Below are 144,179 nucleotides of genomic sequence, written 5' to 3' on the forward strand. Positions count from 1 at the left end.
TGCAGCGTGCGGTCGACCCGTGGCCAGCGATACCTGGAAGCTGTTTGAAAAGAGAAATGATACTGACACCAAGGGTGAAAACGGAGAGGCTGGATCCAGTAGAGTCCCGATAGATTTGTCACACTTGAGGTGGAATTATTTTTGCCTAAAGGCCGAGTTGCCAAGTTGAAGAAGATGCATGCATTGCACCAAATCGTGAATCCATGTCACGGTTCATAACCAACAGCTTATCGTCATTTTTCTACCAGAGGAAACTGGTAAAAGCAAAGCTTGGACTCTCAGTTCATCCAGGCCTCCCGAGCCACTGAGATGCTGCCTCTGTGTGTAATTTAGATATGATGCATGCTTCCAATTACAAAGCAGCGTTTAGCTGTAATTGAAAAACTAGAGTCTGCGCGTTTTCAGAATCATTTTCATGATTTGTATAAGATAGCAAACTTAAATATTATTGCAAAGAACATGACAGTATAAAAGCTGTAACGTGATTCAACATTTTCACTAAACATCCCGCTCGTCACACGTCTCAGAATTTTAGTTTGACCAAAGTGTTACGATCATTTTTCCTCTTGTTGGGATCCCTAACTTTCTTTTCCCTGCCAAGAGGTCATTTACAGATACATCACACGTTCTATAAATGTAATGTAAAGAAAACTTCTCAGTAATAGAAAGTTGGGGCTGCCTAGAAAATATTCAAATCCATACTGAAGGATATATCACTTTAAAATGGCTAAAATTACATTTGAAGATGTTTAACAAGCGCCGGCTCAAAGGATGAAGAACCACTCAGCTTTGATCTGAGTATTAAGAACACGTCTCATATAAACCAAATTGTTCTTTTCAGGTGGACACATTGTGTGAAACAGAACAATTACATCTCCAATTATTCATTCAATTTAATTCCATCTGTGTCGTCCGCCACCGGCTCACAAAGTCCCCTCTAGTTTTGTTCTTCTGGAAAACCTCTGCCGAGCAGAAAAATGGCTGCTTTAGAAACGTGGAACTGGATTCTGCGCCGTGAGCCCTAAAAACGCCAGTCTGCTCTGAAATGAACGCTTATTAGTCTGCTGACACGAAAACGCTTCGATCCAACAAGTCTGTCGATCACTCTGTGTGCAATAAAACCAAAAGGTGGAATCCTAATGTCAACGGCAAAGACCCGTTTTCATGTTTCAGTGACTAAATGCAATATCAAAAAACTGCAGCTAAGTCCAAAATGTTGCTGTTCTTCCGAGAGCCAATCAGAGTCGTTACTATCACAGACCCTGTGTACCCATCACTGGTATCAAATCTACTTATGTGCAGTTTAATGTTACAGGATCAGGGTACATTAGTAGATGTAGTGCATTGTAAGTGTGTTCATGTAGTTCATTGAAAAGTTTAATGGCATCCTCAAAAGACACAGTAGTACATTAAAACAACTACATCGATACACACACCAAACATCAACGTTAGCCTCCAAAGCTTCAGTTCTAACTGTCATCAACACTTGAAGAAGAAAAACGTTCTTTAGCTTCTAATTTTGGTTTGCCTATTTTGTAATTACTGCTGCCACATGTAATACATGTCATCCATTGGATGATGAATGGAAACGCAGCGAGTGTAAATAAAAAAGCCATTAGTCTGGCACACATGACACGCCAAACATGTTAGGAAAAAGTGCCTGGATTTGCTCCACTGGTGTGTGTGTGTGTGTGTGTGTGACGATGATGGCATTGCAAAATGTGGTTCATTTATTTAACTTGCAAACAAAAGCGTTGCAATACAGTCTAAAAGCACGTTCACCAGGTAAGCTAAAGATTCGCCATTCTAATGGTGACCACAAATGGGTTCTGAGCATTAAGTTCCTTTTGTATTTTTCGGTCATCTGGCTCAAGACGCCGTGGCCACTCGGTACAGTTTGGAACATTTAGTGCAGGTCTGCGTGGCCTTTTTTGATCCATTCCTCCAGCACAACGAGAAGGAGATGCACTCACATGTCGCTCATCACGAATGGAGGATTTGAAGCAATGCGGTGAAAAGAAACGCCGCAGTGGGAGATAGCTAACAAAGCACAAAAGCCCCAGGCTTTGGGGCAAGTTGAGGGGAAAAAACATTGGCATATGGTCACTGGCAACACTGGCCAGATGCTCCCAGTAACAGAGGCTGTGACTCCACCCATCCAAGAAAACAAAGAGACACACATGCACAAGGCAGAGGATGAGGAGGCCGTCAGCAGTGAAGCAATCATTCCAGCGCTAATTCCGTACGCCAACTAACAGCAAAATAGTAGTTTGACCGAAGGAAAAAGCCACGTTAGGGTCTGAATTCAAACTGGGTGTTTGCGCAATCTGTGAAAAACAGCTTCATCTGTTGATGATTTCCAATAGAAAATACGGAAGAGGCGCTTCGAGCCTTCAGTGGATTCTTCAATATTTACAGCAAATGGTGGGATTGTATGAATGAATCATGTAGTGAAGTATGCATTAAACGGCTTAGAATGCGAAGAAAATATTCATCCTTTTCTTTTCAGGGGAAAAAAGGTCAATCACCATCACACTCTTTGAACGCCTCATCATGCAATTTATAACGGTATTTATAAAGAACCCAAAAGCAGCACATGCAGAAAACCTTCCAGCTTAAACCGGCAGGTTTTAATGTGTCCAGGAATCAGGATTCATTGCCAAAATATGTTGGACATTTTGACAGGTTGCATCGAGTTGAAAGCCCCGCCCACCAATTACCTGCCGGCACTTTTAAAAGAGGCAAAATGACCATTAAAATGCACATTCACCTAAAGATGGGTTTAAGCCAATCTGAAAAAAAATTCATGACAGAGCAGAAGGCAGTCCGCTGGTCACATGGTGTCTCATTCCTATACACAGGGGTCACAGGGGGGGGGGGGGGTAAAGAAACGTGGACTAGCAAACACCCGACAATGGTTTGAGCTCTGACTGTCTCTGTGTGACTAACGATCCAGATGTTTACTCATCTCCTGGATGAAGAAGTGTGTCACCAGATGCAGGCCCCCGGGGGGGGGGGGGGGGGGGGGGCGTCATACACGTTTGAGTGACCAACATTGTGGAAATACAGAAATTACATTTGTAAGTTATAAATTGACCTCAGGAGACACGTTTGCGTCACAAACCATCAGTTGATTCAAAGGCCTTTTTCCCATTTTCAAGCACAATTTGAAATCCTCTGACCTTTGAAAAGCTCACCGGATGTTTAAAAAGAGCAGACTTCACGGTTCTATCATGTCTGCCCCTGATTGTGTTGTATGAATACATTGATAAGATTGCAAAAAACACCCAAATCGAAATGTCACGGAAATCAAATTTGAACAAAGGAAACCTTTTTTACGGGCGCCAACCTTAATCTGGAAGAATGATGAAAACATTCGCTCATGGCAGAAGGTAAACGCACAGCGGCAGACACGCACAGATCAGATGAAAGCCGCGATGCTTAAAGATTATACAACCTGGGCATGATGGAGCCACACGTGAGGATGGGGGGGGATTTGGAAAGCCTCAATTAGCGGCGAGTGCAGTGAGGGATGCTTCCGTGGGAAGAATTGAACTCGCCGTGGGGCGCTAATGCTCTTCACAGCGGGGGCACAAACAGAGGAGGGGGGTGGGTGGGGTGGGGGGGGGTCGCAGGGAGGCCGGGCCTCCGATGCCCCTGATTGGCCTCAATCATCGGGAGACAGATTGATGGAGGGCTTAAAGGAGACTGTCCTTCTCCTTCCTCACTCATTGTTCCTCCGCCTCATATGGAATCATTTATTAGTGGCGGGGGAGGGGGGGGGGGCGGGGGGGCAGTCGGCGTTCCCATTACAGGGGGAGGATGGATGCAGGCGTAACAGAAGCAATTCACGGTTGCATTTTCTTGTGTTTGTGCAGTGCAGTGTAGATGCAATGAGTCAATCCTGAGAGGGAGGGTGGGGGGGGCAGGGGGGGGGGGGGGGGGAGTCGGCAACCTCAAAAGTCTCTCACTTTTGTCATTACGTCCACGATTGCTCAGCAATGATTGGCTAACTTCCCAGAACGAGGTGGCCGCGGCTCTGATTGAATACGCGCGGTTTCCCCCTGAAACGTTGCCTGCAGGCGGCGACCTTGAACCGTCCGGGGGGGGTTTGGGGGAGGGGGGGGGGACACGGCGCCGGGCGAGCAGAGCAAACAACACACCCAGTCACTCTGCAGATAATGAGCGAGTGCATGGCTCAGCTTTATCTTCTTAATTAATGACGGGGACGTGACGCGTCAGCTCCTGCTGGATCTCTGCAGGCACGTTGCTGACAGACACGGGGAGGGGGCGGGGGGGGGAGGTGGAAAATCATTTTCAAACAAATTATGGAATGAAATTCCATTATCATTAAGTCACATGAGTTCATCATTTTTATCAAGGATGGGAGGGAATTGATTGATCCAGAGATATTGCGGGGAAGGACCGACATTGATGTTTCTTTCTTCCTCCGTAAACATCTGGTGAGATTTCATTATGTTTTTTTTGATTGGCAGGGATTTAGTAAAACAATCAGTAAGTATTGGTGTAAAAAAAACGAGATGAAGCAAGTGATTAGGCTCTACGTTAGAAAATATTCCAATTGGCTGAAGTGTCCATTAATAGAATCAAAGGAGAGTTCACATGAGGGCTCCTCACTTTAGAGTCAACACGCAGGAAGGCGGGGCCACAGTTTGAAGTGGAAATCACTTCCCTGCTCATCGTCCAGAGGGAAGAATTGTTTACACAGTATCCTTTTTCTCCTGTTTCAGCATTGTTTACACCGACAAAACGGCTGATGTGGCGGTTTTTAATTGCAAAATTGAAGCTGATCATTTCCCAAGTAGCTTCAACATTCCTCTTCAACCTCAACAAGCGTGTGCGTCGTCAAAAGGAAGGTAACACTCAGCTCATTATGCGAGGACATCACCCGCGTGACACCTTGTTCCCTTAAACAACCCCAGGCGTTGTTTTACAAGGGCTGCAAAGTGAGAGCACGTGCCTGTGTCAGCTGTGCAGGGAGGGGGTGGGGGGGTGGGGGTGTCCCTGCTAGCTGTGCATTATCCATTTGGCTGCTGGATTAATGGGGCAATTGATCAACGGCAGACTTGTGTATCCCAGAGAACGGCTGATCACTCACCTACAGCAGCGCCTGACACGCGGAGGGGGTGGGTGGGTGGGTGGGTTGGGGGGGGGGGGGGGGGGGGGAGGGGGGCACCAATCAGCACCGCAGCAGCCGGAATGATTACAGACGCACGGCTGGGCCTAGCGGCGGAGGCGCCGTAGCGACTCCCCCCCCCCCCCTGTGACAGCCTGACATTGATAGGGGAAGGAGCGGCGGCTCCTAGTGGCACGCCAGGAGCTGAGGATGGGTCCAACAAGGCAGGAACTAACAAGGATGGAAGCACAGGTGTGAAAGTAAATCTCAGAGCCGAGGGCACGCTCGCAGGGAGAGACGTGCTCCTCGGCGCCGCCAATGCAAGGACCCAAGCTTCGAAGAGCATCGCAGTTGAGCCTATCGATCGAGATGAAGATAGAAGCAGCCGCGCTGGAATGGAGCGTGACTACACGACGGCGTATTGGTATTCAATAAGAACGTACTCTTGGAACGCAATGAGCTCAATCACCTCCCCTTATGGGTAAATAACAGAAAACGCACCCGGATTTGTCACTTTTGCCTCAAATATCCCCCCCCCACCCCACTCCCCCCCCCCCCCAAGAGGAGACTCGGATGATGTCGCCCGTGGCTTCATGAGATCTCACGTCTGTGGGAGTGTGAAGAGGATTAGACGGTGACATTTAAGATGACAAACACGTCTCAGGTCTATAACGCATCACATGCATGCGCGCGATGTGTTTCCATCTGTTTGAACTGCACCAGTTTGGTTTGTAGTTCAAGGCACCAGTGGATCTAAATTGTTCATGACAAGAAACTCAATTCTCAGGCCAAGTAGCATAATACTAAATCATTTCTACTCATTTCATTTTAAAATGTAATATCCATTGTTATAATGTATTTAATATTAAAATGATGCATTACAATGCTGTTACGTCTTATGTGTTTTTGCATTGATTTAATAATATCTTTCTGCCTTTGCTCAAAGCAAACAGTGACTAGTTAGATGAATTTTTCTGACAATGCATCACAGCTTGGCTGTAGACATATATTTAAAGATGTCACTAAGTGATGACGATGAATAATGTGGTTAACCATGGCGATTATAGTAGAATGCATTATAGACACACACACACACATCAGAAAGGGTGGACCTTATGAGTCACCATTTCTCAATGGCATCAAAACATTCTTGAATAACACAGAAGCCCTGAAAAACGGAATAAAAGTAGTTCAACATTTCCCTTTTTCTCCTTTCTTTTTCCTGGGCATCCTTCACCGTGGTGTCCTTGCACTTCCCAGCAATCAACCCATTAAATGCTTTCAGAGCCGAATATTGTTCTAAGATGTTCGGTGGAGAGCTGCAGCCCTCAAAAGGCCCTGCTGTAATGCAGTGTGGAGTGAGTTGGAAAAATTAAATCAATGCAGGAAATGATCGCTTGAAGCAGTTTATTTTATCCTACAGCGTTTTATACAGTAGCTTTTCAAGTGAGCACAAAGGAGGCGGGAAAGCCGCATTATAACGTAATGCAATGTAACGACCACTGGGATGGAAGACGAGCGCGGCTTCAGGTTGCAAAAAAGCTCTCGTCCGGGTTGGACAGTAGAGGAGAAGCACTTTGTCCCGGGGTTTTTTTGGGGGGGAATGATTAGGTTTGTTGCCATGCTGCTAAACAACAGCAAATCTCTAATAGAGGCTTAACTCCCAGTTCAGGACTGTACACACAGACAAAGCCAGATGTTATGTGTGGAGGTTCCAGAGGAAATGGACCCGAGGACGGAATAACGGCCACAGAAGAGGTAGAGGCCTGGTGCGTTTGTTAGTGGGATCCTGTTGGGTCGATGGGTTGACTATGAATGAAGGATGTTGTCTTAGCTGCGTTTCACCCAGTGTATTTTTGAGGGAGAGCGTGTCGTAGCAGCAGCTGCGACCGTCCTCCAGGGCTCGCTTTCTGGAAGACCTTCAGTGAACACCGAAGACGGCAGATGGAACCTGACAAGGAGCCGGTGTGAGGCAACCCAGGAGGACACGAAACAGTTGTGAGCGGCAAACAAACGATGACGAGCGGAGAACAGAGAAGACTTTAGAGCCTATTGTTGAGGTAATTGGATGCAGCTGAGAAATACCCGTCACCTTGCAGGGAGGCTGGGGCCACACTAATCAATGGAAGGTGTGCCGTTATTGGACGTATCGGGGTCTGAAATGAACGCAAACTGATTTCAGGGAGCCAAAACATCTTTGTAAAGCAATTGCTGAATTTGCCAAATGAATAATAATAACTGTTGGAACCAACAGATTTAGGGAGTCTGCGTGTGGGGGGGGGGGGTAGATGGCGAGTGGGGATGTTGAAAGGCGGTCGCCCATAGAGAAGAACAAACTGATAAGACGGACTGAGGTTGGATCCGTGCGTTAGAGCATACGGCATTTTCCATGCTATCTGAAACATTCAAGTGCAGGCTGATTCTCATATATGCCCCCCCCCCCCCCCACCCACCACACACACACACCCCTTACATCCCAGCCTAGCCTCGGCAGGGACCCTGTGTTCTGCGTGCGGCGCCGACCCAGCCCCTGCAGTGGACCGTGCCATTCGATCCGCGCGGGCCGATGATTCACGCTCTGCGATCCGGGGGGAGTGAGAGCACAGGCAGAGGAATCCCTCACACCCCCCCCCTCCCCCCCACCACCACCACCCTGCACATCCATAATTCAGCTCCCGTCTCATTCATCCCACTGCTTTGGCTGCTGGCGTGTTGCACTACAGCACGCCGTCCACAAGCCCGAGTCCCCGCCGTCTGCGATGCAGCCATCTGGAGCCCCCGCGCCGAGCGGCACAGGTAAGGTGAGAGCAAAAAAAAACAACAACAAAAAAAAACAAAGTGCTTCTTCTGCTTCTTCTTCTTCGTGACATCTGGAGTTTGTGGGGCGTGAAATATATGTTGGCTGCGGGCATCTTCTTCAGTCTGTTGGCTCAATTGCTTCTTAATTTACTCCATAATTCACCTCGTTTGTGCAAGAAATGGATTTTTGAAGTAAAGACTCTGTGAAAGTGTTGCTATGGCACCGAAAGGACGAGAAATAAAGCGTGCGTGGTAACAAATTGGGGAGTCTCATTAGAAAGTGTTGGTGCGTCAGCCATTGGCATATAATAAAAGTTGAATTAATGTCCCCATGTGAGACAATAAGTCCACCCCCCCCCCCCCCCCCCCCCAGACACACACACACACACTCTGCGAGCAACCTTAATCCACTCATGAGGTGGAACGTATCATGTGAGTTCAATCACTGGACTGTTGGTGGAGCTCAGAGGCAGCAGCTCGGTGCTGCTTGGCCAGACAGAGGCTCACTAACAGGATAAAACCCCACTGCTCTTTATTTCATGGTCCGTGGAAGCATCCGGAGGAGTCAGTGCTCGGGTTAGTGGGAAATGATATCAGGGATCAGATATTGGTTTGGTAATTTAAAAATACGTTGTGAATATGTGGCATGCTTATTGATGTCCTAAGGAAGGAGATATCTTAAGTTAAATATGTAAGAGCAGTTAGATTTAACTGAAGTAAATGGGCAGAAACAACAAGACAGGAACATAAATTTGCCTTGTGTGTGTGATTTAAAACATGTTAGAGACATTTCAATATTGCAAGTTCATGTCTTTGGTTGGGAAATCACATCCCAACGAATGAATATTTCAAAGAGGAAACGTTGCAGGAATGTTGTGCGTCTGTCTCGTTCATGTGTGCACACGGTGGAACATGTGGCCAGAGGTTGAAAAGCAAAGTGAGGCTCGCCCCAGGGCAGGCGGCTGATTTGATTGACAGTGGCATACCTTTCACGCTATTTTTAGTCATTTCCGTTTCATGTTGCAGCAGGTGCAGAAGAGGATAATGAAAAGAGCAAAAGAAGGGAAGCAGGAGAGTCAGGCAGTGTGTAACATCTCATTCAGGCTGCCTGCCGACGTGCCGGGACACACGAGAGAGTGCCGCTGTGCACCGGAGCCCGAGCCTGACGCAAGATTGTCAACGCAGCTGGATTTCAAAGAGGCTCCTTGAGAGCGGGATGCTGTCGGGACTCTTTTCTATTGAATGAGATACACACGGAGAAAGGTAACTAAGACCGCCGCGTTCGCGGCACGACAAAGCGAGCTTCCTACACCCTTCTCTCCACGTCACGCCATCCAACCCCTCCCCTTTTTTTACCTTTCACCTTGAGGCCGTCTTCGGGCCTCGCTCGCTGCGCCTTACACATGGTCCCTGCTGGTCTTACGCGTCGTTGAAGGCGGGGCTTCTCGCGCTCGCTGATGCGCGATGACGACGTCGAGGGGGTCCGTCGGAAGACCAAGGAGGTGCTTTGAAATGAAGTACCTGACGTGGTCTTGGAAGTTGATCCCGGTGTGTATTTGAAATTCACTGCATTCAGGAAGGCAAACAGTAGAATTAAGACTCTCTTCTTTCCAGCAACATTTGTGGTGGTGATTTGGTGGTAAACAGTTACTCTGTTGATGAGCCTTTAAAGAGGTGTTTATGCACATATATGAGATCCGAACTGTCAATCAGTCATTTAGAAGTAGATTCCGCTCTATTTTAAAAATGTTGCTGTTTTTATCTATTGGGGTCATCGTTAATAAAAAAGCTGCACATCATAGCAGCCGAGGCTTAATTTACATTTGGAACACACACACACACACACAGGATTGTGTTATTTTAGCCAGAGTACTTTATAATGAAGCCTGGATGTAATTACACATCCTGTTGTATATTCATAGCTTAAGCACTCTTTGCTGGCTTGTTAGTGCTTTGCAGACTGATATGCATTCACGTGAACTCAGCCTCTGCCTATGATGACCATGCATTGAAATTAATTCATGAACGATTCCCATAGACCAATAAAAGAAGAGTGTGCCCTTGTGAGCCCACCTACAGGTTTGTGAAGAGCTGTGGTGAAGCTCGAAGATCTATCCCTTATTAGGAGGGTCATAATACAATTTCAGCAGAGGATGTTTGAAACACTGACAGCTATTTTGACAAAACATTTTTTTTCCCTCGTACCGGGCTGAAAACATGTTTGTTTCTACTGTAAAATTGGCCACTTTAACATGCAGGCCTGGGGAAATGAGTCACTTTTGAAGGCAGCCAGAAGTGCTGATTTAAAGAACTGCATTTGTCACTTCTTCGTTTGGTAGGAATCACACGGTGGAAGTCTGTGAATGAACAGCTGTTTGTGAGAATCAGACTCTAAAGAGCATTATTTGCAAATAAATCCATGAAAAAAAGGATTTTGTTGGCTTTGTCTACATGTGAAGATTTTTCTCAGTGGTAAAAGTGGAAGAGACTGCCGCCATGACATCTTTATGTTCATTGTATGTGATATGTGATGATGTCATTGTATTATTCAGACTTTTGGTTTAATGTTAATCTGTCCCTTAATCGACATGCAGGGCCGCACAATCGGTCATTTGAGTTTGTGCAGTGTCCGTGTCACCTCTTCTGGGAGAGACTCTGGGATCCTCGGTCACCGATGACACCTGTCATGCATTTACATGTGCATAACTACAGCTTAACGCCATCATGTGTGCAGATATGCACATTCGAGAAGCTGCATATCTGGGAGCATGCTCGCATGAGTCATACGCCTCCTTTTTTTTTGGGATGGAAAATGTTTAATATTTGGATCACAAAACTGATTCTGCTTTTCCTAATCAGACATTGATAAATTATTAAACTTTAACCTCACATGATTGTATCCAGGCCACAAAAGGTTCAGGAAATTTCATTTTGAGAATGAAATGATGAAACAGAGAGGCTGAGGCGTCATTCACTAATATTAAAGATAATGCTGCTCCTGTTTGAATGGAGCATCTGGGTTTCAGAGTTAACAGGATTCCATTGTTGCGCCTTCCATCGAGCCGTTGATTAAAAATGCCCCAAGCAGATGCGTGTGATTAACCAGCTGCTACCTGATAGTAGAACACAATAAGCATAATAGCGGCAAAGCTCTGTGGTCAAACTCGAAAAAGCTGCCCGAAATGCCTTCAGATGGAAAAGCGCTGTTTCCTCTGACGCGACACGGACGTAGTTTTGGAAAAAACAAGTCGTATCGTCAATAAATACATTCTCTGAATGCCTCTGTACTTCATGTGGAGTCACCTGAATATGTGACAAACCGCTACTGGCCATTGACCCCTTCTTCATCAAATGTTCGAACCCAATGAAGACGATTTGATTCCAAGAACTGAAAACCAACGAGCTCCTACATTTTTTAAAGGAACATATTCTTGAAAGTGATGAAAATAAGTTGGGAACAGCGTCTTTAATGCTTTGCTAGCTGTGCACAGTGTGTCTGGGGGAGTGCCCTTTAAAAGACTCCTTTGATGGCATTTCTCAATCATTAGTCAGCTGGAAGAAAAAAGAGAGAAAAGACGTTTGAGAGGCGGTTGCAGGCGAAGCCGGAGACGCTGTCTTCTTAAGAGCTCCAGTTATTCACGTGTCAATTTCCTCCTTTTAGGCTTGTAATCGTCTCTAAGGAATAAACACTGGCTTGTTTGATGGAGTTTTGTGAACCAAACTCTGAACATTTTACTATGTCTAAATATGACTTACGACCAATTTTTGCTGTACTTTTTTGATGAATCACCCTTTATTATCCTGCTGCCATACATGCGCGGTGCAGCAAATAGATCTTTTGATATTTCCAGGCCGTAGCCTGTTTGGTCTCATCTCATTGATCGCCATTGATTCATTCCACGCAGGGTGTTTACTTTGATTAATGGGTCTAATGGGTAAATACACATTTCAGCTCTGCTTCTCCCACTTGAGCCAGTCCACAGTAATCTCCCCATGTGGCTCGGAGCTGATATGATATCGCTAAAATACTAATCTCTCAGGTCAAGAGGGTCCGGCCTCTTTTCATTCTTTCCTGTTCCTTGATTTCCTTTCAAGCCATTTAATCTTTTTCTGTCCCAGTCCGGCTCTTTTTTCTCTGATGTGTCTGTGTGACGTTACGAAGACGATTGTCCTGCACATTTCACAGAGAGCTTTTCAGGTTGGTTCAGTCTCGAGGTCTCCCAGATGTACAGCTGCCCTGTGGTGGCACTTTGTTTCCATTAGTGATCTTTAAAGGGATTCTTCATTAACAAAAAAAGGAAAATACATCGTTCACAAACACACAGAAGAGGGGATAGAGGCATATTTCGTCGTCTCAAGTGTGTCAACAAAGCAGCACGCACATATTTTGATCCAGTTCATTTCATTAACATTTCACAAACAAAGAAACACTGCGTTGACAGATTGGGCTCATGTGTAAACACACTCACCACAAAGTTGTGCAGTTTATCTCCAGAACAAAAGACCTCTGAGGAGCCTCCACTCAAACTGAAGTTTAACGGGTGTCGTCTGATTGCTTAAAACAGTCCAGTTCACCAGGGATTTGATTAAGGGGTAAAATGTTGGGAGGTGTTCTGTATCGCCTTCTAACATCATTTCATTCACAGCCAACGATGGTGTCCGATGGAACAAGATAAAAGAGCAAGTGAGTTGGATAAATGTAGTTTACTCCTTTTTCACCCCGTGTCACTAATAAGTGACTCCAAAAAGAGTTGAACCAGTTCATAGTTATAATTCATTTAATTTCACATTTTTTACATTCTCTTCACAATCTACAATCCCTGATTGCGTGATTCGTTGTGGTGCATATATTATTTTTGTTAAGGCACCACACGCCGATTTCGGATTCCCAAGTGGGCCGACCAAAGGGAATATGTGCACACATCGTCACAAAGAAAGCTCACGAAGTAGCACATGCATACGTGACATCTATTTTTACACGGCAAAGAGGAAGCGGGGGGAGGGGGGGGCTGTGCTACTTAACCCTGTCTCAAAGACACACGCGCGCTGTCGCGATGGGCCTCGACAGCGCAAGGTGAAATTTCGTACACCGCTGACATCTCAAATGCTGCGATGGTGAGATAGAGTCTTTCCGTTTAAATTGCCTCCAGTTTGAAATTAGCCGTGGTTCTAATAGCATCGTCCGTGATGGCTTTCCTCCACGCGAGGAAAGCCATCACCCAGCGTCGGCGCAGTACGTACGGCACATACTGCACAGGGTGGCATTTCGGTATCGGGTCGGAGACTTTTTGACAGCATCCGGACTCCGCGCTTATAAAGATTAAAAAGAACTCGTTCCCCCCCCCAAAATGCGGCAGAGTGCGGCGAACAACAAACAGCAGCCGTTATAGTGTGTGTGTGTGACCCAATTTTATCCTAATCTGCGCCGCGCTGAGCCGTTTCACCGAAAGCGCCGTGGAATGACTGCGTTTGCCAACACAGAAATTGAAAGGCTGCCACTCTGGAAGTGTGCAGTGCAGAAAGTACTCGTCTCACAAATGATTTTCTCCGTTGTGTCGAAACAGCTCCCTTTGAAACACGAGTGGCGAATGTCACCGGCTCCTCAGGAAATTGTCTTTGTGTAACGAGTTGTAGGGGGGTCGATTGTTGCCTTGACGCCGTTGCCTCTTTTCTTTTAAGACATTGACATGAACACGAGTCTGGCTTTGTGATTTCCTAACAATACACGTTTGTTTTTTTCTTAACGTTGTGTAAGATTATGATAAATTAAACTACTGAGGAGCTCGGATTTGACATAACACCCATTTGATTAATTGGTTCCTCCCCTCCCAGTTAACATCCTGAGAGTACCTAAAATTGGGGGCATTCAAATCGAGCTGCTATTGACTCCATTAGAACAGTGTCAGAGACCACTTCATCATTATTACGTTCTCTTTTTTTGACAACCTCAACTCAGGTAATTTCACAGGACCGCTACTGCAAATCAGCAAAAATGGCCCTGAGTAGGTGGAGGGGGGGGGGGGGGTGTTACATATTCACCGCCAGAGTGGAGGCACAGTCTTTAGCCATGACCTATTCTTATTGGCCATTGGGAAAGAGAAGTGTGCCAGCGTGATTAATGGTCATGATTACCTACTCAGAAAATGTGTTTTTCCGGCCCAGCAGCTCCACTTTTATGACTTCAACCTGAGGGCAAGATGGTTCATCGTGCAGGCAAAGCTGCATGCAGAGAGCTCCCGGTGAAGTCCAAACACGGCGCCGATAAAGGCCTCGCCATCAGCTGTCTCACACGGAGAGGGAAAGCCTTGTGGACTGTTGTTTGGACATCTATGTCGAAGACGCCCATGTCCATGAACATCAGCATCTGTCTCAGCGTCTGCAGGATCCCAAACTTCCATCTCGCCGACACAAAAGGCCTCTGCACCTGCTGAGGGCCACTTTCCGTCTGGCATGTTTTTCATGTTTGCATGCAGGTAACGCGGCCCCGTGCCACTGCGGGAGCTGGTGTGTTTGTTCAATCATTAACCTCGAGTTAATATGTGTCACAAACACCGTAGCGGCCCCCGTTGTGACTCGGCGTCACTCCCTCTCCACCAAACGACTCCGTATCTCGCCAACGAGCCACAAAGGTTACTCCCACTAAAAGGTTACAGTTCCCCGTGACATTTCCCTTGATGACTTATTTGAACCTCTGTTTTTGATAAATATTAACTAGCTTGTTGTTGCCACTCGGAGTTACTCACTCATTAAACCACAAAGAGAGAATTTGTCCGGGATCAAAAAGAAGGGAAATACACAAACAGTGACTCATCGAATATTTGTATGACCAACTTTATAGCTGTATTTCATGTTTATGTTTATTATGACACGCAGCCGACGGTCATATTACAGTCACATTAATAAGAGCATATAACATGTAATATATCAAATGCTTGCCACTCCAATAATCTTCCATGTGATTTTTTTTTTTACTAGGAAACAACATTTCTTGTAGCAAACTCACCACCATCCATCACGGAGCAGCTGTAAATATGAGAGCCGCAGAGGTTGTGCATGCAGGGAGTTTTAAAATCTCAGCTCCTGGCTCAGTAGCCGCTGACTCACCGGTTGTAATCAACAACTTCATCAACCCCCGGAGATCACAGCCCTTATTCTGCTACAGGATCTTAAAGTCTTCCTTATTGCACCTTTAGTACTTTACCTTTAAGCATATCACTTAATGCTCATGTATCTAGACAAAATTGTGACTGGACTTTCGTAAGGCTTAATTTCGCATTGGGTTTTAGGCTGCAGTGACAACTTTAACCTTTGACCCAGAAAAACCAGCCCGTTCCGAACCATTTAATCACAATACATTTGCCTGTGAATAAAAAGTCACACACACCCACAGTTATTGGCTGTAAAGTACGGTTGAAGGGAACCTCGAAATGCCCAACCCTAATTAATGGAATAGAACATTTCATGAAGTTCAGGTTCTTTTACTTAGCATGGCACCTAGATTCAGGAAAATCCATCTCGTCAGGCATCAAGTAACGTGTTTGTTTCCGGAAAGAACGTGTCCACATCCATCAGCGTCCAGGGAGGAGCTCCCGGCAGCTGCAAGCATTGTTAGGGTGTGTGTGCATGACGCAACCAAGAGAGGAAACTTCTACTACACAACTACAACGGCTGCTTGAGGTCAGCGTGGATGATACAACCGGTCCCATTAGAACTGGTCGGGATTGACCTGGGAAGACATTGAGAAAACATCTGTCACAACCAACACATCCCTAGCAGTCTCGCGAAAATCAATCAAAAGCACATCTCAGAGGACCTTTGGTGACGGTGAGGATCCCAGGTGACAAGGTGAAAGGAGTGCGCCAGTCGTTCCCGTGCACGCTGCCGTGCCATCTGACAGCCGACTGCAGCAGCTCACATGCTGCACAGCCACTGGGCCAATTCAGTTTGGCGCCGCCATGCATGTGGTGCATAGCTCCAAAAGCAATTTGTGGTCCCTCCCCATCTCATGCCCGAGATTTATTGTGGCCTGCTGTTTTTTTTTTTTTTCTATATCTAACTCCTTTTGAGAAAAGCAAAAGCATCCCAGCAGTGACACTCAGCAGAAAAGCTCAGATACCGGGGCGCTTAAACTAAAGATTAGAGACAAGAGGTGCCCGGCTTAAATCCTTGAACCGAGGGAAGTGAATTATATGCTTTTGTGTAGGGAATGTGTCCCCGGAAGTGCTGTGGTGCTGCTGCTCAGAGGCTTTGGGCTCTGCAGACTGTAGTATGAAGCTGTGTAGCTCTGTGGTTTTACTGAAGAGCTTAGAAGTAACTGTATGTGTGTGTGTGTGAAGCAGGGCACGGTCGGGACAAAAAAGAAGGCAAATTCGACAGACCTTTCCAAAATGAATACATATATTGTGCTACTATTATACACTTAAATTATACAAAAACCCTTTGTATTAATAATACAGGATTAATTAAATAGAATATGCAGCACTGAATTTATTACCTCTGTTCAAAAACACAATAAAGCCTGAAGGCTTTTTCCCTTTTGGTCGTTTAGTATGACACTCAACACATCACAAGATCGAACAACGCACAAAAAGACAGCACATGTAGAATACAATCACAGCAACAGCAGGTGTCTGGGTTGCTATGCCAACGAGCCCTCATTACCTAGACCATGAAAATTGAAAATTGAAATTGGAAATCTATTTGCTACATGGTACTGTGAGGAAATGTATTTCTAAACATGATCTGAATAATGCTAAGATAAGTAAATGGTTTTGCTCAATATAGACAAGTGTGTTTTCATCCAAAATGTTCCAAGCATTCGAAAAGCAAAGGAAGTCTTTCAATTTCTTGTAAAGTAGCCGTGATGGATTATTCATGATATGGTGCTAAAATCATGATCTTATTCAGGAGTCATAAGCGGAGCCCACCCACACATCATTGACTTCTAAGTACATTTCAACAGTCTCTGTGGTTGTGAGCATGTGTGATAGTGAGCACGCTGATGTGGAAAAAGGTTTACATGTTTCCGTAATGTAAAGGAACCACTGAAGCATCTGTCTGTGTCTCTGTTTTAATCATATCTCATGGACCATGAAGTTAGAGTCTGCTGTTATGGCTCCACTGTTATGCTTCCTATCCCATCACGTCCCATCTGAACAACTGTGTTAGAAGTTGTAGGAAGAAATATACAAATATATGGTCCCACCCTTTTTTTTGTAATTAACTACATGTGTATTATTGAAACTTGTTTGACAGGACCATTAATCCTTTTTAATTTCAATCCCAACCTTGGTAATGAGGTAATATTTTTTGCCGTATTGTCAAAGTTTAACAAAAGATTATCCGTTATACATCCCAAGGCGGGGACATTAGCAGCGTTACAGCTGCAAGGAGGATAATATAATGACAAGAATATTGGTTTAAAAAAAAGCCAGATAGGTCTATAATGAATAATTAAAATTTGAATTATAAAACTGAATTGAAATGATTACACAAAGGCAATGTTGGTATTGGACAGTAAAACTGATATTGCAAGTTGTCAGTTTTTGCTGCGAGCGGTGCCGAGGGTAAAGCCTGACAGCAGTGCGTTCTCCTTCACGCTGTGGCTGAGGCCGAAGGAGCTCCACGCATGAGACGTCACGGTGAGAACAGGCGGGGCCAAGTATAAAATGTGCTTATTATTGTCTGTTTCTGTGCTGGTACCATGGAAAACCCACGTCATTAACGTAAGAAAACACAAAATCCGAATTCCGTTGCAGAGTGGTATTAGAATACTCCTTCCCATCTTACCTTGACCTCAGTATAAAAAGTTAAGGGATGCTGTGAAGGTTACGTGGGTTAACAGTACTTAAGTATTTAATTTCTTGACTTTGTGAGTGTGTGTGTTCCATGGGGCTGAAACACGCAGGTCCAGTTTCTCATTGTGTCACTATCCATGGTGCTGAAACACGCAAGTCCAGTTTCTCATTGTGTCACTATCCATGGTGCTGAAACACGCAAGTCCAGTTTCTCATTGTGTCACTATCCATGGTGCTGAAACATTCAGACCCAGTTTTGTGTTTAAAAGCACTCTGTCATACATTAATAATAATGAGGACATTACTTACCAGAAAGGCAAAACTGTTTTCCCGCAAACATTGTGTTTTACTAAGCTTGAGACATTCACTAAAGTCACTAGAATCAGGGCAAAGCATATTGTTAAGGCTTGTCGGAAAACTGTGTTTGCAATGATGGATTTTAAAAGTCTCTATTTCATCACGTGTGAAAGATTATTGTAGTTGTATCATTTTGGAAGTATATGAAGGAATGCACCGAATTATTTTCTGCCCTATATAGAATAGTGTATAATAATCAATTTATACCACATTTGAAAATTGTGCCTTTAATTGGCTATTGAAAATAAATATTATAATGTATAAACTATACAATGACTAAGCATATTTCCTACCAGAGGCGGCACTGGAACGTGAGTTAAGGCACTCAGGATGTACCTGAGGATGTGCGCAGTGTCTCTATGACAGAGGGTCTTTGTCAATTTGAATCATCTCCCAGTTTGATGACTGCCCCCTCAAGTCTTTCAGTCCCCTAAATATTTCCAAATGTATTACTCACAAGGCACTGCCGATTATATTAGTCATATTCGGGCAGATTGGATTACGGCGAAGCCCTTTGACTTTATCACTCTTGATTTCCCTCGAGGCCACAGAAGAAACTTTAATGAATCTCCGTCTTTAACAAAACCCTTGCTGCGTGGTGCCTTAATTTGACATGCCACGGGCAATAGTTGAGTCAAAAGCACAGACATCTTAAATGACTGAAGGTGGCAGGTTTTGACCCGAGTCGATCATTTCTGATTAACTTTCGTCAAGACAAAGTCCTTCATCAAATAAATTGCCAAAAGAAGTTTAGATATTTCAAGAAGTAACTGTGACTTTTAGGTGGTTTTGTCTCATTGGTGCACATGTTTAACAAAGCCAGATATTTAGAACAAAATCTTCATTCAGGACAAACATTCTTACAATAACTAGTAGTAGAAGGGCAGTCAGGACCCTCTTTACTTTTGCTGGTTGCTCAGGTTGCTAGTTCTGCCCCACCTAGATTTGCATTTTCCACGTGGCGTTGACCTTACATTATTCTTCAACGTGATGCAACTTGGTTGCAATGTGAGTTAAAATTCTACTCGGCTGTTGCAGGGATTAAATCGGCTGCATGAAGCATCAATAGCCGCTTCTTCGCTGACCTCCACACTGAGGTTACGTCCTAATGGGACAAGCTTCAGTAAATACGTTTGATGCTCAAATTGCAGATCCAAATGTCCTCCATGGTCAACATTTGTAAGTAAGAACATCATTCTTTAGGCATAAAAACTTTGCTTACGTTTAAATGTTCACATTTCAGAAAGGTTTTCATGGATTCAATTTCTATTGGTGAATTCCATGCTTCCTAAAATAGTAAACTATCTGAAGGCTGATATCACATACAGCCCTGCTTTTACTCTTGCTATTACATTTGTCAACCAATTAGCTTTTATTTATCAACAGTATCAAAGCCAAAGAACCATGCTAACAGTTATTTATGTGCATGTGTTCAATGCAGTGTTCACACGTCAAAATAGATTATGTTTGTTTTCACAGTTGTTTCCGTTTAACAGCTAAGGGAAAATACGAAGAGCCGTATTGGATTCGTATTCAACAATGACTGTATCTATATTTAAATCCTAATTCAGAGTTGATTTGGAGTCTCTGGAGTCTCAGCTTCATCGTCTCGATCTCGAAAAACAGCTTGAGGCCAGAGACATTAGAGACAGATATCTGGGATTAGCAGCAGGCAGAGTAAAGATGCATTTTAATGACTCCACGGCGGGTGTTGGCTGTGCTATAAGTGACTTCAGATGTAGTTACTGCATGTTTTAACTCAGGATGACCTACTGTCTCTCTCATACTCTCCTCTTGCCAAAGATAAAACCTAACTGTCCTTGTATTTTTTCCCGTGGTAGTTACTTTTCAATCTGATAACTTCATGGAAAATAATCATTTCACCAACTCTTGAGCCTGAGAAGGCGGAATTGATTATTCTTTTTTTAGGCGCCACATTTGTTTATCTCAATGGAGTGGGGACTGGTGATGGTGACAGCATGTCAATTTCGAGATCAATTGTTGCCTCTGGCCTTTGCATTGCATTACCATAGTAATGACTTTTTGACCCTCCTTTCTAATGTTATTAGATCTACATCCGTAGTTGTGGAGACAAAAGGCGTACCTGAAAGTGGTTGGGAGCGGGAAATGAATTATTCTCCACAGCACCTTTCACACGTCAACAACAGAATTGACCTATCCAATGAATGGTTATGAACTACGAAGGCAGACATCTGGAAATGTCTTACACTCACTACCATTGATATTTGCAAATACATGTGCAGATGTTATAGTATCCTTTGCACAGACAATGAATTGGGAATAAAAAGGCACAAGGCTGTGGTAATGAAATATGCTAATCCTTGTAACATGTTTATTGTTTTACAAAAAAGGATAAACCTAACAGTACAGTGTAATATCGCAAACATAAGAATTATTTCTAAGTGAGTCATCCATCTGGCTTTCTTAAGCAAACTTTAACACATCCAAACTAAATGGCCATTTTAACTAAGGAGGCCTAAACATTTCTACTCCATCAGACTGCTGTGGTGTAAGGGAGCCCAGAAGGGCCAGTGGGTTAAAGCGCTCACCAAGAGTCTGCTGCAAATTCTAAAAATACATATCAATTATTTTCTTCATTATTACAAAACCCAGATACAAAGAGTTATGCGATTTAAGATGATTATGTTGTAAATGTTATATAATCTCACCCTAATAAATTTAGGGGCTGGATGTAATCAGAACAGAACCATTGACGCCTAGACGATGGTCTCGTATTGAAACCCCTCATCATCCAACATTTCATACAGTGCATACCCATGTAGGCAAGAGAGGTTTGTGTAGTTTATACGATTAAGAAAGTGCTCTCTGAGAATATGGAATGAGGCCCAAATGAAAAAAAAATTAAAAAATAAGTAAACAAGCGCCTATTGAAAGGTGGCGGTGAGTCTGCCATGCGAGATGTCCCTCAGGATGAAAACTCGCCTTCCCTGCCAGGCAGAAATTTGGCAATTTGAAAACTGTCAGCGAGCCTCATTTGCTCCGAGACCATCCTGCCCTCAAATAACTGCACATTCCTGGCTGGGTTAAAGTCAACGCTGCCTCGGCCGGGCGGGGAAAGAATAACAAGCAGCGTATGAGGAAGACGTCTTGGTCAACGGAATAACTACACGTGGAAACTCAAATGTCGGAATATGGAAGACGAACATATTATAAAGTGTCCATACAATATGCTAGAAGTGCGAGTACAACAATGCCCTTTGTAATATTTCACCCAGCATTAAACTGGCATCTGGTGGTTGTTACGTTGATGGAGATCTTTCCCTTTGCTTGCATTTGGCAGTTCAGTAACAACCCAGTTCTTCTTTGTGTTACTCCAAAAACAATCACTGCCTCTGCTGGAAGCACGAATCCGTTCATTTTGCTGCAGGCCGGCGGGTTTTTCCCCCAGAAGCACCCTGCAGACGCCGAGTGGATATAGAACAGTGATTGAAAGCTTTCTGGAAGCTTTAATAAACTTCAACTGCATGTTGAAGTGTCACCCTGATGGCACAGTGTCCACCAACGGCCTTACGATGGCAAATTCCTGTCTGCAGGTGCGTGAACGTGCGCAGAGTCCAAATTCAGGAGAAGTCGTTTTGAGCTCAGGAGAGGATTAGTCTCGTTGTTTGTTAGAAAAAAAAGATTAGAGTCAGGACTTGACCCTCAAATATCGCTGTGGTGAAAAAGTAAATGGAGCCCCGGTGGCCACGTTTCGACTCACTAATTAAGCAGCATCAGCGAATGGCGAGGCGTAGACCTTTTCCTATTCACTCAATCTCAAATTCCAGATCACCACCCATAACCCCGGGCTTCCATCCGCTGTGTCATTACTGAGAGGACTCCGTGCTGGAGTGTACAGGATATAATGAACCGTCGGAATACATATATACTTTTTGCCTTCATAAGGCCGTAAAGCACTAATTGCCTCGTTATCCACGTTCTCCAGTGACCCCAGGAACGCTCGACTGACAATGCACACGCGTCACTTCAAGATCCCGCATCGTTTGTGGCGTTTTTTACATTTTCAATAAGATTATTTTTATGGCAGTCAATGACACAAACTGACAATGCAGTCGTTTTGCTTTGTTTTAGGTCTTTAATGTAAATCTGACTGGGATTAATCTGGTTGAACGAAGATGCGATAACACGATGAATGAATAAATGATCCCGAAATGTCAGATACGACCTGCGGCCACTGTGACGAAGCCACTGTGCACCTTTTGATTTGGACGGGCTGAAGTTTTTTCCCTCCTGGCTAGCCGACTTTGAAACCCTCTCTAATATTTGATGTATATATTGAATTTATACGAGTCACTTTGATCTGTTACCCCTCGGTTTGTTGACTACGGATTTGAAGTCACGAGTCTGAGCGTCGCTTCACTGAAAATCTGCCAAACTGTACTGTTCATATCTGTTTTGGAACATCTCAAGTTTGGAAGAAAAGAAATACTCCATCATGTTCAATAATTGATGGATATAAAAACTTGATTCTTGTTTGGTAGTTTAACCCTTTGATGGAGTTGTTGTTTTTTTGCATGTATGCTTTATTCTGTTCTTGGACGTGTAAGAATCTGCTCACTTGGTTTACTTATTATTTTTCCAGTTTGGATGTTGGGTTCTAATGTATCTGTGTTCATGTAAAGGAATAATGAAAACGGACTCAATGTTCAGCTTTATATTGACAAATATGTAATAAATGATCCAAAAAGCCCACCATCACAGTAATTCACTCTAACTAAGGCTACAATAATATTCAGCAACACATAATCATGGCCATTTGGACGAGATGCTGGGCTGCCTGACGAGGAGGAAGTTATTTCCATCTCCAACCACATAGGTACTCTTAAAAAGCCGTTAATGCACCAATCAAAAATCCACTGAAAGGAGCATGTCAATTATGTTTTATTACACTTCATGTCAAATCATCCATCATTATGATAAATGAGCAGTTTGGTTTCCTGCGATTCAGAAAACAGGAACATGGTATGTCATTTCCTTCACTCTGAGGCAAAAACAGCACTTTATTATTTCGCCACTGTCCAAATGTGTATTTTTATTTTTCATCCCACTCAGTGGACTTACAGCACTGACCGTCATCTCGTCTTTGGCTCACGCAGGAAATGAATAAAAAACTGACAGAAAACTAAAAGTCATTGATGAATTTGAATCTTTTGTGTTTGTGGAAGATAAAGTCGGGGGAGTAAACATCCAATCTGTCTTCTGTTCCTTACTGCAGAGGCATTTTGCTCTTTCCCATTCACCTCGCCTGCTCTCGACTGATTATTCCACAAAAACCAGCAACAAACCCATGTGACAAGGAGGAGAATCATTTTGGAAACAGTGGCTGCAACGACGCTCCACATCGAACTGTCTGATTTCACGTATCAATCAACTGTTTCCTACGCGTTTAAACCTGTATTCTGCTTGTGGGAATGTGAATAATGTTCAGTACGAGCCAAATATATTATTCGTTTAACGGGAATAATTGACAAACATGCGGCGACAACTGGCATAAAACGTCACTTTTTAAACGTACAGCAGTATTTTGTACAAGAAGAATTGATGACCAGCATGGAAGGTCCAAAGAGAGGTGCTGGATGCGCCTCCCTGGCTGCTGCCGGTGCATTGCGCTGAGTACCTTGCATGGACTCTGAATGGTGCAACCCTGTTTTGTGACCTGTCCTTCGGGGAGCTGTGCGCTCTGATTGCGGTCCGCCCCGTAGTGGCACACACATCAGCGGACACCCCTCAGTGAATTACGCTGCCATTGATTTTCACCTGTGTGCAAACCGCTGCTTCTAATAGGCAATCTTAGTCGCCATGAGGACAAGAGCAACATATTGTAACAGAATGATTAATGTACTTTGAAACTGCAGTTCACACATTGTTTCATTTCAACTCGGCGTAAATGGGAAAGAATTACGGAACAAGCTCTGTGTTTTATCACATCAAGGATATTTCTGACAGGAAAATCCAGATCATGGTCCAACCAGTTTTGATTTGAATACTAAACACATAATTAGTAAAAACTATGCTAACGTTTTCTTTAAAATAAGTCACATATTAGTGATTAGTAATTCGTGATGTGAAATGCTTCTGCAGTCACACCGACCTCTGAATACGCCGAGGGCAGCTTTAAAAATGAAACCTGCCAACAGGGAAAAGTTAATAATATACATTATGCACATAGTGGATGATTGAGGAATGAGGGAAAGCGACAAAAAAGCACAACAGGGACAAAAGCATATTCATCTGATTGCAAAATGGTTGAATTTGTTGATTCATTCCACTTTGGAGCCTCTTGACTGCTGCAGTTCGGTACGTGATGAGTGACGGTTACTCTGCATCTATTTCCCATAAGCTTAGAATAATAACAAGAAAAGATGACACACAACATAGTTTGAATTCAAATTATGTGATGTTGTCGCCGTTTGACTGATTTCTAAAGTCCAAACTGATGATGAAACACAACCAACAAGCGACGGGAACTGCTTAGGATTTCAACATGCGTGTTAAACGCTTGCCTTTGAAATTGGGATTGTACAGCATGCGATCAAATGTTACGCAATAGCATGCTTCCAACTCTGTGGCAGCAGTTTCCAAACGTTGTCATATCACCACTAAGATGTCACCAAAATACAGAGTACGTTTGACCTGAGTAAAACGCCTTCTCTTCCTAATAACTCAAACTCAACAAGCTGCCGCGCAAAACGGCGATGAGTCAAATCCCCCGTCAGGAACTTTCCTTCCGGGTCCTCACCTTTCGCCGTGATGAATTGCAGAAGCTGAAATATGGTCCGTCAGCGCCGAGACATTTTAGATTTTTCCCGAGTTGCATCAGGTCAAGCCCTGTATGTCACACAGCACGTGAAATATTGATGCCAATTATCCGCTGTTGCCGGTGGCTACAACCGGGAGATCGTGGGTGTCTCTGCGATTCTGGGTGACGACGTGTTACATCACACACAGGAGACCATGCAGCCAAAGTGCAGCACAGTAAACACAGTAATAGTGCAATAGTATTAGGGGTTTGGCTTAAATACTCAATAGGTAATCATTAACGTGTATCTTTCCATTTGAATTGGCAAAAAATGGATGGGAAAAAATAAATGCAAATGGGCGGTTTTGTTTTTTTAATTTTACTTCATGCAACACTTAAAGCTCAGGAATCAGATAACTTTCATGTCTAATCTCTAATATATAATCTATTATATATATATATATATATCTATAATAAACACAATCATTACAGAATAAGATACAATACTAACTACAACCCATGTTGGCTACAATACGATAATTGATCAAACAACTGACACTGAGGATATGAGAGTGAATAATCTCTACACATTACTCCAACCAGCCATGTTCCCACTGTGTGTTCGGATCCCCATCATTTAGACATGAGGAAAGCGTAGAGAGCCATGGATAGGAAGACAAAATCTGCTGCCTCATCCAATGGCTTTAAGAGACAATGAAAACAAATTCCCAGAACACACACACACACACACACACAGACGAGCGCAGGCTGGAGGTCAAAACAAAGTAGTAACGTCAGAGGAAGATTAGAATGACAAAGGAGAATGGCAGTGAGTATGGAGAGCTGTGGTGGGGTGGGGGGGCAGCAGAGATGGAGATGCTAAGTAATGGTTCTCTGGTGGATAAAATATAACCTCTGTTGAAAGAGGGAAGTGGAAGCAAGAGAGCAGTAGTTTAGTGGAGAGAATACACCTGAATCAAAATGCATTTGTGAAAAACAGGTTACATATAATCAAATATGCCATACCCATAACAATCAACCTATTATCTAGAAAGTGTACAAAATAACAATTAATTTCATACCCTGATTCATTTGCATTCAAGTTGTTAGAATTAGATAATATCTCCTGGCATATCCAAAAAAGAATTTGTATAAAACAAATAGTTTGTCTTGTGACATTGATTACTGTTTATATACTATCGCTCATCCAGCTGTGTTATCCAAAACATCTGATAATCACATGCTTTAAATTAATATCAAAACAGGAATGTCAGAGCTCGTCATGCGAAATAATAATTTTCTCAAAGTAATCAACTAGTAAAGTTTAATGGCCACATGCGTCGCTTTACAGCATGCATAGGTAGTTTCTAAAATTATAGTCAACACGGATGCCTGTCAGGCTGCCGGAGGTTCTATTTTCATTCCTGCAATTATTTTGTCAGAGTGAAATTCACATATCTATTTAAGTGTGATTCTGCGGCTCGGATGAAAGCTGTGCATGCGCTAGTTTAATTGTAGACAGACACTCCAGTCTGAGGGGACCCTGTGCCTTTCATCATCATAAGCCCCGCATCGCAGCTTGTACTCATGGAACATAAATGAACGGGTGCCCGCACAAAAATGCAAACCTTTTTCTATTCATCTCGTTTAGAGCAAAGCGAGAGTGAACACGGGGAGCCCACGGTGCATCGGAGCTCCTTTATATTCAATTAATGGACATCCACCATCTATTGCTGAAGACAGGTTAAAAAAAAGGTCGGCCCTCTATTTTATGCACATCCAACATGAATAATAAGGTTATTAATCCTGTCACGTGACCCTGAGGTAATGAACGTTTTTAAAGAAGAAGAGGAGTCGAGCTGTGAACCGAGAGGCTTCCGCTCCTGGCAGAGAGGAGAAGTGAAAAGAACAAAACAAGAGGGAAGATAATAAGGAGACACGAGGCAGCAGATTAGAGAAATGAAGCCAAAAGAAAATGGAAAATGTTCAGGGAGCATGTGACTAACTCCATTTGTTTTATATTTGAAAGGATTTCATCTGAGAGCAAAGTCAAAAGAATGACCAGAATAAACAAATTGTAATTGTAATGGTGAAAGCTTGGAGGAACGACAACGTGCTGTAATGATGGGAGTATCATGGACATGCCCAAGCTCAATTATGTCTCATAAATAATGACTCCTATGTGTAACCGGTGGGTTGTCTGTCCCTAATGAGCCGCCGTAGAGGGAATTCCCCCCCAAGCCGGTACGTAGACTTCCGCATTCCATTACATTAGCACTCGTATATAAACACACAGCAGACACCCGTACTGACGCTACATCCCTGTGCCACTTGCGCCAATCGTGGTCCCTGGGGCGGGTATTCCTCTCACTGCTGAAGGCCTGACGCTGGCTCAGACTGCTGCGTGTGTAAAGGAGGCGGTCTGCTATGACGTAGCCGCTCTCTTGTAGTCATACTAGGCGCTGAGTGCCTTGCAGTTTTTTTTATTTGGGTCTAATTGGCATTTAATTTCGTTTTTTGTTGTTTCTTTACTTAATTTACTTATTTACTATTTACTGTGTTTGTTTGGTGCTTAGTTGATTTTAATATATTGAACCCTGTGATTGGGTACTTGTGCTCATTGTGTCTTTTCCTGCTCAGGGTCTGGTCCGGGCGTGGCTTCTCATGGTGGGGGGATTTGGTGATAGAGTTGCTCACTGCTGCGCCATCACTCCTTTTGAATGCCGTGGTATTTTGCACTTCCCTTCACCACTTGTACAGTTTTAGTTTGCCTCTTTTTCTTGATTTGGTGTGTATGAATGTGTGGCACGGAGCGTAGTGAGTGCTCTATTCCAGCCCCTTAGTCCTCCATCGTTGTTGTGGCCGCTACTGGCCAGCCCTGAGTATGGCTTTCTCTCTTTCTGGTTCGCATTGGAGCACATAGATTATAATTGGTATTTTTAAATGATTATATTCAATACAATGAAATAAATATATATATATATATATGTTCCGATTTTTTAAGTCTCATTACGCCAAATAAATTGCTCAAAATTGTATAATTTGTGTCTAGTCAATTACTTGTTGCATGCCACCATCATTCTCAGGATCGCGCGCGGTCACAATTGGCGTTGCTGGCAGGATGGCTGGGATGCAATAGTGATTGTACTGACTTGGGCGATTATTCTGTATGTTTTGTATTTTTTTTTGTTTTTGTCCAATTAGACCCAAATAAAAAAAAAAAAAAACTGCATTGGTCATCGAGGAAGCCAGCTGGACCTCCACAACGGCAACGGCTCCTACTGTCTCCTGTACTTTCCTCACCCCTCAACAATCATGGCCACGGAACAAGAGCTCAGAGACTTGGTCCAGCAGCTCCAGTCTGAAAATGAACGGCTGTTAGCCGCTTCCAAAATGAACTCTGGAGCAGCTGCCCCGAGTTGCTCCAATGACTGTCCAGCCCCCCTATCTAATGTCCATTCCAGCAATGGGGAGTCTATGGAACGCCTGCTGTATATTCCCAGAGAACGCAAGTGCCCGCTCTTCAGGGGGACTTCTGGGATACCCATAGAGGACTGGATAGAAGAAATGAGGGCCACACTGAGGACTAGACGACTGACTACTGTAGATCAAGCATATTTTGTATTTGACCATTTGGAGGGTGAGGCTAAAGATGAGATCAGGTACAGAACAAGAACAGAGAGGGAAGATCCAGAAAGAATTATGTCTATTCTGCGGGAGTTGTATGGCTGCGTACGTTCCTATGTGTCCTTGCAAGAATGTTTTTTTTCCAGAAAGCAACAGGAAGGAGAGTCACTGCATGAGTTTTCGCATGCCTTATGTTGTCTTATGGAGAAAGTCGAGCGTTGTGCTCCCAGGAAAATGGCAGACTCCCACATCCTCTTACGCGACCAGTTTGTTGAGCACGTCCTAGATCCTAACCTGCGCAGGGAACTAAAAAGGTTAGTGAGGGAGAAGCCTGAGTGCACGCTGTTGGAGGTTAGAGCTGAGGCCATGAGGTGGGAACGAGAGGGTAGACCAGATGAGCCACGGGGTAGGAGCTTTTCAGTCCCATCCTTCAGCGCTGTTCATTATTCCAGGGCCCGCCCACCTAGCCTAACGGCAAACTCGGAGTTCACAGAGCTGCGACAGCTTCTAGAAAAGCAACAGGAACAGTTAAATCAACTGACCCAGGGGTTGTTGGCATTGCAGACAGCCCCCCGACCTCCAGTCAGGCGACCTAACACCTTACTGTGCCTTCGCTGTCAAAAACCCGGCCATTTTGCTCGGGAGTGTGATAATGAGCGGTTCATTCCACAGGCTCGGCCTCAGCATGTGGCCGCTACCTCTGCTCTTCAGGAGGCGGGAAACTTCAACCCTCTGGTGTAAGGAGCCAAACATCAGAAGGGGAAGGTAACGGCTCACAGATACAAAGGCCAGGCCCACATCGCCCAATTGACCGCCTTATAGCAGCATGTCCGGAGGTAACTGTTAGCTTAGGGGGAGTAACTGCTAAGCTGCTCCTAGACACTGGCTCAATGGTTACCACCTTGCCAGAGAGTTTCTTTAGGCAGAACTTTAAAGGCACCCCTAAATCCTGTAACTGGCTGGAGCTGACTGCAGCTAATGGCCTTGACATCCCTTATGTAGGCTTTATTGAGATGGACGTGACTGTATTTGGCCAGGTTGTACCGAACCGGGGTATTCTGGTTGTTAAGGACCCCCCAGGGACAGGTGAGGTAAGAGGAGTGTTGGGAATGAACATAATAAAAAAATGTTATCAAGTGTTGTTCAGTGGGCATGGCCCTAACCTCTTTGACCTCCCTGAAGTACAGCAGGCATCTGTAGCGTTGCAGCAGGCCTTGTATCATTGCCACTACACTGAGACCACAGATTTGCCACCTACGAGCAGTGTGGCTCGAGTGCGAGGTAGGCGTCCTGTCATTATTCCTGGGGGCTCAATGAAATTGATTGCTGCCACATGCTCTGCTCACTTTAGTCAGTCTACAGGTACAGTCCTGATCGAACCGGTGGATATTGGCCAACCCCTACCTGAAGGCTTGTTGGTCTCACCTGCAATGGTCACGGTCGAGAAAGGTACAGTTTACATTCCGGTTGTCAATGTAGGGCAAAGAGGGACTGCACTATACCCTCATCACCCGATAGCAACACTAAGCCGAGCAGATGTTATTAGCATGCCAGATGGAATCTCATTCACACAGCCACATAGTATAGGGGCCACAGTCTATTCCCAGGCCGCTTTATCTGACTCTGTTAGGGGCCAGATTGCATCACTAGACCTCGCGTCACTAACTGATACCGACCGGCAACGTGTATTCTCCCTCTTGCTTGAACATGAAAAGGTCTTTGCGTCATCTGATTTGGACCTGGGCTGCACCTCCTTAATTACCCATGACATTCCACTAAACGACGATGCCCCAATCAGGCAGAGATACAGGCGCATACCCCCATCTGATTATGATGAAGTTAGGGCACACATTCGTCAATTGTTGGACAACAAAGTCATTCGGGAGAGTTGTAGCCCCTATGCTTCGCCGATCGTGCTTGTCCGAAAAAAAGAGGGCAGCTTAAGACTATGTGTGGACTATAGACTCTTGAACAACAAAACTAGGAAAGATGCTTTCCCACTTCCTAGAATTGAAGAGTCCTTAGATGCCCTCTCGGGCGCAAAATGGTTTTCCACCTTAGATTTAGCTAGCGGCTATCATCAAGTGGCAGTAACTGAGGCAGACAAAGCTAAGACCGCCTTCTGCACCCCATTTGGACTGTTTGAGTTCCAGAGGATGCCATTTGGTCTCTGCAATGCCCCTAGTACCTTTCAACGGCTAATGGAGAGGCTGCTAGGGGACCAGAACTGCCAGTCCCTGCTGCTATATTTAGATGACATCATTGTGTTTTCATCCACTGTGGAGGAGCATCTTGACCGCTTGAGGCTGGTTCTCAGTCGCCTCCAAAAAGAGTCACTCAAGGTGAAACTGGGCAAATGTAGTTTCTTCCAGAACAAAGTGGGGTACTTGGGACATGTCGTGTCGGCAGCTGGGGTATCTACGGACCCAAAGAAAATTTCTGCTGTGGAGAAATGGCCTACCCCAAGCACAGTAGCCGAACTCCGCTCGTTTCTGGGGTTTGCGAGTTATTATAGGCGTTTTGTAGAAGGCTTTGCCAGGCTCGCGGCCCCCCTGCACCGGGCTGTAGCACAACTGGCTGGCAAGAAAAACCGCAGAGGTCGAGGTGTGTCCCTGAATGATGCATGGACCCCACAGTGTGACTCCAGCTTTGGAGAGCTTAAAGCCAGGTTGGTGTCCTCTCCAGTGCTAGCATATGCAAATTTTAACCTTCCTTTTATTTTAGAAGTGGATGCCAGCCATGAAGGCCTAGGAGCTGTTCTGTCCCAGGAACAAGATGGCAAGACCCGTCCCATTGCATATGCCAGCCGCAGCCTACTCCCAGCCGAAAAGAACTACAGCTCTATGAAACTGGAGTTTCTTGGCATGAAGTGGGCGATGTCAGAGAAATTCCGTGAATACCTGCTGAGTAACAAATGTGTAGTGTGGACTGACAATAATCCCCTCAGTCATCTGGGAACGGCCAAGCTGGGGGCTACGGAGCAGCGCTGGGTGGCAGAGCTGGCCGTTTTTGACTATGTGGTGAAGTATCGCCCTGGCCGCACCAACCAGAACGCAGATGCCCTCTCCAGGCTACCTCTAACACACCCCCCAGTTTCATCTCGTCCAGGTACACTAATCCCAGTGGAAATCGACAAGGCAGTACGGCCAGAAAGGGTGGCTGTTCAATCCGCCATCTCTGCCTTGCCGGAACGAACTCCCGGTGACTTGGTAATCATACAGCAAGCAGATCCTCTTATCTCTTTTGTGCTTCCCTATGTTCAGCAGCAACGGATGCCAAGCCTGACCGAGCGACAAGACAAGGGTCCTGCGTTGAAAGAGTTACTACGCCAGTGGGACCGGCTGCGCACCCGAGACGGACTATTGTACCGGGCTTATCAACGATCAGATGGAGGGGAGGAGGTCCTACAGCTGGTGTTGCCAGAGAGCCTTCGCGCAGAAGTCTTGGAGCAGTTGCATACACATCACGGTCACCAGGGTATTGAGCGCACAACTGAACTGGTACGGCAGAGATGTTACTGGCCTGGTATGCGGTCAACAATCCGTGACTGGTGCCTGCAGTGTGAACGATGCTGTCTGGCCAAGAGCACAGTGCCACGGGTACGCGCTCCAATGGGTCATTTATTGGCCTCTAGCCCAAATGAAGTCCTGGCAATTGATTTTTCGTTTTTAGAACCAGCTCAGGATGGCAGAGAACAGGTGCTAGTGATGACAGACATTTTCTCAAAGTTTACCCAGGTTGTTCCTACCCGGGACCAGCGTGCCGCCACCGTTGCTGGTGTTCTAGTCAATCACTGGTTTTACAAATTTGGAGTCCCAGCGAGGTTGCATTCAGACCAAGGCCGCAGTTTTGAGAATGCCATCATATATCAACTTTGTGATTTGTATGGCATTAAAAAGACCAGGACTACGCCCTACCACCCGCAGGGGAACGGGCAGTGCGAACGTTTTAACCGGACTTTGCATGATCTTCTTCGAACCCTTTCGGCTGATCAGAAGCGCCACTGGCCGCAATACCTTTCCCAACTCTTGTTTAATTACAATACTACTCCGCATCAGTCAACAGGCTATTCCCCTCACCACCTTATGTTTGGCAGAGAGCCCCTGCTCCCCGTGGACTTCATGTTGGGTAAATTCAAGGACCCAATCCCCGGGGAATCCAGCCAGTGGATCAGGGAGCACCAACGACGGATGCAGGTGGTTACAGAGAGTGCTAGGGAGCACATGCGGGCGGCTGCTGAACGACGGAAAGGGAGAGCTGACAGGCAAGCGCAGGAGGAAATCTTGCCGGTTGGACAGCATGTTTACCTACGGGACCACTCCCACCGAGGAAGATCAAAAATCCAGGACGCATGGGCCCCAGAAGTATTCCTGGTAGTCAAGCCCCCTGAGCCCGGTGGGGTGGTATATGCTGTGGCCCCGCAAGAGAGACAAACTGAGGTACGCCACGTCCATAGAACCATGCTTAAACCTGTGCTTGCTAGGTGGCAATCTCCTAAAACGAGAAGAGGAACATCCCCTGCGACCACCAACAGCGAACCTGAGGAGGAGGGCCTCTGGCTAGCCAGCGACGCTCCAGGCAGACCACTCGCAAAGGAACCTTGCATCGGAACTCCGGTGGAAGCAGAGGTGGATCCACCAGTTCAAGAGAACCAGAGTTGCCCAGTGAACTCTGACCCCCCGTCACTTAGGAGGTCCAGTCGAAGGACCGCTGGCCTGCATTCAAATCCATATAATCTGCCAGCTAGATGTAGGGGCAGAGGCAGGGCAGGGGCTATAACCTCCTAGATACAGTGCTGTCCAACCACCTTCACACATTGCCGATAAGATTGTGGTATTGTCGGGCCGCCAATTCAAGAGCCCCGGGGTGAATGTAACCGGTGGGTTGTCTGTCCCTAATGAGCCGCCGTAGAGGGAATTCCCCCCCAAGCCGGTACGTAGACTTCCGCATTCCATTACATTAGCACTCGTATATAAACACACAGCAGACACCCGTACTGACGCTACATCCCTGTGCCACTTGCGCCAATCGTGGTCCCTGGGGCGGGTATTCCTCTCACTGCTGAAGGCCTGACGCTGGCTCAGACTGCTGCGTGTGTAAAGGAGGCGGTCTGCTATGACGTAGCCGCTCTCTTGTAGTCATACTAGGCGCTGAGTGCCTTGCAGTTTTTTTTATTTGGGTCTAATTGGCATTTAATTTCGTTTTTTGTTGTTTCTTTACTTAATTTACTTATTTACTATTTACTGTGTTTGTTTGGTGCTTAGTTGATTTTAATATATTGAACCCTGTGATTGGGTACTTGTGCTCATTGTGTCTTTTCCTGCTCAGGGTCTGGTCCGGGCGTGGCTTCTCATGGTGGGGGGATTTGGTGATAGAGTTGCTCACTGCTGCGCCATCACTCCTTTTGAATGCCGTGGTATTTTGCACTTCCCTTCACCACTTGTACAGTTTTAGTTTGCCTCTTTTTCTTGATTTGGTGTGTATGAATGTGTGGCACGGAGCGTAGTGAGTGCTCTATTCCAGCCCCTTAGTCCTCCATCGTTGTTGTGGCCGCTACTGGCCAGCCCTGAGTATGGCTTTCTCTCTTTCTGGTTCGCATTGGAGCACATAGATTATAATTGGTATTTTTAAATGATTATATTCAATACAATGAAATAAATATATATATATATATATGTTCCGATTTTTTAAGTCTCATTACGCCAAATAAATTGCTCAAAATTGTATAATTTGTGTCTAGTCAATTACTTGTTGCATGCCACCATCATTCTCAGGATCGCGCGCGGTCACATATGGACACAAACATTGGCACAAAAATACAGTTCAGCTCATTGGATGCTCAAGCTGCCAAGATCCTTTTATCTTTTCAGTCATACCCAGTTTTAAAAATCCTGAAAATGTTTGGAAAGATTAACAGAAAGAACACATTCACACCGCACGCACTCTGTGACAAACTGCTTAGCGGTACGATGGTGAAAGGCGAGAGAACTTTGGCTCTTTGAAAATGCCCGAGGGGATAATTGAAGGTGTCATTTAGAGTCCCTGTATTGGAGGGCGCTCGTGACATGTGGCGCCGCGACGTGGTCAACGAGCAACCAGACACGTGACCCCCCCCCACCTCGCCGTTTGGATGTCGTGTACGTGGTGACTCGGGCACAGTGAAGGAATTAATACCTTGTTTATATGGTCATCAGATGTCAAAACCATGACATTATGCACACACAGTGGGGGTGGGGGGGGAGGTGGGGGGGGGGGATAAGCAGAGTGGAGGGAACGGAAGCCCCCGTCTGTCAGGACGCAACAACAAGGTCGACCGGCGTTTAGCGGCGCCAGTAAAAAAAAAAAAAACGATCCCTCGGCCCGGGCCGCTGACCTTGTCTTGTTTAATGAAATGTAGTGACTCTGTAGCCTGTTAAGTAGCCCGTGGACTCGCCTGCACGTGAGCAGTACCGACTTCCCGCGCTTCCCGCCCGGCGGCCTGTGATCCCGGACCGCGTCCCCCCCCCCCCCCCCCCCCCCTCCCCCCCGGCGAATCGCGGCACCAGGAATCACATTCGGGCCGATTGGGAGGGTTTGAGAGGCGGCGTCGATAATGGAGGGCGAAGTGGCACCTAAACGCGAGCGGGGCCGCTGGGGGAGAGAAGGGGGGGGGGGGGGGGGGGGGGGGGAAGGGGAAGGGGAAGGGGGGGGGGGGGCGCGTCGCTGGAAGCCTTTTCACATTTCCATTCTTCTGCCGCGGTAACCAGTCAGATCAGATGAACCGACAGCGCTGAAGGCCGCCGAGGCGGTTGCCGCCCGGCGGAATGACGGCGATAACACGACACAATAGTAACACGCCGAGTTCCTCCTTTCCACTCGGCGCCCTCGCGCTCGCTCTCACGTTGCGTTTCCTCCTTCCACCTTTCCACACATATCGGGCCGGACGCCGGAGTTCTATTCAGAGTGAGCGTCCCCGGGCTCAGTGGAGAACGAGCACCCGGAGAAGGATCCGTACTGACGTGGGTCACGTGCAATGACGTCCGCGGACCCCCCCACTCCCACCCCCCCCCCCCGACGAGAAGCAGCGAGCCGAGGAGTGGAAGAAGTGGAATTGACTGATTCTAAAACGTGGGTTCGGTGTTCAAATTAAAGTCAAAGGCTCGATTCCTCCGCCTGCTCACGTCACGCCAATCATCCCTGACCTCTTTTCAAATGAACCGCCATTTCTTTATTAGAGATTACAAGGTCAAGCTGAGAGGTGCCTGTACCCAGCTGGGAGCATCTGACCACTGAGGGGCTCACCTCCACGTCAGCCCAGGTTTGCCCCCCCGGGGTCAGAGGTCCTCGTGCTTTCGGGACCTCATGCCTGAGGAGTAATCCATCCCTCAGTGAGGCCTGCGTTACTCTTCCTCTGGGAGCAGGTGATCCTGCCAGAATGACTGAATTCATTATGGGCTACGGACGGCTTCTAAAGAGAAGTTTTTTTGTGTGACAATGGATATTTTTGACAAAGTCGTGACGTTGATTGAACACAAAGTATCATCTGTGAACAACTCCCAAGCTCCATCATGAGCTGAGGCAACAATATTAAGTCAATTACTAGATAAATCAATTCCTGTGTGCTGCTGCTCTCCTCTTCCCTCTCAGAGATGTCACTATCCCCACGGCATTTGACTAATCTCATTGCAACATTAGCCTTGAAAAGGACTAAAAAAAAAAAAAAATAGATTGAATCTAATATAATTTAGCCTTCCGTGTCAGTCTGCCCGACGGCTGCATCCATCACTGTCAGCGAGGGCTGCATCGGGCCCCGAGCGCTCTCCAAAGGACGCCCGGATTTGGGGGACGTCTCACTCAGGTGTCTGAAATCGTTGCGGGGAGGTGGAGGCGAGTCTAAGTGGAAGTGGCAGGGAACACCATGCCTTGCTTATTTTCAACAGGGGCACATCTTTGTGATGACACAGACGCACGCGAGTTACACAAATACCCAGAGATAGCCAACATTCAAGTCTGAATGTACCGGGGGGGGCGGGGGGAGGGGGGCGAATATACGTTGAGGTGAGGTTGCGTGTACGTCCTCCATGTCGTCATGGCTGAGCGCCCCGGTGTTCGGTGGGAGGCCATTTAATCATATTTCATTAGAGCGGCTCATTAGGATGGGGCATTTTGGAGGAGACTTTAGGCTACTGAGTGATGTCTGGGACTTCTCCGCCCACCTCCGACTTCAACTAAAAATCCAGCGTTGAAGGACATCAAAGGCTTGCATCTGCCTTTTATCATTCGGGGGGGGGGTGGGGGGGGGGGGTTGGAAATTTCGCAAACCAGTCAATTAGAGCTGGTTAAAGCCATCTCACTTTGCTGTTCCACACCCGGCCCATTTAACAGACGCCTGTTTGTGTTGCTTTTTTCCCCAGTTGAGTTCATGACATTAATGCCCTATCATTATTGATCAATCATTTTTCTATTTAAATGTATTGATCACATTAACCTCGTTTCCTCGCATGAGGATCAGGATGACTGAAGAAATGAATGATACAGACAGAATCTCGCCAACCAGAAAATGTGTTTTTTAGAAATAAAAAAAGGGATGAAATGATCTGCCGTTGCATGTGACTTATCAGCCGACATCTGTTCATCTCCAAAAATGTCATGTGCATGCGCCCTCCACAGAATACCCCAGTGCGTTTGACTTAAACACGTGCCACATTCCAAGTGATTCATGTTTTTTAAAAGCTGTTTTATTATCCTCCGTAATGGAAATAGAGCCGTTTTTTGTCACCCAACCTTCCCCGTGGTTGTCCTCTCACACAGCTGGTCACCGCCGTCCCTTTTGAAGAACGTTAATTCTGCTGCTTCATCAATTTCCGGGACTTTTGTCTTCCATTGGTTCCACCTTGAACTGGTTCCTTGGCCCCCACTAAGACATGGGGGAGATTGATGCCACTCCTTTGAAATCTCAGTCACAAAGCAGCAGCACCAGTTCCAACCATGAAAATAAATCTTTTGCCATCTGTCACCACATTGACTAATATCCAGGTCCAAAATCTACCCTTGATTTTTACCCAAATTGAAGGGAGGGACGAGGGAGAGGAGAGAGAGAGAGAGCGGAAGACTGAGGGATGACAGTATAGTTGTGCTAAAAGCTATATTAACGTTGCTTAGGCCAATTTCCACATATTTGATGACACAAGTTGCTGCAAAATGTTTTTTATTTGGATGCTTCTCTGTTCAAAGAGAAAAAGGGGAATAAAACACATTATTCTTGCCAGGAGGAAGGCTTTCCAAACCAGCACCATTTCATGGAGTCTCGCTGACACTTGAGAAATATGTTATTCAGTCAAAGTCTAAGCTCCGGACTGCACTGATGTGTTAGAACATGTATTCATGTGCTATCAATAAGCTTCCATGAAGGTTTGCTGTCCAGGAAATCGGGATCCCTTTTTAGATTTCTCATTCCTGTACTGTGTAATTCCAATGAGTGGTTTTTGACGGCTTTGTGACCGATGTAAAAATATTATATTCAACCTGAGAGGCGTGCACCCCACTGCGTTAAAAACGTTAAAAACCATATACATGCTGATTAATTCTGCCAGGTGTCTGCTTCATAAACACGATGGGATACAACGACGATATGCTGCTGCAGAGGGTGAGAGCCTTTATTTCCCTGTTGGGGAAGCACATTACAGAGCCGTGGACTGCTGACAGGTTTATGGATCCATCCGGAGGTTCCCTGCAATCCGAGGGAAACTAAGCTTTATTTGCCCCTCGAAGTGAATGGCTGTGATGTCAAAGATGAGTCTTAAATGTGCACATTGTCTGCAGATTCCTTGGAGAGGGCTGTGTTGCTTTTGGACTTGAATCTAAGAATCTACAAATATGACCTCTGTCGTGTTGCTGTGTGTGTGTGTGTGGGGGGGGTTATTGCATCGCCATGCTTTAATGTTTGTCTTTGCAGCTGTTTCATCATAAATAATGTATGTTAATGTGGCGTGTGTGATAATGAGCGCGCTGCATGTGTGAGCGCGTGGGTACGAGCGTCCCCACTGAAACGGCGACTATATGCTGATTTGCACGTGGTCGGGGGCCTTTGGAGAATTATGTTGCATGCGGTGTGTCGTTTAAGCAAACAAATCCACACATATTTCCCCTGCAAGCAGCAGCCCTCTGAATTATTTAAGGGGAAGCATTGATTTCACGAGCAGAGAAAGGCCAGGCTCAAGTGACTGTATCGCAGTGTTGGATCCTTGCAAAGCGGAGTAACTCATTCTACATAACTTGTTACCAGGGCCATTATAATCATATCATGCATAGAATATGCATGTAATGATTCGTAACTCTCCAAAGGGCCCCCATGTTTTTCCATGCTGAATCCCGTGGAGAAGGCAAAAAGTGTGGAGACCCCCCCCCCCCCCCCCCCCCCATCTAAATAAATGTGAAATAAAAAATGTTGCAAACTTTAGAGCACCCCAAAAATACCAAACAACATGTCAGCGCAGACTTAAGCCATGGCTCTTGAGCTCTTGTAGATTTACAAGACATTAGCGAGCATACTATGACGGTCTTAGGAATTAAATGAGTGATTAAAGAGTGTTAAGTAATCCAAATTTCACACATACGAGTATTTCTGAAGTGACGTCTCAAAGCAGCCTGAGGGACCAGATGGTGAATAACATTGTAGTTGGTGGAAGGGGAGAAAATAAGCTTTCAGCGGTCCCAGTTTGCTTTAATTTAATTGTGCATGTCATGTAAATCGCTTTTCTTTCCATAATAGAGTGTATTAATGGGAGCAGAAAGGTGCCATAGCGTTAACCTTCAAAAAAAACGCGCTTGGATTCATACATGATCATAGAAGACGGATGTGAATGTGGTCACATAAAGCTCTTCAGCCATGGTCATCGGGTCCTTGTTGGAGTTGAAAAGTTGTACCTCAAATGGTTTTCTGATTAAATCAAGGACGGAAAAACGGATGAACACATAATAACTGTAATATTATATTTGTTGGCCGCACATACCTTACAGGCTAATTGTTATTTCCTGTGGGACTTTGAGGAATATTGACTGTTAAAATATACAGGGACGGACGTGACAGAAACCAAACGCTCACAGTGTGACATTCCACATTGGATTTCCCCGCATATAATGCCTCCGGAATGCAGGGATCCTTTCTTTGCAGCCGAGGACTCGACTCTGCGGCTCTTTGAATCGACGATAACAGATGGCAGCGTTACTCATTATCCCAATTCTTCTATTAACGGCAAAGACAAAGGAAAGTCACTCTGGCAGTTACATGAAACCGCTTTTCAAATTTTCAAAAAGATGCACCGGGGCGGGGGGGGGGGGGGGGGGGCACCTACGCTGCGTTGTTCCTCCAGCAATCCCCGGATTGTTCCTTTCCATTAATTAATGATCATCCACAACGAGCGTGTCGATTTCCCCTCCGTGCCTCCTTCTGAGGTGACGACAGGAGCCTTCGGCCTGCCTGAGTCGCCGCAGCCTTCGCTCGGGGGGGACGGTTGGGGACGTGTGACCCTGTGACGTGTGGCGTAGTGGGGGAACAATCTACAGTGCTCTACTTCCTTTTCCTTCTCTCGTTTATGAAGGGAGCGGGAGGCGTGCTGAGAGCTTCTCAAACAGCAGGTAAACGCAATTTGTTTTTGTCAAGTCGGATTCTTAAGGATCGGCTGTGCGCAGTGTGTTTTACAAGTGACCAGATTGTGCTTGTGGGCGTCGCCGTCGACGATGCAAGCGTGCAGATGCTTTTTGGGTTTGACAACAAGAGCTCGTACTGGAACTTAAGCTGTAGATCATGCCGCTTCCATGAGGGAGTGAGAAAAAAGCTCCTAAAAGCACTTGTTGTTTGAAGTCAAACATAAATTGGTTGCCAGCTCATTAGGTCAATTTCTTTTGTTCTGTTTGTCTAGATCAATACAGGAAAGACTAATGGAGGCAACAAGGACACCATTTAGTTAAATACCTGCAGTTAATACCTCAGTTAAGATATCTAAACACAGAGTATGACAACTATTCAATAAACAGGAGTTATTTAACGCATCTGAAAGAAAAAACATTCCATAAATGGGTGGCATGCTACGTATTGGATTCCTATCGTCACTTCAACAGCGTTCCAGGAGTGGCTCTGATATGTCGAGGCCAATCACGCTATTATGGTTCTATGAATATTCAATCAAATCAAGTGAAACAGAGCCAGCAGAACTTAATGGAAAATGTTGCTCCTCCCGAACACAAAGAAGGCGACTGTCATCATTTTAGCGCATCAGAGTCTCCTGCATGACCACAGGATTCATTCCAATTAGTGCATGTGAAGGCACTAAACACTGATACACTGATAGAGAAGCAGATGAAATTGATTGTGAAATAGATTTTACAGGAGGTGCATCGTAGGAGAGGCATGGTGGCTGGTGCACTGACAGCCAGGAGGAGTGAATTACAAGGCCCAACTTTGTTCTTCTTCCTTTCGAATAAGTCGCTACGCTTCAAAGGGACACCTCGCTGGTGCTATTTACTTTGCATGTCCTCACCCCCCCCCCTCAACCTTCCTATACTGTTCGTAGCCACACTTTCACAGCGGCAGTGCACTGTATTTTATATGTTTTTGTGCGTAATTCATGTGAAAAAGTGGAGGCGAGACGTCGTGGTTAATCCAAGGACACCAGACCTTCCCCCGAGGAGGAATGTGAGAGCAGAATTTAATACTTTTATATTCTTCTCTGTGCTTAGGTAGGGCCACATCCGTGGTCAATCCCACCCACACCTCTTTTTTCTTCTTAAAAATGATCAAGTTGTTTTGTGGAATGTCGTCTTGCACGCGCAGGTACCCGTGTTTTTTCTACTGCCGGCTCGCCTCCACTTCCTTTGCTCCTTTGTTTCCGGTGGAAGACGTGTTTCTGTGTGCTGCAGTCAAAGCTCCAAGTTCAGATCCGCTGATGTGGTTTTTCACTGGAGGATTTCAAACAAAAACCCCTTTTTTTAAAACACTGGCTTGATTTTCAATTGAATTCAAGATATTCTCTTACTGCGTCTCCCCTTCACTCTCATCTCATCTGGGATCCATCTCCGCTGTGCTCTCAGACATCGGTCACAGCAGGCCGCCGGAGTGCCACAGTCCTCTGACCGCTCGGGGAGCGGAGAACTCCGGGCCACTGCGTACGGATGTGCTGTGGCTTTCGTCTCCCTCGGGCAACTGCGTGCGGCCCGCGTGCCAAAAAAGGAGGCGGAGATAACGATGAGCCGCACCGCGGGGGTCCGGTAGAGCTAAATCATCACATGCTGACAAAGTGACACCAAAAACGGGGGCGGGGGTCGGTCGCGCTGATGATTCAAAGGGTCCATTCCACTGTTTGTGGTCCAGACACAAAGGGACAAAATCAATGCAGAGCTGCTCACAGTGTCCCATTACGCCAACAGGAGAATAATGACCGGGATCATCTCCTGTGCCACAGCTCCTGTGGGGGGGGGGGCCACATTGGCAACTCATTTGTCACTCAGCGTCGCTTATGTTCCAAAAGGCCGTGGAGGTGGAGCAATCCTGCCACATGAGATGTTTGCTTGTTGAGCTGTGGTTCTTCACTGAGCTTTAATCTGAACGTACTGGTCTGAAAAGGGAAGAAAGACTTCTGACTTCATATATCAGACAAAGACTGTCCATGTTTTTGTCCAACAATTCTAATCCTTACGCAGCTTTATAAATAACTTCTCACTGCAACTCCTTATACTTGTTGTTGTCTTAAAGTGCAAAAAAAGGGCCAGATCAACTATCTGAAATCTTTTTTTTTTTACGAGACGGACCAATTTCTGAATGCAACAGCTGTATAAAGCAGCCCATCATCACAGAGGCAGTAACAGCTGTCAGCGGTAACGGGGCAAGGCGCGGGACCAGTAGGGGCCCATTTGATTTAACAAACTGGGAACAGCCCCTGGCTCCTGTGCTTTGACGTGAGAGGCCGCCTACCAGCAGGCAATAAATCCATAGAACCATCCCCTCGGAAAACCGCCGCGCTGGCGTGGCGACGTCCCGCTGAGCTCGTGGCGTGCGTCTCACGCACACACACCAACGGACGCGCACACAAATGTTCAAAGCGCTAATGTGGTAGGTCCCGGGGCTATGAAGCTTTCTGATTTCCTTTGGTAAATCCCAGCTGTTAGTCCCCTTGTGACAGCCAGTGTGACTCCTGATGGTAAACGCGCCAACGCAGCGCTGGAAATGTAATTACTCAAAATCTTTATGGTGTTTAGACGTCATTAGCGATGTCGAAACTTTTTGTTGTTTGGGTCTTTAACGTGCCTTTCTCACAGTAACCACCTCCACATGATCACCACGGAGCAACAACATCAACGTATGACTTTCTTTACCTTTCATCAACAACCAAAACTAAACCTTTGTGAAAATGAATACAGGTCTCAAACAACATGGAGGTAAACAGCTCATTGCAAATAGAGAACTAATGCATTATTAAGCGGGCCTACCTCTCCCCCCGGAAGGGACATTCAGGCTTCAACTCCGAGGCGAAATTGGACAAAATGCACTGCAGCTTCAGTGTATGCTGCACAGTGGGGGGAGAGAAATGGCTTTCATTAAGTCACACTGAAGTTTGTCCATCAGGGATGATAAGCTCTCCGAGGGGGCCAGGCGCCCCACCAGCCGCAAGATTGAACCGTCCCGTCTCTCGCCGCGTGAGCAGAGGAAAATCAAATGTCCCTGCGATGAATATGTAAGAATAAATTAAATTAGAACGGGCAAAGTGACGGGCGGGAGCGTGGATGTCTCATGTCGCGCATCAAAGGCGATGGACACAATTGTGGTGTGCCGGGATACATGAACGCAAGCAATACAGGTGCTGGAACAATCTGCCCGTCGCTCCGCCGTGGAGCTTAACGACGAGTGCCACCACAAAGACCAGATGTTCAGCTCCTAATCCATCCTCTAATCGTATTAGCAAACTGTCAATACAAAGGCAGGGGCTTTTGGAGAGGCTGGATCGAGGAGCATCAGGAGGGGGGTGGGGGGGTGGACACACAGCCTCCAGCGTCGCACAGGTCCTCCGACAATGAGAGAGAGCCAAAAGTCCACGAGCCAAACTGAGAGTGGGCGGCGGCTTCCCTGCGTATTTGTGCAAGTGACCGCCCTGCGATTTCCTTCAAGATGTGAGAGGATGACATCACACCGTAGAAGAAGAAATGCCTTGAGACGCTGGTCCCACGTTTCCTTTTTTCTTTTTCAACCAATTAAATCAAATTGACTTTGACAAATTGACTGATTGTCAGCTGCGCAGCTTGCATGGGATCTTTATCAACAGTAATTGCACTTCAAAGAGGGCGAAAGAGTGAAGGATCCGCCGTGACAGCTCAAGACACGCGGCTAGCGGTCACGTATGCAAAACGCGAACGACAAAAAAAAAAAAAAATGGCAAAAGCGCGGCGCCTCGATGCAAGATGAGGCCCAGAAATCTGGTTTTCACACTCGCTGGCGTTCCTCATTAGAAAAGGAGAGCGGCGTATCCGACAGGCTCTGAGTGGTGGAGGCAATCTTAACAAGCCAGCTTTTGGAAAAGAAATTATGAAACGTTCAGACACTTGGCTCCAGTGTGGACAGAGTGAATTAGAAGCGTCTCTATTGCGTTCCTGAGCTCTGCAAAAAAAAAAAAAAAAAAAAAAGAGGAAGACGGATGGCAGTATCCAGAGGCTTTATGACTCGGTTTTTGCAGTTTCAAGGGATGACAACAGGGATTCTCGCTGTGAAAACACACAGTTTGTTGTTCCCCCTCGTAGCTTCTCATAAACCTCACCCCGACTGCAGAAGGCTGAGTTGAATTGATGGAGCCGCAGGGTATCAATGGACCTGCCGTCCGTGGATCACGTTCCAGGGTGAAGGTGTCGTGGGTCGGACCGGGCTGAGCTCTCTAAAGTCACAATGGGCTTCCGCTGGGACAAAAACAATAAAAACAGAACTTTTGCGAATCGAACAAGTGGATCCTGGTTAATTATTCTTTTTTGTAGCAAGCAGGACCATGTGACCGCCCCCTTTTTGTAAAGCAGCTGATGGACAGAAGATGGTGGTTGAAGATAATTGGAGGTGTTTGCAAAGCTCTTTGAAGACACTTATCTATGCTCATAAAATCATTTTAGGAGTCTTATCAACACATGTTTCACGCATTCATCGTCCTCTGTATCTGCACTTTGAATACAGAGCATCAGTTCACCTTCTACCTTTGTTGTGCAGCAGCTCATAAAGAGGGCCATTCATTCTGCAGGGATTCTATCACAAAGGAATCTTATTGGATTGTTTGAACACAGGCAAAAAGAGTAATCTTTATATCCATTTAGCCAGCAGCCTGTTTTAGGAGTTAGTGTGTGGAGCCACTGCGCTGAGGCTGACAGCTCTGATCACTAATGAGGATTTGGCTTTATTCCTCAATGAGGGAACCTCGTTCTCCGTCAAACAATCGCCGATCAAACGGAGGACGTTGTTTGCGCTGCTCCTGACGAAAGGGGGGGGGGGGGGGGGGGCAGGAAAACAAAGTGGCCCCGTTTGCCCTCGAGTCGTTTAACAACCAATTAGTCAACAGGCTTAAAGGTTTAAGCGCAATGGGAGTGGACAAAACGAGAGCGAACAGGCCGCGGGCCCAGACGAGCTGTCTAACTTCTGTGTTTTCACGGCAACGTAACACGAGTATGAGGTATGAGAAGGACTCAAGGGGGTGAGGGGGGGGGGGGGGGGGGGCATACCGAAGACGCATGCTTGTCACTTCTCCAGGGTTGTTATTCTGCATGATGGACCATCATGAGGGAGCCCGTGATTCAGTTTCTATTTCAGAGTCATTGTGACATGACTTACATTCGCTCGTCATCTCCCTGCAAGGATTACGCGTTCGGCCTGTCACACCAAATTGCAACTGCGAAGAGAGAAAAGGAGCATGAGCAACGCTTAGGTGACGGGAGAGAAATAAATCAGTTCGCATCGCTCCTCTGGCAGCAGCCGCCATTGTGTAACTAAAGCAAATGTAGTCGAAACAGCTGGATCCATCTGTCGCGACCTGACACCAAGTGGAGACGCTATCAGATCAAATAACAATAAGGGGAAAACGTCGGTTGGACGATTTGCTTTGTTTGACAATATTCATGGTTACAAAAAGAAAATTGAGAAAAAAGTGAGTTTTTACAATATTAACTCGCTGCTTAAGTAGATTTTGTTTTCGCAGTAAACGCATTTAGTTTCCGTGGCCTCAACAAGACACATGTCGTTTGTCTCTCTCCCCCCTCGTCCCTCTTTTTCTAACAGCGTCTGACACTCTGGGTTATTCGTGCCTGAGACAGGAAGCGGCAGCAAGTGAGAGAGCCTCGGTGGTACCGTTGGATCTAAATGTAACGAAACGCCACCAACAAAGAGCGTCAGCAGCTGCCACACAAATACAGATGTTGATGATTTCATCGTCGTGATCCGTCATTTTCACAGCGTAACTATTTCATAAGGGGCTCAAGAGAAGCAAGAAGGCTTTCCCTTTCAGGAGTAACCTTGGTGTAATGTGCGTTGTAATTTTACCCCACCCCCCGCCCCCTCTCTGTGAGATATTAGTGCAAAGTTCCTGCTTTCATTAAAATGGCTGCCATTTTTATCACAGCAGATGCCCCCACGCTCAGCATATGTGCGAGGTCATAAATCCAGATTACCTACTTCTTGTGTCGCTCTTGGAGCCATCTGGTGTGATTTAAGCACTGTGCAACACTGCTTTCAACACCAGCTCCCCCCCCCCCCCCAAAAGAAAAGGATTGCTACGGCTCAGAAAAGGACCAGGCGACAACTTCGGGCAATTAAAAAAAGAGCAAAACGCCATCAGGGATAAAATAATCAAGACTTTTTTCTCACGTTTATTTTTTTGTCTCATTTCTGAAGATTTAAAAAATAACTCAAAAGCAGGTACACAAAGATTCTTCCGTGTGGTCCTCCCAACATGTGCAGAGTAATGAATCCTACGGGATTCAAAAATTGGAAGTGTGTGGCTCATTATTGAACATTAGGGATTCAGCAATATAAATTAACCGAAGTGAGGATTCAAACTGTGCGCTTTTGTTTGAAATGTGCAGGAAAAAAAAAACTATTGTCTTCAATCGCAGTCAACCGAAGTTTTTGAAGGATATTATTTGAACAGCCCCAGTTTCACACAGTTGCTGGAGACTCTCTACTGAAATCCAGCCCCCGGCTACGACTGAACACTCTCTGATGATGAGCCACTGAAAGCAAAGAGAGAAGAAAAAAAAAAAAAAAACAATGGCTCCTTTTCAAACAGCCCATAATGCTGGCACAACACAAAATGCTATCTGATCCTCCGTCTCTCCTCCGTCTGGGCCGACGCCGCGCCTCGTGTTAACAGAAACTTTAATTTCCCGTAGCGTTGAGTCGCTAGACGGAGCCGTCACGCGGCGTGAGAGCGCCAGCTCAAACGTCTACGAGGCAAAAAGGGCACCTCGTTTAGGGGGGTCCGCACAGTGCCCTTTTGTTTTATATATGCCTGCTGGGTCATGAGCCTGATACCGGCCTTTTATTAAGGCTCCCAATAGTTCAGCACAGTCTGAATTCTAGACCTTTGGGGACTGAATTATAGACGAGGGGAGAAGAGCAAAGAGAGAAGAACACATGGAAGAGGACCCCGTAAACCAAAACGTCTCTGTGCACTGGGCTCAATCTTGGACCCCCCCCCCCCCACACACACACACACACGCCCCCCAGTTCAGAATGACCAGACCTCCACGTCAGTGCGGTCAGCGGCAGCACCCCCGTGATGGAGCGTCGCGCCCCGCCAGGTGGACGTGCTCACTGTCCGGCTGCCTTATCCCTTCGGGACCATTCGTCCTGAAGATCACTGGGAGTGACAGAGCAGAAGCCCGGGCCTTCCTGCGGAAGTTTGTGGAGCAGGACGATGCCTGGAGGAAAATCTGACGCATCTGGACTGAAGTCGGGGGGGGGTTTCAAAATCTAGCTCTTCAGTTACCTTCACTGGGAATGTATGTAAGGATGAGGCTCTCTTGATGTTCTTCCCATAATGCATCGTGCCAGTGGGGCAATTTAAAGCACCCTTGGGAGACGATCGATGAGACGGCCCCGGCTGTGTCCTGACGCATTTACGCTTGACAAGTGATTCCATAACTCAGGATGGATTGTTACTGTGTGACCGAGGCAGGACTCCAGGTTGATGCGATGGGAACATCATTCCAATGCTGAATTTTAAAAAAAAAGTACCTGACATTGGGACACCCTTTGCGGGGCATTTTTAATATTTAAGTCTTTATGTGGATTCCTCTAAGACTCGGCACAGGACATGTGCCCAGAAGATGAATGAGCGTGTCACTCACTCTTACAACCTTTGCAACTGATGTTCTAGAAATCATTCATGCCTCAGGTAGGGTCAGCTCTATACTCAATGCATCCAGATCCTGTGAGAGAAACAAGCAGCCAGGTCTACGGCACGTAAAAGCAGCCCAGGAAACGACAAAAATTCATGAAATTCAAGACGTTTTTTTTCAAATTGTAATTCCAGATATGTGCATTATTTAATAATGATACAAAGAGATTTTTTTCTTTCTCTTGAAGGTAAATGACGTTGACGTGTCCTGATGTGAAGGCTTTTAGGATGTGGGGATGTTTCAAAAGTTAAAATCACATCCGAGAATTTGAAAAAATACATATTTAACGATTAAGGTCAAGCATAGTAAGATGAACATGTGTTTTTTACAACCCTGAATAGGGATTTTGGAGGTTTTAACCAGAGGCATTGGTCAGTGTGCGTGAAGGCCGCTGTTATTTTACCATCACTGCCACCGGCAGCAAGGCCGCACTCACCAACTCAGCGCTTTCCACTTCTGCCCCTAGATTGAGGATTTCATTACACATTATGCAGCTTAATGAGGTAAGGGATTAGAACGCTGAACGCTCTCATTGCATCGGCTGTGTGAGCACAGTGGACTGAAAAGGACACTGTTTGGGGGTGAGAGTGATGGAGCGCCTCCGCAAATATCATTTCTAGGTGTTGGAGTTAAGTCGACTGGGATTTCTTTTGGCCTCCGGGTCGGGCCGGGCGGTTTTCATGTGATTTAGGTCAGAGGTTATTGTATGAGGTCATTATTCTGCGGTGGCTCTGAAAACGGCAGGTCCCCCGGACAAGAGCTTTTCTTCTTCTCGCCGAGTTGAGTAACGTACTCGTCTTTTGTTCAACAAAAACAATAATATAACCTCAATGGTTTCACAACCCTGAAAAAAAAGCAGAGACACATTTTTCAATAATATCTGTGGTCTTTCCCAGACCCCCGAGTTGTGAACCGTGGCAGCTGGGTCAGGCTCCACCCGGCCTGCACCGAGGCTCTGCGTGGACATGTGGAGGAGGTGGGAGCTGAGTGGGGGGGGGGGGGGGGGGGGGGAGCGGGTTGTCTTAAAGAGTGATGAAGTCCAAAAGCATTGGGCTTTCACTCAGTACGCCGGTGTTTGTGTCCCATGTGATTCCCAATCCAACCTTTCCGCTCATTTTACATCACAAAGCAGGATAAATGCTGTGAAGCAGCAGAAACTTGCTTTTATATTTCCCACAAATTAGCTCCTTAAGGAGCTAGTACATTACTTACTGTGTACTTTGCTAATCATTGGTTATCAACAAGGACTAAAATAGTTCAGGACCTTGATTTGTTTTTTTTAATTACCTCAGCTCCTTTCAAATAATTACAATTGCACAAATAAATCATATCCTTTTTAAAATGAAAAAGAAGGATATGAGTCATCCCACAGCCACCACATTCTCCCCCCTCCTTGTTTTCCCTTCACGCTGGGGACGCTCGGGTTGAGAGCGTGTTCCCAGAGCGCCGGGAAGGGATTCATCTCGGCTTCTCTATTAACCTGAGACGTAAAGGGCCTCTGCCTCCTCGGGTCAGGATGCTGTCCGATGCGTGCCATGCATCACTGCGGGAGGGATCGATCAGGGAGGGTGTAAAGGCAACCGGCACTGAGTTCACTACCCAGATGCTGTAACTCTACCCCCCCCCCCCCCCCCCCCCCGTCGTGATCTGCTCGCTCTCTCTGTGGCGGGCCTCCGGTTTTTTTTAAGAGCGCCGTCTGGAGGTTCGAGTGCCTTGGCGCAGAGGGGCAGCGTGGCACATTCAGAACTCTAGGGGTGAATCACAAAACGGTAAAACTGAGAATGGCAAGGTTTGGAGGGGTAGAATACTCTACATGTGTTTTCGCTGAGCATTAAAACCCGTACGAGGCCCGGAAACCAGCGCCCCCGATCTTTTGTGATCGAGGAGGCTTATCCCGGGTGATCCTCGCGCGCGTCCCACAGCGCGCCGGCTGGCAGCCATATTTAGCGGCAGACGCTGACCTGCCTGACCCCTGGAAGCGAGACACACAAGCTGGATTACCTGGTGATACGCTCCTGATTCTCTAATCCCAGATCTGCCTGGCAAAGATTAGCGCTGCGGAAATCAACCACATGCGAGTCTAAGAAGTGGCACGCCTACAATACCCCCCCCCCCCCTCTAACCAACTAGTTTTTTTCTCTTTTCTTATAGCTCTTAGTAAATAGCTACTGGCTAAATAGCCACTGGCTTTAAAATATTCATTGATCTATTTCCAGCTTCCCCAAACATTGCTCTCATTAGATCATGACTTTTTGTTTGTCGCGTTTCATCAAAACTATTTATCACTCTTCCTTCTCATTACTCTACATCTGTGTCGGGTTGGGCTGAGGATTTCAGTCTATCTTTAGATATATCAGTGTATATCAGTGAGTACTAATGAGTCGCTGCAGCTGGAGGGGGGGCGGAGATCTTGAATTGAAAAGGTAGAAATAGTGCCTGGAGACGACCTTTACCTTTCCCCAACCTGATGTGTCGGATGAACTTTAGCAGACCTTAAAAAAAAAAGATTCCTATCAGCAGCTGGATGCGTGATATAAATGGTTGTAATGCTGCTACGGGCAATCTGACAAATACACATATATAAACGCAATAGTTGTAGGTGGAGGTTTTATTTGAGAGAGTTAAGACATACGTAATGAGGGCAGCACACTGTGTGTGGGAGACGGGAACCAAGGCGGGGCCCGAGCACATGAAGGAGCTTTGAAAACCACTGTGAACGGTCTCACTGCTCAGTGGGAGAGCGTCGTGTTGCTCTGAGATGATGTAGCCTCGCTCTCAAAGGAGAAGACTCAAATGTTGTGCCAAAGCAGCCATGAGCGGAGGAGGAGGGGGAGGAGGAGGGGAGGGGGGGGGGGGCGGATTCTGTGTGCAGGCACATTGCAGATCTAAACCATGGCTGATGGTCTGCACAGTTGTTTGCCCGCTCGGTCGGTTTCGTTTTCACCTTTTTGAGCCTTACCTTCGTCGACCTGAGGGGACCCCCACCTTCTCGTTGAAAGCCCCCCAATTATACCTTGACTTCAAGTCTGAATACAACAGTGAGTTGAATCCAAAGTCCTCCCAATGGAGTGATGAGGAACAGGGATATGACCTATTGAGATCAATGTGAGAAGGAAAACCATGCACACGCTGTCTGAGCTTTGATTGTGTGGTGCAGACGCGTTGTGTTCGATTCAGGGTCATCGGCTTGATGGATTCCCCCCCCCCTTCCAAACAACACACTAAAATGTCTCCCCCCAACCCACACAAGGCTAGCCTAGTTATTTTACTGGTACAATGTTTTCCCCAAATGAGGCACGCTGGATTAATTTGAACATTTCAGAGAGGCAGAGCTGCTCTGTTGGCGAAAATAATCTAATTAGTTGAGTTTGCTATTGAACAAATTTGAAAGCAGGAACTCTGGTAAACATATTAATTAGAATATAAATGGGTATGACTTTTTTGTTTTTTTTTCCAGTCTTGACTTACGGCAGCAAACTTAATTAGTATTATTTTACAGTCAGTTCTTTTTTCTCTTCCGTTGGGCTCCAGTCCAACAAACCCAGCACATTGTTTGACTCTGAGATTCTGCATGATCACATTCTGTCGCCCTTCCCGCCTCGCGGGCCCCCCCCCCCCTGAGTTGAGTGTTGCAGGTGTCTCCGCGTTTTCCTCCTCTTCACTTGAATGACATCTGACAGTGTCGATCTCCCTCCGAACCGCTTTGCCGGGGGGGGGGGGGGGGGCCCCCTCAGGGCCTCCTCTGCTCGCCCCGGTTCTGCGGCGAAGCGCCCTGAGACGTTGAAGGGTGGCGTCGCGCGGTGGCAAACGCGCTTGTCGCGTCGCGTCTCTCGTCAAGCGCTGTTGACTCGGCGTAATGAGAGCGGCTCTTTAAGGCGCCGCCAGAATGCAACGTGCATCCGTGCCAGGCGGCGCCTTCGAAACTGACCGTGTTGGAGAGTGTGTCGAGAGACACTGAAAAACGCTCCTCGGGCCGGGCCGGCGTTTGACGTGTGTTGGGACACGAGATGAGACAGAGGCCGACCGGGACTTCAGCAGTAAAAGCACATTAATCTAATTACTTTCTTGGATATTAAATCCCTCTTGTGTCCCTGTCATTTTGAGAAAAATAATTACAAATTCAACTGTTGCTAAATATTACCTTTATATTGTAATGGCTTATAACAAGAGGACGGTGCCCCTAATCCTTAACACAGGTGAGAAAGTACGGCTCTGCATCTCAGGCTAAGTATATGTTTTATTGAAATGAGAAGCAGGGCACTGTATTGGTTTTGTGGAAGCCTCTCTTATGTCAAACCATCAATGAATTGCTCAACAATAATATCTGTAAGTTGACATGTCATTTCTAAGCTTATATGTGTGTGTGTCAAGTTAAGGGTTAACAAGGAGGAAAGCTGATCTGCAAACACAGCCTCAGGCGAACAGAGTCTGCTACAAACAGAAAGCTTTTGACCCACGAACCTTCAGTGAATCCATCTATAAATATTACTGGACCTGTTTTCTCACACGGGTCCCTGAAGAACCTTCATCCTCTCTACTGAAAGTCTGGACAGATGCAGGAGAACATTTTAAAACAGTTGTGGTGTGGCGTAAAACCTAAATATGGTATTCTTTAAAGTAATGTATACAATACAAATGGGATGACTCTTTTTTAACTTATGTTGAGTCAAGAGTCGAAGAGACTTTCATGTGTGTAGTGCAGGCACATTGCTCAGGATATCTGAATGCTAGCTAGCTTCATGTAAAGACTTAGACAATCTTCATTTTTATAATGTAAGTGGCAGCATCACAAGCATCAGTTTTATTCATGCTTTTATTTCCTTTTTTACCACCTTAGCATTGGTCGGCACTGACTGCCAGCATCAATTGACCTATTACAGATTATCACTCACCGTTAATGTGCACGTGGCCTTCCCTCTCTCGTGCACGTGCATTTTGACAATGTGGAATCAATTATTCATGGTTATCCAATAATATTGGCTCCAACACAAGGTTGTTGACCCCAAAAGATGAAATGAATCCGTGTTTCCAGCTTTGACTTCCAGTGCAGCATCCTTCCTAATGCATCATACGCCGGGCTTTTATCACGGGCGGTTCGATGCCTTGTGGTCTCTGCGCCTGCTCTGATATTAAAGTTCCGACTTGGATTTCATTTGCTGCTGCGGTCCTCGTACCCTAGTATTGATCATATCAATGATTCAAAAGGGCAGAGTGAGTCACCAGCAGCCACGAAAGGACAACAACAACCAAACATGCTATTATTAACAGCATTCAAATTTAGAGAGCCGTTTTATTTCCATTTGGAGCAGTCGGCAGTGACAAAACAACTAAGGCACTGGCAGTGGATCATTCCAAAAGCCAAATGAAGTGCTGTGCTGTTTGCTGGAGCTGCCACTTCTCGGGAAAACTTCACGTCTTTGTACAGGGATCAGGTTTTCTCGCTTGCACCATTCCTCCAATAACTGCGGGACCACGTCAACATTCCTCCAGTAGCTCAAATTAAGTTCTGTGTGCATTTGGTGCATTTGGAAGAGGACTCGCCCAGAAAACACTACCCAGAATATTAGAGGAGATTGAGATGTAAGTCATTTTAATGCCGCTAAATGAGCTCCAGCTCTTTAACTGCTGTGATCCCTAAGTAATCATTTGGGCTCTGCAGTAAATAACATAACACAAGTGAAGTAGAAAACTGTTGAGATCTTTAGGCTATAAAGATTGTACTGGATAAAACACCTGTTTATGCATGTATATAGCCTTTGATGAAATATTGAAAACTGACATTTCAATTAATTTGTTCTTCGTGACATATTGCGAGTTTAGCAAATTGTCTGAAATATTTTAGTTAATCTCACTTTTGTATTATGTAATATTTCCTGAGATGGTTAACTGAAACATTTCGACAGTCAGGTATTTAGTGTAAACTGTCACATTGCCAACATATGGGAGCGCTGCGAGGCAGCACTGGTTGCACAATGGGGTGCTTGTGTTGTGTGAAATGGTGGCATTTTCTCTGTTTGTCACACTGTAGGACGTTGGTGGGGAACCTGAAATGACCATGCAGACTCATCACTTCTGATGTAATGAGGCCGATGGGAATAAGAACAAGGAGCAAATCAATTTGAAATCACATAACCGCTTTAGCAAAAGAGAGTGGGCTGATTTTGCTAATTTTGGTCTTATGAAGATTATTTGTAGAAGGAAAAAGTTACTTGTCGAACCTTCGAATCCTCAATTGTTCAGCTTCGTCCATGAGAGTCATCCATGCATTTTGAATTTGGACTCATGTAAATCTGCTAATGGAATATCTGCAATTAAGACTACTATGGTGAGCTGCGGGAACGAGTCCAAAAACAGGAAACGAGTTGGCATTTATTTTTGACTCATCTGGAAATCAAGGTGTTTTTTGTCCGATGCCTGAAACATGGAATGTAGAGATGTGACGCTTAGTTCTGCATTATCAAAACCATAAAAGACTAGTTCAAAACAAGTCTGCTTTTCACTTGTGCCGAAACGCATTCAGTTGAATCAAAATCCAAAAGATAAAATGTAATATGCTTTCTGTCACAAGAACAAAGGTGACGGAAACTTCTCGGGTGGCCTTCCAACACAATACCGTCTCTGCATACAAATGTTTAGTCTTTTCCACTTTTTGTAATCATGTAATCTTTATGTAAACAACAGGTTGGTTACGCATGCATGCTCTTTTACAACAAGACTTTAATGAATAACAGGAACACAATAACAAGAAGAGACGGAGAACAGGAAACCGGCAATAAACAAGGTACAAGCTCATGGACGGCATCACCATCAGGAGACGCATCCTTAAAATTGTAGGTTAAATATGTTGTATTGCATCTGAACATTCAACTGATAGATTTACAATAAAAACAAAACAAAGATTATTTCTTTTTAAGGCTAATCCCAGATAATTAAATACCGCTCAAACAAAGGTGCTTATGTTGCCATTAATCTTTAAGTATAAAAAACATAAATTAGATGTAGGTCATTTTGTCAAATAAGCACGTGAGGGGGACTATATTCCTTTGGGTCAGGCCCAATTGGTTCCCAGGGGTCTCCCAACGAGGTCTCTCAGCTCGGGGGGGCAGAGAGCCTCCGGGCGCTGCCACAGGCGGGAACACACAGCTGTGGAGCTTTCAACAATAGCCTGAAAAACTCAAATATTTTATGACATAGCGACAATTGCATATGCATCATCGCTCCCCCCCCACCACCCCCCCCACCCTTCTTTAGGCACGAATACAAGAAAGCAAGTGTTCTCTGCGTGTAACTTCACACAGCAGCGCGGATCTTCGGGTTTATACCTCACCGTGTGAAACGTTAAATAATTCATTGGCGGCTACATTTCAGTCTTGTCAGAAAGAAACTATAACTGGAGCGAGGGAGTTTTTCAGGAAGAAAATCGATACGTAAGGGTTTTGGATACCATGTTACAAGAATAACAATGTGACCTTTCAATCGCAGGCACAGCCAGGATTTCATGCTGTACAATACAATTATTGTATAATTACTACTTTGGCATTAGTGAGATGCATTTTAGTGTTTCAGGTTGGAGCTCGTGCTGTTGGAAGGGAGAATCAAAAGAAGAGATGGCGTCTGCAGCTTTACAGATACAGATATTGGAAAAAGCATGTGGACACTAAGACAAAGTAAGAGTATGACACCTGAAAGGACCGTTTCAAAATTACGCATTTACATGCTGGCAGACTGCGCTCTTCTGGGAAGAGGCTTTTAGATATTGCTTGCAGAGATTAGCTCCCATTCAGCCACGAGTCACAGATAGTGAGGTCGGCCACCGCTCTTGGACGAGAAAGGTCTTGCACACAGAACACGTTGCACTTTTTCCCCAGACGGGTTCGAGGGAGTTGAGGTTGAAGTTGTGTGTAAGCCGGTGAGGTCGCACTCAGACGTCAACTACAAGAACAACAGTTCACTTCTAAAGTAAGGAGTATATTGGCTTCATTACAGTACTTGTGGATAAGATTTCAGTTGTCATGTAAATGAGAGCATCTGGTTTCCCATTCGTATTCCTGCAGCCGCCGCGGTAATTGTAGATGTCTTCGCATGTCGATATTTTACTCCTCCGATTGGAGCTTCATACGACACGGAAAAGCTCTCGCTGGGGGAGGTGAGCCGGGGGGAGGGGGGGGCGGAAGGAGGACAAATACAGCGTCCGGGAATATCTGCTTTTCTTTCACAGCTCAAAGAAAATCATCAAGGTCACCTCAGTACTTCGGAGGTAAGTTTGACAGTATCTCCACTCAAAGAGACTCATTCGTTATCGGGCTTGTGAAAAAGAGTGCGAGGGACATGGCGAGTGGTCAAATGATGACTGAATAATCGCATTTTAGTTGTCACTTGGAGAAAGACAAATAACATCATGTGTCACTGGCAGGTCTTTGGTTGGTAGCTAGTTAGCTGTTAGCTGTGGCAGCCGAACACACCTGGAGCTAACAGCTAACGGAACCAAACACACAGCAGGTGTTATGGCTTCTGTTCGGTGGGAGCATTTCAAAGACAAGTGTTAAGCTGTGAACCGCAGACGGCTGCATGTTTGAGTGGAAAAAACAGGGGCGGGGGGGCCGAAGTAGTTCGTACTCACTTCATCAAACATCCCAGCGGCGTGTGTTGCAGACACACCTCGCAGAGATAGAGACAGTCTTTCATGTTTTTGACGGAAATTCCATTTCCTGTGTTTCAACAGCACTCAGATTTATCTGCTGTCTTCTTCCGTGCATCAATGTATGTATCACAGTGAGTTTCATGAAATGTTAATGCTCAAGTCTTACTGTAACCGCTGCACAAACCAGTGTGAATCCCAGACACCGCTTCCTGTTTGGAGGTTGCACATCCTTTTAGCAGGACCTTTTGTGCTTTTTAACAAGAATTCCAAACTGTGTTTTCACAGTTGGCATTAAAAACAACAATTGGTTTGATTCCCGAGCAGCAATTTGCGTTGGCAGGGTAAGTGCTCATGGGCAACCGTACCACTGTGTTCTCCGCAGAGGGCAGAGTAGATGTTTTTTTAATGCCGCGGCGTAACCTTGATGCTCGTCAGCCATATATAAATTAGAAGTGTGGCCGCAGGCAAACAAATTCCCAGCCCTGCCATGCTGACATGTGTCTCCCAGCTCCAGCAGAGTCCGCTGCCTCCACCATTCGTCTGTGTCGTCCTGTGTACTCGCCGCCGCCCCCCCGACCAGAGGCTCGAGATCGCATTCATTCACGTCCGAACCCCTCAGTTCCTCTCAGCTGCGATTAATTGAGTATCGCCCGGAACCAGTTTGCCCCATTTATGGAGGAAACAAAAAAAACACACCAGAAATTGTGCACACAGCAAAGAAAAGTGTGAGAAAAAAGAAGTGCAAGTTAAAAAACATGCAAACTTGTTGAAAGGATACATTGTAATCTCAGTGTGTTGTTAAAGGATTTTCGGTAATTAGTTCCCCTGACACAATGATCCACTGACCTGTCGTTAAAAACATGTCAAGGAAACAGACATCCTGCAGAGAAATGTCTCTTTGGATCGATACCCAAGGAACCTTTTTGCAGCTTCTCGTTAGGGAAAAGCCATTGTGTTTGCAGAGTTTCACACTCATATACAGTATGTGCAAGAAGGCTCTCCTGGCCCTCATTAAGTAACCCTCCGTGAATTCCATGCACTTTGCACAACTGTCACACATAGGTCTGCAGCCGGTTTGCCAAGATTATTTTGTGCTAAAGTTGAAATATCGTACACAATGTTTTAAACTAAACCAGGTGAATGTGTGTATTGTCCGGTTATTGACAGCCGGTTTCGTGTGAATCATCCGTTTCTGTGTTGTTAGTGAATCCAGTCCAGACTCGCTTGCAGAATAGGAATGAGCTGTGGCCTCATAACTTAACGTGAGATTCTACGCAATTGGAAATCTCTCTTTTGAAATAAAAAGTCTATGCCTCACTCGTGTGCAGGTGCAACCACAGGCGAGAAATGGTCAACTCGAGAACCAATCAAAACTCATGACCGAGGCTGGCAGAATACTGATGGAGACTTGCATCGTCAGTCAGACCTAGACCTAAAGCAAACATTGAGTTTATGCTTGTTATGTAACATTGTCACGTTTGTAACGTACCAAGAAACCCCGCTAGGGCGCTTGCATTTTTAACGTAATGCTTATTTGAACAGAACACGTCCATCTAACAGCAAACAGTCTGCCATTTGGCAGTGAAATCTAAATATCAGGAAAATGAAAATACCTGTCCACAGCTAGAGTCATTACTTATATTTTTATATACCGAGCACGTCCACATTAGAGCGTGTTTGAAGCTGTGCGCCAACTCTGGATGTGGACCAGAGACACCGTTCTGTTGGCAGGAAGAACTAGGCCTGGATGATAGATGAGCTGGAGGCAGAATGCTGAGGAGCCTCTGACGTCTTCGAGACCACTGCCTCTCCATGTCCACTTCCCTCTCCTCCCACCACCCGCCTCCTCGTCTCTGATGCCTAATCTGTCTCCTCAGCAAGCGGCACTCTTTAGTTTGTAGACCTTCACCCCCCCCCCACTGCGCATGACGCATCACCTCCCATTCTCTTCATGTCTCCTGTGCAGCCTAATTGATGAGTGAACACTAACAAGTTTTCCTCCATCTCTCTATCGTGTCCCGGTCCTAAAGGGCCTCTCTCGCTCTCTCTCTCTCATGCTGTCCATCTCCTCATCCCACACCCCCCCCCCCCCCCCGCCCTTCGCTTTCGCTGCTCTGTTCATTATTCATTAAGTTTCCCTTTGGATCCAGAGAGAGCAAAAGCACGGCTGAATTCACGGGCGGACTGCACAGCGGGCCCAAGGGTACCTGAGCAAAATGAATGCGTGTGTGTGTGTGTGTGTGTGTGTTTGCTTCTACGCGAGAGGGTGGAGGAGTTGGAGGTAGAACGAGAGGGATTGACTGACTGACAGACCGACCAATTGATTGACAGTGAGGAATGGAGCGGGAAAGGAAAGCGAGAGTCAGCGAATAAAAGAAACCCATCGAAAAATGCAAGCCACCAATACAATTCAGAGGGGTTTACAGGAGCTTTGAAGGTTGAAAATGGTGCGGAACGTTTCAAAAGTCTGATATATGTGCTGTATTTTTGCAGCGCAAAATAGTCTAATATATAGTATTTGATCATAGATCTGTAAAGTGAAAAATGAGTCACCCCATGAGGTCATCCATCCGACACATTGAACAAGTGACACTGACCATTTTTGCTCCTCATGCCATCTTCTATTGTCTAGATGTGCACAGACGGCAGCTCCGTGTATTTTTTTTTTTTTACTTCCGGTGGTTTTACTCTCTAACCCCTTAATACACAATGTAAGTAACTGCGGAGCTGAGATGCTGTGACAAAAGCAGGTATGCCTTGCGTGTCGAGTAGAGAAGCTCACAGAGGAAACATGCGTGGTGGAAAATACAGCTTCAAATTCCAGAGAGCAGTTCAAAGCCTTTCTGAAATAAGGTACAGAACGTCATTTTTTATTTAGTCCTCCGGTACATTACTCGCACACTTCAAAAGCAACATTAAAGCTCTGTTGCTTGTAAGCAGGAGGTATATATGTTTTGGGGTTAGAAGTGTTCATTTTACTGGTATTAGCGGCTGTAAGGATGCTATAGTATAGAAGTAAGTGTTTCTGTGCAAACCGAAGTTTGTCTACTTTTACATTTTTAGTTTCTTTACTTATTAAAAAAATGTTTTTGTGTGAGTTAAACAAACAAAGGGAAAGTCTGTAGCATCCGCGTGGCTCATTGCATGACCCCCCCACTCGTCATGAATGTCTCATTTGACCCGAAGACGAGCTTTTGTGCTCCGAGGGTTTGAAGTGTGTGGGCATCCTCTCTCTGTCCATTGTTGAAGCCCAACAAAAGGGCACAATTTTCTACTCAACTACTTGAAAAGCGTCACCCTTTCTTTCGTCGGACAAGGCCGTACGTGCGATTCAAACTTTTGGGACGTTTTCTCAGAATCCGCTGCTTGGATCTTGACCTCGCGCCCCAAACTCTTCTGAACTAACTGGAGTAATTGGTAGCCGGGCTTTGCTGACGGTACTACCCTAAAAAACTTAAATGACTCTCCATTTTTTTATTTTTTTTGCTAGCCTGTTGAGGCTAAACCAAGAAGTCAGCTGACAGGTCAGAGGCGCTTGTCAAGTCGAAATGACTCCCATGCGGCCAATGAGCTCGGTTGTATAGTGCGAGGAGGCTTTTTGATTGAGACCATTTTTATTATAGACCCCGACATTAAAGCATCTGTTGCGTTACATTACATTACATCACATGTCATTTAGCTGACGCTTTTATCCAAAGCGACTTACAATAAGTGCATTTCAACCGTAGAGATGCAAACTCAGAAGAACAAGTAACAAGTACAATTTTCATCAAAGGGGATAATCACAGCTCCATTGCAGCGGTTACCTTCCAAATTGTAAGGGGAAAAAAAATGATTCTTGCAGAAATCACAAAATGTGATTTACGACAAATTCCAAATGTCCCCGAGGTCTTTGTGCAGTCATTTGATATTTTGGAGGGACTTTTTATCAATTTTTCTTTGGTCTAAAAAGGATCAATTCTGTGTTGCAAATGGAATCAACCCAGGTGACAACATTTAGCTCCCGAGAGGAGTTATTCAGAGTCTCAGTTTCCTTTTTATTCAAATTGTACTGATATTGAACATTTATTTTTGTTATTTTGCAACAAATCTATAAAGGTAATAGTTATATGTTTTTGTCAGACGGATTGACATGACATAATTTCTCATTTTAATCCCGGGTTGAGGTTTTGTTAGGGGAGTTTTAGAGTGTTCCAAACACTTATTTCATGTATGTGTGTATATTATAAATCCGTTTCATCCAGTTTGAGGCAGCATGGGTGCACATTTCTTGATTGTTTACGAGCTCTGCCCGGGAGGGACAGTCTAGGCTGGTAGACTGTGTCTGGCACCAAACATGTGTGTGCGTGTGTTTGTGGGAAAATGAGACAGGGAAAACGTATCGCTTCCTGATTACTATCTCATATAATCACGTGTTAACAGAGTAGCAGAGGCAGATAATGGAGAGAGAGCGCAGGGGAGGAGAGGGGGGGGGGAGCAGGGAGGGAGGGTTGTCGGTAGACACGGGGAGGCCGGTCCAAGTCTGAGAGCCACAGATTGATTGGAGAACCGCCCAATCGGAAGCCTCCTCAGGCCTGAGCCGCCGCAGTAGCCGGGCAGGATTGGAGGATGCTTCGGAGGCGAGATGCGCACACACGCACCGCCTTGGCTCGCTGGCCCTTTTGCTCACGTACTCGAGCAAGCACACACACACGCACACACACACACATGCACACAGCCGGGAGGAGAGGCAGAGTGTCGGCTCTCCGCGAGCCGTGCAGTCGAGCTGTGCTGTGGAGAGGACACCAGCGTTACTTTGCCTCTGAGGGAGGCGCGGAGGACAAGAGAGATGAGGAACAAAGTCAAAGTGGGGCATCTTTTTCTTTTTCGCCGTTGATCAGCGGCCACGCGGGTTCACGCGCACAGGTAAGATAAATAAGTAAGTTTGCGTGGAGATGTTATCCGTATTGGAGTGTTAAGTTTTGCCGGTGCACCTGTGCGTGGGACTGACCGCCTTTATCCCTGATGCGTCGTGGCTGACAGAGCTGGCAAATGGATAGGAGCCTCGTGCGCGCGGGAGCACGCGCGCGAGCTCGTTAACCCGCGAGTTTGGCCCTGTGCGCATTTTTTTGCAAATTGCGTCTCTTGAAATATTGCCACGGAGCAGGCGAGGCGTAAAGGACGAGGGGAGCGCGCACTTTTTACTCGCACTCAATTTCCCGGCGATTAAAGCAGCGGACGTGGCTCTCGCGCACCCGGGTTGTGGTTGCGCACGGCGCCCCGCTGGACACGTAACACCGTGGTTGGAGTTGGAGGTCTGTCCGAGGCGCTCCGATCCAGAGTGCCGCGCCGGCGCAGCCGGACGGACATTGAACGCGCACTGCGGGGAACAGGGGTCCACTGACTGCAGCCCGTGCGCGCCACAGCCTTTTCTGGGAGGAACACATACAGGCGCCTCAGTCATCCCAATGCTCTGACACCCGTGTGCGTGTGTGTGTGTGTGTGTGTGTGTGTGTGTGCGTGTGTGTGTGTGTGTGAAAAGATGCGTGAGCCAAATGCCAGATGCTTGGCTATCTCCGTTAATGTTGTATTTATTGGCTCCTGGTGAGCTGTGTGGCTGCCAATCCTCTGCATTTTTCATTTTTTTTTTTTTACGGATGATCACCTCTCTGATGTGTTTGTAAATGTTTATGGAAAAGATGGCAGGTGTTATGTGATTGGTGCTGCTGCTGTCGAGTGATACGTTTCCCATATTCCTATTTTCGAAATTGATTTAATGCAAACAACATGCAAATGTCACATGTGTGATGACAACCAGCCTGTTGGGGGAGAAGTTTTAACAAATGTGTCTTAGTTGGGGCCCGGGGGCTTAATATAGCAGTTCATATATTTAACATGCATGAATGATGAATGAACTCTGTTGATTATAATTTGTTGCTCCATACCGTCAGACATGACTAATGTTCACCCATTGCTTCGTTCCATTTCTAAATCGAAGAAATTCTGCAAAAAACCCACATTTCAGAAGCTTTTATCCAGTAAAGGTTGGCAATTTTACACATTAATCTTTGGGGATTGTGCAACAGAAGGACGTTGAATATGGTGTGGCTCGCACTAAATGCAGCAAACAGAAAAGGCCCCCTGCTGCGTCTTCCAAACCCTTCAGAGGTACTTTATTCCCACGTAGAAACCATTATTGCTCACTTTCCCCCCATTTGAGATGTGCGGGGCCGGACTTACTGCAGCAGCAGCGTGACGTAATGGCTCACCTTAACGTCGAATTTACCTTCACATTAAACATATGAAACCGCAACGCAGTATGCGATTGCTGTCGAGGCCTTTCAGACCTTCATCGCAAAATGGCACCAAAGAAGCCTGATAGTTGGAGCTTGGATTTGAGATTTTCCGCTCACACAATTGCTCTTTTTAATCGGGCAGGTCTGGGATTGCCTGTCAACATTAAAACAGAGCACTGGCTCGAAGTAATGCTTGTTTTTAAGGGACGGGCCTTCAAACAGCAAAAGATAAACAACAGCATCAGTTTGCAGAGAAAAAGCCCCACCTGGCTCATTGTGACCTGGATGTTGGATTTTCTGGATAACCAATCTAATATTTGATTGTCCATTGTGATAATTGACCTATTGTTAACTTTCCATTTCCTTCTTGTATCATGGGCAACTACATTTTCCAACTACACCACTCACCACCTGGCTGAAAGCAAGAGAAAGGCTCACCACCCTTTGATGGTCCTGGCTCTGTTTCTCCGGCCTGCGGCTGTTTCCTTGTTTGAAAAGGCCACCGAGCTAATTACTCAATTATTAACCTAACCGAGCACAAGCAACGCAGGGAAATGTCACTTTAACCCGCAAACATGGCTCCAGTGTTTGTACACCCAAACTGTGTGTGTGATGTCGACATCACAGTAACCGCATGAACCCCTGAAGAAGTTTCATGAAGTACGAACCATTACCGCTCACTGATGACGGTACCTGCAGCGCGGGCGGCCAGGTGCGACAACCATCAAATAATAATTGGCTACACATTTGCTCAATTGAAGATCACGCGGAAATAATTGTTAACTCACAGCTACGGTTTGGGGTTCTGAAGCAGTGGCACGAGATGTTGACCCTACGATCAACACTTTAGAACACGCTGGACTATTAAAACACAACATGGTGAATAACTGACACTCTCACACACACACACTCACCTATAGCAGGTCAGCAATCACATTCTTCTTTGGCTCTGGAGGTGGCTAAGAAAATAAAGCTGATGATCTCACAGGGGTTATTTTCCATCTTGCCTGGGGCTTGGTGACTCCTCCGGAGGTGTGAAGTGGAGAAACGCTTTAACAAATGGTAATCGATCGCAGTACGGTATTTTTGGAGGCTGATCCACACTTGGGATTAAATGCCAGGTCATATCTGCATCTGACGCTTGGATCTCTCTTTCAGAGGTAACATCAAGGAAGCACAACTCTAAGCACTAAGAGCACACACTTAGGTTCATTCAAGATGCTGCCAAACCAATCTCAAGAGCAAGATGCATCGAGGATTCGTGGCCCAGCGGAGAGAGAGAAACCTCCCCAGGTGGGCGCAGGGCGATTGGCCGCCGTCGTGTTTTCCATCACCTCGCCAGCAGACAGGAGGAGGAAGAGCGGGTTATTGTTCCAACGGCACGGTCGAAGGGCCGTTCAAAAGACGGATGGTGCTTTCGTCCGAACATCAGCCGACAGGGTCCTTCAGCGTCTCTGCCTGCCCACCAGGAGGCCCGACGGAGTGGGAATTACAGCTTTGAAAAGCCACCCGTCTCGTCAGTGACGCAATCCGCCTCCAAATCCACAACGTGATAAGTCCAAAAAAAAAATAATCCCTCCATTTGAACGGTGCAGTGTGATGTTTTTGTGCGGTTTACACGGATAAATAATGGATGAATTTTGACACGTCATTTCTTATCAGCCGCGTTTTCCCTTTTGGAAATGCGCACACAGCAGACGTCATCAACAGTACGAGTACGTAGGCTGGAAGTTGAAGAGAAGCCACTTGCTAATATACAGTATTTACTCACTGGTAGCAAACAGGTCTGGGAAGTCAGTTTGTTTGTTTGTTTGAGTTGTGATGATATTACTTCCAAACTGTGCGCGTACACATGAGGCGCCACTTTTTCACCATCCTTGTGAAAATTCAGTTTAATTTCAGATTTATTATTACAATCTAACTATCACATGTCTGATTGGAACTTTCGTCTATCTGCTTGTGTTGGAGAATTTACTCACTAAATGCCTCCTGAAAGAAAAAACGAAATGTGTCTTCCAACATCTCTTGGCTCTTTCGTATAAATTAATAAAGACTGCTGGGCCTTACTGTTTAAGACGTAAAAGATTCATGATATTGGCATTCAAGTCCAATTTCCTGATCCCACCGTGGCCGAGGCTGCCGGCTGATGCAGTGGTCTGTTTCCAAAGGATCAACAGTGTGGACCATATTTATCCAAAGAGAAATAATCAACAGATAGTCCGGCTGCTGACAGTATAACCCTTCAATCGGGGCGTTTCTTATATGAAGGTCTGTATACTAGCAGACCTTTTGGTTCATTTACATCCCTTGTTGAGCCTGATTTTATTGCATCGGCCAATCGCGTGGCAGGAGGTGGAAGGTCGTCGTCTCATCAGCTTGGCAGGTGTGGTCAAACGGCGGGATGCAGTTCATGCAGAGTGGGAGAATACCTTGGATGCATTCGGCTTCTCTTGCGTTGAGGAAAATTAAAGTCTTAAAGGAAAAGATCAAAACCAGGCTCAGTGAAAGCCAGAAAACATCAGGTTCTCGGCCTTTTCAACTCATCGTGTCTGGTTTGCTGTCACGTCGTCCTCTTTATTATTTATACTTTCGTACCCCGGCGTGGGACACGGAGCGGTCGGCCTCACGCTGACGTTATTGCACTCTGGCTTTCTTCGGTATGGGTGAAAGCAACATTAGAATGATTCATGTCCTGCTCTCGCCGTCAGTGACCAATGGGCAGCAAAGCGTTTCCTTGAAGAACACTCAGCACAGGGAGAGGAGGTCGGCGTTTAAACACATTTTAAGGATTTTGACCCAAGGAACCGAAAGGCAAAGTTCTCCCTAATTGGTCCATTTGAGTAGTTTGAAAGGTTTTTAATTCGTCATTAGCTTTCCTTATATCATGTTGAATTTGTTTTTTTTCATGCTTACATTCATCCCAAAACATGTCCATCTTGCCAAGTGGATGCTAATAAAATCAATTTGCACACTTCCAGAAGGGTAAATTCTTTTGGCGAGTGAAAAAACATCTTAATGTGATGCGCAGCACATTGCTGTGAGAAAACTGTGTTTCGACCGAGGGGGGCGTGGCTTTGGGTTTGAGTCCAAATGACATAAATCACACACGCTTGAACTCGATTGAAACATGTTAAATGAAAGTGAAAAAAGCGTGTGACGTGTAATGGGGAAAAAGAGTCACTTGATGACCAATCTGCTGCATGAATACGTCATGTTTGGGGGGGTCGGGTTCCCGTGTGCAAACGTTTGCTCAGAGACTTTCCCTTTTTTAAATAGCTCTTGCGGATGAACCGTCATTATGTAATCGCTGCCGCTTTCTGCCGGGATCCTGGGGGCTGCCTCACAGTCTTGTATTTTATTCTCCGCTGGAAAGCATCAGGGGTTCGGAGGTGGGGGGGGGGGGGGGTTTGCCTTCAGTCATGTTCGGGAGATTTTCAGCTTCTGTGTTTTATTCACCTGGGCGGATTCCTTCTTTTAGCGTCCCCCTATTGATTTACATTTTAAGCTTAAGGCATTTCACAGTCGCTTTTATGCTCGACTCTGAGAGAAGAGGAGAGGAGCTCGGAGGACTGTAGACGGGACTGGGATTCAATTTCAGGTGACGATGCAGTTTCCACTAGTTTCAAGCTAAAATGGAGGAAAGACCAAGTAACCCACCGAGTGCAACATATTTCAGGATGTGCAGGATGAAAATAAATCATCATCACAGTGCATAATATGACAAAGTGAAATGAAATTAGTTAGTGTTGCAGATACGGGCAATCGGCCTACAGAGCTGTGTGTAATCAATGCTATGATTTCACCGTGTTATTTTCATTAATATCTTGCCATTTGTTAAGTGCTCAAAAAGCTGGGCAGGAACAAGCTGGTAAAAAGGGAACCTCACAGATGTTCTATTTATTACTATCATAGATAAATATTCCAGTATCTTGTTTGTGGTATCGTTTCGGGTATCGTAGTATCGAAGTCAAAATGTTGGTATCGTGAAAACCCTAAATTTAGTTTTACTTGGAATGATCGTGTTCACGTTGTTCACATTCAACGTGTAGCTTTCAGTAGGAAATGGACCGACTGAAAAACCCTGCAGTACGGTGACAGAGAGATGGGGGGGGGGGGGGGGGTCAGAGGTTGATCATCAGAGCCATGATGCACTGCTGAAACACGAGTGAGCTCTGTGAGCCTGTCAGACTCGTCCACTTTTCACATGCAACGCCGGGGTGTTGAAATGTGAGAGAGATGTTAATTGGACCAGCACTTAGTGAGAGGGGGAGATCTGAGGTGGTGGATGAGAGGTGAGCCAAGGGGAAGGGGGGGGGCGGGGGTGTGTGTGTGTGTGTGTGTGTGTGCGTGTGTTTCACTGCCCGTCAAGAAGACCAAAACAGGGACTTGAATGTTTCATGAACAGTGGGAAGTCAAAGTTACCCTGAATAGATTCTTGTTTAAATTCCTGCGTGTGTCAGAATGAAAGCAGGAAAAGTGAAAATCTTTTTCCTTTCACACCTATTTTCCAAATTTGAGAGGAGAACGTAGACCTCGGCTTCTATTGGGCTGCATTCATGCGATGTCGCTGAAGGAAAATACTGCCCGCTCCCTGCTGTCAGTCAACACTGACTGCTTCCTTGCAGTGGTGCAAAAATGATGCACAATAAACAACAAATGATCAACAGTTGGAGCAAAGCATCTGCAGGAGTCCTGAGGCCGACGTGCATCGCGCTGATGGACCTCTGTCTGGATGTGGTGCGGCAGCGGCTGCTGTGGGAGAAGAGTAAAATCCTGGCGATGATGGTGATGATGATGATGGGAGTTGAAACGCTGTTTTTTGGCCAGCAGGTGGGGTCTGTCTGCTCCATCTTGGCATCACCGGCTGTACCGTCGGAGCTCAAGAATCCAGCCCTTAAAACGCGCGGGCAGATGGGACGCTTCCCGCCTTCCACCCAGCCCTCATTAGGCGTCCAAACAACATATAGCAGGGGTTGACGAGTGCAGAACATGTTTTCTAATTAGAAGAAAAAGATCTCCCCCTTCACGGGGATATTCCAGGTTGTTAAACTTGGCGTGTAAGCCATCAGAGGCGTCGCATTTCGGGGCAACCGCGCCTTTAAAGGGTAATCAAAGCCGAGGGTTGGGGCAGATGGTGTTTGGAGGGTGGTATACCGCAAGGACACGTTGCTGTTGACTTAGTGGGGAGAGGGGGGGGGGGGGGGTGACTGACACACCGCCCAGCCCACACGACTCGGTGGGAGTCATTACTGCAATGGGCCTAATTAGCCGCGGGCCATAATCTGTGTTTAAAAACCTGCTGCTTGTCGCGTTTGATTGCCCTCAAGTGTTGGGGAAAGATTGAAATGCAAGGTCGGAGCGTTTGTTTAGTCTCTGCTTTCGCGTGTTCTCTCACCAGGGAGAGAAAATAGATGCAAGCTTTTCCTCGAACATGTCATATTCTCAAGCTTCGGTTGAATAATTGCAGCGTCACTGTCGCCCTGCACTTCCTGGACTTTTCACAAAGAGCTGTTACTCTCCTCGTAGTGTAAAATTTAAAGGCCAATTTAATTTCCATCTGTTTTTTTTTTTTTTTTTCAAAGCTTACATTTAAGAAGTAACCCAGATAGATGTACTACCTGTAGCCTGATAACTAGACTACTCTCCACCTCATCACTTAAGGCAAGAGGAAAAAGAATGGATGCATATATATATATATATATATATATATATATATATATAGAACCACTGATCTAATACATATATATAGATATATGTATTAGATCAGTGGTTCTCAACTGGTTCTGGCTCCGGGACCCACCATCACCCCTTAATGACAAGCCGAGACCCAAATCGAGGAACATTCTCAACATCTCAAATGTATTCAAAATCAAGTTCATAAGCTGAAAATCATATTCAGGATGTTTAATTATCCTAAAAACCCAATGTCTCCCCCCATATCAGAATGGTTTTACCCAACCTGGCACACGCTGCTGAAAACATGGACGGACGAACCGGCAAAAAAAACCGAGACTCCGCTGCATTAAAAAAAGTCCTTTCAAAATAAAATCAATAATTCAAAATAAAAAATGTTTTTCCCATGCAAAGGCCTGCGACCCACTAAAAATGGGTTTGAGAATCACTGTATTAGATGATTTCAATGTGATGGCCATCTGTGATGTCTTTTATTCTCTCTTGCTCCGTTCAACCAAAGCCTCTTCGTTTGAAATTGGTCAACGCGAGACCACAATCTTGCAGGTGTTGGAATATGTGCTGAAAAAAAAATACCAATTTTGTGGAAAAGAATCCAATGGATACTATTTTAAGCAAATAGCACTGTGCTGGATTTGGGAAGGCGGAAGGTTAGGGGAGTTGTGAGCCGAATCTCAGGGTGTATTTCTGGCTCATCAGCTGCTTTCCAGGGGTGAAAAGCATTTATCACCTGCTCCAGCAGAGAAACGGAGATATTCCAGACAGTTTACAGCTATTTGTTGGCCGTGTGGACGAAGCCCAGTGTTCCATTGAGCTAATTTGACCAAAAATAACCACACGATGTCGAATCATGACATTTATCCCACACACTCTAAGCCAGAGCCGAGTGGAAACAGATTCCAAAGGGTGTTATTCCAGAAGAACAAACCGCCAACCAATTCATTCAGCCATAATCCCCGGTGCGTTTTGGTGTGAGATGTTACTGTGGGAACACTCCAGTCTGCTTGGCTGAACCCCTGAATTGTTTACTCCTCTTTGCAGCCTATTTGTTTCCTCCAGTGTTGTTGAACCTCAATGATGAGCCACACATACAGAGAGAGGGTTTCCCCGCTTGTGAGGATGATCCGACTAATCTGCTGTCCGTCACAGACAACCAGGCTTTTACTTTTAGATCAGGTGCATTTTTTTTTTTGTTGGACTAAAGGTATTTCATTTTAGTCAGCGATTAGTAAATGTGTAGATGCATTCAGTCCGAGTTGCAAGATATATGAGCTGCTTTTGTATTTGACCATTTCTATGGTCCTCAGGTGAAATAGAAATATGAGGAAAAAGCTACTCATGATCTTAATGACATATGCAATGCTATCAGAGTCGGAGTCAGATGAATTGAAAGGTATGCAGGTAAATGTCAGCCTGTGGTTCTAAAAAGATGTGGTTATGCACCTCCTCTCTCAGTCCTGGACTAATAAATGAACCTTTAAGACATCACCCCGCTGACATTCATTTACAAACGCTGGCCTTGGAAGATGTTACATAGCTGAAAAACACTTTTTTTTGTCAATTCTTATACTTCAGGCTAATCCTGAAACTCTAATGGGAGGTACTTCCATCCAAATGATGCAAAAATCCAATTTCCCCTCTTTGATTTATAACACGGCCCCGTAATGACAGACCTGCAACACTCAATGCTGCACTTCCTCAGCTCGCTGTCTGTGCCGTTGAGTCACCTGACCTTCCGCGTTGCCCGAGTCGCCTTCAGTCCACCGCGCGGCGCTCCCGTTGTCTCTCCTCGTTACTGAACCTTCAGCGCAGAGCAACGCGCCGGAGGCAACGGGCATATTATTAATGGGCTTAGACAAGGGGCCTGTGCACCTACCGCATCCATCGGTGCACAGGATGCTTTTGGGGCTGGCGCTCCACTCTGCAGGTTCACGCCAAGCACGAACAACAGAGAGGGAATAAATAAATCCATGGCGAGGCCTTGGGAGCGTTTCACAGCCTGACTCACTTTCCCTGTACCTTGGTGGTGTTTAGCTCAGCTTAGTGAAGTTCACAGCTGTAAATGGGACATGCTTCCCTCCATAGGTGAGCAGTGGCCCAAAACATCAGCTGCTAGCGGCCTGTTTTCTGCATCTCTCAACATCTACCCCCTTGCTGGTCTTCTTTATGCTTCCTCTTTCTGCCTCTTCAAGCGTCCCGTTTCCTGCGGGGGCCATAATGGTCCGGGTTACATGCGAGAGCGGCTGCCTGTAAACCAGATAAGGTTATTGTTGTTATTGTGGGTTTTTTTCTGTTTACATGAATAAATAAAGAGGCAGAGAGAAGAAGGAAAGATGCGTGCAAGGATCCCCGGGAAAATTCTCAAAGGGTGGTTGCAGGTGTTTTTCAGTAAATGTGCATTTATGGACACGTGATCAATTATGTAACCTTTCTAAAATATATTGAATACAAAACCTGAACAATGACCCGACAAACGATCCGGCAGCTCGCCAGTGGAAGTCATGAGGTACACTTGCATCTAATTAACATTTCCATAATTGATGAATAGTGTATTTCGAGAAAGTTGATGAATCATATTGTTAATTAAATGTAAAAACAAAGTCTGTAAAGATCTTTACTTCAAAACCCGTCTTTGAATTGTTTGATTTGAGCGCATGAAAGCAAAGGTGTGTGATTGATGACTGACTGCAACAACAATGACTATTAAATAGAATATATTCACTCTCCTGTTAATTATGTAAACTATATAAAAGATGATTTTATATCTATATTAAATAACGATGCATTTAATAAATTACTGTTTAAGAAACAATGTCACAGTTTTAAGCTTTCACATCAAACCACTGTTTCACAAATCATTGGATAAAACAACGCCGCTTATTAATTAACAAACACAAGATAGAAACAGAATTGCATTGCATGCATCCTGCCAAAAACCTCTGTGTCTGGCGCTGTGCACAACACATCCTGTTAAACACTGCATTTTATTAAACATGCCAGGGGCAGAAGGCCACGCAAAACAATATCGTCATCGTAAAAAACGGAGCAATTATTTCCAGCGACGGCGCCAGATGGTGTTGATTTCATGGCTCCGTGAAACCTTTTTTTTTTTTTTTGTTCTTCAATAGAAAAAGTGCAATAATCACACGGGGAAGAGAGACCCAGCAGGTGGAATCCCTCATTCTGTCACACTCGGGTACACCCGGCTCCGTAAGAAGATCGTCTAGATCGCCGAGTGCGGTGCAACGTTATTGAATGGTACTGAACAAGGAAGATGCAGAACATAAACTATAACCTTAAAAACAGAGCTGGGGAGGTGGGATTTGGGCCACGCTCTACCTGCGCAGGTGAGAATCTTCATGGCAGATTACGCGTGTTTAGTATTTATCCTCAAGCGCTTTAATCCAACTTCCCCCTCAGCTGTCGGCAGGTATTACCTCACTCAACATCACCTACGACCATGGCGGAGCTGCCTAATTTGCATGTAGAGATGATTCAAACATGGGGATTAGTCAGAGGTTCTAAGCACATCTTAATCCATATATGCAAAACATATTTATATTTATCAAAAAATAGTGTGTGCCAGTCATAAGTTGCATTAAATGTCTCGCTTCAGCACTTTGCTGTAATGTTGTCGAATGCATTGTGGGAGATAGAGAGCAGCGGCCTTTGAAGTCTTGTCAGCTCTTATATCCCATTTAATATGTTTGTCCGCTCGATAATCCCTCTCAAAGCTGCTATTCTACTGCAGATCTCTGAATGTTTGGACCAGCTCTCGTGCTTTAATCCTTCTCTTGTTTTTATTATCATTTATGGGAAAGTAACAAAACTTTTGTTTGCTGTATCTCACTCGCTGATGCATGCAGTTGTCATTGGTTTGGAAGGATTCCCCATCTTTGTGACAAATTTGTTGGGATTACTGCCGAGCACTTGGGGGCCATTTTGTTTCATCCATAGTCCAAGAGTTGCAGACATTTACATTTAGCTGCGGCTTTTATCCAAAGTGACTTGTCAATAAGTGCATTCAATCAAGAGAGGCTACAGACCCAGAACAACAAGGACCACACAAGTACAATTTCCTCAAGAAGTGCTATAAGTGGGCGTCATTGTAAGCGCTAACAAAGTGCTAGCTAGTGCAGTGTGTGTTTTTAGCTTTCTGCTGTCGTGACTTCATCGCGTGGCTCGTTCCACCATTGAGGAACCAGAGGAGCAAACAGTGGGGGTTTTGTTGGGTGTTCACCACACAGCCCCTTACTGTCCGCATCAGACGGGCCTTCAATTAACGCCAACACAAACCCATCCGCATCGACGGGAAGTTTTTGACATCACACAGTAGGCCATCTCAGAACATCAAGGTCAAATTCTTAGGAGAGCTGTGAGTACCAATTTCATGCTCCAGCAGCACTTAAATAATGTATCCTAACTTCAAAATCCATCCCAAGACTAGATGAGTCTCCATAAATCTCCTCTTTAAAGACCACATGCAGGTGTAATGCACATCCTTGTCAGAGGATTAGCAGAGCTTTACTGGAAAACCCAGTCAGAAATTTAAGAAACCTTGCAGTTATTATTTTACTGCTTCAATGTCATCGGCAATATACAGTTTTGATGTAAAAAAAGTTTCCCTTTTGTTTTTCCCCCGTTCCGCTGCCTCTTAATAATTCCTCTCCGCCTTTCTTCTGAGGGGCTTGATGTCTCTTCTTATCATAGTAAATGTATTTCTTCCCGCCGCACTTGTTATTCACCGCGGCGCGGAACGCGGTGAGCCTCAAAGTGAGCCTCGGCGGTGATAAAACACTCGGAATCAAACCCTCCTCCGATGTTCTTTGCGAACGCCGTCTTCCTCGCGGCCCCCCGCTCCGCTCCGCAACTTTGACCTCACAGCGCGGCGTCGCTCACCTCAAGGCGCGCCGCCACCTCTTAGCAGGACCCCCACCTCCTCGAGTCTCAACTAGTGTGGGTGTGTCATCTGCGTAATGACAAAAAACAGTTCATTGTCGCCTGTTGGTGTGTCACAGTAGACCCGTTTGATTCTCAATTTAACGGGAGGGAATTAGTGGACATTTAGCTTCTAGCATCCATCAAATGAATCTCTAACTGTGACTTTCTCCTCCTCCTCTTCTCTCTTGCAGGACACCCAGGATGGATTAACCTCTGCACTCGGTAGACCTTCCCAGAAGTTCACGTCCATTTGCGCAGCCTCTCACAGCATTGGGAAATGACACGATGTAAATGTCTCTCGGCCGTTTTTCTCTTCATTAAACCTTTCGGCTTTGGGCCATGAGCCTGAGGGGATCTACCCGGAGCGCTACTTCCCTGGTTTGGATTTAGAATTCTCCTCTGCCGGGAGCGGTGGCCGGCGGGAGCAGGGGGGACTTCACCCCTTCGGAGCACGGGGATAACTTTACAAGAGCACGCGCCACCATGAGGATGTCGGCCACCTCCTGCCTCTGTCCCTTCCTGGTGTGCCTCTGTTTCATCCAGAGGTGCTGCGGGGCGAGCCACCACGTCTCCGCCAAAGTGCCCTCCAAGAACCAGACCAAAGTGGCCACCGGGGAGACGGAGGTGCACCACAGGCCGAAGCGGGGCTGGATCTGGAATCAGTTCTTTGTTTTAGAAGAACACTTGGGACCAGAGGCGCAGTACGTGGGGAAGGTAGGCACCTGTCTTTTGAATGGCTTGCTTGGCTTCCTCTGGCACCTCTTGTATGTTGAGAAATGGGCCACGTCAGGACCAGGCTGTTCCCTTGAGGTCGATTGCCGTCGTCGTGTGCACATTTCTTTGTGGAAATTCTGTTTGGAGGTCAGACTGAGTTCCTCCCATGATTATGTGTCATGAAATGTTTGATTTTTCTATTATTAGGGAGTGGCTCTTAGCGCTCTCTCACCTATTATGAGCAGATGCAGTCTGCTATCTCTTAAATTTGCTCTCTCTCTCTCTGTGGGAATTGAACCCAGATTTGATCTGAAATGAACCACTGCGGTAAATTGGACACTTCTACAATGAGGGCCATAGTAATCCAGGGCCCCTCACTGCTAGAACTTTCCATGACGTCCCTGCCAGATGCAAAGACACTGGTGGGTATTCTCTCTGCTTTGCGCTTGTAGGGTACAGCTTGGTGGTGACTCTTCTGTCAGGCCCACAATAAGCCAACGGGAGCTGGTTAAGTCATCTGCTTGCAGATTGCCTGCCCTTATCTCCTGAAATGTTAAAATGTGTTTCTCCGCTGCGGTGATCATTATTCTAGGCACTCGGGCACAGACTAATCCCCTCAACTGCACTCCGAAACGAGAAGCAGAATGAGAAAGGCACAACGCCCCTCTGACTGCATATTGGTCTGCATTTCAACAACGGGTGCCATTTGAAGGGAAAATGAGAGAAAAGAGGGATGACACGCTTGGAAAAATGGGCAGAAATGAGAAAAAAACACCCACATCAACTTCTCTTTGCCTTACTGTTTATTGAAAAAAAAAGTGCAGTTTTAATCACAACTCTCCCCGCGAAGCAGGGAAGAAATGTTATTTACTGTTTTAGCTGATATTATTTGACGGATGAATGCACCACAAATTCCCCCAAGTGCCAACGAAAACAATCCCTCAGCATTCGTGTGATACGGCGTCCCCAGTGTACGACACCAAAGGCACGCAAAGCGTCACGTGGTTGGCCGACGGTGCAGCCTCTTACATCAAGGGTGTTGTTGTTGTTGATGTACAGTGTGTGTGTGTGTGTGTGTGGCGGGGCCCTCCGATGAAAGCAAAACAAACACAAACAGCTAATCCTGGATGATGATAGAGCACTGAGAAGACACATAAACATTATTAAGGAATCAATTTGACGTGCATGTTTAAAGAGATGAGTCTCCAGATGGTTAGCACAAAAAAACAACAACAAAAAAAAACATTTAATTATGTGGGTTGGGACTTGCGTGCAGTGTCCTAATGTGGCCATGAGACAGAATGACCCTTAATTAGACGAAGACAGGCGAGGAGGAGGAGGAGGAGGAGGAGGGGGAGGATGATGAGGAGCAGGATTAATGCATTCCGCCCTTACGGCTCTATATTGTTTTCCCCCCCCCCCCTCCTTCCTTTGCTTGATTAAAAACTGTGGACATTAGCAGGCAGCAAATGAGCAGCCCCACTCGGGAATAGCCAACACAGTCTTTGTCGATTATTGCTCTCACTGGAAACGGCTCCTTCTCTGGATTTCGATGTGAGGAACGTGGAACACGGACATTTGAACGACGGTGCGGTCAACATAGGAGGTCCGCGTTTGCTCGGGGACAGGCAACGCGGGACGTCGCCACGGGGGGGACAGCGGACGGAGACGCCCGGTCTTTGGGCGGTTTGGTCGTGTTTGTATGTGCGTGTACTTTTTCCCTACCCTCGCACAAAGGACATCACAGAGTGACTTCTGTGAATAAGGGAAGCAGCCAGTCTGTCAAGAACATTTTTAATCCCCTTGAGGTATCCCATAATCCCCAGTGACACCTTTCTTGGGAGGCTGACGCATCGGGGGGGGAAATGACAGCTTCAGATGCTCGGTCGGGGGACGGCGCTTGTCCAGGCGCGAGACAGGAGAGAACCGGGGCGTCTCCATGTCGGTCGGCTCAGCGTGGTGTCGTCGGGCAGGTTACGGACTGGATGGTCGTTTCTTGGAAGGCCCCGCCCCGCGGTCAACGGTCCGCCGCTATAGGTTGAAGGGCGGGTTTGCGTGGATTAGACCCCGCCTCCTCGCTGTTCTCAGTAAAATGAGGGGAGACGTGTTTTCGTTGTGTTTTCGTTGCCAGGGGAGACTAGCAAGCCCTCAGAAAGGTGCCCAAATGTTTGATCCACACATCTAAAAATGACAGAATTAGACATTATTAGCTCAACAGTGGAAGAAAAAAAAAAAGGAGCAAGCTCTATTTCTCCTCCTCCACTCTGTGCAATGCAGGAAACAAGGATCGGGATGTTTTCAGTGTCAAACCGGTGAGGTGTTACATGAAATGACAGGGAACATTTCACAGTCAATGTCACATTATTAGCCCGCGCAGTTGGAAAGGGGAACATCCGGAAAATGTTTGGTATGATACTCATCAAGCCGGCGCTGCGCCTGAGTGTGGAGGAGGAGGAGGAGGGTCTTTGTTTACCCAAAGACCTTCATGCCTCCATTGAGGGAACCTCTCTGAGTCAGAGTCACAGCGCCGACTGAAGGGCGAGATGACCCAGCAAACTGCAGAGAATAACAGCAGGACGCCGGCTTGTCTGTGCGGGCTACGCTTAACACGCCCTAAGTGCATTCCCCTGTCCTCTGGATGAGACGTTGAAGCGTATTAGCACCGTTTAGACACATGAGACCGAAGACATTTGCCCTCACTCGCGAGGACACTTCATGTTTTCTCCGAACTTTTTCCCTTCTATCTAGTACCAAATATCACATTTTTATTACCAGTTTGAGAGAGAGAGAGAGAGAGAGACACTAAATGAGTGTCAGAGTTGCCTCCGGGACTCTAATAATCTCATTACTGTACATCAAGAAGCCAACCGTCCTTCTGGGAAGACAACGATTCATTCTGTTTCTCCCCCCCCCCCCCCCGCTGATGTCAAAACAGAGGACGTCCATCGGGGGCACGTCTTCGTCGGGGGCGGATCTGCGAGACGTCTGCATCGGAGGCACGTCTTCGTCACGCCCCTCATCACTGTCTCTTGATGTATGGCCATCGGGGGGGGGGGAGGGGGGGGCTCTCCATCATCGAGGCTCACTGTGACTGTTGCAAATCAATCCCGGAGAAAGGGGGGGGGGGGGGGGGGGCACTTGCAGGAGTTGATTGGGAGGGACCGCGGTCAAAATGTGGTGATAATCAGACAATCAAGCACGCCCACATAGAAAGTGATTAAGTCCTCTTGAGTGGGGTATAAGGGCCCAGATTTAATCAAGAATGCCCCCCCTCCGCCCCCCACTAATTGCAAATATGAAGCCAAGGCACGGATCATCAGCTATGGAGCCCAGCCTGCCTTTTTCTCCTTCTCCCCCCACTTCCCCCCTTCTATTTTTCACATATTGTTCATTGTTGATGGAATAAATGGCCAAACAGCCCGACTCCCACCTTCAACCACCGTTCGCTCATCAGCGGGGGCCTTCGACAGGTTTAATGAACGCCTACGAGTCCGGCGGTTTGTCTGATGACTTGAGTCACGAAATCACCAGAAAGAGCAGGAACCAGGAATCCATCACGAGTCACCGCGCTGATTTCGGTCACTCATTTGCAAACGTTGCAGTGTTTAAAGCCCGAGAGCAAAGCCACCTGCGAAGGAAGACATTTTTAGGTCTTGACTTAAATGTGTTGACTGACGCTACAGTATTGCTTAGTCATCACTTTGGGCCCAGCAGACAGTGATGTTCATCAGCAGGGGATCGATAAGCCGAAATCTCCCTCACCTCTCATCAGTTTTATGACTGGGCCATATTCATTTACTAGGTGTACCCAAGTAGAATTCTCTGGAACATATTGCATAAACCTAGTGTGCTTTATTCTGCCATGTAATATCCACTTTGCCTGGTTCATCACAATTGTCACATTCAAAGTTTAAAATCATCTTTCTTCTCTCGGGCGCCTTGTTCGTGATCCGGTGGAGCGATTTTTTTGGAGCGAAACGAGGCCGGCCAGGCACATACATTATGTGGATCTGTAAACCCCGAATGAGAGCGATGGCATTCACCGATGTAATGTAATCCAACCGGGGACATGCCTTGTTTGGATTTGCTCCATTGAAGAGGAGGTGCAGAAGAGAAAAGAGGTGCAGCGGCTTTATTTGGGCAGCAATTTGTAAGATGTCAGGACGCCACTCAACAGAAAATACCCAACACCGTGTTACATTCCAAAAAGGTTGATTTATTCCAGGCTTCATTCAACTTTCATTTTGAAGATTGAGTTTTAAGTGGAAACGGGAAGAGTTTTCATTTTTTAATTGCGGGATTTTTAGCCACCTTTTATTTTCTGCCATAGAACAGATCATCGTCATGGCGACTAGAGGAGACGTCAAATTCAGAGGAGCACTGAATCTCGTCTTTGCGCATGTTTACCTGCCATGGGTCCACAGGTTTTGATGAGGATCACAAAGTTCCCTCCTCAGACTCCATCACAGATCGGATCAGAAGGGAAAAAGAAACAGCAGCAAATGGGAGCTGTAGAGATGCCAGTGTCACTCCCGTGTCTTTCCTGCAATGACTGGAGTTACAAACCAATGTGACCAATGTAAAGGGGTTGAATGATGAATTCATAATATATCAATCGGAAAAATAGTTTGCAGCTTCTATTTCTATTCTTCAGAGTAATTTTAACAATGTGCTCTGTTGATAATTCTGACTTTCCCCTCAATTACTGATTAAATAACTATACTTCTTTTGAAGTTAAGTTTGATTACATTTGATTACATTTGCTTCCCAATATTGTTTGATATGATTATATCAGACACTACACACCTGTGTGTTTGTTGAGTGGAGGGTTAGCAGAGCTCGATACACTGAGACACGGCACGAGCTCCGACCGCTGTTTGCCCCGCGAAACACCAATTAGCTCGTGAACACAAACGAAGCGAGACTCCTCTCGAACGGCGAGGACGCGCCGCCCAAACGGTGGCAAAACGCGCCGCAACTTGTTGACAAAAGGAAGCAAAAGATCCACTTTCTCCCGCGGGTTCGTTCCTCCGGGCAACGCGATGGGATTATAAGTGAGTTTTCTCCTTGAGAGAGAGAGAGAGAGAGAGAGAGAAAGAGGAGTGTTTCAGGCTGCCGGCTTTGCAGCCCCAGACTGCGTTGATCTCTTTAAACTCCTCAGAAATGTGCCGCCAGCCGCCCGCCGCCCGCCTACTGCAGCGGTCTTTAATAAAGTCGGCCGTAGAGACGCGGGAGATGAACGCAATCCCTTTTTTTTTTATGACCCGTGGAGGCAAAATGATTCCTCCACAGTAATGCAAGTCTTTGTGGGAAGACGGCAACACAACAAGACGGCAGAGACGTTGTCTCTCCCCCCCCCGGTTGCACCGTTGGACAGACTACCTTCAGTATCGAATGCGTGCAAAGGACGTCGATGACAATTCTCTCCCCCCTCCAAACGTAGTTCACATGTATGTGGAGCTCATCTCGGCCTTTCTCTGCAGTGTAACAACTTGAAAGATGTTGGAAATTCAGTGAAGGACACAACTCTGTTGAGTACAGAATGGACCATGAGGGTGATTTTTCACCTTTCTGATCCCAATGTCGAGAATCCGCCAATCGCTTCGGCCCCGGCGCTGCTGTGCATTCAGCTTGTCGTGTTTGTGTAATGACCCGTCGGCACTTTTATTACCTAAAGATTTTGGAAGGCATCATTGGTTCCACACGAGCGTGATTCATCGGCTGCTGGAAAGGAAGTCGATGGAGAAATTAGCCCTCTGGCTGCAGGCGACGTTCCATCGGTGAGGTGGAGCTGTGGAGTGCTGCAGGACAGAAGTGGACATGTCCCCCCCGTAGTCGTTATGCATCTAAAGCAGTGGTTCTCAACTGGTCTGGCTCCGGGACCCACCACCACCCCTCAATGACAAGCCGCGACCCAAATCGAGGAACATTCTCAACTTCTCAAATTTTCTTCAAAATCAAGTTCATGAGCTGAATTTTACATTTTATATTCAGGATATTTTAATTATCCTAAAAACCCAAAGTCTCCCCCATATCAGAATGGTTTGACCCAACCTGGCACACGCTGCTGAAAACATGGACGGACGAGCCGGCAAAAATAACGACACTACGCTGCATTAAAAAAAGTCCTGCTTGAATGTTTATTTCCTTGCACATTTCTCTCCGAGGGTCCCAATATGTCTGCTTTAAAGTGTATGTTCCATGCCCCCCTTCAAAAGGTGCACTCTGGAGTCCTCCCATGACACAATTAACCAGCACATGAGGATATTCATGCATACACATATCTACCATATGCTGAGAGTGGGGGCAGTTAATGGAAGCAATGCACTTTAAAAAAAAAGCTCTGCTGCAATAAAAGAAGAGATGGCAGCTGATGGAATCCCTTTCAAAAGTTCCACATGACAGAAATTGGCTCGCTTATTATTGAATAAATCGGTGTGTTGTGAGGCACTTCGGACACTTCAGACCCATTTGCACACGATACCTCCCCTTTGATCGATCAATCAATGCCCCCCTAAGTCGCTTCAACTCGGAACGTGTGTTCCGATGCGCTTCGCAGCCACACGGGCTCCGCTTCCCAGCATGGGGGGGTGGTCAGCCGCGCCGAAAGGGGAAATCGTTATGTGACAAACGGACGATCATTCAAAGGATCCGTCCGTAATGGGTGCAAGGGTGAGTGCCCTTAATAAAATTGAACGGTGCCACGATTGATTGTTTTCTACATCTGGGCCTCTGCCAAAGTAGACGGACTTATCTCCCGCTCGGGTCTGTACTGCAAAACAATTTAGCTGTGTCCTAATTATAGAGACTGTTAAATAACAGAAACACTGCAGTTGGTCGCGGAGTCGTTTTTTGCGAGGCTTTGGCTCGGGAAAAAACGACACAACTCCAACAAAAAGTATTAAGTACGTCTATCGGTGCCTTTGTTCACTTCACCAAAGTGTCACCGAAAACCAGCTGACGCGCCGTCAGCTGCTTCTGCGCTGAAGGATGGTGGGAAACTGTTGAGCGGTTTGCTGGCTCGGCACAGGATGCAGTACGAGCAGCTGCCTGCCAGGAGCCACGTACACCACGAACCGCCACCATCGCTCTCGATGCCAGAGTTTTTTTTATTTATTTATTTTTTATGCAACGTCAATCTGAAAAATTGACACGAACGCCCCCCTTCAAGTCGGAAGAGAAACTCACAGACGACTCGTTCTACCGATAAATCCCAACACATCCTTCTTTAAGGCCTTATGTGCCTGAAGCTCAGGAGCAGACTGGAGTTTGGATGTCACTGATGATGATGTGTTGTTTTTCTAAACCACACAAATGACATGAAAATGCTATTAATTATGGCAGAATATATCGTCCGACATGAGTAGTTATTGGGAGGGGTCGGGGGGGGGGGGGGGGGGGGGTGTGTGGCCACCTGAGAGTCGATATTTAGAAATTGTCAATAAGGCGCCTGGAGCCTACGTGATAAGCACGTGTTTGAATGTGGAGCCACAGCGTGTCCCTGCTGATTGCTTCCGACGGCTGTTCCTATTAGTCCTCGTCATTTCTCGTAAATTTTTTGAACCACTCAACTTGAAATTAGTTTTTAAATGGGTCTATTATTTGTTTCGACAGACTCCCCGACATTTGGGCCAAAGGTGATTTGGGCCTTTTGTCAGTGTTTAGATGTCATTGTGATAGCTCACATTAAAGTTCTGAGACAATGACCCTCATTGTGAATGTCATTTTATATAATTTGGGTAATTTGCACACAGGTTTTTGTATTTCTATCCAAACTGGATTCAATCCATGTGTGTATATAATGTTGTGAGGGTAACATGTTACCTTCATACAAACCGCAGGAATCGTTCATTCTCTGTGTTTGTCACATGTTCTCTAAAGTCATCTTGTTTATGGAAAAAACTGACTTTGAATTTAAAGGTTGTGCTTAAAGTCCATTGATGTGCATCAACAAATAGGATCCACCAAACCACCAGCAGTACGTAAAGCGCAGTGCGATGCATAATGGAAATGGATCGTTCTGTTGTGCTCAGCTGCGACACTTCGCAGAGGAGGAAAAAAAAAAAAAAAAAGCAACAAAAGAAATCTCAACATGTTTTATTCATGAGTGAAATCAAGTTCTTTAAATGATGATATTACCATGGCGCCCTGGTTGGGGAAATCAGTGGTATTGTAATATGGCGTGTAGAAAGTCTAAAACTACTAACCCAGCTGAGCTTCCCGGCATGAAAGCTTCATCCTTTTGGTATCAATTATGTCTGAAAAGTCTCCCTCTCGTAGCAAAAAGGCAGCGCTCTCTCCGTCTTTAACGGTCCTAGAGATTTTACCCCAAAACCAACCTCCAAAAAAGACGAATCCTTTGAGCGACGCTCGGAAACAGTCGAGGTTGAGCGGGAATATTAAATGGCGTTGGGAGTTGTCTGCATCTAATACCATAATATGTGGTTAAATTACCTGATGACATTAAAGTGCACGACTATTCTTACTGAGCTACGAATGAACTGTTATTTTTTTGACTGGCTAATCAATTGGAATCATCATTTCAGCACTAACGTGGTTCCATGTCACGCGTCGCTCACCCTGCGTCTCCCTTTGCCCTGCAGCTTCACTCAAACTCGGACAAAGGCGACGGGTCTGTCCGGTACATCCTGAGCGGCGACGGAGCCGGCACCATATTCATCATCGACGAGGTGACGGGAGACATTCACGCCACCAAGAGCCTGGATCGCGAGAGGAAGGCGCATTACGTCCTGCACGCGCAGGCCCTGGACCGCAACACGGAGGACGCGCTGGAGCCAAAGTCGGAGTTCATCATCAAGGTGCAGGACATCAACGACAATCCACCCAAATTTCCGGATGGACCCTTTGTAGCTACGGTGCCTGAGATGTCGGAGCTGGGTGAGTAGTGAACACACGCACAATGCTAAAACCACAGTCTCGCCTGTTGTTGGCCCCCCCCCCCCCCCCCCCGCGATAATGTTGCGCGGGACGTTTGATCTGAGCCTCTCTTTGTTTCTCTTGGTCCCTGTCATGGTTCCCCCCGGGGTGGGCAGGTCTTTAGAAAAGCACTCAATAGTGCCTCCACACAGCAGTCCCCCCCCCCCCCCCACCAGGAAACAAAAGCCTCCCTCCACCTCCTCTGAGACAGCTGCTGCTGCCCCGGAATCATGTGGCAAACATTTATTTTTCAGTTTCTTAGATCCCCCCCCGCCCACTTTTTCCCAGTCCAGTGGATTCGGCCTATCAGCATAACGGCTCAGAGGCATTGGTGCTCAGGAATTTCACAGCGGCTCTTCCAGGACACATGGAGGATGTGGGCAAACATAAATGGCGGCCAGACTGCCGTCAGAGGGGATGTTTCCTTCTTAAGTACTATACAGTGGTTCCGTTCATGTCTGTCTAAAGCAATCCCAGCAGAAAGAAGTAGCTGATCCAACGTGCACACTCCTAGATGCACACAAGCCCGTCCAGAGGGGGGGGGATGCATGCCGCGCTCTCATCGCAGGTGTATTTCTCACCACCGAAGGAAGCTCAGGGGTTCGGGTGTGAAATTCTTCGGATGAGAGATTCTCGAGGAAAGTGCAAAAAATGCACGCTGCACTGGTGTTGGAATAAGTAGTGAATAATTTTTGTTTCTTACAACGGGGGAATGGAAATGTGCAAAAGTGAACCCGATTAAATATGCTAACCCCCGATAGACCTTTAGGCGCCCCCTTTATAAACAGTCAATATCTCCCTGGTTGCATGCCATGAATATTCAGGTAAAGAAAGGCCTGACACACATGCAGCTGGGCCAGTGGGGATGTTGGTACCTAAGCTGCATGTGTCAAGTCCATGTCTTAATCTCTGCAGAGTAGGTCCCTCGGTATGTCGAGTAATGTGTACTGGCACGTACAGGGTATTTTATTTTCATGGCCAGGATTAAGTTGGCTAAAGATGATGTTGCTATTCTGAGACCAAAAAAAAAAAGAATAAAAAAGAAGAGGAATCCAATGAAGCGCTCATTAGATAATCAGTTGTAATCTTTATCTCTGAACCAGTGCACAACAGGGTAATGAGCGGATACTTGTATCGGCGTCCTTCTGTTTGCTTCCTACCAGACTTAAAGTCTCATCTTAAAGTTTCGCCGCAAACTTCGTCGTCGGTTACACGAAAAGAATCAATCACCATCGACGACCCGAGGGAGGAAACCGAGGACTGTGAAGGAGGCGAAAATAATTAGCCTTTTTTTTTTTTTTTTCTCTCCCCGCCCCCTCTTTTGCCCATTATCGTAATTCCTGGTTTTGCAGCATCCAATCGGCTGGAACAATCATCTGTCCTCACACACTCCGGAGCACTAATCCCCCCCCAGCGCCCGTCAATACTGCGTCTCCCAAGTGCAGGAAGGGCCTGTCTGCGAGTGGGCCAACTAATTGGCTGTGATGCCCTTTTTTTTTCTGTCCAAAATGATCAGCTGGGCAGGTGTCAGGTAGTACCACGCCCCCCCCCCCCCAAACTCAATGGTGCAATGATATTTTCCTAGAGTGCTAGTTGAAAGGAGTATCAATTTCTGTCTGCTGCACGTCTCCCCCGCTGAGGCGTCTCCAGGAGGACGTTCCTCTGCTTTCACTGGTCTAGCGGCGGTCTGAGGCGTCTCCAGGAGGACGTTCCTCTGCTTTCACTGGTCAACGCGGCGGTTTGAGGCGTCTCCAGGAGGACGTTCCTCTGCTTTCACTGGTCTAGCGGCGGTTTGAGGCGTCTCCAGGAGGACGTTCCTCTGCTTTCACTGGTCAACGCGGCTGTTTGAGGCGTCTCCAGGAGGACGTTCCTCTGCTTTCACTGGTCAACGCGGCGGTTTGAGGCGTCTCCAGGAGGACGTTCCTCTGCTTTCACCGGTCAACGCGGCGGTTTGAGGCGTCTCCAGGAGGACGTTCCTCTGCTTTCACTGGTCAACACGGCGGTTTGAGGCGTCTCCAGGAGGACGTTCCTCTGCTTTCACCGGTCAACGCGGCGGTTTGAGGCGTCTCCAGGAGGACGTTCCTCTGCTTTCACTGGTCAACGCGGCGGTTTGAGGCGTCTCCACGAGGACGTTCCTCTGCTTTCACTGGTCAACGCGGCGGTTTGAGGCGTCTCCAGGAGGACGTTCCTCTGCTTTCACCGGTCTAGCGGCGGTTTGAGGCGTCTCCAGGGTGACGTTCCTCTGCTTTCACCGGTCAACACGGCGGTTTGAGGCGTCTCCACGAGGACGTTCCTCTGCTTTCACTGGTCAACGCGGCGGTTTGAGGCGTTTCCAGGAGGACGTTCCTCTGCTTTCACCGGTCAACACGGCGGTTTGAGGCGTCTCCAGGAGGACGTTCCTCTGCTTTCACTGGTCAACGCGGCGGTTTGAGGCGTCTCCAGGGGGACGTTCCTCTGCTTTCACTGGTCAACACGGCGGTTTGAGGCGTCTCCAGGGGGACGTTCCTCTGCTTTCACCGGTCTAGCGGCGGTTTGAGGCGTCTCCAGGAGGACGTTCCTCTGCTTTCACCGGTCAACACGGCGGTTTGAGGCGTCTCCAGGAGGACGTTCCTCTGCTTTCACTGGTCAACACGGCGGTTTGAGGCGTCTCCAGGAGGACGTTCCTTTGCTTTCACCGGTCAACACGGCGGTTTGAGGCGTCTCCAGGAGGACGTTCCTCTGCTTTCACCGGTCTAGCGGCGGTTTGAGGCGTCTCCAGGAGGACGTTCCTCTGCTTTCACCGGTCTAGCGGCGGTTTGAGGCGTCTCCAGGAGGACGTTCCTCTGCTTTCACCGGTCAACACGGCGGTTTGAGGCGTCTCCAGGGGGACGTTCCTCTGCTTTCACCGGTCTAGCGGCGGTTTGAGGCGTCTCCAGGAGGACGTTCCTCTGCTTTCACCGGTCTAGCGGCGGTTTGAGGCGTCTCCAGGAGGACGTTCCTCTGCTTTCACCGTTCTAGCGGCGGTTTGAGGCGTCTCCAGGAGGACGTTCCTCTGCTTTCACCGTTCTAGCGGCGGTTTGAAAGGTCTCAGGCGACGCGGTTAGATGACGAGTCACCGTTAAAACGAGTGTTATTGGAACCAATGTACGGAAATTGAGCCGAATGGGACACTTGGGTGAATTTCAAAGTGTGTTTAAGGGTTGCATACAAAAAACTGAACGTCCTTGTTTTCAACCATCTTTCTCTCTCAGGTGTTGTGTCCGATAAATGCTGCTATCCATCAGAAAAAAAAAAACAGATCCATTTTTGTTTTCAGATCAGTTTTCTCTCTGGAAAAAAAAGGCTTCCCCACTATTAAGATGACAGATGTTTGCTTCCCATTAAATCAAAAACAAGGTCTGGTCGGAAGGCTGCTTCAATTTTAGGATTATCATCAAAGGAATGTTTTTTATTTTTTTATTTATCAAAATAAAGCAAGTGGTATAAGACCCTTGACTTAAAATTTGGGGAAGATGAAGGGAACCTGGTGGTTTTAATCCACCTTCGGATACCTAGCTTGATCTTCCAAAAGTACATTAAGTCCTGCGGTCCAGCGAAGGAGGGGTCAGAAGCTGCTGAAGCCCAAAAGGAGGAGATGAAAGTACAGAAGGTGTGAAAACGAGTCAACGGCAATGTGACTGGGTTCATGATGGATGGAAGGATCTGCATGCTGATCACAATCCTTTTACATTACTCTTACACGGTGTTTCTGTGGCAATCATCATCATCATCTTCTGTTTCACGCAAACTGATCAACCCATCCGCATCCTTCTCACACGCACCAAAATGAGTGCTCCTGTTTGGGTTAACGCCGTCGCCACCATGCATACTGCAGTGGAGAGATTCACTGTGGCAGCACAAAAAAATGCTCTGTGAAACAGATTTTTGTCCATAATGGCTCTTGACTTCAAATACACCGTTTTATCGTTACACTCATCAAGGTATTAGTTCCGAATACATACAGCTGAAGCGTATGTTGAGCAATAGAAAGCACCTTCAGGAGTCATTTAGGAGCGCGTAATGGGTGCATCATGCAATGATTACACACATGTTGCTGAGCTGTAAATATTAACCACACGTGGTCCTAGACTAGCATTTTATTTACCTAATCCATTAACACATCACCCTTTAACGTTTCTCAATTTGTTTATGTGCTGACTACTAACTTTTCCTTTGACACGCGAATTGGAACAGACGCGGCTTCCAAAGCAATCCCACAATGGAATGAGTCCAAATATTACCAGTGCAATTTTTACTGCAAGGCTGAGAGACATTTAGAGTGCCCGAGCGTACTGTGGAGAACATGGTTCATTATAGCTGGCATTCCACTCTGCTCCTTCAGGTTTCCAAAGCAAGAAAATAAAAAAAAAACCTGCATCTGCCGGGACACGGAGCATTTCCAATTGTTTCATTTGGTTTCATTCCCAGAGGAAAATAACAACGCCAGTGTCCACAAGATTTACAGGCCTTTCAGAGTGTCGTGTCCTACTAGGATTCATACGGATTTTCATGCATCATATAAGCTTGTAGTGCAATTGCAATGCACTCATCACTAAATTATGATGGGTTAATGAAGCCCGTAATGCTGTTTGAGCAACACTTCAACTGTTAAATTGAACCACAATGGCTTTAACACAGGACTCTTTATGAACAACGCTTTTAATAATGGCTCATCCCTCTGAGTTTTAAAATATTGTGTCATTTTTTCTTCTGCAAAATTCTTGAATGGCGCATACTCGTATGGAGTGAAATAGTTCCTTTTGAAAAGAATGATTCTAAAAGGGTCCAGGCTTGGTTGTGAGGGGATTTTCAACAAAGAGCCAAAAACACATCCTTATCAACACGCTTATTTCAACATTTGCAAATGGAAAAACATCAACTAACTAACCGCGTTCTCCTCTTCAGGCACCTCTGTGTTGCAAGTCACAGCGTCGGATGCAGACGACCCCACCTACGGAAACAGCGCCAGGATCGTCTACAGCATCCTACAAGGGCAGCCCTATTTCTCCGTCGACCCCAAAACAGGTGACGCGCCGCACGCTGTGCACGCGCTCTTTCAAACACCGTAGGAACCAACGCACGCCATAAGTACGTAATGATCGTGTTGATCACGCGGCGCGTCGTGCAGCGAGAGGAAACGCGCACAACGCCCTTCTGCTCCTCTGGACTCCGTGAAAGCGCCCGCAGTAGTAGCAGTAGTAGTAGTTATGGGCTACTCGTGCGTACCGGTATGTTGTTGAGCACGCAAGCCGCTCCCTGTGGGCCATAAGCCAAGTCCTCGGTGGGGGGGGGGGGGTCAGAGAAGACATTTTGCGGGAGATGCATTCATGAAGCCATTGTTTTGCAACCTTTTGAAAGGCCTTTAATAAAATGCCATCCTTTGTCTGAAAGGCTTCTGCTGGACCCCATTAAATGTTTATAAAGCTCCTAAAGTGAGAGACGTAGAACTTTCATTTGATGTGAGAAATGTGTTCACGTGCACGTCGGCCTCCTCCGGATCTCACGCTGGGGTCTGGAGTCTTGCATGTTGTGCTGCCGCTGGTTAAACTGAACAACGATCCACTTGTGTGAATTGATTCATTGTTGTCTGGAACAACTATCGGCCCCTCAGAGACTGTCCTGCCCGTGTAGAACATGAATTCTTTGCTGAATGAGCGACAGAAATGAATTGCTGAATAATTTTGCCTTCACCTCGAGGGAGAACAGCTGTGGGGGATTGATGGAGCAATTTCACCGCGGTGTGGTGAGGCGGCAGCAATGCCAACTTCTGAATAAAAACATGGCTTTTTTTCGCAGCAGCAGCAGCAGCAGCACACGCGTCGCGCCCACAAATATTTCAGCTGGAATCTGTTTGATGTCACGTCCCCGACTGTACAAATGATCACGCTGCAGCCATTTTCTCTCCATTTCCCCGTGTGCACTGTGCCGCCGGACACATCAGATGGCTTGTTCTGCCTGAGCTGACTCGGCATCCTGTCCGCATTGTAATTCAGGGAGGGGGAGTGGGTGGGTGGGGGGGGGGGCAGGACCCCCAGCTGCACTCTCTCGTGCATTCATCTACACAAGTCCTCGCTTGTCTTCTCTCCGCCGCTTGCAGCCCAGCCCTCCTCCCGGCGGGGGGGGGGGGGGGGGGAGGAGGAAAGGTGCACGTGGAGGACGCACGTGAAGTGTGCCGAGCCCGAGTCTTAAGACAATTGTGTCCACCCCCCTCCTCATATCCACAATGCACCTGGCTCCCACCTCGGTTAACTATGGCCATTTGTGTATTACTAGCAGGAGTAAACACACACACACACACACACACAGATGGACAAATCCACCTGTTTCCATTTGGCCTTTGCTCTGGTGGCCTGTGACAGATTTTCACCAGACCCACGAGGTGGAAGGAGCGATTGTTTAAGAGCGGGGGGGGGGGTAATAATAGCAGTCGGCTTGCACATACGGTGCCGAAGGAATCCCCAAAGGACCGTCACACATTTGACCCAGATCCTCAGAAATCAACAAAGTGAACAATTGTACCTTTCTCCCCCCCCTGGCTTTGAGGGTTTTGATAACATCAGCTCGTACCCAGCGGCGACTGAAATAACCAGGCATTCTGAAATTGTTTAGAAATTGTGTTAGATAGAAAATTGACTTTATACTTTCAAGAAGCCAAATTGCATCACACACAACAAAGTGGTCATGAACTTGCGTTTCAGCTCCTGGTATGAAATATTTTAATACTTATTTGTCATAGCTAAAATACTGTACATAAATGTTCTGAATCAATGGGACTAATTTCAGCGGGTTATGACATTCAATCAGTTTGGTTACATGACTATTCTTAGACTAGAGGGTCAAAATGTGTTCATTAAATATCACGTATACACAAAAGAATGCATTCGGTTTTAACAAATACAATGCTGTGGAATAAGCACATTAAAGCTATATTTCAAAACCAAAGTCATTATCCCAAACACGTCATTTTAATGAGACATTTTCAGAGTTTCACAGCCTTGTTTCATATGAAGAAACGTACAGGTACATTTGTCTAGTTCTGGTCAGGTGGTCTGCGGGTCGGACCCCCAGGCGCTCGGTGTGTTTGATTCTATTATAACTGAGGTGTCTTTGCCTAACACCAAACCAATATGTACCAAAACTAAAGGCAAACTCCATTGGACACTGATTCATTTCAAAAGGCAGGTAATTACGGCAGACATGCTAATTGCTCAGTGCTAAAATAACTGAGTTCGTACTTACTAAGTGACTAATTAACTCGGAGAACAGCGTCGCGGCGGCTTCTCGTCTCTGCTGGAAACGAGATTCAATCATGGATGAAAAATTGTAATTGATGCATCTGAGGTGGTGTCATGCAGACAGGGAGGGATGGGGATTTGGGATTAGACTCACTTGGCTGAAGAAATAAATGAGCATGACACAGACGTTGTAAATGCAGAAAATGTAACCGATGCAACTGATAACGGTGGAAGGTGGAAATGTGGGCAGAAGTACACAGCGGTGTCAGCTTGAAGGAAATAACCTACGCAGCCCGATGAGAATCGCGTTTAATTGTTTCAATCTATCAGCTATTAGTTGTAAATCGTGTTATTTAGAGGTGTGAATCACTGCTTGTGAAGGACCGAAAACCCGCAGACACCGATCATCGCACGCTCAACACCTCGATGAGTGAAGTCAGCAGGTGCAGCGTGCGGTGGGGGGGTGGACACCCAGATCATAACCCCCCCCTTTTTACCAGTTATTCCATACGGAGACAGACTTTTTAATATTCATCAGCAATAAACAGGAATTAATTTCCCTTTTCCTAGAATTGGATAAACAAATATGTGTATTCGTTCTGTTGCCAGGAGCTTGATGAGAAGATGTCGCACATCTGTATGTTTGATTGGAATCAGATGATTAAGCTTGGAGTAGCAGAACAGCTGGAGGCTAAGCTCGGTCCAAAGGCCAAAGGTCGAGGGGACACAAACTCAGGGAGCTAGTTGGAAAGCAGGACGTCGTCTCCCTTCAAGGGCACAATGCCGAGGCGCCGATACTAACAGACAGGCGGGAATTCAGATGCCGCTGTATGAAGTGCTGTCAGACTGGTATATTTATTCCTATATTCGAAATATTTACTCTTTTATTTATATTCTATTGTTGTGTGACAGGCTCTTTCAACATCCCCAGGCCAGTGAGCTAAGAGCTAACTGAGCATTCCCTGCAACCCGATCACATGGTTTTGCTTAAAAAGTGCAAGCAGGCAGTTATAAGCACCCCCCCCTCTGCAACATGGAAGGAGGCTGCATTTATCCTGTTTATCGTCGGGTCGTAACTCCCGTCCTTGCCACCGCTGCCGAGCATCTGCCGCTTTACCCTCAGAGACGTCAGGGCCCTCCCCCTCGAGTCTCATTGTCGAACGCTCTCTCCATCCCCTTCCCCCCACCCCTCACCCCCCCCCATCACACACAAAGACAAACGACACCGCAGAACCCCCAAGTCCCTTCTGCATTCTAAATAGGCTAATTTCTCTGCTGATCTGGGATTTGGGAGTGTTCGAGTTTATTGAGGAGCTGACACAGATCAAGATTTTTTTTTTTTTTTTTTTTTTTTCATGGTTCACGGATTAAGTCTTACCTCTGGTATAAATCGAGGAATACTATGAACCCTTTTAATAGCTGCGTAAACTATTGAGCAGACCGACCAATTATTCTCCATCAGATATGCACGTAAAAACAAGGGGTTCCATCCTGTGATTTATGGGAATTGTACAGCTGCTGTTGGTGTTATCTCCCATTCCTCCAGAAACGCTGTTAGAGTGGGGGGGGGGAGGGTGGGGGGGGGGGATAACATCGTAGTGGATGAGCCAAAAAGATTCCTGAAGCTGGAGATTGAAGAGTGCTTGGGTAATCTCCTATAATCCGTTTTGTTCACCCGGGAGATTGTCCTCCTTTAGAAGTTTGCAGCCAGACAAAGAGGCGGATAGCGCGATGGTATCAACTCTTAATAGACTGGGGAGGTTGAGGAAAAGGCGAGCCACCTCGCCGCGTCAAATAGGCCCCGGGTTCAGGGAAGCCAGCTCTTTCTCAATTATTTTCTAAATTAAACTCACAAGCTCCTCCCGAGACTTTCACGGAGACTGTGTGAGGTACTGCGGGTTCAGAAATGGTCAGGAAGGGCCGCTCAGGGGTTTCATCCCGATGCCAAAGCACTGAATGGCGTTTCCTGTAATGTCAAGCAACATCCTGGAGTGGTTTAGCTGCATCGCATCAGCTTTAAACCTCCTTTTTGCTCCTCTTTTTCGGTCTAAAAACAGCGCGGCTTCTCACTCGTTCACCTGAGGGCAGCTGATTGACGTGAAATCCTCCGCACAGGTGTGCGCCACAAAGCCCAGTAGAGAAGACCTCAGGACTTTTTTTAAAGCCCAAATCCGGCGCGGTGAAATATCGCCTTCCCGAGTAAAGGCATAATAAGGCACCTGAAAGGTCAGATCATCTGTCTTAGTGTTGTTTAATGGAAAGTGTGGCCACTCGCCAAGGTCTGGTGTGTCTCAAGGACCCCGGGTTAAGTAATGCTTAGACTCCAGTTAATAACAAAGGGCTGCGAATAGAGTTTGCAGAGCGCCGCGTCATTACGGAAGAGTGGCTGCAAGCACTTTGATTAGTTTTAAAAACCCACGAAGATCCATGCTGGGACCTGACATTTGAAACAAACAAAAAAAAAAAACAGCTTGGGCTCTGATTCCATAGAACTGTTTTATTACATTTGGGGAGTTTTCACAATGTCATTTTTTAGGATAAAATATGTTACATTTATCAAACCTGTTTCAAATACAACATTCAAGATGACCCTATCAAGTGTTCTTTTCCCTCTATCTTGATCATTTTAATATTAGGTATCTTCCTAAATGATGCAGCTACAGAGGGCAAGCTTCAAGAACACTAAAGTTATCAATATTCAAACTGCTCTGAAGAGCTCTGCATCGCAATCAGTGAGCTCAAGTATAAACACAGAGAATAAAAAAAGGTGAAGTGAAAAGACTTACTTTCATGCACACATGTTTTTGTCTTCACTTTCACAAAAAACTCTTCTTCGAGGTCCACTACCAACTCTTTGTTATATTGTTTCATTTTCCCTGCAACCAGAAGACGTGTATTTCAGTATCAGAACTCGCCTTCATCATCATCATCATCTTCATCACCTCATAGGCCAGTCCTCTCCCATTTAATTCAGCCAATCATTCAACTAGAACTAGAGTTACAATATACAACCAATACCATTACTTTTCATAGAGGAACTCATCATGTTATTGAACCAATGAATAGATGCCATGATCTATTTTTCATATGTTGAGAGAGAAGAGTCGACCTGGCAGTCAAAGTAAATTAATCTGCTTTGATATCTCCTGGAATGAAGCCCTGCTCTCCCCCCCCCCCCCCCATTCGGTTGTTCTTTTGCAAGCAGAACTCGGCCACGTCCAATCCCACCGCGCGGTGTACAGATGTTCCATATTTAAATAAATAACCAGTCAACGTCTTATTTTTATGGTAGAAAAGAGAGGAACACGAACAGCAGGAATCGATACGTGAGCTGGATGCAGCGGGGGGGGGGGGGGGGGTCTAAGTCTATTCACTGCTCATTCATGACAACTCCATTACTGCGCTCATTTTTCTAAAGGTTACGTTGTGAAGATTACAAAATAACCGCACATTATTCAAATCACAATTTCAAGCCGATACTAACTCCTACGCCGGCTTCCGCTCGTATTTATTTCATCTTTGACAGTCAGATTCTGGTCTTTCTCTCTGCTCTACGACGCTATAACACAATTTGCCGTTCCGTTGGCTTGCTGCTAATCAGTTTAGGTTCACGAGTCTCTGGGACCTGAGCGGCAGCTCCGTGTGACGGATGATGTGTAACCGAAGATCCCCTCCATCTTAATACCGCTGGCTGCTTCGCTCCTTGACCCACTTTTAATGATTATTCTGCCTCAGGCCAGTGGATTAGTTCTATAGAGTCTCAAAGAAAGAGAGAGGAAATTGACTGCATTGTGTACAGCGGCTAGAGCTGACTGGTGAAATTGGGAAAATATTGAAACTATTAATTCCCCCCCCCCAAATTATTTTGATCTTTTTATTATGTGAAATTCAAGCTGTTTCAAGCATTTGAGGAACAGGTTTGTAGGAAAAGTTGTATGTAAACTGTAAATTCCACATAATAATGATTAATGAATAGAGCCAGTGGCAGTAAATTACTTAAATACATTTGGTTTCCCAGAGTGCAATGCAAATAAGCAGGTCGACGCTCAAACCTTCTTGCACCCAGTCTGCGGTGCACTGACTCCTGGATTCATGGATTCATAGATTCATCGCCTCTACTCATCTCATCAAACGCCGCTCTCTCTCTCTCTCTCTCTCCACCTGACACGGAGCAATAGCGGCCCCTCTCACCGCCGCCGTCAACGCCGTCCCTTCCCCCCCCCCCCCCCCCGCCAGGTCTCGCTGCTGCCGCGGAGGTCTCCGTGGAACAGTGATGTTACGGCTGGAACGTATTAAATGAGGCCCCGTGTGGCGATTTGTGCTATTAAGCCTGCAGCTCAGATATGGACGTAAACAAAAACCAACACAGACAGACACGATTAGGACCGTGTACAATGTGGCCATAGAAATCAGCTGTTCTAATCCATAAATCCCCCACACAATGAAAATACCCCCCCTACGCTGAGGCCTGTCTCTGCTGTTGCCGTTCACCTGTGTGCAGAATCTGCAGCGGTCGCATTTCACCGAGTGAAAGTTCACGGTTGCGTTCGCTGTGCTTTCGCCGTAATAAATGGGGTCGCGGTGCGGTGCCTCGGAAAGTCGCGTTCTGCCCAGGTCCAAGGTCGCGTAGTAATCTCCAATGTGATGAAAAGTGTGGAAAGACTAACCTTGACAAGGGAAGACCAGTAGAAACAAAGATAAAAGAAGTTTCCTGGTTTTAGTGTTTAAAGCAAAGTGCTGTACAGAGAAAACGGATCTGAGGATCAGTGTAAATACTGGTTCAATGATACTGACAATAGCAACAGGGGTATTTACTTTTTGCAAATTCTCTGGCGGTCCCGTCACAAAGCTCGTGTCCGTCTGAGCTCTAACGTGTTCCCCTCCGTGCGTTCAGGGATCATCCGGACCGCCCTATCCGACATGGACCGGGAAGCCAGGGAGCACTACACGGTCGTCATCCAGGCCAAAGACATGGCGGGCCAGGTGGGAGGCCTCTCGGGCTCCACCACCATCAACATCACCCTGACAGACGTCAACGACAACCCGCCCATGTTTCCCCAAAGTGCGTATACAACAACAACAACAACAAAACGCAAGGCTAGCCGTAGTGAGCTTTGTGCATAATCAGTAGAAAAAAAGAGTTGAGTGAAAAATGATTAGGGTGAACTGCCAACTAGCCGCGATGCTAATTTAGCTTAACAACCAGTATTAATATGTTGTTACTTACCTTCCATTAATTGGCGTAGCTGGCGCTGCAAATTGGAAAAGAATAAATATAAGCAGGGCACCTCCACTCCGGAGGCCTGAGGGCGGAACAGCGTTCCCGAAAAGAGTTGTGTGTTGTATTTCCCTTGTGAAAGAGGACTTAACGACTTGCTATTTTTTTTTAAATCATTCAAGCAATACGTCTGAACAAGGAAGACAAGCAGACTTTTGTTGTTTTTGCTGCTTGAATGGAAAGGAAGAAACATCCCCAGTTTGGTATTTGCGAGGATGAGATTCTTTAATTATAACGTACTCATGCATGCAATGATTAACCATATAACAATCCTACAGGGTTTAGAGAGCAGATCATGGATTATTGAAGCTTCCCCCATAGACTCCTTTAGCATTCTTCACTGTGATGTTAACCTTCATCGTTGTGTGACTCAACAGTCTAATATTGCAATTAAATGTGACCATAATGAGCTAAATTAGACCAGCGTTCATTTAAAAACTCTTTGTTTCGTAGCCTGGATTTTCGATTCATCCATTTTAATGATGAATGTGACTAATCATGAAGTTGTGGTGTCGTCTTTGAGAGCAGCCCCGTCAAGCGCAGGTCTCCCAGGATTTCCCCCCCCCCCCCCCCCCCTCCAGCATTTAATGTCACTGGAGAACCTTCAGGCGCCACGTGGCGCTGGTCAGATCCCCGTTTTTTCTTCTCTAAGTGGCTTCTGTTCGACGCTCATCCGCAGAGAATTACCAGCTGTACGTCCCCGAATCGGCTCAAGTGGGGAAGCCGGTGGGGAAGATCAAAGCCAACGACGAGGACCTGGGCGCCAACGCGGACATCAAGTACAGCATCATCAACTCGGAGGGGGCCAACATGTTCTCCATATCCTCGGAAAGGGACACGAGGGAGGGCGTCGTCAGCCTAAAAAAGGTAAGAACAGGACGTCTCCCCCTATAATCATCATAACAGGAAATGGACACACATTTTCCAGGTCCGTACTTGCATGAAGGGCTTTTAAAAGCACATCCATTTCCTCACACCGTTTGCCTGAATAAACCTGCGTTCGCGTCTCGAATGCTTTGCACTCGGGAATGTGCCCCTCGTGCACCTTTTGTAAAGGTTGTTTAGTGGTTGTCTGACTCTCCAGGAACCCGACTGTGTGCGCACAAGAAAAAAAAAAGTGGGCGTTCCGTGATATGAACCTTTTTCTTTAAAAGCCGTGCCGCTGGAGAGTTTAAAACCACAAACGATGTTGTAAATGTCAGAAAATTCACCAGGATACGAGGACACCCGTGCATGCACAAATGCATGTGCAGAGAGCGGTAACAGTTGGTGGAAGTAGTGCACTTTGAAAGGAAGCTGTGCTCCCATAAAAGAGTATTTGAAGAGGAACAATGCTGCTCCAAACGTTCTTTAGAAACAAAAAAAGCTGCAACGGGGTTTTTTTAAGAGGAAAGTATTGGTTTTCAGAGGTTTATCATCTTGTAGTTGTGTCCCGTTTAAATTGAATACCTGGTTCACTTGTTCTACTTGTTCAAATTTTCGACATGCATTTAAGATAAGTTGTGCAATTACATGATGCGCCCCCCCCCCCCCCCCCCCCTAACAGCCTCTGAACTACGAGAGGAAGAAGACCTACACCCTCCACATCGAGGGCACCAATACCCACGTGGACCCTCGCTTCTCCTACCTCGGCTCCTTCAAAGACACCGCCACCCTCAAAATCACCGTCGGGGACGTGGACGAGGCGCCCGTCTTCTCCGTCGACCACTACATCATGGACGTGTACGAGAACTCGGCGGGCGGCACGGAGGTGGGCGCCGTCACGGCCCGAGACCCCGACAGCAGGAACAGCCCCGTCAGGTGAGCCGCTTCAACGCGTCTGCAGGAACCATTTCAAATGTTGAAATCCGCGTTGGATCCTGCCTTATCAGTCCACGTGCGCGCCATGGGACGGGGGGTTGAAGATCCTGAGTTTACCTCGTCAGGACGTAGACGAGCCCACACAAAAGCAGTGGAGGGTGGAGGCTCTTCTTGAGACTTGGTGCTGATGCAGATGTGACTGGTAGCCAATTAGCTCTCTCACTCCGCCAACTGATTCATGGCCACAAACGTACCGGTCTTTGACAGATGGATTCCTAGAAATGTCCAGAGGGGCTGGTTACCATATGTAGTTTTTTTTTTTTTTTTTTTTTTTAGAATCATACCCGATGGCCAGATGGATTTCTAGAAATACTCCAAAAAAAAAGAAATGTTACCACGTATTTTGAAATAATTCGTAAAGGGTACATTTGCAATGTTTTTTTTTTGCCATATGGCTCACAGCTTCATAGGTAATCACCTGCCCATGTGTTCATGTGTTCATCTCCTGACCAGCAGCCCTTTTCTAGTGTTCAGATTCAGTCGTGTTTCAATAAGATGCAAAAAAAAAAGTGAGGCGCTTTAAATTCAGCGCCTGGAGGTTTAAGTTTTACTAGAAAGATTATTTTTGCCCTAAAGAAATGTTTGTCTAACCAAATTTCTAATTTGCATGTCATATCTCTTCCCCGTGTATTTGTACTTTTTGGGGAAAAAGCATTTTAAGATATTATGTAAATGTCTAAATGGACGCACAAAGATTGCTCAACATCTGCAGCAGTCTGTTTTTAGTCAGATTGAGTATTTCCATGTGGCTTTAATGACCTCGATCCAGCATAACGTGAAAGAGATGTGCAGCATTTCCTTTAGGAGCTGCACCTGCATGCATTGTTTATCATACTAATGTTTGGGCTTCATTTCGTCTGCTAGTCTGAAGAACCCCCGAAGCACTACAGCGGCTTAGCGCATTAGTATGCGCTCTAAACACATGCTTGTGAACTGTTGAAAAAGATTGATATTGCCCCCAGACAGTGAGCTAATCCTGGGTTTTTTTTTTAGCCCTGCACAGGTACCTTCGCTCCGTGACATTAAGCTCAAGCAGCTCTTCACCGCTTGTGTTCATTCCACTTCCATCTGAGCTAAACGAGGGAGGAGCTGTAAACATGGATCTCCCCATGAAATTAATTGACGCTGGTATGTCACTAGGACACAGTTATCTGTTGCTATTACATGTTGCAGGATCACAGGGAAAGGGGGACTTATTCTGCCACCCTCCCTGTGTAGGACATGTCAGCAGAAAGAGACATACATATAACAGAGGAGGGCTGTGCCGTGTGAAATGCCCTAAATGGGAAATGCTCCGTCATCACTGCTCTTTGCAGCAGTTGGGGCACTTTAGCAATGACAGGTTTGAATGGAGCTTCGTAGACAGAGGACCGACCAGCGGGATCCTTTTGAACCTGAGCAGCGTCTGTGTCTGATCCAAGTAGTTGTGTAGCTTTCCCCTGGTAAACAGCTGTGCAGTGTACCGCATGATGCAGGGCCCGTGAGAAAATATATATATATATCTCTGGATGAGAAAAAGCATTATTTTTGATATGGTTTGATAGGAATAAGAAAAAGAATTGCAAATTAATCTTACATCAGATCAAATTCATTACAAGATTCATTACAATGAGCAATAATTCAAGTGTGGTTTTCTTTTTTCTCCCGTACAAACCAAAAATGAAGCAAACGTTTAACACCCAAACTCTGTTAGTTTGAGCTTTTACGTGAAAGCTAAAAGAAAATCAGATCATTCTTTCCAATCATTTAAACCCTGGCATTAATGCCCATTCACCATTTCCATCTCTCATGCCAATTGAAAACTGTGAGCCGCATTACTCTGGAGAGTGAATGAACGCCGGATTAAAGGTGTAAATAGGTCATTAAGAGATAAATTAGGGAATACACACAGTCAATGCTCATTTCGTGCTTGAACCCGTGAGGGGAGGGAGCAGCTGAGCCCGTCTCTGCTCTGCACGCCGCAGGCCGCTCGGCTTCTGGCTGGATGACAGCGTCGCTGGGAAGCCATTACAACGGTGCAAACACGTCGCCTCGCTGCCTAATTAGAAACTGGAGGATCATTTCTCTGGACTTGGAAATATGTATTTCAAGACCTAAAGTCCATTTCAAAAGCACCGGGAGTCATTCTCTGCGGGCGCTACGGGGCTTTCGTATATATTTCTCCCTCCGTGGCTCCAACATGAATAAGTTATAGTTCAAAGTTTAGAAGGCGATCGCTTTGTCGAATGAATGCAGTAATAATGGAAAATATGGTATAAAACTACAAATTAAGCTCAATGTCCACCTGATGATCTTAAAATTGTTCAGCCGGGTAATTCAAGACAGCATCTCGACGGGCTCGTAGTCCACAGTCCACATCTAGATGACCACGCTCTCGTCTTTTCTCATCTGGAGTGGACCCATTAGATCGTCCCTTTCCTCTCCTCCTAATAGGTACTTCCTGGACAGCAAGGAGGAAGGAGTGAGGCACTTCAGAATCGACGAGAGCAGCGGAGTCGTGCGGACCACACAGCCGCTGGACAGAGAGGACGCGTCGTGGCACAACATCACCGTGATGGCCTCGGAGGTTGGTAGGTACCAGGCTGGCTACGATGTTCAGGGGGGGTGGAGGGGACTTCTGTTCGCTCTCACCTGAGTGCTCTGACATGTCGAGGTTTTTTTTTTTTGTGATAAAGAGAGTCTTTAACTCCGGGCAAAGCCTCCAGTGGATTTGCAGACAAACAACTGCATCGTGTTGCGGGGGGAGGGGTGGGGGGGGGGGGCATCATCGTCTTTAAAATCAAAATGAATAGAAAATCTAAAAGGGAAAAAGTTTGGACTGTTCTGGACATATTTAACAGAACAGGGTGCACATTTCGCTCGACGCCCTTTGGGCCCAGCAGTAAACACATGGACCACTATTATCCAGTTGATAGAGGCAGTTCAAATAGATTGCTCTTGCTTCCCACCCTCATCTAGTTTAGCCCCCGAGCTAACGGGACACTTTGTAAATTGTTATCAGAATTGCATTGAAATCACGGGGTGAGCTCTGTGTGACAGAATGATTGAAAGAATAGAAATTCAAAGGTAATGACAGGTGCTAAAGTTCTGCCCGGAGGCCTTTTTTTTTTTTTTTTCCTTTTCCTCACTATTCTTTCACCAGCAGATAACGAGACACCCCGAGGGGATCGTGGAGTCACGGTCCGAGTTCAAAAATCATAGTGTGTAAAACTGCAGTCCAAATCAATATCAACAATAGGAGCGATCCATAAAACAGAACGCCTCCATGAATCTCCGCTGCACGCCGTCCCTTCAGCGGCAGAATAAAAACCAGCGGCACGGTTTACACACTCTTTGATGGGGATTCTACGGGAAGCGCCGCGTGGACGCCGACCCACTGCAGGACCCCGACCCACTGCAGGACCCTCGTGCACCCGTTAAAAGCACTGTTTTTTTCTTCTTCTTTTCCCGAGATTTTGCGCTGGTGATATAACGGCGCGAATGTGCCCTCTGTTTTGCAGCCCATTGCAATTTCCCGCATGGCCTTTACGGCATGAAGGAGAAAATGACTTGAGTCTGGGGGGATGTAGACGTGACAGACTGTCCTTTAACCCTCTGAGAATCCTCCATGTTAAAATTAAACTACTGTGCATCTTTTGAGGCTCATTTGCAAAAGAATTGAGACAAATCTGGGCTGAAAGTTTAAACTTCCTTTGCCACCCAAGTAAAGGATGCATTCCACCCTGTGGGAATTACACACCTGGGATTTTTTTTGTGCAGGTTTCGGGTGGTTTAAAAAAAGCCTCTCGTTCATTTGGTCATTCGCCCCTCAGTCACTCCAGCACTTACCCACCTGGGAGGGATGCACACAAACAAGGGCCTCCGGGTATTCTGCTAATGTCCAGTGTCACTTCTTCGAAATGTTTTAATAGCATTTCGACCAGTAAAATCACACGTTGAGTTTAAACCCGAGCCCAATAACAGATGAGTTATAAGTAACAATTAAAGTCTGGAGAAAACAAGAATAAAGGAGTTCATTTGCATATTTATTAGAATGTATACAAATTACATCAGAGTGTATTTTTCTTATAATTAACTACAAAATCAAATTAGTCCCAATTGTTTTAATGTCCTTCCGAGAATTAATTAAACCGACGAAGGCCCGGCTAAATATGTGAATTGTTATCAGGTAACTTTGGTTAATTTGTAATCACAATTAGCCAAATCTCTTGCTAACTGACGGAGGTGCTGCATGCTAATGTTTCTGTATCTTCGCTCGCCTCGCCTCGGTGTTCAAGGTTACAGTTACATGCCAAAGCCATTGTCGAGAGCGGAACAACACATTTATCTGACTCCGAATGATCAAGGACACGCAAGAGTTAGAGACACGAAGCAGCACAGTCTGCTGCAGACTCTCCTGCAGGGGTTTTTTCCTTCTGATATACATTTATATATAGACTATGTGAACCATGTTCATTGTTGGTTTGTCGGATCACCTGGTGTTTAACAGTGCAATGTTTATTGGTGCAATATGGGACCTTCTTTGGGCCCTGAAAATACCTTTTAATGCAACCGATGTTTTTCTATTTGTGCAATTTTTTGCTGAGTAAGCATGCTATGATTCAGCGATGTACTGTAACACATACTCACACCTGTGAGCTACAGTCCACTGCTGTTTGTGGGCTCAATGCCTTGCTCTGGGGCCCTTTAGCAGTGCATCTGGAAAGCCTTTAGCACACAGATGGGGCACATTTAGGATGAGGATATGATGCTATGATGCAACCTCTGAACCTCGAAAAGAAACCGTGCAGTGCTGCTATAACACAAAACACTGTCCGGTGTTATTTGCACTCAAATGATTAGCGCACGTTAGTTTGAAAGCTCCCTTCCTAGTCAATTTCTGAAAATAGTAGAGTAATAAAAAACATTTGAATAGTCCCTTTAGTTTCTGCTGCAAAACTTAATTGTATTCAAGCACAAAATAACCCAAACGTTTGTCCCCCCCCCACAGATAAAAGTGTCCACCGCAATTCAGTGGTTCAAATCCTAATGTAGGTGTTAAATCGGCTGATTCAAACAACAGTCACGTTCTCAGTGAGGTACAAAGTTATTTGGTCGCCATTAAGGCTGCTACTTCATGTTAAGATGAAGGCAGGCAGGTCATTTGATTGACATGCTTTCGTGCAGTGAAGGGGGAACATCACGCATCGCAAGCCTGGACGCCACAGTGCTGCAGAAGATGATCAGATGTGCTGTGATATTCTGAATCACCTTCTGCAACACTGCATCCCCCCCAGTGCTTTTATAAGACAAAACCCAGGAGCTGCCTTACAAGAAGAGCACAGTGTGTCCCAGTTTGAAATGCTCCACTTTGTTATCAAGCCTTACATTTAGTTGTTTCCTCTTTTTTTTTTCTCCCCCCCCCCCCCCTCCCCCGCCACAGACAGCCCCAGCCTCCTCAGCCACGTTCCCGTCACGGTCCAGGTGCTGGACGTGAACGACAACCCGCCAGAAATAGCCACGGACGAGGAGGTCATCGTGTGCGAGAGCTCCAGGCCGGGGCAGGTGAGCCTCGCCCCCCACCCTCACGTCCCCCCCCCCTCCGCTCACACGCCTCGGGGTGCTGTGCAGGAAGCACCTCCCTCTCTCAGCAGCGTGTCAGCAGCAGACCGAGCTCGTTCCAACTGGCTCTCGGCCGGCGCCGATTCCTTCAAATGGCGAAGGTTTTTTTTTTTTTGAGAGGTGCTGAGCGATCCGCGGCGTGGGAATGGCTGAAAGGGCAGTTAGGCACAGGATGCGGGAGTATAGACACAAATAAACACATTTTTAATGTTTTAGCTAATGGGAGAGAAGTTTGAACTACGGTTTGCATTAAATTTGAATTACGGTTTGCATTAAATTTGAATTAAGGTTGTATTACAGCCTCAGGGTTCCTCGGCGCAGGGGATTAAGTGGGAGGAATTGTAACGGGTTGAATGAGACAGCGGCACACATTCAAATGAGAATAAGAGCTGCTCATTCATGTTATTCATGTTATTGGTTGGTAGTGATCCATCAAAGTGCCTGCTTCCAATTAAGAGTCAAATCTTACCTGTAAATCAGGGTTCAAGGTATACTGAACTGTGTGCAGCCATGGCAACAGGACTGCAGTGAAATGGACCCATTCATTTATTGAAATGACCACAAACGCGCTTCACAACGGCTCCTCGTTGTCTTTGTGCGATGGATAAGAACTCAGGAAACCCTCAACCTGTCAATGCAGGATTCATGCTTTATTTACCTCTCTTACACTGACGGTGCTTTCAGTTACAGTGATTTTGAATAGTTTAACTTTTATATCCTTTTATTGTCCTGTTATTCATTTCACCTCGTTTAATATTGTATGATTTCATCATTTGGAGGGAGATTAGTCTCAAACTGGGCCCAGTTGTCCGTCTCGGTGGTTCTTGGTGGAGCACTTTGAAACGGAGGAGTCCTCTCAGACTGCTCAACTGTGCAAATATTCAATGTATGGCGCAGTACTTAAAGACGACCTCACGTGTTTCTCCAGAAGTCATTATGCTCCAAACCACAATTAGCATTATGAAAAACCACTTTGCACCCACTCAGGAAACAATCCTGTGGGGACGTCTCCTCAGGCAGCCTTTTGCCGGCTGACTCACAATTAGATTCTCTCATTTTTCTTCCTCCGGTTTTCCTGCTCTTTAAGAGTTATTTTTACCACTGATGGAAAATAAAAAATCAGCCCAACTCGTCTCCGTCCGTACTGGACCTGGATGAGAGGGGAGACGTGACGCTGGGACTGATTCCCCCCTTCGTGTGTTTTTGTCTCCTGGACGTCAGGTGATCCAGACGGTGGCGGCGGTGGACAAGGACGACTTCGCCAACGGGCAGCGCTTCTCCTTCGCTCTGCCCAGCGCGCTGCCGGTTAATCCCAACTTCACCCTGAAGGACAATGAAGGTAATTAAAGTGATCAATGTGTTTGTTTGCATTTGTTATGAGCGCCGCTCGCTCTCTCTCTCTCTCTCTCTCTCTCTCTCCGCCTTCGGGGCAGGACGGCGCTCACGTTTCCAAAGTCCAATAAGCCGTACGTTTACACCTCGGAGGCACAATGAAATAAAACATGTTTGCGCATCGTGTTGTCGGAGGGATGAGCCGCAGTTGTGGCCCCGCCCCACCAAACCGGATGGGGTGTTACCGTGGCAACCGCCCCAGTGCCAGGTGAACTCCTAGCGTCACAGGACTCCACATGGGTCTCTGAGCCAGAGAGAGACGGACAGAGAATCGAAATGGAAAAAATCGTGCTAATGGGAGATCAATCGGTTTAGCCCGTGGTCCACCGGGCCTCCCCCCCCCCCTGCAGCTAGTTACAGTGGGAGGACCTACCCCTTGCGTGACGGGACAACGCTGTTTCTTTAACACCTCTTTTTGGGTGCGATTGTTTTGTAAATGTTGAGAAAAGGAAACACATTTTTCTGAGATTTGTCACTTCCTGAGGAACCCCGGGTGTGGACGCCTCCACTGTGGCCCCCCCCGCCCCCCCCCCAACGCTCCAAACCCTCAAAGCACTGGCTTTCCAACCCAACATTTTTTGTCACGTTGGCTTTCTTTAGTTTATGATTCTCTCAAAAGTTGTAAGACGTATTTTAACAGAACCGTCTGCAGCAACATATTCCCAAAGCATTCTGGAATGAAACCCTTCTTTCTTGAAGGATTGGTGGCAGTTTTGTGGTTCTGTTTTATTAATGGTGCCTTTCATTTTGGATTTAGCTCATGCTGCACGCCGCCCCACAGGATCTCTCTTTCCTCCTCTGTGATATAATCCTGTGTGGGAGGGGCCGTTTATGCGTTGTGGCATGGGAATAAGAAATTATTCATATTTCAATAATTTGCCCGTGAGAACTTGAAAAGAATTAGATACGTTTCTATAGGGCATGCTGATAGAGATTATTCCCCTCGTGATAAATGATCCCGTCCCGTTTCACCCACAGATCCTGAAACACTCACCACTTGCTTTCCTTAAAACCAGGGAAGCTGTGAAAGAGTTGATCTGAGTTCAGAGCAACAAGCCGAGCAGCTGACCGGATGAAAGGGAGGAAGCGAAGGCCTGTCGGAGCAGTTAAACGCCTCCATCACACGGAGGTGCTCTCATGTTCAGCAGCTTAAGCAGCTCATCGATACCGGACAATAAATCCCAACTCCTTGAGATCCTTGTATCCACCTTTCATCATTTTTATTTTATTGCTCCATTAAATACTGTCAGAAAGCCTCGCTCTTCAACGGCTGCGGAGGTGAAGGTAAACAGCGACGAGGCAAATTCCAACACTGGCTTTTTTTTTTTTTTTTTGCAATCGGTAGGGAGACGAGAGGGAAGACACACAGTGGGGTTTTTTTGGGTCTTGTAACATCTCCCAGGACAGAAAACGACGAGGTAGAAAGCCGTCACACAAAAGGTAGCCCACCCTGCTTCGTGGTCTATTTATAACTTGCTAAAAGCACATGTCTCTGTGTTTTTGGAAGACTTGGAACGGTCTGTTTGGAGACTCTGTAAATCGAGTTTATCGAGGTAATGAATCAAAGCAGAAGCAGGTTCATTTCCTCGTAGACCTCTATACATCCACCCTTCTTTATAGGGTCATAGTTCACAGCTTAGCGGTACACCGGTGTAAGCTTTCCGTACCCGTTCATGCCGGCGTTGCCATAGCAACTGACGTTGCTCTTCGGCTGGCGAATGAGCCCCCACTAATAATCGTACATTTATAAAAATGACAAACTGGATGCCGGGTACAGCTCAATGAATCAATGTGTTTACTTGAAGAAGCAGAATCTTTCTAAATACCCTGATGTGGATTTTGGGCCCTAGTTACTGGACATACGGGGTTTCTTGCCCCTTTTTGCTGTTCTTCAATTTCAATTCCATTAATTCCTCGTCCATCTAGATTTCTTTTCCCTTAAAATTCCTCCTTGCCTCCTTTCCTCCTCACGTACAGATCGCTCACAGTGTGGAGCGTCGGGAAAGTTTTTTTTACGGTTTTGGGGGGAGGGGGTTCGTTCCTGTAGGAGAAAAAAAAAAAGATTGAGTTTAAAGCAAAATTGATTCCTCATTCATTTCAGGTAATTTAACAATAGCAGCTGTTAAAAGAACCCATTGAAGCATCATTCACACAAAGCTATTTTCTGCAGCTCTTACCATATCAGATTTGTTAAAAGCCATTATATTTTTTCATAATTACTGGTTTTGTAATAGCTGCAGCTGTTTGACTAAGTCAGACCAATATAGCGGTTAAGTTTTAACATCCAGCAAAAAAAAAGGAAGATACAAAGAGGAAAAACATGTATATTTTGAAGTGTTTTAAGTGTGCCTTTGTTTTCGGGGATGAAGCCGAAGCTCCCTAGTAGTCTAGCAGGTATGTTGATGCATCCAAAGTGCTGGCTGTGCTACATTAAATACAGGCCAAATTCATACAGCATATTAGGAACCATTATGTCTGAAAACAGGAGGGATGCTGCTCCTCATCTGCTCCGGGAAAGCACTTTGTGACAAACCTGTCCTTAAAAGCCCTTTAAATAAACTAGACTTCACTGTGCAGACATTCAAATGTAAATGCTTCTTTGATCTTGTGATCTGTCACATTGGGATGACATTTGCTTCTAAAGGGGCAATTAAACAGAGGCCATGAGCTCTAAATAAGCCGCATACTCAAGTAAATCAATTGATTTCGGGAGGCGTCTTCCTCCAGTGGGCCCACAGAGGACCTTATAATAATACAGTTAATCAGCTGTGTGGAATGAAGCTCTGCCAAGACATTGATACGTGGGACGTTTAATTAGCTTTAATGTCATTCACACTTTACATACACCCCGTATCTGCTGAAACAGCCCCGTTTGTGCCGAGAGGGCAGAGCAGCAGTCACAAGGTTTGAATGTCAAAAGTTGAATTACAAACTGCAGAATCCTATTATATAAGCATATACAGTATATATCCCTAATTACCAGAGGTGGGTTCAAGTCACTGTTAGGCAAGTCACAAGCAAGTCTCAAGTCATTGCCCTCGAGTCCCGAGTCAAGTCGAGTCAAAGACGAAGCAAGTCCCAAGTCGAGTCACAAGTCACAGCCAACAAGTCTCAAGTTGAGTCACAAGTCGAACCATTTTAGTTTCGAGTCATTTCGAGTCCTTTTATTATAGTGGGGACGGGGAACCCTGGGTGATGGTGCGCTGCCTCACAGACCTAGACTACGAAGGGAAGGGTAATGGTGGATCGACTGTGACTGTGTTATAGTACTGTAACGCTCACCCCAATGCTGCAGCGTAAATAAGGAGGCGATGACTGGCTTGCAACTCCGCTGCATTTATTTATATAAAACAACTCAACTTCGGTCACTGTTGGCCGTCACCACGCCGAACGAACACTTCCGCATACACGGCCCCCCAAAACTCGGGTTGTCTCGCGTAACTACAGCTGGTAACGGAGCATAACGTGAACACATGCAACATCTGCATAACTGATTAACTAATAACTTTAACTCAGCTCATTACACTAATTTAAAACGGACGTTGACATAATGTTGGCGAGCATTTCCATCGGAGTCTGAATCCGGGTTCAAAAATCCCGATTTTTGTAACCATGAACGAGCTGTCTCGTTGATACGGTCAAATGGACTGCAGTGATTGGATGTCGTGCAGGCAGCGCGCGCTCTCTGCATACAGGTGGCGCACATTTATTTTGACAAATGCAGATAAACAGAGCGGCGCGGCCGTGTGAAAATGTTTTCATGGGAAGTAGCAAGTCTTCTCGAGTCAAAAGGCTCGAGTCCAAGTCAAGTCACGAGTCATCGGTATTCAAGTCCAAGTCGAGTTGCAAGTCTTTGTACGTTTTGTCGAGTCGAGTCTCAAGTCATCAAATTCATGACTCGAGTCAGACTCGAGTCCACACCTCTGCTAATTACTCTAATAAGTTATGTGCATCATTAAATAAACCAATGGCGAGTGTATTTAGCAGCAGTCGGGTCTTTGAACCAACTCCTTCCTGCGTAACAGGGCAACATAATAACAGTAATCAGCTGACCTCTTTTGATTGTTACTGCAGAATCGCACAGGCCGACCTCACGGAAGGAACGTATTAAGCGGCGCGATGGTGTGCACGGGCTGAAAACAAGGCGTCGTGTTTTTATTTCACGTTTTATTCCCCCCCCAGGCCCCGCTGAGTCGGACTGATCCATATCGAATGCTGCGGACTTCTTTTAAAGAAGAAGATCTGCTGTTTTTAATTCTGCATGAACGGCGTTTTCCACCTCCGCCCCCACAACAATATTCATCTTCAAACACCACTGTGCCATGGATCAATATCCAAAGCCATCCCATAATAATACGTAGACGCGTCCCGGTTAAGTGCGTTTCCCCTGTTCTGCTTGGTTCTGCGTGGATTCAACCGAAAACACGTCCATATTACTATTATCTGTGCATAATTATACAAATGCAGACTCGTGACACGTTGTTGGTTCATCAGCATGTGTCGACATGTCGGCCCCGGACGATTCATCACCTCAACAATGTGTGCACTTTCGGGATGGAGGGGAAAATGGAGCAAATAGCAGGTTCATGTACTTCCCTACAAATAACCGGAGAGAAGATTTGTGCTGAATCGCACGCACGCGACACCTACACACACCCACCAAAGTTCACAAGGAATCCAGTTAAGTGCATGTGTAGGCAAGTGTGAAGTCTGCAGAGACACGGAATGCGTCGCGAGTCCTTTGTTCGTCTATTTTTGGTGTCCTGTTTTACAGTAAGTCAGCTCCTTGACAAAGTTATTTGCATTTTACTGTGATAAATACCTTGAATCCCAATGTAACGCGGCGTCTTTTATTACTCAACTCATCCTTGAGAGCCTGAGATTTCATCGTTTTACATCCTTTTCTTTCCGTGACATGAAATATTTTTTTGGGGGGTATTTTTGTTTTGTGTCACACACTTGAGTCACAATTCCTGTGGAAATGGTCAAATTTGTGCATTTCCTTCTTCAACCGCTGCCGAGAAGCCTCAATTAACTTTGCATCTTGAGATGAAAGGACAAGAAGCCGCGTGCGAGCGCATTGGGAAAAGTTAAAAAACGAAAAACAGGTCATTTTCCACTTAGTGGCACTGTGGTTAACGAACCCAGTGCTGGCAGAACTCCACCGGGTTGGGTCGAGCCGCGAACACGTCATGCATATTCATTTTCTTTCGTTTTTTTTTTTTTTTTCATGTGATGAAAACCAGACGAAAAGGGAAAAATCGCTCGCTACTGATGTGCAAAATAGCACAGGCCAAAAAGTCTGGCACCATTTCCGATGAAGTGTGAAAGGCTCTCTAAAGAGTGCACACCCCACCATCATTTCACGGGTGGTCACCTGCCTCGCGCCGCGCCCCCCCCCCCCCCCCCCTCACGATAATCCGCATGATGTACAATTAGCATGAGATAATGGATGTGTGTTGGCTTGCTGTGGTGCTGCCTCCTGTGGTTGCAGCGTATACACCCCCGCCCCCCCCTTCACCGCACCCAAAATACCCCACACCGACGCTGCAATTCTCTCCCTTGTTATTTGCATCCCCCCCCCCCCACACACACACACACACACCCACCCATCTGCCTGCCGAGTCTGACTTAATAAAGCTTGAAGTGCGTTTTGTCATTCCAGCTGTCGATCATTGTAATTATTCATAGATGGAGCAGAGATTGGAGTGGGAGGCGAGGTCTCCGAGCGGCGGCGTTACGGAGGTGTTTTTCCCCGGGTGGAGAAGGGAAAAAGGTTACCCGGCGCGCACGATTCAGCATTTTTCCGGAAGTTATGTACCAAAGTGCATCATGTGCAAGTTTCCAGCCAGTCGGTCACGTGAAGCACAGATTAGTCATCCGGCTTCGTTCATTTCTCTCCCAAAACATTTTAAATCAACAGGGACGAGTGGCATTTTGCAGACCTTCATTCTGTGGTGTGTTCATGCTCCATGTTATAGCTGTGGCTATTTGGACACCATGCAGATACAAGTACCAGTACACCACTGCATGTCACACCCCAGTCCGGCCTTGTGTAAGCTGAAAAGAAGTGTGCCATGAGCATAGTTGGTGCTATACACAAATGCGCGGGTGAAATAATGAACATCGTCAATTGAAATGTCCTCGATTTGAGTTCCCGGTGCATTGGGTGACTAGTCAGCTGTCCTTCCGTAACCCCTTGCGATTGGTCGGCTCCTCGGTTCGTCCTCGGGGAGAGTTGCTCTTCAAAGCAAACACAAAGTCGGTTTTGGTTAAAAAGCAGCGGCTCTGATGTTGACCCTGAACATACAGGGGCTCTACGCGTCATCACTCACACGCATTCACAGCTACAGGAGCCATGTCCGGGTTTTATGTCCGCCCCGACACACGGACACACGGGTCAACGCGGCCTGGGATCGACTGCACATCAACAACCATTTATCAACAACTACGTAGTAGTAATAGCTCGAGCCAATTAGTAGCAGCAGTAGTGGTGTGGTTTCAGGTTAAGGGTTAAAACGCATCTTTTTATCACGTCGGTGCTTATTTGCTTCGTGCTCTTTTCGTCGCAGCTTCTCCTCAAGGTCTCTCCTGTTTTCCTTATCTTTCCTCCTTTTGTTTCTGTTTATCGACACGACAAGTTTGCTTAACAGAAGTGCTTCTGCAGAGGACAAGGTGAACTGCTCTTTCGCAGCACATCTAAATGGTAAAAGAAAACACCTTAGAGAAATAATCAGCCTTGGCACCGAGGGGGGGGAAGCAGGAAGTGATCTACCTGCTTGAGATACCTCAAGAGCAAAATATATCCACTTCCCAATGGAATATGCTGTGGGTTGGCTTTGCTTTCACCCCTAAACCCCAAATGTCTGACCCCTTTAAAAAGGTAATTGAGTAAATGAGTGACAAGACAAAAAAACCCATCAATTCGTCTCTTCAGCCAAAGGCTCCAATAACAAAGACGTATTTATTCATTCTGTCATTTTAGACAACACAGCCAGCATCATCGCCAGGCGGCGGCGCTTCAACCACCTGACCCAGGACCTGTACGAGCTGCCCATCGTGGTGCGGGACGGCGGCGAGCCGTCGCTGAGCGGCACCAGCACCGTGACCCTGCGGGTCTGCCCCTGCCAGAGTCACGGCAGGGTCCGGATGTGCCAGGGCGAGGCCTTCCTCTCCTCCGCCGGCCTCAGCACGGGGGCGCTCATCGCCATCCTGCTGTGCATCGTCATCCTGCTGGGTAAGTTGGTGGGGGGGGGGGGGGGGGGGGCGGGGGGATATCCTCGTGGGGGGGGGCGGCGTGAAAACAGAGGAGATGAAGGAAAAAGAAGCAAAGGGCCCGGAAAGGGTCTGACAAGGGCAGAGGAGGAGAGCGAGGGATGAAAAGACACGCGAGGACACAGGTGGAATTAGGAATGAGGGGTAGGAAACCACGGCGGCGAGGGAGGGGGGGGGCGGGGGGGGGGACGGAGGTGGGAGGAACAGAAGAGGATTTGAAGGACACGGAGCGAGGAGGCCGCAGGAGAGGTGACGCCAAGGACAAAGACGACAAAGAGGGACGGGATGGAGGCGGCTGGTTCAGCGCGAGTCGGAGAAGTGAATGATGCTGAAGAACCTTCGGCGGTAAAGGGCGTCGAAACACAATCCCCCAGCAGCCCCCCCGACGGGAAGCTGGAATCCCACCCAAAAAAATCCCATCTGTTGGCGAGAAGAAATACAATTCAAATGTTTTGTTTTTCTGCAATGCAACCCGAACTTTTCCCTTGCTGGCACGTGTTTGACGGCGTGCGGCGTGACCAGAGGAGCAGGGGAGCGGCGTAGGGGGGGGGGGGGGGGGGGCGGAACGCCGACGCCGCGCTGCGTGTTGAACTCATCCGTGGCGGATATGAATATATGATTCCATCAGAAACACTTTGAATAATAAACAGGGCGCCGGCGTCCACGTCGCGGCAGCCGCAGCGACCCGAGGAACGCGCGTGCCTTGTTGCTATAGCAACCGGGTCTTTTGCAGCCCGCGGCTTATGATTATGTATGAACTTGCAAATGTGATCTTGACACTTTGAAGTTGGAGCGGGGGGGGGCGGCTTTCTGAGCAGGTGGAGAGCGTCTGAGCGACGGCGACCAGATCTGATGGCCGAGTGAACTCGAGTCAACAACTTCCTGTCAAATGAGCGGGGGGGAAGGGGGGGGGATGTCACGCACTAACTTCCTCCCTCTGCGACGGGGGCCGCGATTGCACCGAGCGGCCCGGCGGCACGGCTCCGGCGCCGCCGCCGCCTCTTCAGTTGATGCCCGTGGACATTAGTGTGCGTGAAGGGTCACGCACATCCACACTGACCGTCTCCCTCCCTCCTCTGTGCCCGAAGCCCAACAAACGAGCCGCTAATCGTCAGCACGAGGCAGTTAGTAGAGAGCGGGAGGGAGAATAAGGATCACACCTTTTGTTCTGACCCGTGTTGTATTTGGAGTTTGCGTTACGAGGGAAGTGTCTCACACACGGTGACCCGTTTTCCTCAGGAGATCAGAGATTGTCAGCATCAGATTCCACTCCGTTTAGCAGCAGCTCTTTCAGCTGTATTAGGAGGTGCAGGGAGAAATGGCTGCACTTGGTTCTCCTGGTAGATAGTGATCTAATTTTGTGGCTACACTTGTCTTGTCTTTTGTAATGAGATGCAACAGAGCGTGCTCAAAGGAGCGGCTATAAAACCCTGGATAAAAACATTAAATTTCCTGTGAATTCTTCGCGATACAAGCCCCCATTTTGTGCGGCTTACTCTTCCTCCCCGCTGTAAGGATATTTTAATTTTTTTATTGAATAATAGCCGCTAACAAAGCTCTGCGGATTCACTTGTTTTCATTTTTACAAAAATGCCAACTTTCAGCATAACACTGTAAAACGATATTGTTCCCAATCCAAAAAGGTGGGTTTCCGATTGCTCAGCTTAATATTGACAGTCCTTCCTAACGGGGGTCAATGCAGCATAAATGAGACGTCTGCAGCAAACGGGAATCTGTAGAGTGATAAGTGGCGGAAGACCTCGACTGGCCTTGGAGAATCAAATGAAACGACCCGAATGGACCACGGGGGAGCTCTAGATAGGGATAGTCAAATAAAGGTGACCTGTGGACACCGAGAGGCTGGTAAATAACAAAAGGTGCAGATCAGTGAGCTAGTAAACCCTACGAGATGGAAGCAGTCTGCAAACTTGGCAGGGCGAGGTCTTTATTTCCCCCCCCCCCTGCACACGCTCACTTCCTGCATTGTGTAACTGGTGGGGTGCGTCCTCCTCTCGTTTGACCCCACTCGGGCATGTTAATCACGTGCACGTTTCATCAAACCCACATGCGAGGAACAGGACTTAACAATGAACTATATGCAGGTAGATGAATCTGAGCACAATTACTTCAGTCACTCAGAGTTGTGAGGTACATTCAAACGCAATGTGGTGCAATATGGAAAAAAAGGTGACTTTGTTGCCTTCTTCATTTAGTTTCCCATTATCCATTTTCAACTGGATCCGGGTCGGAGGAAACGCCTCACGGCCTCACGCGCTGCCCTGCAGTTAAAGCATTAAGGATAACTCGCTGTAAAAGAGAGACTCCCAACTACGTAAATTCATTTATTATTAGCATAACTGCCGGTTATCATAGCTTCTCCTAATGTGTTATCGGATGAACAATGAGGGCATATGTCCCGTGGACTCAGAATGTATTAACATTTCTTTATTTGATGAAAGGTAACCTGATTAATGACATGTCTTGGGGAGAATATGCACGAAGCTGTTATTATATATGTCCACCTGGAGCCCCAAACCACAGGTTTAAATCTTCTCTCCTCTGTAGTTTTATAGTCTGCTCCTGTGTAGCTTTATGGTCACACACTCACACACATGAATAAATGTAATGCTGGGGTGCAAACCTCCCCCAAAAGCTTCTTGCATTTTTAACATCACGAAAAGCTGAGACTGAAGCAGCTCCTCTCCATCCGCCGCCTTCACGTCTCTGTTGAGCTCTCACCCTGTACGTGTTATTTGGAGAATCCTGTTGCACAGTACGGTGTTGCTGGTTAGATAGAAATAGCGTGGTTAACGGTTTCATTTGCAGCAGCAGGATGCCCCAAAACATTCTAATCACCCCCCCCCCCAAAAAAGAGATTTATTTCTGCTCATTTTCAATGCATTTGGATCACGCACTGCTCCAGCTCGTCTCTGTTAATGCAGCATAATGAACTCCTTTAACATATTGCAGTGCATGCAAATGCACTTCCATTTTATTAAATAGATGTTGGTGTTAACATCTTGCATTCAGGTCATCATTATCCCAAAGAAGGATAAGTCTCATTACTTTTAGGAGCTGCAGCGTGTCATCAAATATCACTCGGCAGGGCACTCGTAGCTCCGTTAACGGTGGCCCGAGATGTTTAACCCTGCACGCCGTTTCTCTGCAGAGACACTGAGCAACGTCCTGCGATATTTTCTCCTTTAATGTGAGCCGACCGGCCCTCGTGCTTCATAGCGTGGCCGGTGCGGTGAGGATCACATCTGCTGCCTGCGTGGTGGCCACCACGTGGACACGGTCGTCCTTTTGCAACAGCTTGCGTTCAAAAGAAACGGCAACGCAACAACAACGTCGGCTAATGCGCATTATTGATTTACAGCACCGGGGCGGTTGGTTAGTTTTTATTGTCCTGATGTGAAACTCGCTGTGTTCATTTGCTTGACTGTTTATCACCGCATGGAGCTGATCTGTGTTTTGTGATGTTCTTCTGCCTCGAGGGTTTATCGGTGGATTTGTTAGCCTTTATAGCCTTTTTCTCTGCAGATGATAAATAAGTCATTTCCCTTGTAATCCCTCTTGTGTCCTGCAGCCATCGTGGTTCTCTTCATCACGCTGAGGCGGAGCAAGAAGGAGCCGCTCATCATCTCCGAGGAGGACATCCGGGAGAACGTGGTCACCTACGACGACGAGGGCGGTGGCGAGGAGGACACCGAGGCCTTCGACATCATCGCCCTCCGCAACCCGGCCGCCGCCGAGGAGCTCAAGTTCCGACGGGACGTGCGGCCCGAGGCGGGGGGGGACTGCGGCGGGGGGGGGCTGCGCCGCCGGAGCGCCTCGCCGGAGCTGGACGAGGGGGACGTGTACGAGTTCATCAGGCAGAGACTGGTGGAGGCCGACATGGACACCAGCGGGCCCCCCTACGACTCCCTCCAGACCTACGCCTTCGAGGGCCAGGGCTCCCCGACGGGGTCCGTGAGCCCGCTGGACACGCCCGCCACGCAGTCGGAGCAGGACTACGACTACCTGGACAACTGGGGGCCCGAGTTCCAGAAACTGGCAGAGCTGTACGCAGAGGCGGCGTCGGACGCGACGGGCTAATCTGTGATGTCACTCACCCGCCTTCAGAGGCGATCGGTTTGAAGTCCGTTTTTTTTTTTTCTTCAAATTTTCAGTGAACGATGTGAGCAGAGTTGCTTTCAAACTGTTCCCGTGTTGAACTGAAATGATGATCTGCGATTTTTTTTTGGGGGGGGGGGGGGGTTTCGTTTCATTTTGTCACTTTGGATCGTGGGCCGTTCGTCTGGAAGTGTTAAATCAGATTATGAGACGCAAGAATGACAATGTGAGGAAAAAAGGAAGATGATATTTTCCTTGGTGTATATTTTTTATTGCTCAATAAAGTCCCGAAATCCATATGGTTGGATATGTGAGAAAAATAAATTGTACATTTTGTCTTCTTCATCCAAGGAGTCCATTCTTGGTGCGATACGGCACGCAGTCGAGGTTGTCACGGTGGGAGGAATCTCCAAAAAGGTGTTTATCACTCGGCAGGATGACGCTGAGCCCTCCGGAGGCACAATAACGACACCTTTCTTCCATTTCCTCCGCGTTGCCTCGTCATCCGCCGTAGCCCCGTTTTGTCTTTTTTCCAAACTTTTACCAAGTGAAGGGATGCAAAGTAACTTCACCACCAACAGAACCGAGAAACCCCCGAAGGTTCTCCAGGATCTCTCGTGGTCTCGTGGTGTCCGCATCGCTCTTTCAGGAGCCACACGTGTCCCTCACACACACTTGTGGGTAATTACGGCCTGTTGTTCGGCCTCTTTGAAGCAGCTGCAGCAAGCCGTGAATACAACACTGATTATTTGTCTCTTCCTTGCGGGGGGGGGGGGGTGAGGCTTTAAAATCACGTTACATTCTGTGGTTTCATAACTGCGACCAATGACCTTTTTTCACTGGAATTCATTATCACATTTTAATCAGCAGGATTTCCACTCAGCCTAACGGTACGGCCTTATCCATTAGACATCTCGTGTGCCATCTTTGATGTTATGCCATACAATGGAGTGAACATCACCTTCCTGTGCATCCATTAGGGAACAAAGAATCATCTTGCATTCAGCAGGTAATGCGTCTTTGGCAACAAGAAAACTCAAAGTTCAAAGTGCTGTGATTTTCTCAAGTAGCCGGTTCAGCAGCAAATAATACCATTTGCTATTGAGCTTCTCTTTTCTTTTCTTTTTTAAAAGAGGCCACGTCAGGAAAGTTCTGCGGCCCGTCGCGAATGGTGAATTTAATTTTACAAAAGAACTTCGTCCTTCTCTGTGTAACAATGAGGGGGGGGGAACAGGGACGTCACGGTGAAACGCTGACGATGGCCTTAAGGAGGACAAAGTGAAGGTAATGAATATTTTAGAACCTCCCCTTGTACCTACCCAACGTTACAACTGTCTTCTGAACATAACAATCCTCCATCTTTTTTCTGCTCCCTCGTTTTCACGTCCATTAGTTCCTTTTTTTTTTTTACCTCTTTCTTCCAACCGGATTGAAAAACAGCGTCGAAATGTGCTCCAACATTGGAGAAGCGCTGGAGGACTGGCCCGGGGCAAAGATCATATAAATTAGCCACGGGCAACTCGTACGGACATTTTAGGAGTTGTTTCTTTACTCGTGTTTCGATTTGAGGCTTTTGTGCATTTGCATTTTTAAAGTGCATCAATTAATGAATCCTCAGATGAATGCAGCAGCCATCAGTCAAACTCTGTGAATCCATCAGCGCCTTCGCTTTCATCCGCTGTTTTGTCCCCGTTCTGCACAAAATAAGTCACTTTGATGGTTGCCAAGGGAAACATCAACTTTTTAATGACTCCAAGGCTCCTAAAGCGTCGGTGTTTTCCTCAGGCAACAGATATTCGAGTGCCTGCCCGGGGGGGGGGGGGGCATGTTTGTAAGGAAGCGGGGCGAGGCAGTTTGGAGCAAAGGGAACCTTTCTGTGGAAGATGGATAGCTGCATCCACTCACTATACCGAGAACCCCAAAAGACTCAATGTTCAACAGGTAATATTTGGATTTATTCGTTCTCGTCTTTTTCTCCTACAATCTGCACTTTACATACAATTCTAGAAACGTACAAATCATCCCAAGCTTTATTCATGAGTGGATTTCCGTGGATTTGATCCCTTCAAAATTACAATTTAGTTGCTATTATAAGGGCTAAATTTCCTATTTCCTACATAAAATATTGAGATTTTGTTCCTTTACTTTCTTTTTAATAATCCATCCACAAGTGTCCAACGTCATTATTGTGTTTCAAAACCTGATACCTTCAAGTCATTAATGAGTCCTGCAGCAGGAAATCATCAACTGCCTGCAAATGATTTCATTCAATTTAACCATTTGTGAGCAAGCGTCCTGTAAGCAGGCCCTGAATTTGACCCCTGATGGACACCGTGGTCTGACGCCAGTGATTGACATCATTTCTGGATCCGAGGCGGTGGTGCTCTATCGTCGAGAGCTTGTTCTTATCACGTCTATAAGGCGTGCAATCAGTGCAGAAGAAGACAAAGCGAGTGGAGGCTAAAAGGGAAGGAGGGAGAATTCTTTAGTCCATGGCCAATTAATGAAATGTTTAAGGTATTTAAGCACACTCACGGAAGACATTTCAGATGAGAAATAAACCAAAAGATAAATGTTTTGAAAGAGGTGTAAAGTTTCCACTGGGCTAAATTGCGCTTTTGTGCAGAAAGTGAATGGGGAGATAAGTGTTAAGACACCGAGAGCGGTTTACATGGATTAAACCGTCACCCCCTGAATAAAGATTTCTTTCCTTTTAAAGCCACAATCTCTCAAAGCTCGGCCCATACGTTTCCCAGATAAGGCAAGGGGTAATATCTCACAGGCGCGTGAGGCTACGTGTTGGGGAAATAGCTGCCGAGGTTTTATCTTTTGTCAAAAGCAGCGGAATGGATTATCTGAGAAAGCAGTGGCCCCGGCTCCGTCCCCCCTCGACACCCTCACAGCAGCAGCAGCAGCTCTGCGTCCTGCACCCTGTTTACAGAGGAGGCCTGCACGCCGAAAACAGCTCTAATTGCACTTTGCATATCAGGTCAAGGATGGAGGTGTGTTTGTGTGTCTCAGTGGCTGAAAGTCAAGGCTGGGTCTGTGTGTGTGTGTGTGTGTTTTTTTGTGTAAGCTAAGACCTCAGGGCCAGCCGGTGCTTCTTTTCATAGTGTTTGAGGTCAGGAGATGTTTGAAGCCTTCTCATAGAGTATGATTTAATGGAGGAGAGCTTTGCATATTATAAATGTTCATGACTCTGGAGTATGTGAAGGTGAATTGGAAATAAAAGATCAAAGAGACTACAAATCCTTTCAAATTCAAGCTCGCGATCATTAAACTTGTTTTAGCCCAAAGTTTGAGGGGCTGCAGAGTTTTTTGTTTGCTGTCGGAAAACTTCTTGGCATTTTAACTTTAAAGATGCAAAATGACTTCATCAGTGCCACTTCTTCTCACCCTGATGTTTGTGACAGCGCAGAGGCCGTAATGGGGCATCCGTAAGCCTGTGAATTCAGGCTTTGAAAATGAGTCCATTTGGAAAAGCACATTACATAATTGTGATTGCTAGAGTTTTTGCACGCCTCCATTGCTTCCAGAGGAAAGGGGAAATAAGGCCGTGGATGTGGTGATTAGCATTCGCCTCCCCGACATGTCACCTCCGCGGTAACACATAAATGTTAAAGACGCGAGAGAATAAACAATTAAGAGTTTGAAACATGGTTCAAAGCGGCAGCACTAGAGTATCTGACCTATATAGCCTCGCAGAGTTATGCAGGGGAGGAGTGGGGACAGGCTGCAGCAGACTACTTTCTTCACCAGCGTGTGACTAATATAAAGCTACACGATGAAGCTCAGCGCTCTCCGTGAATTTCAAATAGATCCACGTGCTGTTTAACCCATATCGAATTAACCAAAACCGCGCCGTCTCACGATATGAGGCGAATGAACAGTGGAGATCGTTCCCCACTAATGTGTGCGCATTGATATTTGGCTTGGATCATTTCCCACCATGCAGCACGCAGTGTAGAAGATAACAAGCTAGGCCCATGCAGCCTAGTCTCTTTGAAAATGAACAAAACTGCAAAGTCATTTACTTTTCAAGTGAACTATGTTCATCTCCAAATTGTGTTTGAAGTTTTGGTCGCATCTTAACGCATGCAGGGGAACGCTGTTGGTGAACGATGAACCTTAGAAGACACATCGCATGCGCAAACAGTCGCGCATGGAGTCGAACTGGAGTCATGCATGCATGCATGCATGCATGCTCTCCTCCTGAATGTAACCAGGTGCTTGTGTTGCCCACCACCGACTTCCTGCGGCGACAGAACGCGTGTTAAAAAGACCGATGAGGCGTAATGCCGCTGAAATGACTTCGTCCCGTGATCAGCGAGAGTCCGTCTGGGACGTTTTTTTTTTTCCAGTCACTGCATCTCGAAAACACCGTGTCGCTCGGGGGCCGCGGACCACCGCGTGCCTCTTCTCTTACGCGGCGAGCTTGGCCACCAAGGTGTGACACGTTTTCAGCGTAGTCACCGTCCGTCGGCCTGCGGGTTGCTCCCGCCATCGAGTGGCTTCACACCGGCAAACGCCGAGCAGTCCCTTCTGAAGGAGAACAAAAGCCCACAGCCACGGGCCTGAGGGCCCCAACCCGCGCGGCGTTGGGCCCCTCCCCGGCACCGTCCCCGGGCTTTCAAAGAACAACAAAGCCGTGCACGTCAGAGGGCCGAGACCCTCTTCATGCACGTGGCAGAGTTCACAGACGCTGTCCTGCTGGAGAAGGTTGTTTCACGTGGCCTTGGTGCCTCCAGGGGGACGAGGAGGGGGGGGAGGGGGGACACACTCTCTCTGGAGCCACCTCATTCGATTTACCTTTACACCGACATTTGGATTCAATGCAGTAATTGGTCCCCCCCACCCCCCCCCCAGTGTGAACTTTTTCTCACATAAGCTCTCCAGCTGAAAGTGAAACCTTCAAACTTTGATTCATCTACACAAAAAAAAGGACTTTCTATGGTTTCGCAGCACTGAAGTTTAGAGGCTTTTCTCCCAGGTTGGAAAACTGTCACCGTTCTGTTGAAGACTTTTGGACATTTTTCTTTTCTCATCACCTGGAGAACGGAGCTCTCTGTTCATTTATCCACCGGCTTTGATTAGTGTGATCCCACTTGATATATTTAAGGATTAAACGGGTCCACTAATGACATTGCGCACGTTAATTTAGCAACGAGAATCTCCAAAAAACGTCGAGGAGTTCACCCCCCCCCAGTTCATCGCCCTGCAGAGCGACACGTGGCGACACGAGCGATGGCAGCTGCAAGCAATTTTCAAAAAGCTCTTCACTAATAAGAGTGCGGCGATATCTTTCCTACCGTCAACAACCCCGCAAACTAAACAAATGATTGCCGCCGTCGCATTACGCACATTCGCAATTCATTTAGCCGCCGCGCTGCTTCCCCGCCGCTCCGACAGTCGGAAGCCGCAACCTGCTTGAATGATTGAGTGCGAAGCGGGAGGCGGGCGCCGCACACACGCCGCCACTGATGTATTAAAGCAGGGTTCCCAGCGCTTCCCGGCGGGTGGAGCCGTGTTTGGATGCAGGGGATTTGGTGATGATCATTGGGCCCCTCGCCGAGGCCCCTCGCGGGCCTCAAGGTTCCCACCAGGAAACCACGACGACGCCTCACACAGATGCCTTCAAATTCCTCAAAAGCAACAACCGGAATCAAATTTTAATCCGAAACCGCTGAATAAACGGAGCACGCGATAGAAAAGGTTCACTCAGTGGGTCATCTGTGACATCACTCCGACGAATTACCTAATGACTCATTTGCTGGCAGGCATGATGAAGGGAAAAGACCCTCCCCCCCCCCCCCCGGTGGGCTCAGCGCTCTCACAGGCCAAGACTTCATCAAATATGGATTACGTCCCAAAAAAAACTGGGCAAATTGAAGCCTCTACACTGGATTGGTTTACAGGTCACGCGTTATGAGATTGAAGTTCAGACGCCATTTCCAAACACTCACTGTATCCTGTGTGTGTTCTGAGGGAACCAATCATTTCTTCCACCTCAGATTCCTACACGAAAATGACTCCGAATCAGAATCATGTTTCCAAGTCACCACTAGAAACCTGCTCACCCTCCTCCAGTAAAGCGACGAGGCGGCTCGGTCCGACCTCGCCTCATTATCAACCGAGGAGTCAACTCAGCAGGTCGGGGGCAGCTCCGTCAGCCAGTCTGGCGTGTTTGGGACGTCGTTTTTTTGGGAATCGTTGCCTTGCCTTGCCTTGCGTGGCGAAGCCTGACCAATCAACGGAGGCCCTCCAAGGCCTGCGTCCCCAGCAATGTGCGACTCAACGGCCATTTGGGGGCTGAAGAGCACCGGGGTCAACGTGAGCCAAAAGGGAAAGCAGATCCTCCTTTAACGCTGACCACAAATAAGCTGCACCGCCGCATTGGAGGCAGGAGACGACGGTCCCAAAAAAGGGTTTATTTTTTGCTTCTTTTTTTTTTCTTTTCGTTTCTTTAAAGTTTCGATCATCAGCCCATTCGCCTGCAGTGAGAGAGATGCGAGGTGCTCGCCGCCGACGGCTCCGCTCGGATGGGCAGGCGTGTACTCGTTTGTCTTTGAAATGATCGGAGATTAACGGGATAATGAGGTCTTTGGGGAGTTTGAGGGACAACGTAAACACCCCTTTGATTCGCCCCCCCCCCCCCCCTGCGAGAGACACACCGGAACCAGCGAGTCTTTCGCGAGACGATGCTCGTGAGAGGAGATCATTGGTGATGGTGAACAACAGCACATTACTACTAGTCACAGCGCCCTGTAATGTTGGGAATGGAACGTGTTCCGTTTCATCAGCATTGGGCGTTGCATTCGAATTACGTTCATTATGGGTCTAATTCTGCAGTCTTATTTCCTTTTGACTGCGTTAAAATATTCCCCTTTTTACCCTTAAGTTTCAATGGCTTGTGAAAAGGTACAAAAATAGCCTCGGGTGCTCCTCCTGCTGCTGCCTCCCACCAGCTAGTTAACACTTCACTGCTTTCACCTGGTGTCCCAAGTGCACGGAGCCGCTGATGGGAACATAAAGCCGCAGGCACCGGACGCCTTGCAGACTGTTTGTCATTAAGGGGGGGTGGGGGGGAAACGCACGAGTCGCTTGGAGGAAGGTGGAGCCAGCAGCTCCCGCTCCCCCCTCCTCATTCACCACGTCTGTGGAGTTGCACAGAGCTGGTCATGGGAAAATCGAGTGAATGGAATTAAAACGCATTGTGCTTTTGTCCGTGAACCCGAACATCAACGAGAGCAGGAATGCGCTTGCGGTTCGACGTGTCTCTGTCCGCATGCTACTTGCACTTTTTAATTGGCGTGACAGGAAAATTACAGGTGGAACTAATCAAATTAATAATTCTTCCACTCCATTTGAAGTGTCCCAGTAAACTCTGCCAGTGAGCAGCAGGGAGGCACAGCAGCGCTAAATAACCTCAAATAATATGAGGCTGTGTTTTAATGTCAGAAATTACAGCTGCGCTCTGCTACGCTAAGTATGCTAAGTCAAAAAAACTATTGTTTAAATTTGCCAGGTGACCTGGATGTTCACAATGTGATCTTTTGTGTCTTGTCGTTCTAGATTGAACCTTAAACTGCTGTCTTGTTTTCCCCCCCAAAAATAAAAAAATATATAATATACAGGGGGGATATGTTCATGTGCCATTTAAGTAAAATCTTGTAAATATTTCCTTAGTTTAATAATAATCAGATTTTATTCCTTAATGGGCAGTTTCCAAAGTGAAAGCACACATTTGATGAGGCTGATTCATTTGTGCATAAGAAGAAGTTCCCCCCCCCCCCCCCCCGTGCAATGTGTTTTTTATTGGTGGTGAAGAACAGCAGCAGAGTCTATGATCTATGATCCGCTGCATGCCACAGGTAATGCAGAAGACCCTTTATCATCTCATGATTATGAATGACTGTGTTGGGGTCTCGTGATTATCGCACGTTATTTTCTATCTGGAGACAAAAAAAGAAAAGGAGCCTCTGGGGATGTCCGTGTGTGTCCGTGTGTGTGTGAGTGTGTGTGTGTGCCACACTGCAAAAGCACTCGGCTTCTTCCAAAATGAGCCAGAACCTCGCGAGATGAAAGCAAAACACACGGCGACATTAAGGAGGAATCGGCTGCTGTTGACAAGCTTTGAAAAAAAGAAAAAGTTTGTTGAGGATTGTTTTCCGATGCACCTTTTCTTCTTCTGCCCAAGGCATCCGTCACGGGAACATCACACAAACAACGCTCTCACATCTACTTCAAGTGCTCCCTCCGCAGAATGTTCTTCAAAAAACACACAGCAAGGAGCTTAAAAAAAAGTACCAGACGTGGTCCGGTAATTATTAGTTTTATGGGAGATTTTCCCCCCTGGAGAAGCCTGCGGGATGATTTCCACCATCACGCGTGTGTTGTGTGACAAACTGGGGGGGGGGGTCCCACCCTGCCATGGGGAATATGCAACCCACGTGTTCCCATGACATTTCGAAAATGTACACAGTGACGAATCTTTTTTTTTACCCCAGCTGCTGAAACGAAGCTCATATGTGGAGCCTGCGAGGCGCCGTCCTGCAGGTCGTGAGGCCCGCCTCCGAGGGGAGTTTACTCAAGGAGGAATAAACAAACTAACGCCGCCCCGCCCTGCAGCCGAGTCCTATTCCCCCAGCGATGACACTGTTTGCCACCAAAACAAAGCCACGGATGATGAAAGTCTGTGCACCTGCTTCAATGTGACCAATTTTCTTCTGCGGGAGTCTCCAGGAAAACGGAGATAAATAAAAGATAATTAAAGTTTAACATCCCACCAACATAACCCTTTTATTGCTTTGCGAACACAGTACATGTTGAAGTAATAAAGGCGTTAAAACACGCGATGGTTGCTTCTTATACCTCCTACGGTTACTTATTAAGAGTTACACATTAATTGGGTTTGTTTCTGTAGTTCAGAACTGTGAAAAGGCCTGAAACAGCCTGCCTTCTGAGGTAAAATCTCTGGAACAATGTTATTGTAAGACAAACATGTTCACAGAGTCACCATGACAGACAGTATTTAAATTGTGTAGACAGATGAGTCTCACGCAGGGTATGTGGTCATGTGACTTGCCCTGGCGGCAACGTTTTTTTTCTTCAAGCTAGCATGTGATACAAAGAAAACATGGAGAACTGAAAGCTTGAAAGCAGCCCGATGTTCCTCATCTGGACGTCTTTTCGGCGGATTTGAAACTGACTGATAAACATCGTCACAGGTCTGATGACTTCGTTAGGAATCCGGGTTGTTTTGCTCCCTCACAATCACACGCAGCCCCACTAGAAGATAATCTCCCATCCAGCCCCCGTCAGAAATATGCACCGAGGCGTCGCATTCCGCTCCCATTCACTGACAAAATTGAGGCGGAATGAGTCTGAATACGAGCGAAAAGAGAGCTTTGAATGTGATTGGCCTTCGTCTCTGAAATACTTCCGTTTGTCAGTCTCATTCGACACCTTCATCACCTGGGAGCCTCGCGAACGCTGCTACGCGGTCAATTTACACATCTACGTATATGTCGTAGAAATGTGATGCTGTGTTCATCAACACCTTCATTTTAAGACAGTAAAAAGACAATTCAACCTAGAGAGGTTTCAATGGAAAACCTAGCGTATTTAATCAAATGTTGACTTTTTGCAGGGGAAACAGCAAGTGGATTCAAAGACTTGAAGCATCTTTCAGAAACTGAACACTCAACGCGTCCATTGCGTGTGGATGATGTCATCGAGCTAGGCTCACTGAGAATGAATGTAAGGATTCTGCCGGCTTGTTAAGCCCTTTTCGGGGCACGTTTGAGACTTTGTGCAGAGTTGCTGGTCGCGAGAAGGTGTCATGAAGGCAGCAGAGCACCTCTCACGAGCTTGGAATGAGCTCTTTAAGAATAATTCATGTGTGCGAGGTGTGGGAGCCCGGTCTTCCGAGAGGAGCCTGGGGCTTCAGGTGGGAATAAGAGTTCAGCCGAGACCCCAGGATTGCAGTGAAGTCAAACAGAAATTTTATTTATTATAACCTGAGGGGAAGAGGGGAGGGGGCATAAGCAAACTCAAAACGCCGGGTTCACCGGGATCGCCGGAGGCATCGGTCAGCTCAGCTGGACTCGTCCTGGAGTGAGAAGGGCAGAGAGATTAGTGTCGTCTCACCCTCCCTTTTACAGGCTCTTGATTGAGGTTCTGATTCAGAACACCTGGGAGGTGCACTTAGGGCCACCTGCTATAGTACCGCCCATCCACTACCACGCCTCTTGGTGGCCGTTGCCTGGCTACCCCAAGCCATGTGGGGCGCTGCTCGCCAGCTGGGCCATCACATACCCCCCCCCTCCGCTCCAAACTACGGAGGGGAGCGGCAGTCCACAGGCAGTCGTCCCTTCTTGACAGGGCATCGGCGTTCCCATGTAGCCTTCCCGCTCTGTGCTCCACTGTGAACTTAAAGTCCTGTAGGTGCAAAAACCAACGGGTTATTCTGGCATTCTTGTCTTTGTTGAAGGCCATCCACTTTAGGGGGGCGTGGTCTGTGACCAATGTGAACTCTCGGCCTAGTAAGTGGTACCTTAGTTTACCTATCGCCCATTTAACTGCTAGGCACTCCTTTTCAATAGTTGCATAATTCTTCTCATGGGGAAGTAGTTTGCGGCTAACAAAGGTGATGGGGTATTCACTTCCATCATGTACTTGGGACAGGACTGCCCCTAGGCCTACCTCTGATGCATCGGTCTGTAGTACGAACCTCTTGCCAAAGTCAGGGGTGTGTAGTACGGTTTCCCCACAGAGGGCTGTCTTCAAGGCATTGAAGGCCAACTGGGCCTGTTCCGTCCACTTTACCCCGTTGGGTGCGTTTTTGCCTGTCAGTTCATGCAAGGGGGCGGCTACCGAAGCAAAGTTAGGGATGAACTGTCTGTAATACCCAACTAGCCCTAGAAATGTTCTCACCTGTCGTTTTGTCTGGGGTTGGGGCCAGGTTGTTATGGCCTCCACCTTCTTTACTTGGGGCTTCACATTTCCTCGGCCGACAGTGTACCCAAGGTAATTCGCCTCCTCCAAGGCGAGGGAGCACTTTGCAGGGTTGGCTGTCAGTCCCGCCTCTCGCAAGGCCTGGAGGACTGCGGCTAGGTGCTGTAGATGCTTCTCCCATGACGTGCTATGGATGACGATGTCGTCGAGGTATGCCGCGGCGTATTCCTGATGGGGCCGCAGTATCTTATCCATTAGCCTCTGAAACGTTGCCGGAGCTCCATGAAGGCCAAATGGGAGCACTTTATAGTGGAAGGCGCCGTCTGGTGTTGAGAAGGCAGTCTTTTTCTTCCTCACCTCGTCCCTGATGGCCTCCCGTCTGGCCTCGGGGATTCTGTATGGTCGTAGTCTTACGGTCTTTCCCGGCTCTGTTCTGATGTCGTGGGAGATGGCTGTTGTTCGACCTGGGATCTCAGAGAAGACATCTGCGTTCCGGCCAACCAGTTCTCGGAGGTCTTGACCTTGTCTGGATGACAGCTGATCGCCCATTTTCACCGGCGGGAGAACCTGGGGAATCAGGTTAGCTGCCAGGACATTAGTGGGGACCGGAAGGGGCTGATGCCATGGCTTTAGCAAGTTCACATGGTACAATTGTTGGGTTTTCCTACGGCCTGTCTGACGTACCTGGTAGTTTACGGGTCCCACCTGTTCCATTATCTCGTAAGGCCCTTGCCACTTGGCCAAAAACTTGCAATCATTCGTTGGGAGTAAAACCATTACCTTGTCTCCTGGTTTAAACTCTCTCACCTGGGCTCCCCTGTTGTATACCTGGGCCTGCTGTGCTTGGGCTTGCCGCATGTGCTCCCGAACCAGGGGCCAGACTTGGGTCATTCGGTGGTGCATCTGTTCCACATGCTCCACAATACTGCGCTGGGTGGACGGCTGCTGCTCCCAGGCCTCCTTGGCCACATCCAGCAATCCCCGGGGTCTCCGACCGTACAGAAGCTCAAACGGTGAAAATCCTGTTGAACCCTGGGGTACTTCTCGGATAGCAAACAGAATATAAGGCAGCAGTTGGTCCCAGTTTTTACCATCTACGTCGACTACCTTGCGCAGCATGTGCTTTAGGGTTTTGTTGAATCGTTCTACCAGGCCATCAGTCTGTGGGTGGTAGACAGAGGTTCTGATTTTTCTCACCTTAAGTCTTTGGCACAGACAGCTCATCACCTTGGACATAAAGCAGGAGCCTTGGTCAGTCAGGATTCCCTCCGGCAGGCCTACTCTACTGAAGAGTAGGAACATCTCCCGGGCAACCACCTTCCCTGTAGCGGACCGTAGAGGAATTGCCTCCGGGTACCGGGTCGCGTAATCCAGCATAACCAAGATATAGCGGTGGCCACGGCCGGACTTTGGTAGGGGCCCCACTATGTCCATGCCAATCCTACTGAAGGGGGTTTCAATAATGGGGAGGGGTATCAGGGGATTTCGGTATTCTACCTTTGGGGAGTTGAGTTGGCACTCAGCGCAATGTCGGCAGTATTCCTCGACGGCCCTCTTGATCCCCGGCCAGTAGAAACGGCTGAGAACCCGTTCATAAGTCTTCTCTCTTCCCAGGTGGGCTCCTAGTAAGTGGGAGTGGGCTAGATACAACACTTTTGACACATATTCTTTGGGGACAATCAACTGTTCAAATATATCCGCGTTCTTCTTAGTTACTCGGTATAACAGTTTGTCCCGGATCATAAAATGTGGAAATGGTACTTGACTCACCCCATCCTGTTTTTGACCCTCGATCACTTTGACGTCTCTCCAGGCTTGAGTCAGGTTGGGGTCCCGCAGCTGTGCTGAGCCGAATTGTCCTGGCCGGTGACCTTCCATTTCAGCTTCCGGAAAGTGCGAGAACACCTCGTCTGATTGCACGTCTTCCAGGGGCTCAACCTCCGCTGCCCGTTCCGGGTCTGTTGCTGTGGTGTGGGTGCAGACCACCTCACCTCCGTCGTCATCACTAGTGGCTGCTGGACTCCCATCAGGGGACACTACAGCCCAAGCTGGGCGAGTCGCGACAGTTTCTCTCTTTCCAGGTCGCTTCCTGGTTCGCCGTCTGGGGACCCTTGTCTCTGCTGGCCAGTAGCGGGGGAACAGTGGGCTGTCCCGACCGAAAAGCACTGGAACTGGCAGGCGTTCGACGACCCCAACCAGTAGAGAGAATCGTCCTTTAGGAGTGACCACTTGGATTTTGGCCGTTGGATACTTCCGTGTGTCCCCGTGGATGCAGGACACCGCCATCTCTCCCCCCCCCGTGGCACGGGCAAATTCCGGTCGGACCAGGGAGACCATACTTCCGGAGTCTAAAAGTGCCTCTGTGTCCTTCCCAGCAATCTTCACTGGGAACTTTGGGGCGGGGGCTCCCTCATGTGCCCAGCAGGTAGTGAGGTGGTGGCAGGAGAGGCCTTTGTGATCGGTGGACCCGGCTGTCGGCATTGGCTCATCCCGATCTGGACACCCTCTGGCTAGATGTCCCTCTCGGCCACAAGAGAAACAGCGCGGGATTGGAGGAAGCCACTGGGTTCGTTTTACAGGCGGCCCAGTCCCTCCAAACGTCGGTCGGGGTGACGGGGAACTGACAGCTTTGCCTATCATCTCTCTCTCTGCTTTGTTTTTAGGATTGGTTAGCTTGTTATTTTCTGATCGCATCAGACCAGCCATTACTCTGTGATTTTCCAATAAGGCCACTAATGTGTCCACCCCAAGGGGCCCCTGCTGGGCGACGTACCTCTTTGCGTCATTTGGTAGGCCTCGTATACACCGGTCAATTGCCACTCTCTCCACTATGGGTGGCCCCTCTGCTTCTTCCAGCCAGCTCCTGGTGTGACGGACTAGCCCCATCACTTGTGCCCGGACAGGGAGGGTAGGGTCGTAACTCCAGTCATGTACTCGCTGTGCTTTAGCGGGGAGGCTAAGTCCGTATTGAGCTAGGATGGCCGTTTTTACCTTATCATAATTTTCAGCCTCTGCCGCTGAAAGGTCCCGGCAGGCTTTCTGAGCTTCGCCGGTCAGGAAAGGCATGAGGTTGTTCGCCCATTCGGTTCTTGGCCATTTCTCCCTTGTTGCTGCCCTTTCAAACAATGCAATGTAGGACTCGACATCATCATCTGGCGTGAGTTTCGTCAGCACCTCTTTTGGCTTCCGCTCCTTCGGTCTCCCTGTTGCTCTACACAGCTCTACTACCGCTGTCTGTAGATTGGCTTGCGAGGTCAGCATTGCATTCAAAATTTCTTCCATCTCTGACCTTTTGTTGCCACTCCACGGTGCATCCACTGGTAGCGATGAATCAGGTTGCTCGCATCCTCCACCATATGTGGGAGCCCGGTCTTCCGAGAGGAGCCTGGGGCTTCAGGTGGGAATAAGAGTTCAGCCGAGACCCCAGGATTGCAGTGAAGTCAAACAGAAATTTTATTTATTATAACCTGAGGGGAAGAGGGGAGGGGGCATAAGCAAACTCAAAACGCCGGGTTCACCGGGATCGCCGGAGGCATCGGTCAGCTCAGCTGGACTCGTCCTGGAGTGAGAAGGGCAGAGAGATTAGTGTCGTCTCACCCTCCCTTTTACAGGCTCTTGATTGAGGTTCTGATTCAGAACACCTGGGAGGTGCACTTAGGGCCACCTGCTATAGTACCGCCCATCCACTACCACGCCTCTTGGTGGCCGTTGCCTGGCTACCCCAAGCCATGTGGGGCGCTGCTCGCCAGCTGGGCCATCACAGAGGCCATGGACGTCCATATGTTTAAGGAATGTCGTGTTACACAACACTAAAAACCTCTTGAGATGCGCTTATGTGCCTGTGATTTTAATACCTGTTAAAATGCTTTACAACCTATTAGAGAATAATCGTGCGGGCGGCCGACTCCCTCACTGACCGAATAAAACGTCCCTGAATGAGGTATAAAACGAGCCCTGAGCTGTTTTTTTTTTTTTTCACACAACCGATCACAATATTGAGATGAGTGTACATGTATTTGCCTCCTTCTCTCTGTGTCAGTTTCTTAGGAATAAGAATGGACTCATTCATTACTGCCAATATTCATCAAGTGAGACCCGTAGCATCCCATGCCTCGCCATCTGTGCTACACAAATAGCATCCGCATTTCACAGCTGCTGTTTAGTGGTAAGTATGTTTGGGTGAACGCATGAGAGACACAAACAAAACCAGGAAAACACCAAACTAAGAGGAAACACTTCGAAGAAGCTTTATTTAGGGTGCTAAGACTGATGAGTGGTGTCTCTCTCATTTTGTGCACAATATGATTATTTTTCCACTTCCAAAAACACAATTTTGTAAATATTCTCTTCATATAAAACACCTCAGTGACACTCTAGAACAGTGATTCTCAACTGGTGGGTCGCGGACCCGTTTTTAATGGGTCGCGGGCCTTTGCATGGGAAATAAAAATTAGAACTAAAAAAAATAAATCACCAAAAAATTCATCCTGTGATTTTATTTTGAAAGGACTTTTTTAATGCAGGACTGTTTTCAGCAGCGTGTGCCAGGTTGGGTCAAACCATTCTGATATGGGGGAGACTTTGGGTTTTTAGGATAATTAAACATCCTGAATATAACATATAAAATTCAGCTTATGAACTTGATCTTGAATAAATTTGATATGTTGAGAATGTTCCTCAATGTGGGTCACAGCTTGTCATTAAGGGGTGATGGTGGGTCCCGGAGCCAGAACCAGTTGAGAACCACTGCTCTAGAATGTAGACATTTTGGTGACTAACTGTAGCTTGAGATGAGGCGACTTGTGGCCAAAAGCTTTTAGTTTTGAACCCTGCAGCAGTTTAGGTCGTTGGTTTAAGGTCACTCTGGAGAAGAGGAACAGGAGAAATCAGGCTGTGACTTCCGGGTTCGTTTCTGTGATCGACAGAACCACAGCATTCTGACACTAAACTCTTTCCTGCTTGTGGCATCAAACCTGGCCCTTTGAGTTCTTCACACCTCTTTGAAGCCATCAAAGCCCAGAAGAATTTTCACATCTGCAAAATCCAATAATGACTAAGGAAAGAAATAACTTTGGTTGAGTTCAGACCCAGTGTGCATGGTAACGGCTGGAAGCCACCTCAGTGGCACTAATGTGCTCAAATACCCGCGGGCCCTCATCGCAGCAAGATGGGAAACGCCGGCAGTGGCTCTTAGCTCGCCACTTGAACGGAAGGAGGCCTTCGGTCGCACTTTGTGGCGCGGAGCATCCTGATGGCGACGTGTGCAGGGAGCACGTCGGGCCCCTCGTCTCTGATCCACCTCAGCATTTCATCTCTTACTGTCGTTTTATTCTGCCTCAAAAAAGAACGACACCGTCAACAAAAAAATGAAGCGGAGGAGATTCCTGTAAACAAAAGGGCTCATGCTGCACATTTTAAAACGGCAACTTACAATCAACTATTTTAGCCGGCGCTACATGAATTAAAGCCATTCAGCGTGCATGCATTGGTCGTTTAAGTGTTGCAACGTTAAACACCCCATCCCGTACGCTTTAATATTCAGTGGGTGACCAATCAGTGTATTCCAATGTGATCATTTCTCACACACAGCTTCAATTTGCCCTTATTCATGCTTAGTTTTGGCAATTAGCCATCCACTGTAAAACAAGTACACGTGCAACGTGATCAATGCCAGGAACTTAAACGAACCCCCTGCCACGCGTGATGAAAAAGCAGAGCAATTGTGTCAGATTCCCGAAACAATGGCCAACAAAAAAGGTATTATGCAGAAATGGAGACAAGCTGACCAACCGGACGAGTCCATTCATGTGGATCCAGACCCCCAGAGTGCTATTGTAACATCTGGGTTGGATGTTACTACGATCCTGCAGCAGGCCAATCGCCTCTGCGCCCCGCATTGCATTGGGACATGCGTGCAACACACCGGGAAAGGAGGGTTTCGTGTCAGCTGTTGGATTGTTTTCACGCCGTGGTTATTTATGTCCGAGGGCAGGGGTTTTCACACTCCATTATTTCCAAACAGGCTGTTCAATTCCGTGCAGGCCGTGCGATCAGGTGGCCACGTTGTCGTGCATTTATGTGCGATTGTGGAACACGACGCCTCATTAGACCTCCAGTGCCCCGGCTCGCCGCGCAGTCCCCCCCGCCCCGAACACAGTAGCACCATCTTATTATATCTCTCCCTCGCCCACCTGACCACTCCACGGGGGAGCCCTGGCAGCCGTAGTCAAGCTGTTTGAGATCACGAGGGGGGCGGGGGGGGGGCACCTTTTGTACGGTGTAACATCTGCACACTGGCTGCCTGTGACGAGGTCTGCCTCCGTGATCTCCTCCAGAGCAGCTTTTTTTTTTCTGCCTCCCCCTGAACTCTCGCTGCTCTCCTCTTCCTCGCAGCAACCATCGTAGTGGCTATTTATAACCACTGCCTCTGACCTTAGTTGAAATTACTCAACATTATTTGCTTTGTCCCGCAATCCGTCTCTAGATATTCCCTCTGGATCCGCAGGCTCTTTGTCTCTTTGCTTCTTCTTCCCCAATTCAACCCCCCCCCCCCCCCTCCCCCCTCCCCCTCCTCGGCAAGAGTGTCTCTCCTCTCCTAAGTGCTTCTTCCCTCCCTTTTTTTTCTAACACAGACACACTCCTGCGTCTCCTCAATCACCCTTTCCTGCGAAGCTGAAGCTGTCTCAACCCCCCCCCTCCCCCCAGCTGCACACTCACAGTTAGAGAGTCCAGAATGGGGAGATACGTATTTACAGGAGGGGGAAAGGGTCGCACCTCTTTTCCAAGGAGACACCCACAAGTGATGGACATAAGGGGAGAATATGTCGGTGTCATCTGGTTCCTTCTAGCAAAGCTAATTTAATCTAATTATTAAAACATGTTCTGAGGATTTTTATGTTTTTTTTAGGACAAGTCACTTTCTTACAACTTGAAAGATGATATAATGAGAATCGCCAAGGTCAAAGGAGGTGTCCCTAATTGGTGTGAACGCCGCGGAAGGTAAATAACAGCGAAGGGAGCAGACACTCCATCACGCTTAGCTGAAGGTACCGAGGCTGCAATCACATTTGTTTTGACACACCCCCGCCAAGAAAAACCTGCATCCAGGCAGGATGACAGATTACCAGGATGCACCAAACATCCTGTGAATCCTGAGAGTGTTTTCAGTACTTTTAGTCCCAAGTGCTGAGGCTGAGTCACATCAACACAACTTTTTTTTTTTTTAAAAGAACAACTATAGCTGAGTTTCTTGGATTTCTTGGCTCAACATTGACGAACCTCATTGGGTTCATCTCCACATCGGAGATGCAGATGTCAGCGTGAACACAGCTTTGGTGGGATAACAGAGAGGAAAACAGACTGTAGTCTGCAGGAGTTTGTTCTGATCATAAAACATTTTCAAATATTAAGGATAAACTGCAGAACAGATACGAGCCACTGGTTGGCAAAAACAGGAGAAGTTGTGCCTGCGTTTAAAAAAAGAATGAAATATTTATTGTCATATCAACCTGTGCCTACAGTCTCCAGCGTATTCAACATATTCACACAGGGTTATTAGCCAGAACACTATTTCACACCACAAAGTGTCACTGAGGCTGAACACAGCCACGTAATGAAATGGACCCCTCAGGGTCAGCTGACTGTGGATCTGAAGTTAGATCTCATCTTGTTTACTCTTCAGCCGCCGCGTCACCAACCAGTGGGGGAAAAAAAGAACGCCGGCGCTTTCCTGTCACGACGCACAACGAACGGCGTGGACCCCTCCTCCCAGCTTCCTCCTTCCATCCTGTGATTAATGAGCCGCTGCGTCAGCTCGTGTCAGACGCGCTGACGCCCCCGGTCCAACGCCGGCTGCTCAGTCCAATCATCACAGTCCAGCGAGGACGAGGAGGAGGAGGAGGAGGTGTTAGAATAACGCCGCCACTCCCGCACGCGAGGACCCAATATAATAAAATGAAGCATAAATAGTGTGAAAACAAGGGCCTATCCATCTCACTTCCTTTGGTCTGGTAATGGCAGCCACTGTCGGGTGGTAATGGCCTCTCTCTGCCACGCAGGGAGCAGTCACACGCTAATGAACGCTGCCACTCGCATGCACAAGCAGCCTAGGAGGGTCTATCAAAGCAAATTGCTTCGTCTGGAACGAGCGTGACCCCCCACCAGTGACTGGGTTTCGTAAATAAACCATCACCCGTCGGAGGAATAATTACGTTGTTAATGTCACTGTGTGTCTAGACGGCAGCCTGAGCCCACAGAAATGGATGAACTCAGAATACCAGAAGAAGATGATCGACTGGAAATTGTTGGGGTGATTTATGGCTGGATGTTAAGGACAGGTATCTCAGAGATAATGGCGTTTCACCTTTTTGTTTTTTGTACTTTCTTTGCATGAGTCATTTCAAAGGAAGTTGCACATTCCCCTGAATAAAGGATGCGCTTCAGGTGGGAGGGACGCGCCATGCTAGTTTGTGACTGAAACTGGACATGGTATCATCCCAGCTAACTAACACAATGAGATTCATGGAGTGACACCGTGGAAGCACCTTTTATTTTAGACTTTTGAAACACTTTGACACCTGGACAGGTAGATAGTTGAAAAATAATGTCTTATTCTGTGTTCTGTATTCCACTGATGGAGGAGACAGGCGGGTGATGATGATGAAGAGGAGGACAAGAAGGCAAATTAATAGACAAACCTGTCCTTGAGATCTCAACCCTCGAAGCCCAGAATGCATTGCAGACACTGATAGTTATTTGTGTTTTATGACATCCAATATTCACCAATTACCCATCGTGTTTACTTTATTTCCACTGACACTTTTACTGTCGCGTTGATTAAAACACACCTCGCTCTGTGGGATGTGCTTATTTTGTTCAACTTGACATATATATACAGTATGTGTAACATGTAATGTAATGTAATAAATATGTGTACATTTGTACCTGGAAGAATCCAAGGGAGGAATCGATAGAGCAACTCGACTTTCATTCAATGTTCACTGTTATCTCTTATCCAGCATCATCCATAAGTACATTTGCTCCGTTTCATACAAGAGTTTTCATCCATATGCTCGCCCAGATGCTATCTCAACACCCCACCCCCGCCCCCCCACCCCTGGTGGATAAACCTGTCTAAGTGCGGATGAAGAAGCGCGTGCCGATGGCCCGGTGTTTGCACGTGTCAGACACGCTGCGGACGCCTCGCGCCGCAGGAGGAGACGAGGCCTTCGGAGGCCTTGGAATCAGCGAGCTACCTGCTTTTAATCTGAAATATGACGTGTTGCATTGATGGGTGGTCGTTGTTTTTTTAACACACAATGTTGTTCAGAATGTGCACCATTCCTTACTTTGTTGGCTCTGTCATTGGTTTGCTGCATAGTTTCTCCACAGCTGTGATGTGTTTTTTGAACTTTGGTGTCTGTGGAAGTAATATTCAGAATGTCTAACGAGCCTTTTCACCTTTTGAGGTACCACACTGGGCATCGCTGTCCCTTTTCCCCTTTTGGAGGAACAATTTGGAGCCATTATTTAGCAGGCTCATGCAGATTCTCGCAATCAAAGAAATATCCAGGAAACCTTCCCTGTTTTTGTTACTTATTGTCTGGGTACAATAACACTGCTTTGGTGTCGTCATCGTTGCAGGTTTTGTGCACGTGATGTTTTGTCTACGCGTGAACGCATTAACGTTGTTCATTCATCACGCGTTCCATTGACTCTGCACTGAAATTAACGTGACACACAAACATCTCTGTTCATTGTGCTGATGGCGTCTCTGCAATCGCTTTGCCAATTGAGAGCAAAACACATCGATATGAAAGGCAGCACAAAAAAACCCAAAAAGAATGGCTTACAAAGCGGAGAACAAAAGCTTGTGGTCAGATTCCAGAATTGAAGCCGGAAATGAAAAAAAAAACAGCAAGTATGCAGAGCATGCTGCACGCTGTCTGTGGGAAGTGGAGTGAAAGGAAGAGCCGGCACACACTGCCTTTGTGTTTCAACAAAGTGATGATACCCTGGCTGCGCTTCACCTGCATTTAATGTCCGTGCAGGGAGCCATGTATGGTAATGTGACACATATGTGAGGAGTATGAACAATTGCTCAGCCAAGCTCTCCTCCCTTGGGGGGGGGGGGGGTGGTGGTGGTGGTGCTGCAGAGTTGCAGACCTAGGTTTTTTGGCAGCAATGGTGCAGCGAGCATTCAAAAACAGCGGGTAATTAAATGCATAAACGGGATTAGTGCAGTGCACTCCTTTCCCGGCTCTCTGTGTGATTCCGACAACACGCTAAAGCCGGGGATGGAGCAGCTGCTGTGGAGCACTCTGCAGCCTAGATTACATAAGGTTAGGACACACAAATAATTACCGCCCCCACTAGTCCTCAAGAGTTCCTTTCCCTGCACCGTGTTTGTACCTCATGCGTGTGCTGTTCAGTAGCTGTGTGTTCCGACAGGAGAACGTGGCAGTGACCGTAGGACACCTTTGTGCTGAGGCTGCACCACCACGGCTGGAGCCGAGCTGTGTTGCTACCCCCCTGGATCCACAGGAAAGCACTCTCTCCCTTCCCTCCCTTCTTTCTACCACATTGAGCACTACATTAGCTTCACAAGCTGCAGATGAGGACAAGTGTAATTATAAGCTAGCAGGGAAATTTGCAACACATAAAAGACAACCAGAGCTTTTGAGTTTCACAGAAAACACGTAGTGGATGCAGTTAGAGAGGGAGAGGGGGGGTCAGTAAGTTGCTACCCTTCCAGTGGAAAAAAACATGATGGGACCTCTTGGTTGCTCCATAGGTGAATGCAGAGAAAACACAACGAAGCACCATCCAGGGCGCCCTTCAGTGGGAGAAAAGAACCAGCGGCCTGGTCTTCAGAGCAGAGAACAGGATCATGGATGTGTAGTCCCCTGGTGAACTTAGGACTTATAGTTGTACGTTCTAAAATGAGTGGCCTGCCTATAAAAAACCCAACTAAATGTTTATTTTATATTAAACAGATAATAGGGGACACTTTAATTCTAAATAGGGAGATGTTTATTTGTCTTGGAGTAATAAAAAGCCTTTTATTACTTACTGTATGTTACAGTATTATTGGTCAGCTAGGTATTCACGCTGTATAGCCAATGGTCATTGGGTTGGGAAGACACGTGAGTAGAAAGTGCTGGAAGGTTTTTTGGGGTGTGAAAAAAAAAACGAGGGATCGTGAAACACACGACGCCGGCGTTGGAGGAAGAGAGCAACAAGACGCTAGCAAGAGAGGGAAAAAAGCGGAATAAACCGGCGCGGGAGGCTGGAAGAAGCTGACCGCGGACTCGGTGGATTTGTGAGCCCGGAAACGGCGGAAAGACCGAAGCCGACACCCGGTCGGACGGAGCGGGAAAGACGCAGCGGAGGTCGCCATCGAGGGAGCTGAGCTTGCTAGCACGGTGGTCGAGGCCGGGAGTGTGTGGTGGATCGCATCGCGTACCGGAGTTTCAGCGCACTCAATGTCTTGAGAGGGATTTCATCGCACTCAAAGTTGTTGTCGGACCGAACCGGCCGGCCACGTGTTTTTTCTCGTCTCTCGTGTGCCGTAAGTAACTGGAACTTGTGTGGCCGTGTGTGTGGTTGGGCCCAACACCGCATTGGCTAATACTGGTTGCAAGACACTTGGGAGGGGGGAGTGTTTGTTGTTATTGTTGTAACCGTATGTTGAGGTAACGTCAGTGATACTATTTGGGTGTATCACTACATGTTGAGTTTGTTATTTACGTTTTGGGGAAGTTTTGGTTATTTATTTCTGTCTGTTTGGTAATGTTGTGTTTGGGGGGGAAAGTAATTATTGTATTAAAATAAACAAGGGTGTTACCCTAATTATTTTACTTTTGATAAAAGAACAACCATCTCTGGGTCTCATTATTTATTAAGTAGCTTATTGTTAAAACGGTTTTATACACATTAATACATCGAACTCAAGCACCCTCCACTCTCACGTGAGTGACTCACAGAGTGGTGATACGGGTGCTACATAAAATGGAGGCACCGCTGAGATACTTAGTTTAGTTTATGACCGTAATTTAAATTAGCTCTAACTTTAGTTTGACCCAGAGATTTAAACAGTTTGTTTAAAAAGTAGTTTAAAACCAAAAGCTGGTTAGCTGTTAACCTACAAGTAAAACCTACCAAATTTAGTTCTGACAAGTGATCACGTTAAGTGCACAACCCGTGGGGATGGCTCAGTTGAAGAACTGGTGTGTTGGAGAAGGAATAGACCCGGTGAAAGCCTTGCTGGTTAAAGATGTACCTCCGGACACTGAAATTGGTTTCATCGAGGAAACGATGCAGACTGTCAAAGCACTCGGGAGAGTCAGGGTGAGAGGAAGAATGTATGACCCAAAGTCTCAAAGTCTAACTGTGCTATGTGAGTGCAGGGAGAATGTGGATACCGACGCCATTCCTCTTGATATTTTTCCTGAGGGGTCTGCTAAGGCCTGGATGATCATTGGACCTTCTCTGGAGGAGGGAGAAACCCAAGCTCAGGCAGCTGGTGATGCTCAAAATGTGCCGCTGCCAGGTCCCAGTCCTTTTTCCCCACTGCAAGCCTCAACTCCTGAAGCTATCATTCGAGCAGTTGGTGATGTCCTGCAAAGGAACAGCCAGCCCCCACACAGTGACCACAATCTTTACAGAAGACTGCGCATTTTCTCAGGGGTCATGCCCACACCCCCAGGAGAGGAACAGTTGGAAAACTGGGTTGAGCAAGCTAGACTTTTAATTGAAGAATATGATCGCCCTGAAAGAGAAAAGAAAATGAGAAAAATGGAAAGTGTAAAGGGTCCTGCACTTGAGATTCTCCAAGCTGTCCGTTTCAACAACCCATCTGCAACCTCTACGGAATACATTGACATTCTAGAGACTACTTTTGGCAACCCAGAAAGCGGTGAGGAACTTTACTTTGCTTTCAGAATGTTGTGTCAGTACCCCAACGAGAAACTCTCGGAGTTCCTGAGACGCCTTGAGAGAATCCTAAATAAAGTTGTCAAAAAGGGTGGACTCCAGTCATCAGAGGCAGACAAAGCACGTCTTGACCAATTCATTAAAGGGGCTATCAGATCTGATATTATGATACTAAATCTCGGATTGAGAGAGCGCAGAAACAATCCTCCCACTTTTCTTGAGCTGTTGAATGAGATACGACAGGAGGAGGAGCATGAAGCTTCACGTCGCAGACTTCATCCGCCCAAAGCCGTCTACGCTAAAAGTGCTACTGTGACCTCTGACACAGAGTTAAGAGATCTGAGAGCTGAAATACACCAACTCAGAGACCAAGTAAGTGAACTCTCTTTCCCCGCCGCCATGCCAAGTCACCTTTCTACGAGCACACTGCTCTCAGTCACTCCGGTGGCAGAGAACTCTGACGACAAGAACGTTCAAGCTTTAAAGAAAGAAGTAGTCAAGCTTCGAAAACAAGTCTCTGTCATGTCAGTCAAGCCCAAGTACGGTCCTGCCACCGAGCCCTGCCCACAAGAGACCCAGCCAAAACCCTGGCAGCAAAGACCTGCTACAGCCAGAGACCCCACTGATTTTTTCTGCTATCGCTGCGGAGAAGACGGGCATTTTGCCACCAAGTGTGCCTCTCCTGAGAACTATCCCAAAGTTATTCAGAAGCTGCTGCAAGCGCAAAGAAAGTCCAAACAGAACCGCACATCTGAAAACGAAACAAGAACCAAGACGACAAATGCCAGTGTCAGGAGAAGCGCGGTAAATGTACAGACCCACAGTTTGCCCGAGGGACTCGTGGGACCGCCCTCCACTGCTCAGGTCAGGATCAATGGCAACCCCTGCACCGCGTTGATGGACAGTGGGTCGCAAGTCACCATCATTTTCGACAGCTGGTATGCCAAACACCTATCACACATTCAGTTAAATTCTGTGACCGGTCTAGCCATATGGGGCCTAAGTGAGTCAGAGAGCAGCTACCCGTACAAAGGGTACATCCAGATCGAGTTGGAGTTGCCAAAGAAATCGAAGTCCCACAAGGTCCAGTCTGTTTCTGTCTTGGCCTTGGTGTGCCCTGATCCACGTTGCTCCGAGACTATACCTGTCCTGATCGGCACAAACGTTAGGGGGGTTCAGCCTTTTGAGTCCAGAAAAACGAAAGGGGACCTGGAGGACATAAAGTCACTCAACATCCACGTGCCAGAGAAAAACCATTTACCCATTCCTGCAGGGATGACCATAAAAGGCAACAAAGACCTGCCTGTGGCTGAAGTTAAATGGGCTGGGCCTGGTCCTCTCAGCATTCCCCCTGGCACTGAATACATTGCTACCTGCAAAGTTAAAGAAACACAAGTCATCAGAGACAGCATTCTCATCATTGAACGAGCCCGCTCACCTACCCTTCCTCCAAGTGTACTTGTCCAGCCAACTGTGTTGTTCTCCAAGATGCTAGATTCAAACAACTTCCTGGTGCTACTGCGTAATGAGTCTCTGAAGCAAACTGCCATTCCAATGGGCACTGTGATCGCTCACCTTGATAATCAAAAGTTTCTTTCTTTGTGCTAAGTTAGAAAATGTTGCCCTGTCCTGCTGAAGAATTCAAGTCAGAGACAGTCTGGCAGGATGGGGGTTCCTGTCTGGACTTGATTTAAGAGTCGGGACCCGCACGGACAAACAGAGGTTTCTCTGTGTGTATTGATAAGGGGATCGGTTTCTGTTCTGTCTAGGGAAGCAAGGTCAGCGGGTCAACCAGCAGATGTGTAAGATAAGGAGGGAGGTTCACACCACACCCCAACCAACACTCAACCATTGTTCTTTGTTTACGTTAGGCAAGGTGGTCTGCACATTGGATGTGACCGGATCCTTAGAGGCGGGGGGAGAAGGTTCATCCCCTACGCCAGCTTAGGGCCAATAGAAATCTTTTCTTTGTCTTTTGGGTTATAAAACATGTTCTTGCTGATGTTAGTTAGTGTGTGTTCTTCCGGCCTGCGGGCCGGTAGGATTGCTCCTGCCTTTGCAAACGCAGCGCTTATACTTGACCTGTGATCTGATGAATAAATCTACCAGAACGAGAGAAGTAGTTTGGCTGAATTCTTCCAGACGTCCCCATCCAGGCTTCCAATTTTTGAACACGAGCCTCTCTTTTGAAATTACTAACAATTTTGGTGACGTCCCGACGTGATTGGCTGACCTGGATGAAGATCGAGGGGGCATCCGTTTTCCGGAACAGGCAGAAGGCCGGCGGCGTGGTTCAGCGTTGACAACAAAGGAGCGCGCTACAGAATGGGTGAGCAGACGAGCCCCTTTTTGTTCTAAAGGAATGAAAAGTCTGCGATTGGACAAATCTAAAATAATTGTTGTCAACTGCAGAATACGTCTCTGTCCTATAAGACCACTAAATTTAAACTAAATTTCAAAATATTCTGATGATCACATGTAAAGTATAAGCACATAATCACATTGAATTCAACATTAGGGAAAGTGAATGAGTGTCCACAGGGTAGGGAATTTAATTAAATATATACTCAGTAGAAATCCAGAGTTGAAGTTTGCGTCCCTCTGGTGATCGCAGTCCTACTTTCGCATGCAGTAGGTTTGGCGGTTCAGTGTAAGAGTAGGGACCTAGCGGGTAGGGATTTAGTTAATTAAATACAGGGTTTAAAAAGGAACGACGGTGCTCACTTGAGCTATCGAAGGTCGACCCTTAGTCATTAGAAATCCAGAGTTGAAGGTTGCGTCCCTCTGGTGACCGCAGTACTACGTATGCATGGACTAGTATTGGCGATTCAGTGTAAGAGTAGGGACTCAGCGGGTAGGGAACTTTAGGTAATTATATAGAGTTTAAAAAGGAATGACGGGGCTCACTTGAGTTCCCTGAGGTCGACTCTTAGTCGGTAGAAATCCAGAGTTGAAACGGTCCCTTTGGTGATTGCAGTTGCACGTATGTATGTCGTGGACTGGCAGTTTAGATCAGAGCAGGGTTTAAATTTATGTTAATCATTAGTCAGAAGAAAACCCAAGTTGAAAGGTACCTCTGGTCCTGCAGCCCCATTAGTGTGATATGGGGACTGGCAGGTTAGAATATTAGATGACGAAATAAGGACACAGGGAAAGATTTGTTATTTTTCATACTGGGAAATGTGTGGGTGGTTGGTGTAACTCCTGGTGTTTTACCGAACCTAGAAGCTGTGGATCAGGACTTGAAAAGGACTGAGAATCTGACAGTGAAAAGTGTTTGACCGGATTACACATTTGTGGGGATATGTATTAAAGGGTAAAAGGGAAAATCATAGTCAATAGTGGTGATACAAACATGAGAGAAATAAAACAATACAGGTGAACTGGTGTTATAAGCCTCAACAATCGAGCGCTGTATTCCTCTAATACAGTAGAAGCTTCTTGATTGGGTTCACAGTATTGGGCATTGTGTCCTTTCTCTGGTGTTCTAAAGCCATGTGTGAACAAATAAAATAACCTGTGAAACTGTGAGGAAAACAGAGGAAACCATAATGATATGGGATGATGCAAAATAGGCACTCTGGGTCTATTTAAGATCTATGAGAGATTTATGAAAAGAAAAAAATTTAAATTAAAAAAGGAAACATGTAACAGAAATAAGTGGAGTGGGACGTAGAGATGCAGGAAGGCTGCAGCTGCGGAGCCCCTTATCATGATGAGACAGAGACTCAGCCAGCAGGGTGCTGCAGCCGGCTGCGGAGCCAGCACACACACAAGCACACGCAGTGCTAGGAGCTAAAGGGAGACAATGTGGAAAGAAGATCAATTCTTATAAAGTTGTGTGATTATTGATGCCGACAGAGTTTCACACAGGCAGTTAGAAAAGTTCAGTGCAAGAAGTGAATTAGATAGACGTAGCAAAAGAAAAAGATATAAAATAAAAATTGATTGTAATGGTTTAATGATTTTGTGTCATTTGGGGTTCACATAAATCAGTTAGTTTGACGAATCAGAATAAATTAATATGTTAACACCCCTTATGGGTGAGACACGCACAAGCGTCGTTGCAGTTAGGGATTGTAGATCCAACAACAGGTTTACAAACAAAACAACAATTGGAGATATCAAAAAGTTTTGGTTATCCTGTTTTTTCAGAGTGAATAAAGTTGTTATAATGAAGCATGAATGACTTCTATGTGAATGAGTTTCTAGGACTCCAAGCTATTACCCCAATGTTGATTTAACTATATGAGGTCAACAATAGGTTATTAAGAACTGTAACTAAATGTGGAAATGTGGTAGAACATTTCTGGGAGAAACAAGTTGGGTATTTGAAAGACAGACCCCAGCCGGAGCCTGTCAATTAGAGTAATCTAAACACACCACAAGGTCACGGGATGGTCAGAAAAGGCCCCAACTCGTA

The 144,179-nt window shown here is 46.8% G+C and overlaps 1 protein-coding gene across 2 annotated transcripts; it reads left to right on the plus strand.

The window, feature by feature from the left end:
* The first annotated feature begins 61,201 nt into the window (after nucleotides 1-61,201).
* LOC119198687 (cadherin-18) lies at nucleotides 61,202-116,427 on the plus strand. Of its 2 annotated transcripts, none has more exons than XM_037456121.2 (12): nucleotides 61,202-61,452; nucleotides 73,633-74,155; nucleotides 82,759-83,053; nucleotides 88,016-88,135; nucleotides 95,240-95,407; nucleotides 96,303-96,490; nucleotides 97,170-97,423; nucleotides 99,917-100,053; nucleotides 102,906-103,027; nucleotides 104,306-104,423; nucleotides 111,462-111,713; nucleotides 115,341-116,427. In XM_037456121.2, the coding sequence occupies exons 2-12, from the start codon at nucleotides 73,925-73,927 to the stop codon at nucleotides 115,847-115,849; spliced, it is 2,394 nt and encodes a 797-aa protein (XP_037312018.1). In that variant the 5' UTR covers nucleotides 61,202-61,452; nucleotides 73,633-73,924; the 3' UTR covers nucleotides 115,850-116,427. The 2 variants fall into 2 exon arrangements, with proteins under 2 accessions (XP_037312018.1, XP_037312017.1); XM_037456120.2 differs by having other exon boundaries at nucleotides 61,202-61,439.
* The last annotated feature ends 27,752 nt before the right edge of the window (nucleotides 116,428-144,179 follow it).

This window comes from Pungitius pungitius, chromosome 19 (assembly GCF_949316345.1).
Source record: "Pungitius pungitius chromosome 19, fPunPun2.1, whole genome shotgun sequence".
Classification (NCBI taxonomy): Eukaryota; Metazoa; Chordata; class Actinopteri; order Perciformes; family Gasterosteidae; genus Pungitius; species Pungitius pungitius.

Bases quoted from the DNA above. Each gene is read 5' to 3' on its own strand.
- LOC119198687 (XM_037456121.2), top strand. From the start codon at position 73,925: ATGAGGATGTCGGCCACCTCCTGCCTCTGTCCCTTCCTGGTGTGCCTC. The intron at 95,408-96,302 runs GTGCGTATACAA...GCTCATCCGCAG, and splicing joins CCCGCCCATGTTTCCCCAAA to AGAATTACCAGCTGTACGTC. The intron at 104,424-111,461 runs GTAATTAAAGTG...CTGTCATTTTAG, and splicing joins CACCCTGAAGGACAATGAAG to ACAACACAGCCAGCATCATC.